The sequence below is a fragment of the Globicephala melas genome, chromosome 8 (assembly GCF_963455315.2).
Source record: "Globicephala melas chromosome 8, mGloMel1.2, whole genome shotgun sequence".
NCBI lineage: Eukaryota > Metazoa > Chordata > Mammalia > Artiodactyla > Delphinidae > Globicephala > Globicephala melas.
In genome coordinates, this window is record NC_083321.1 from 52,449,560 (window position 1) to 52,589,573 (window position 140,014).

A 140,014-nucleotide genomic window follows, 5' to 3' on the forward strand; every position below is an offset into this window, starting at 1 on the left:
GTGGGCTATATTCATTCAACCAGGCAAGTCTCACCTTTGATTTTTAGGAATTTCAGGACAGGACCTGGGTGGTACTCACAGACATGTCGCCCTCTCTTCATAGTTCCAGGTACGCTCCTGTGGCATGAAGGGCCAAACTGAGTAAACCTTGTTTACATTTTGGATATCCAGGAAGGGATTAAGTCATTCTCGCAGTCCCAACTTTTTTTTTTGGCCACACTGCGAAGCTTGGGGGATCTTAGTTCCCCCACCAGGGATTGAACCTGCGCCCCCTGCAGTGGAAGCGAGGAGTCTTAACCACTGGACTGCCAGGGAAGTCCCAAAGTCAGATATCTTCCGCCCTCCGCCACCCCGCCATGCCGAACAGCTGACCAGGGATTGAACCCTGGGCCCTTGACAGAAAGCACAGGGTCCTAACCACTGGACCACCAGGGAATTCTCTCACGGTCCCAACTTTTAATTAGAATTCGGTGTAGGGACTTACTTGGTGGTCCAGTGGCTAAGACTCTGAGTTCCCAATGCAGGGGCCTGGGTTCGATCCCTGGCCAGGGAACTAGGTCCCACATGCCGCAGCTAAGAGTTCGCATGCCGCAACTAAAGACCCTGCATGCTGCAACAAAAATCCCGCACACGGCAACGAAGATGCAGTGTGCCGCAATGAAGACCCAGTGCAGCCAAATAAATAAATATTCTTTTCAAAAAAAGAATTCAGGACTTCCCCAGTGGCACAGTGGTTAAGAATCCGCCTGCCAGAGGGGTGGGGTAGGGAGCGTGGGAGGGAGACGCAAGAGGGAGGATATATGGGGATGTATGTATAGCTGATTCACTTTGTTATAAAGCAGAAACTAGCACACCATTGTAAAGCAATTATACTCCAATAAAGATGTTTAAAAAAAAAAAAAAGAATCCGCCTGCCAATGCAGGGGACACGGGTTCAAGCCCTGGTCTGGGAAGATCCCACATGCTGTGGAGCAACTAAGCCCATGTGCCACAACTACTGAGCCCATGAGCCACAACTACTGAGCCCATGTGCCTAGAGCCTGTGCTCCGCAATAAGAGAAGCCACCACAATGAGAAGCCCACACACCACAATGAAGAGTAGACTCCGCTCACCTCAACTAGAGAAAGCCCTCGCACAACAAAGACCCAACGCAGCCAAAAAAAATAAAAATTAAAAAAAAAGAATTCAGTGTATTGTGACTACTATTATTTTTACAGCGTTATTTTGAGTAATATAATGTCTTCTTAATAATAGTTAGATAAAGTGAAAGGCATTATGATAAAGGTAAAGGTTTCCTTCATGGGCTTTCTCCTGGGACCAGAGGACAATACCCAGGCAGGCATACTCTTGTGTCATTGGGGAAGGGCAGCAGACGAGCTACTGTGGAGACTCCAGAGGTGACGTTTACCTGAAAGAACTTGCCATTGTCTGATCCTTAGCTGTGAGTCTCTGCAGCTTGGTTTTGTGGGCAACCCAGTAAGCCATGGCACTTGTAAGCAAATTCATATGAACCACACAACCAAAAACTGATCTAGAATTCATGCATTGATTTGCTCGATAATCAAACTTTGATTGACACTGGGCCTGAGCCAGGCCATATCCTAGACTCTGGATGTAATGAACAAAACAGGCTTGGTCTCAGCTCTTATGGAGCTTACAGTCTAGTGGGAGAAATATATTGACAGGCCATTCCAACCCAGTGAGATGAGTGTTATAGTTATGGGAGTAACTAGGAGAGGCCCAATCCTAGAGGAAGTGACAGAGGGAGATGACACATGGAGAAAAAAGCTTGTTCCTGATTTCCTTACCTCAGTGAGCGTTGTCACTAAGCATCCACCCCTGGTATCACTCTCAATTTCCCCCTCAACCTCAATCCATCACCAAGGTACATCAGGTCCACAGAATGTCTTTTTGGTTCATCCAATTCTTTTCATCTTCCCTGGTCCCTCTGTACAGCTCCCCCCAGAACTCTGTTAATTCCATGATTATAGGACAGAGCTCAGCATCAGTGTTGTTTCAGCGCTGGGGAAAAGCTCAAACGGCTTCTAGGACCAGACAATAAGTGAGTGAAGCTGCCAGAGACCTTGGCACATTGAAAAACGCTTTTCCATATAACAGGGAAGGAGAATGCTGCTATGAGGAAATGTGGGCCCAGTATTTTGCTAGACTTTTCTATATTTTTAAGAAAACCTAGAATAGTTTTATAGAGAAATCTGATTTTTAAATGGAGGCAAACTATTCAGGTTTAAAATAAAACTGTCCATCACAAGGAAAAGTTTCTTCTTTCTTTTTTTTGTATCTATATGAGATGATGGATGTTAGCTGAACCTTTTGTGGTAATCATTTCTTGATTACCACAAGCCACTTCATGATGTATGTAAATCAAGCCATTATGTTGTATGCCTTAAACTTATACATCGATGTATGTCAAGTATTTCTCAATAAAGCTGGAAAAAAACCTGTTGGTGAAGTGTTAAGGAGTGAAGTGTGCTGATGTCTGCAAGTAGCTTTGAAATGCATCAAAAGATGCATCGTTGTGTGGATAGAGGGATGGATAAATATATGATAAAGCAAATATAGCAAAACTGTTAATTGCAGCACCTAGGTGATGAATATATGGGTGTGCACTGTACAGTCTTTCCAACTTTTCTGTACACTTGAAATTTTTCGTAATAAAATGTGAGGGGAAATTTTTTTAATTGAAAAAGAATTGTGAGCCACTATTGTGACTTCTGTTACAAGTTGTAACAGACTGTGAAAGTGAGGTAGAGGTAAATGGGTTAATAATATAAAGGAAATTAAACAGTCCTTAAGGGGGGAAAAACAGTCCTTAGAATATTTAATACATATTAGATACTATTATTATTTTCATTTGGAACAGAGGAAATGGACACAGATTGGAAGAGATAGGCGCCTCAATGAATTTCATTGAGGGCTTTCAGCCAATTTTCATTACAGCGTAAAGTGTAGGGACCAGGGTTCCATGCATTTGTTGTGTGAGCTTATACCTGTAATTTCCATCTCTGCGCCGGACGTTGCTCGTTTTTAAACTGATGAGAATTGGACTCTAAACTCCCTTGTAGTTTTTAAGTTCCGATTGATCTGATCCTGTTTCTTCCTATAGGTGTCTACATTACTCTTCTCTTTCCTTTTACCTCCTTCCTAAAGTAAAAACTACATTTCCCATGAGCGCCTACAGGCGTCGACGTCGCGCAGTTCTTTGTCGTCGAACCGCGCCCTTTACCCGCACTTCCTCCCACTAACCCCTCCTTTTCCTTTCGGCGGCGCGTGGCGGCAAGATGGCGGTGCAGATATCCAAGAAGAGGAAGGTGAGACACACCGGGGCCCGGTTGCAGGGAACTTTGGAGCCGCGCGGGTCAGGAGTTTCTCTGGGTGCCGTCGCGAGCCCCGCGGCTCCCTGCCATGCCTCGGGCAGTGACTGGGCCGCGTGGCATTCCCGTGGGCCGCGGATGGCGGTTGATAGAGCGCAGGCCCGAGCCGGGCGAGCGCAGTATGGTGGGGATGGGAGAGAGAGATTTCTGCCGGTTCCGGGCGGAGAGCAGAGATGAGCACCGGGGACCCCTCCTCCCCCGGAGAAGGCGCTTGTGAGCATTTCTTGGTCAATCAATAAAATTAGTGAACGTGTGGTGTTTTGAGGGCATGAGCCATTTCCCTCATCTTAACTGTGGCTTTGGGAAAGGGCTGTAGCAGTGTATTCTTCCTGTCTTCTTACTAGTCCTGTCGGGGTGCAGCCTTCTGACCCCAAAGACCTCAGTCGGGAAGGTTACTGACAATTTCTTGTTCCAGCTGGGGCCAAGGAAAAGTTCTGGGGAAATGGAGGGGGGACCTGGGGAAGACGCTTCCTTGAGTTTAATTCTTTGCTTTTCCATGGGAGAGAAGTGTGTAAAGTGCTTTTGGTTTTAGACAATTTGCCATTTTGTGTACGCATAACATCTATGTTAAGGTGAAATCCACACGCTTTTGTGAGTTAGGATTTGCCGACTTTGTGAAACACCTGGGAATAATTAAGGCAATAATTAAGGTGGCTGGGATTCTCATGGGCCCAGTTGTGTCTACAGGTGAGACTGCTTAACTAAAGTCACTATCTGCTCTTTTTGCTGGTTGCAAACATAGTGTTCCTGCTGTGCTGAATTAGTTCTAAATGTGCCATTTAAGAGCAGTTCTTTGTTTAGCATGTGTACATATAAATGACAGTTTTAAAACCCTTCAGTGAAGAGAAGATGACGAGTCTGACTGGAGGTGTTCTCTTTGTCCATGTGGCCCCTACCCTGTGCTGCGTTCTGTGGCACAGTTTTAAGGGCCCTGGGTCAAAGTAACTTCCAAAAGATGACCTAGAGGCATTTGTCTGAGAAGGGTTGCCATGTTTTCTCTGGAGCAAAGGTAAAATAATCGATGATGGGTCATTTGTTGGAGGCGTTGAGTTTTGATGAGGATTGCATTGGCGGAAAGGCTGGGCTAGAAAAAGTGAGCCTGCGCCCACATCCTAATTTTGAATTTACTTTTTGGTTAGTTTGTTGCTGACGGCATATTCAAAGCTGAACTGAATGAGTTTCTCACTCGGGAGCTGGCTGAAGATGGGTACTCTGGAGTTGAGGTCCGAGTTACACCAACCAGGACAGAAATCATTATCTTGGCTACCAGGTAAAAATTCGTTTTTCTGGCCGTCGCCTATAATTGTCGTCTGTACTAAGGTGGTCTTTTCTGTAAACTTAGGGGGACAATCAATGAATTTAGTCTTACTGAATGTAATTTTTTTAAGCTGCATTTAGAAAAAAAATTAACTCTAGTTTTTGTCATCCAAAATTTATACTTGGCTTGTGTCAGATGAATGAGATTTTACTACCACACGTGCACAAGATTTAAAATCACATCTGGAATTTTATGAGAGCTGTGAATTGCCATTCTTTATTTTCCCCAGGACACAGAATGTTCTTGGTGAGAAGGGCCGGCGGATCCGGGAATTGACTGCTGTGGTTCAGAAGAGATTTGGCTTCCCTGAGGGCAGTGTAGAGGTGAGTGGTCCTGGTTTATGCCAGAGGTTACTGTGGACCTGGAAATGGCTCTTTAGGATGGTACTTCTGAAAACCCATATTATCACCCTGAAAAGTTATTTGTGATCAGTGAGTAATACAAATGGATTGGTATTTTGTTGAAGTTCTTCTCATAAGCACTTAGCAGGATTTTACATTCACCTTGGGTATAGTAATGATACATATGAAGGATTGGATGCCCCATCGGTCTCCTTGGTGTGGCCATAGAAAGAGCTAGGGGTGGGAGGGCAATGAGGAATAGTTCAGCCTATGTCACTGAGTGTGTGTTAGGTGTGGGCATTAGAAGTGCTTTAGTACTTGGGTAGTACAATGATACATAAAATGGTGTATGCTTGTATAATGGATGTACTGGTTTTTATTTGAAAACAGTGGCAAAGGTAAGAAATTCAAGGATGTGCCTTGTTTCCTTCTTAAAGCTTTATGCTGAAAAGGTGGCCACGAGAGGTCTGTGTGCCATTGCCCAGGCAGAGTCTCTGCGTTACAAACTCCTAGGAGGCCTTGCTGTGCGGAGGTAAGTGTCCTGAGATTTTTAATGGTTGTGTCCTTTTGTGGGTCAGAATATCAGCATTTTGTTCATTTAGTAAATGAACTCTTTTTATGTGACAGGCTCGGCTAGTCTCTGAGGGTTTTAACAATAAGACGTTGCTAATCCATGTCGTCACTGAACTGGCGGCCTAATAAGAAAGACTTGTAAAGAATCAAGTTTTTAAAGAGTGGTGGGTGCTCTGGTGGAGAACTATTCTGGGTGTGCTTTGGGAGTAAAACAAAAATAGAACGGGGTGGTGCGGGGGAGTGGTTAGGGTTCCTTTTGGAGTCATTCAGATCCATTATGTGGTGTTAATTCTCTGGGGACTGTAAAGAGCTAAGACTCATCCCTGATGAGAGCTTAAAATCTAGTCAGATTTCCGTGTATGTAGATAGTAACATGAGGAGTGAAGGACATGAGGTGGTTAGATTCTCCCTAGCGCTGGGCCTGCTCGTAATATTGCAGCTGGCAGTTCTTTGAGTAGTTCCACTCTTTGTGGAGTAAATGGAAATGCCTTGCCTGGGTGTCTGGAATTTGTTAATACTTAACGCAGAGCCCTGGGAGGTTTTTCAGCGGAGGAGGGACGCTAGAGCTGTGCTGTAGACAGGTTGACATGGTGGCAGTGCTGTAGGCAAGGATGTAGGCAAGGATGTGCAGAAGACTGCCCACCTGGTTTGAACGCCAGCTCTGCCGCTTAGAACAGTGATTCTCAAAAGTTTGGTCCGTGGGCCAGCATCCCTGCCATCACCCGAGGACTGGTTAGAAATAAATTCTCAGTCTCCAATCCGGGCTCACTGAATTGGGAAATGGGGGGTGCAGCCCAGCTGTCTGTCGTCATAATCCCTCCAGGTGAATTTTGCACACACCAGAGTGGTTCATTTTAACCTTGAGGCGTTCCTAGTGTGCAGCCAAGGTTGGAAAGCACTTGGTTAGAAGGAACTTCGTGTGTTTCCCTAAGGAATTCCCTAAGATTAGGTGTGATGGGAATGGAAGAAAGTTTCTAGCTCTTGGGTCAGGCTCTGGTCAGACTTACTCTCCATTAAAGGAACATTGAAAGTAGTCAGTGCAGGCTAATGAGTGTTTTTTCTTTAGCATGGTGGGGTTGAGCAATCCTGTCTGGTGATAACACAACTGGCCATTTGTCTCTTGCGCTCCCGAAGGGCCTGCTATGGTGTGCTGCGGTTCATCATGGAGAGTGGGGCCAAAGGCTGCGAGGTCGTGGTGTCGGGGAAGCTCCGAGGACAGAGGGCTAAATCCATGAAGTTTGTGGATGGCCTGATGATCCACAGTGGGGACCCTGTTAACTACTATGTTGATACTGCCGTGCGCCACGTGCTGCTCAGACAGGGTGAGCAGCCAGGAGTGCTTGGGGCAAGGGGCTTTTTAAATGGGTAGACGTGGTTTTATATACACACCTCAGTGTTTGGGGAATTTGTCTGGGAGTCGTGGAGCAATTTTGTTTAGCTTCGTTGGAGAGAGTTGGTTTGTCCTTGTCTCGGCCACTTGTGTACCCTTCAGTGATGACACGATGACGAGTCAGAAAGGGCACATCCTGCTCTTGGTCCTTGTCAGTGCCACGTTCTGTGGTGCTGTGCATGGGTTCCTTTTGCAAAAGTGTCCTCTTCATTGATTGATTAGAGGCATTTGTCTGAGAAGGGACCAGACCCAGGGCTTCTTGAGTAGCCTCCTGTTTTCCTTCTGCTCCATCCCGTTGTGTAGTGGGGGGCGATGGAACCATAGCTCGGTCTTAACTATGGCATCTTCTAGGTGTGCTGGGCATCAAGGTAAAGATCATGCTGCCTTGGGACCCAACTGGTAAGATTGGCCCTAAGAAGCCCCTGCCTGATCACGTGAGCATTGTGGAACCCAAAGATGAAATACTGCCCACCACTCCCATCTCCGAACAGAAGGGTGGGAAGCCAGAGCCGCCTGCCATGCCTCAGCCGGTACCCACAGCATAATAGGTATGTCTGTAAGGCCCTCTGGGGGCAGAATAGGACCCTATCCCATTGTCCTTGTTAACACTTGTGTCCCACGCTGTGAGAGCACCTAGTGGATAAAAATCGGATTACACTTGCTTTACATGAGAGAACACAGGTTGGAGCCAGGGACTCATTTAACATGGTATGCTATTGGGAGGAGTGTGTGCCTTTGGTCTCTTTAAGACATTCCTACGTTTACCACTGTTGTAAATGAGTTTTTCTTTATTATCCTCCCTTAAAATTTTCAAGGCACTCTTGCTAGTAATTAGCTGTTCTGAAGCAACCCCCTTAAAACAGTAACAACAAGCCTCTCCTGTGCCCAGCGCCTGTTGTGTTGTTTCTAGACATTCTTTGTGTATTAATTTTCATGCGAACCGGATATTCAGGTGTATTTTCTGTTCTTATTGTACTTTATTTGTTTTATTTGGTTTCAGGGTCTCCTTGGCCGCTGGATCTGGAGTCTGGATGTTGCTCTATAAAGACCTTTAATAAAATCTTTTTAAAAGACCTGTGGCCTGACTAGACTCTACATCCAGTATTCAGACTGATGGTCATGTCACTCCATGAGACCATTGCTTGATAGATTCTTAGGGCTGTCTGGTTAACAGTGTTCGTGTGCTTTCCCTCAAAATCCTGTTGGTTTCAGTTGTATTTGTGAGGAGAGGTCCGGAACAGGAGGACCCAAGCAGAAGTAACCAAGGAAATACCTTGTGGGGGAGTAAATCTGGTGACGGTGGTGGCCGATTGTTAACAGGGCAGCACCTTGATTGACTCAACCTGGAGTTCAGGGTTAGAGGTTTAGAAGGACGTATTTAGGATCATTTTCTCTATTACACATAGAAAATGTAATGACCATTACGTTTTGGGTTATGCTGTGCTCTAGGTGGTGTTCATTTCTAGGTATATACATTCTCATTTAATCCTCAACATCTCTAAAAGGGAATTTGATTGTGCTGCTGATGAAGAAAGAGCCTGATGCTCAGAAGTAAGTTTGCCTAAGCATTATAGAGCTGCGGTTAGAATCCACATTTCTATGTCCTGTTCTCTTAACCATTACACTCTAGAAAAGTATAAAGAATATTTAAATTATCTACAGTTTTATCTGTGATATTTTGAAGGTGTTTGCTGTTATGTATCTATTAGAAATTGGGTGGTTTTCACTTATTCAGGTGAAACTAGTGAGGGACAGGCTGGCATAAAAATCCTACAAGATTAATTAGAGGTAGTGAATTATGTTGAGGGCACGCTGACATTATCTGTGTGTGTGTCCCCTTTTAACAGAGCCTTGGATGTTTCTACTGTCTAGAGAGTAACATCTCATTGTTTTTGTCAGTGTTAATGGAGTTGAGACCATGTCTCAGTAGTAGAAATACTTTACAATTCTCCAACCACTGAAATAGCTCATGTGTTAATGACCATTTACTGTGTTCCAGGGAGTGGGTTCATGTAAATGTTTTATCTTGTGGCTAGGAACTAGAGCCTGAATACAAATTTTTTCATTTCCCTGTGCTTTCCCTTACCCTGGAGTGGCACGTTTCCAGGAATGAGCCCTTTCTCAAGCGAAATAAAGTTTTATGGAAAGGGCTGAGAGAGGTGGTTACTGAAAAATGTTAACGTGAGAACTGAGCTAAGCTGATTTATTCCTGTATTTATTTCTGGGCTTATGATGTAGTTCATTTATGAGGAGACTGTTGGTAGTGAAACCATTTCAACTAATTTGAGCCTGTGCCTGTGGAGTAGTGGTGCTGGAAACAGGTTAAGACAGTCCTGGTCATCTAGAATCTTAGTGTCTAGTACTGGCATTGCCAGTCAGTTCTTTGCATATTTGATCAGGTGATCTTTTAAATTTGTTTTCTGCAAACTTAAAACTGGAGGTCAAGTCTGTCATTCAGTAGTGCTGTTAACATACCACCAGGTGGTGCTGTAACAGGAAGGGTGCACCAAAGTAGCTTGGGGAGGGAGAAGTAAACTCATGAAGTGTAACACATGTGCAGAAAAGTATGCAAATTATTAGTGTGCAGGTATGCAGCTTGAATTATCAGTGTGAACACCTCTGTCTACCCATTACTCAGGTGGAGGAGGGGTTAAAGTAAGTGTTAAGTTACTTAAGAAAATCACGTAAGATGTAATGTAGCGCTGACATGAGCATTCCATAATCACAGCTCATCAAGAAGTGCAAACTACCTTAGGGGATGTCATCACTACCACCCTGAGATTCCCAGTGAATGATTTTTTCAGCCGTCCTTTTCTTTGCTTCACTTCCTTTGAGGTTCAGGTTTCCAGGTGTGCATCTGATGTCTAACCTTGTGGCCAGACTCATGCCGTGGCCCCTCCCCTCAGTAGGCAAGGTGTTGATGCTGGTCAGCCAAGACCATGTTGTGAAATGGCCTTGGGACTGCCTGGTGGGAATAATGGCTGTTGGCAACATGGAAGCAAGTGCTGAAGCCTTCCATGGACTCTTCACCAAAAGATTATTGTTAGGCTCTGAAGAGTTATTAGGTTCTGGTCATTAGGACTCCTGGCAGCTGGTGATGGGGGCCTCAAAAGCTGGGTGCTGATTGAACCACTTGCCCATCAGGCAAGGAAAGAACACCTGCTGGCATGGGAGAGTGTGGGAATAGGCCTAAAGGGCAAACAAGGTTGGAGACCAACAGCACTGTAGAACCAGGAAAGGCACAGGAACTGGTGGGGTCCAGATGATGGTTAATTTTAGGGAGATGGGTTCCACCCCCAGACAATCTGGTTTTGCAAACCACTGTTGAAAAGGCTGCTATAACCCACAGCAGAGTGGAGGCTTGGGGCTGGCACACCCTCCCATCTCCCACCCCAGGTCAGCTAATCTCCACTCCTAGTTGGGAAATGAGGCAAAAGCTGTGAGGGTGTCAGCACAGTGAGAGTGGAGGATACCTTTCCCTTGCAGAGCACTTTACAAAGGAGACTCAAGGGGTTGTGGGGAGAAACTGGGCTTTGCAGTCAGAGATCTGGGTTTAAATGCTGGCACCAGCACTCATTCACTGAGAGGATGCCTTTGGACTTTTCTGATCCTCAGTTACCTCACAGGGCTGTTATGGGAGTTAAAGGAGATCTAAATATCAGTATGTTTCCCTACTATGTGTCATTTATATCATCTGGAGACAAGTTATAAGCCCAGGCCTTCAGGTCAGTCTGTCTGGATTCAAAATTAAATCCACAACTTTTAGCAGTACAAGCATGGGCACATCAGTTACATACCTGTGCCTCTGTTCATCTGCATGTTTTTAGCAGTGCCTGGCTCATAGCAAGTGCTCAGTAAATGCTAGCTGTTATTACTACCTACTTAGCATATCTATCCTCTTGGAAATCATTAATAGCTAACTTCATGGTAATGGATTCTTCCCCATCCTAACTGTAAGGGCCCTGACCACAGGGGCCATGCTTTCTGCTTCTACAGGGAAGTGGGCATAGCTGGGCAGGTATCACTAGCCCCATTTTACATGGCCTTTTTCTGTGCCGTGTTTCATTTAGTGATTGTTTCTGAGCTCCAGTGTGGCTACGTATAAATGAAGCTGTTGTATGTCAGTAAGGCCTGTCAACATCAGACCAAGAAAACATTTAGGTATCGTTGATAGTCAACATTTTCTGTCTCTAAAGATAGTTTTTCTTAACTATTTTCTCCCTAAGAGACATGAGGTCTTGACATTATTTTATGAAATGGCTATTAAGCCATTTCTCTATTTGTTACTAATCAAAGCTACATTTATAACTTGATAAGCAGCATGACCATGGTGAGGAGATTATTGTTATAGATTATTATATGCCCTGAGCCTGCTGTGGGTGTATCATTTAATCTTCCCAACATCCCTGTTATGGGCAGATTCCATTACTAACTTCATTTTATAGCAGTGTTGATTAACCCATGCAATACATCTTAGGAAAATACAGTTTGACCCTTAACAATGGGGGCATCAGGGGTGCAGACCCTGACTTAACAGTCAACTCTGTATATGCGGTTCCTCCATATCTGCTGTTCAGCATCTGTGGATTCAACTAACCCCGGGTAGTTTAGTACTATAGTATTTACCATTGAGAAAAATCCGCATATAAGTGGACCGGTATAGTTGAAACCCATATTGTTCATGGGTCAGCTGTACTTAGACTGTCTCAGAGAGATTACCACTTCTCATTTGAGAACAAGTAACATGAGATCCTAGATTGGCAACAACTTATCCCAAACTCTTGTTTCTACAACAACAAAAAAGATGGAGACCTGTAGCTCTGAAATTCAAATGAAACCACACTTCTGCTGCTCAGTCCTGTATTGCACTAATAGTTCAGCCGGCCAGGTGCAGCTGGGCCTTTGTCCTCTGGTGAGGACAGCTATGATGGGTTCATCCTGCCCTCACTGGCAAGCCATTGACTGCCCCCATGACGAGCTTGCACCCGACAGTCCTTTGTGTGGTGAACCAGAGAAGCTGGAGCCATTAAAATCCAAAATTGCCTAGAGAGAGGGTAGGGCTCCCGTAACCTTTAATAATGTATTTGCTTTACAGGGGGAGGGGAAGGGAGAGCATAGGTACTGTAGGGGGGCTGCTTTCCCATCAGGAGGGGGACCAGAGGAAATGGATCTTTTACTCACTGATTTTACCCTTAATATACCAGAAAAAATAGCCATCACTATTTACCACCTGGGCCCATAAACACCCCCCTTTTATATTTTAAGTCACTGTAAGAATAAAGGAATAGTGAAAGTAAATTTTATTATAAATTTTAACAAGTATCCAAAATATTTAAAATTTAGCAAGTATTAACAGCATAACAATATACTAAAAACACTGGATTGTAAACTTCAAATGGGTGAATTTTATGGTATGTGAATTGTATCTCTGTAGAGCTGTCATATATACATATATTTCTATGTGTATACATACATATACATATATGAGTTATAACAGCAAACAACTTCACACTTTCATTGTCTAGAAGGATATATACCCCAAATGAGCAATGTTACTTGAAGGCAGTGAAATGTTTATCAGCTGCCATGAAGTGAAGGTATTTATCTTGTAGCTGCTCATTCCAGATTTCAAATACATCTCTAATAAGCTCTAGCTTCTGGGGCTTTTTTGGTTTTGTTTTGTATTACACTTGGCTTGTCAACATGCAGTGCCTTAAAAAATTTTGGTTGGGGCTTCCCTGGTGGCGCAGTGGTTGAGAGTCCGCCTGCCGATGCGGGGGACGCAGGTTCGTGCCCTGGTCCGGGAAGATCCCACATGCCGCGGAGCGGCTGGGCCTGTGAGCCATGGCCACTGAGCCCGTGCATCCAGAGCCTGTGCTCCGCAATGGGAGAGGCCACAACAGGGAGAGGCCCGCGTACTGCAAAAAAAAAAAAAAAAAAAAAAATTGGTTGCTTATAACTTTGTTGAAGAGAGGATAGCCATTTTCTTTGCTTCATAATTTTAAAACATTTTCACTTTTAGATTTATAAAGGTCAATTCAGATGACCAATGAATTTTAAAAATTTCTACAGCATCTGTTTTTCTCCACTCATCTTTATGTACAGCTGCCTTCAGCTTGTCTCTATGAACTGTAACAAACTACCAAGTAAATTTGGGGGCATAGTCATCATGAAAGATACATACTGTCACATTGTCTTTGAGCAAAATGGGATAGTCCAGGTTTTTGTCACAAAGAATTATGTGATGAAATCTTTCCTCTTGAACAACTTAATACAGTAGTCCCCCCTTATTTGCAGCGGATACGTTCCAAGACCTCAGGGGTTACCTAAAACTGCAGATAGTAGGGAACTCTACATATACTATGTTTTTTCCTGTACTAATGGGTGGGTAGCATATACAGCATGGATATGTTTCAGATTTATAAAAGAATTCAACAAGTCCATATAGTGATTACAAAATAGAAAGTTTTATTCTATTATGTAAGAAGTAAAGTTCTCCTTGTTCTTTGAAAGCCCGCTAAGAAAGAATTACAGTCATAAAATATCAATCTTTACAAATAGATCTACTCAAAAAAGAAACTCAAAAATTAAATTTGGGTTCATCGTTTTCTGATTGCATACCAAGAGTTGTCTCTGTTCTCAGCCGGTGAGAAGATGGCAAACCCGTGTGTGGCTAAGGGGTCATGGACTTGTCTGGCTTCCCTCTGAACTGAATGGTAACAGTTCACATTCAGCAGGCAGCCTGGGGTGCCAGAGAGCAGTGGACTAGGAGCCAGAGGGATCCTCTGTATATGGTCTCGGTCTAACCAGTAGTCCTTGTAATTAGGACACGTGGCTGTCACCTTTTGCTTGTGTTCCTGTGAGCCTCACTCACCAGGGACAAGCACCATGTCTCATCAAGTCGGAAGCCCAGAAGGTCAGGGACAGTATCCTATCAAGCTGGAATTTCCCACGTGGAAATGATGTTATCTCCTGCTTCTAAACAACTGCTTTGCTGTGCCCCACACCATTTTCTCAGATTAGCAGAGGCTTCATGGAGGAAGCAGACTTTGGAGATAGCTGGACCCGAGTTGGAATCCTGGCTCTGCCACCACTCACCAGCCCTGTGACCTTAGTTAGCAGGTCACTTCACAACTCTTGAGTCTGTTTACTCATTTGTAATCGGAGGTGGGAGGTGGGGAGGGGAGCAGTAGTAACTACCTCACAGGTATTATGAGATAGAAATCCAGGAAACCTTGATTTAAGGTATTCAGTGGAAGGGTTTGTTCCAGTCACTGGAGGACCCAGAGATGAAGGTGACACCTTTCCTGCCTCAAGAGGCATCCTATGGGTGTGTCAGGAGAGACCAGAGATGTCACACGAAGGCCTGGCCATATGTCAGGTGATGGAAGAAGGGCTGATAAGGAAGGGGTACAAGGAGGGAGTGGTCAGCTCTTGGGTGTATGGTGTCAGGTCTGCCCAGGCAGACAGAGCAGCAAAGGGCATTGGCACTTGCATGAGCAAGCACTGGGGCACAAATGGCCATCATGGGGGAAACTGGGCAATCTGTCTGGCTACACAGAAGTGCTGAGCCTGGGTAAGATGCCCATGTCTCTGGGGAGAGCTTGCCCTGGATTTGCCCCTACCCTTTCCACTCCGGCTTTCGCCTGGGTAAGCAAGCAGTACAGCACCTTTGCTTTGTCCTGGGTGTTATGCATGGGGTGGGAGCAGGAAGGCTCTGAGGCTGGGCCTCTACTCCACTCCCCTCCCCCTCTGCCATTATCAGCTGTGTCCAGATGGTCACAGGCTCCCTAATCTGGGATAATCGGAGGGTAGGAGCTCAGCTGGGACCCGGGCCTTTATGCTGCTCTGTGATGGGTCAGCCCCAGCTGGAGAGATCCTGCAGACAGGGCCCTGGGGCTTTGGAAGATGGCTAGGGGCTTAGTGCTGGCCCTGTGCTGGAGGAGATGGAGGAGCAGATGACAGCTCTTCAGAAGGCAATCTGAGTGCAAATAAGGGGAGCCCCAGGTGGGGCCTGGCTAGCTCCTCTGGGCCTCAGAAATACAGGCACAGAATCTGAACCGCTGGGCCTTGATTCACAGAGTCTGTGGCATCAGTCCTTTGTTCCCTCTCTTTCTACTGAGTTCACCCCTCCCGACCCAGCAGTTTTATGTTGCTGCCCTTCAGCCCCAGACCAACCCAGGCGCTTATAATGGCATCAGGAGCTTGTACCCCACGTTGATGTTGGGGATCTCACACATCCAGGTGCAAAGCTGGGCTCATTGGTGTCTTAGAGGCCTGTGGCTCTGGTGCCCACTACCGGGGGCCTCCAGTTTACTGCGAGTCTTGACCCCCGAGGCTGCTCAGGGTTCTACAACTGTTCTGTTTTGTTTCAGCTTCTTTCATGAGCGGGGGAGCCCCACCTTGGCCCAGGCTTCTAGCAGTGACCCTGGTTTGTCATCCTGGTTTTAAAGCCTTTATCCCAGAATCTGAATTTAGAAGCTTGAGCTTCTGCCTTACGTTTTACAATTCTGTTTCTGGTCCTCAGACATGTTTGCTTACTTACAAGCCTATGCCTCAGTTGTCTGGCTTTTAATTTTATCTATCATTGCTATAGGTGTTTGAATTGGAGAGGGTGGTTTAGAAAGGGAGAACCATCCTGGCCAGAAGTGTCTCATAGATTCTAAAGCTTCATGGAATCTATGAGTCATAGATTCTGCCTCTTACTAAGTATGTGGCCTTGGGTGAGTCTCCTTATCTTTTAAAATCAGTTGCTTCTCTGTAAAATACAGATATTAGTAACTAGCTCACTAAAAGGTTTTTTTTTTAAGTGCCGATAATCTGAAATTTAAGAATAGTGACAATTCTTGGGAGGAACGTGCGAAGGGATGGGTTTGGAAATAGAGGGGCCTACAAAGGCATTTCTTAAGCTAGTGATCTATGTCTTAAGCTAGGTCGTGGGAACACATATTTATTTTATTATGATTCTTAAACTATACAAAATATATTCTTTTTATGCATGAAATATTTCATAATTTTTTAAAATGTCCACGCTGCTATTATGACGGTAAATGAGGTAATAACATGAAGGTGTTTTGTAAAGAGTCAAAGCAGGGAGCAGATACTGGGCATTACTTCTCCAGGCAAAGGAGGCTTGAGCTGGAACACAGACCCAACCTTTGAAGGAGGTTTTATTTCTACAAGAAAAGGGGCAGTAAGCTAAGAGGCTGTTTACACCGAGCTGCCATGAGGGGAGCAGTGGTGAACCTGAGTTCTCCCTCCCCTCCCCACCTCCTGGTTCAAGTATGAGTCACCTGCCCAGGCTCTGGACGATGGTGACGCAGCCATGGGAGCTGGTGCAGCGCTGCAGGGATGGCTGGGCCTCCACCTGCCCACTGCTGGGGTCAAAGGTGAAGATCCTGTCGGTGCTTTCCCCATGATCATCCCGCCCGCCAAGGATGTGGACTTTCCCATCACACACAGTCACGCCACAGCTCTCCTGGGTGGACAGACAGAAAGACAATTAGCTATAGGATCCAGCCGGGAGCTCCCTCTGTCCCTAGCTGGCCAGGCCAGACAACAAAACCTTGACCCACAGAATATGAGTAGGCAGTCTGGAAGGTAGAGAGGTAAGAATTGGGTGGACCTGACTTCAAGCTCTGGCTTGACCCTTACTAAGTGAATGGCCTTAGACAAGTCACTTCACCTCTCTGGGCCTCAGTTTCCTCATCTGCAAAGTAAGAATAATAATAGTACCTTCTTCATAAGGTTCCCTTAACAGTTAATGAGATTAAGCATGTAAAGCATTTTACATAGTGCCTGAAATACAGTAAGCACTCCAATAATAATTACCACCAGACTCAGAGAAGCCAGAAATCTCAGGCTCTTAGAATCACTGGAGGTCAGAACTGGCAGGGATCACCAATCCATCCATACCCCTATATAGTCTCTTTGGAGAGGGAACAGAACAGTGCCGGGAGGCAAGAAATGCAGGGGTGGAGCGTCCAGGGCCTAGACCTCCCTTCTCTGATATCACTGAGGCAAGGGAAACTTACCAAGTCCCCTCTCCATTCTCCCCCCTCCTCCAACAGTAAGCTACCACCTGGTGGCCTACAGATCAGGAGAGACTGCAGGGTCATTGAGACCAAGCCCCCCATCCAAAGCTATAGCACTTGGGACTGGGGTTCTAGGTTCTGCCTTACATGGCTTTCACTGGTGGCCTCAACCTCTCTAAGGCCAGTCTCCTTATCTTTGAAGCCCAAGGCTGATTATCACTGTGGGACAAAGCTAGAGAACTACCGCCTAGTAAAACCGCCTAGCATGGAGTCAGACACAGGACTCACTACCTCTGAGAACCAGATCCTTAGAAGTGTGTTTTTACTCCTAAATGGAACCAGTGCCAGGGCTGTGCCCAGGCCCCTCCACTTACCACAGGGCTGGGGAGGACAGCTGCCTCCCCCCAGACATCCATGCCAGGGTTGTAGGTGAAGATTTTGCTCATGAGGCCCCCAACCACATAGATGGTGTCCTCCAGGGCAACAGCCTCGAGACACCGCTGCGAGAAGGGCGCTGGTGACCGCAGGCTCCACTGGTCCTCCTTGGGGTCAAAGCACTGCACCTGAGAGGAAGGAGTGGCAGAGGTGAAGCCTTGCCCCTCAACTGCCCTGCTGCCCACACCTCCTATCTCTCTCGGTCAAGGGGACTCATTCAACACATATGCCTATGTCCACCAGGCCTGAGCATGTGTGTCTCCCCTCACGTGTGCTCAGTCTGGTTCCACATTCCAGCTCCTCCCCCTGGACTCCCGTTGTCAAAAGCCTCTTCATCTTTCAAGGTCCAGGAAGAGGTCTGTATCCCAGGAGGTGGAGATACCATCTGCATGGGTTCTCAGAGCAGGTCCCCCATGGAGATGCATTCCTGGCTGCATATACTGTCAACCCTCTTCCTCCCTGGTGTGCTGAGGTCATGACCAGATTCCAGCTGGGATGTCTCGCAGCCCCCATTTCTATAGCTGTCCACAGGCCTCCTAGGCTCACAGGTGTTTATGACGCCTACAATTTCTGAGGGTTCATACCTGTAGTTGCCTGCTCACCTTACTCCCTACTTCCTCAGTTGTGTCCTTGGAAACCCCCAGAATGGCCTATTCATGTCAGTGCTGCACAAGAAGGTGCTAAAGGGCATTCCCCCAGCCAGCCCAGGAAGGTGTGCTGGGAGTGGAGGGGGAATGAGGAGGGTGAGAGATCCTAGTTTGGGAAAGAGTCAGATCTCAGGATCACATGCCTGTGAGGCCATCAGGGTGGGGAGGGAGCTGCCACAACGAAGATCAGTTTTTATTCACAGAAAGCCTAAATGTACAATAGAAAATTTGGTAGACTGTGATTCATCCACTCCATTGACTGTTACACAGACATTGAAATGATGGCTGTGAAGAGTTTCTAAGCATGTAGAAAGTGCTTATACTTGGAACAAGAAAAAACAGAATACAAAATTTTACTAAAACTAAAACAAAAGCAAAAGTCAACTCAGAGGAAGCTTAGAAGGCATTGCACCAAATATTAATGGTAGTAGTTATCCTTAGGTGGTGAGATTATGGATGATTCTTTTTTCTATTTCTGTTTTCTAAATTTTCAATAATGAGTGTTTTTTTTTTTTTTTGGCCACACCACGTGGCATGTGGGATGTTAGTTCCCCGACCAGGGATCGAATCCATGCCCCCTGCAGTGGATGTGCAGAGTCTTAACCACTGGACTGCCAGGGAAGTCCCAAGTGTATTGTATTTTGGAATGGAGGAAAAGCATTTTAACTAGTCCCACCCTTGCCCTCACTTAATTTTTTAGATCTCTGAAACCCATATGGCACCAGCCCAAGCATTCGGGTCCAGACCTACTGTGTGACCTTTGGGTCATCTCTGAATTCATTTCCTTGCCTGAAACATGGGGATGACTCCTCAGTGCGTGGACGAGGACATGAAAGGCCCAGCTCTGTGCCAGGCACACAGCAGGCCTCCACCGCCCTCTCCCAGCTCACCTTGTTGGTGTTGACGCCGTCCCGCCCGGCGCCCCCCATCACGTAGAGCCGGCCGGCGCAGGGTGCCACGGCAGCTGAGCTCACTGCCTCTAGGAGCGGGGCCGCAGCAGCCCAGGTGTTGGAGAAGGGGTCATAGCGCTCTACGCTGCACAGGCGCCGCAGGCCGTCAAAGCCGCCCACCACGAACAGCTGTGGATGAGGGCGTCGCCAAGAGTCAGGGCTGTCTGCGTCTCGGCCCCACAGCCTCTGGCTGTGTGTGGAGAAACTATCCCACCAGGGGCGCATCCCAGCTCCTGGCTCCGCGTCCTGACTCCCCATAATTGAACCTCCCTTAGCAGATTTTCCTGTACTAACCGGATGATACTGGTTTGTAGGATGGGTGTTGAATACAGATTAGATCTGTAAAATAACTGGCACCAAGTTGATGCTTAATAAAAATACCTACTAATTTCTTAAAGGTTTACCACCTTACTTAAGTGATCCTAAGAAGCACTTTTATTTGCATTTCTGAATTAGGGATGTAGCTTGCAAAGATAATTGGCAGATTTTTTTTTTCCTTTTTCTTTTTGGTCTTAAGTGGCAGAGTCAAGATTCAAACCGAGGCTCGTCGGCCCCAGAGCGCACACCCTTGACCACCTGCTACTAGGCTGTACTATTACAGTAATTACTATCATTATTAGCATTAGCATCATTATGCAACTTTGGCAAGTCCTTTTTTCTTTTGGGGGCCTCAGATCCCTTCTTACAGGGAGCGGATTGTAAAGGGACTTCCCCCCGTCAGTCCATAGATCTCTACCTTGAGCCCAAGGCAGCAGCTTCCGGGTGTCCCTACCTGCCCCTGCACGACCGCCATCTTGTGCCTCCACCTGCCCTTGTGCAGTGAGGCCACCTTGATCCAGGTGTGCAGATGGGAGCTAAACATCCACACATCACGGCTGTTGATGTGGCCTCCTAGGGAGAGAGAAGCAGCTGTTGTTCCCAGGCCCTCTTGCTATCCCCAGGAGAGCAGGGACTGTGTTTTATTCTCTGAGCCTCTAGGGCTCGAATCTCAGGGCGGGCACCATCCATTGGTATCAAACCGATCTTTGCCACTGTCAAGACAACAGGGGAAATTCTTAATTTCCCTATAAAATTGGGTTGTAATGGGAATTAAATAACTAATGTAAGCTGCTTAGCATAATGCACAGCACATGCTAGGCTAAAGAGAAGTGATGAGTACTAATCTGAGTTGAAGTCAACATTGCAAGGGTGGAGTCACACCGGTGATTGGCTCTGCCGTACCACCTCAGCCAGTAACTGTAGGTTATCAGGACCGATCTGCTCCTATAGCCTGGTTGGAGGGAAGAACAGAGGGCGGCGCACGGGAAGTGATGAGCCAATCCTGTGGGACTCCGGCTATGGCTCCGCCCTCACCAGAGACGTAGATGTCATTGCGGAGAGTGCAGGTCGCGAACTCTGAGCGCGCGAAGCCGGGCACGCTGGGCAGTGGGGTCCAGCGTCGGCTGTCGGGATGGTAGGCGTCGGCGAACGGCAGCTTAAGGAGCCCCTTGCGATCGCAACCGCCGATGACCACGATCACTTCAGCTAGGTCCATGAATCTGGCGTGGGGACAAGCCCAATGCCGGTTAACCCACACACGTGTTTCAGCCCTATTTCACCCGCTCATGGACTGCACTATATGGTCCTGCTGCCCTTCCGTGCGCTTCTGCTCCCCACCCTCCGCATGCTGGACTCTGCCACTTTCAGCCTCCCCTCTGGCTATTGAGGGGAAGAGGGGCACTACTCCTTACCCCATTCTACTGACCTCTAAGTTACAAGAAAAGAATCTTTACAGAGTCCTTACCCTTACCTAGAAAAATCACCTTGTTTAATCCTGACTTTGGCTTGCAAAAGTCATGTAGCTGTAGGAGACAGAGGTGGAATTCAAGCCCAAGTTGGTGTGCCACTAACTCATTCTCTTCACCCTTTTCTGACCTCCATCGTGGACTAATTTTGCTGTGTCCCTCCTCCTATAACCATCTCCTAAACTTATCCCCTAATCACTAAATCCATTGAACCAGGCTACACGCCCTTTCAGCAAATCATTCTCCCTCCCACTGACCCCACCAGAATTTCCAAACCCTTTAGCCAATTCCTACCTAATTCCTTTGACAAATATTGAACATCTTGCACCAGGCCCTGAGCTTACTGTTGGAGATACAGTGATGAGTAAGACAGAGTCTGTCCCTTATTCCTGTGAGGGTGACAGACCATCTTGACTACTCCACCCAAATTCTTCTGGTCTGGTGTTCCAGGGGTGGGAATAAGCCTTTCTTTTTTTCCCCCAAGCCCTGCCTATTTATGCCCCTTACTAGACTGTGCTCCCTGAGGGTAAAGGGTGTTTCCAAATCACTCCTGAGTCCGCACTGAGGCAGAATGTGCACGAGATGTGAGATCCCTGCATTTCCCCCATTGGACTGTGAACTCTTTAAGGACCCAGCACCAAGCCTATGAAATGTCTGTTGTATGTATGACAGTCTCATTCAAGAGGCATGATCAAGTGATAGGATTAAAGGATGATGGCGGACTGAGAGAGCGGTTGAACAAGGGAATAACATAGGAAATAACGCAGGGCAGGAGGCAAGGGGCAGCTGGGAGGGAGGGGGCAGGGCGTACCTCCGCGGCCGGGCCCGCAGTGTGCCGGTCTCGCGGCCCAGGATGAAGCAGGCACGGGCCTCTAGCAGCAGCGGGCGGCACTCACCGCAGGCCTGCAACAACTCGTCGGCCTCTACCTTCTCCAGGAAATAGGCGGGCGCCAGCAAGGGCAGGCGCACGTGCTCCAGCAAGCGCCGCAGCTGTCCGCGGCGGGCTGGCGGGTCGTGACGCACCCAGCGCATGGCCGCTTCGAACACGGCCTCCTCGTGCGCCACGCCCAGCGCTGGGTCGGCCAGAAGCGCTGCCACCTCGTCGGGCGTCAGCTCCAAGAAGTCGGCGTGGTGCGCCACCTCGGCGAAGGCCTGGCGCAGCACGCGGCCGCAGCGCTCGGCCAGAGAGGCGAGGGAGAAGGCAGCGGCCACGCGACGCAGCGCCAGGCTATTAGCGGCGCGCAGGCGACCCTCGAGGAAGCGCGCGCAGGCCTCGCGCAGGCCTGCCACGCCCAGTCGCTCGGCCAGCGCCAGCACCGCGGCCGCTTCGTCCTCCGCGCGCAGCCGCACGCCCGCTCCGTACAGGTAGTCGAGCACCACGGCCAGCGCCGTCGCCACCGCTGTCCCGGCAGGGCCCGGCGCCTCGGGTACCACGGGCACCATAGCCAGGCCACGCTCTGGCTGCCCAGCCGCGAACAGGCTGCGGAAGTAGGTGCTGCCCGCGCTAAGCGCTGCGCGGTGGCATGGGAAGTCGTGGCCGCCGGCACGTAGCACCACGTCGGTGAGGGTGCCGCTCCGCCGATACGCATTCAGGGTCTGCAGGATGCGCTGTGCGTGGCAGGACCCCGTGCACGGCTCCTCGGAGCCCCAATCCAGCTCCGGCTCCTCCGGCACCGGGCCCTCCAGCGTCCTGCCGAGCAGAGAACACAGACCGCGTCGTCGGCAAATCCACCTGACTGGGGCCCGGTTAGAGGGCAGGAGGCCTCTCACCCACCATTCCTTCCGTTGGTTCACTGGTTTACTCAGGCAGGCGCGCATTATCTTAACTAGTGTGCTTTCATTCATGCAACCACTCTTCCTTCCGTCCACCCGTCGAGATTCCTAATGGCCTCAATGAGCTAGTCCCAGCCTACCTGAAGGTCTAGACCCTGTCTTAGCTGTACCACCTCCTCCTCCACTTACCCAATCAGCCATACTGCTCTTTCTGTTCTTCAGACGTGCTAAGCTTTTTCCTATCAGTATTGGCGGGAGACAGATGGCATGCTCTCAGATGGGGTAACTTAAGGAGATTCTAATAAAGGAAGGATTTACAAAAGCATAGACAGTGTTTTGGGACTCCCACAAGGGATAGAGCAGTGCCACGTGGCTACCAATAGCAGGGAGACTTTACCTCCCCAAGGTCTAAAGGCGGAGGGCTGGGAGATTATTGGAACCTGCACAAAATATCTGTATAAGGAGGGCCCTCTGACAGGAGCTGTAGCCTTTGGTCAAGGAATTCAATCGACCCCACAGAGATCCAGTATGTGCGGGGGGTATAACTCTACCCCCATCTCCTCACCCCGTCCACTCTCCTTGGGATCTCCGACAGGTGCTCCCTGTTGACCACACCCTGATTATTCTATTTAATGTCTGCCCCTCCCCAAGAGTACAGGATCTGGCCCATAATAGGTCGAGTGAATACATTAAGTTAGTATTTATTGAGAGCCTTTTCTGTGCCAGTCAGTGAACAAGACATAGTCCCTGCCTTCCTGGAGCTCGCAGTGTGGCAGGGTCCCATGGGGAAGTACAGAGCATTAGGAGACTGAGAATGATAAGTAGCATTAGCCAGGTGAAGGCAAGGGAGTGGAGGGAGGAAGTCTCCAGCTGAGAGAACAGCCTGTGCAGAGGCCCAGAGGGAAAGAGGACATGAGGTTAGAGCCCAGGCTGAGAGGGAAGTTGACCTTTTTCGTAAGTTTTCTGTTCTCAAGGAAGCCCTGTGGGGAAGAGCTGGCTCTAAGGACTGATCCGGGTGCTAATCCTGCCTGTGCCCCTGACTCGCTGTGTGACCTGCTCAAGTTACTCCCCTTCAGGTTCCTTATCTAAAATGCGGTCATAATGCCTCTCTCACATGGTTGTGGTGACTTGTTGACTGTGAAATGGAATGTATGAAAAGTGCTAGGTATACAGTACAAACTCAACAAGTGTTTCCTTACATGTTTTTACCCAAGAGGAAGGGAGCACACCACATGTGTTAGTTGCTTTTATGTACATAATTTCATTTGACCCTCACAAACCTGAAGAGTTTCTTTAGACTTCTTCCCCTCTTCTTTTTTGAGTTTGTCATGAGGAAACAATCACATAGATGGAACCTGCCCTTCAGAGGTTGCTGTGAGGATCAAAGGAGGGGTGTTTGTGAAAGGGTTCTGTAGCCTGAAGGGCTGTAACGGATTGGTTATGATTTGGCCATTATGAACATATAGCTTCTGCTTGCATACTTCCAGGGACAAGGAGTACACACCTTTATGTAGCAACTTACTCTAGGGGAGCAGACCTCTGCTCTCTGCTCCTTGCTTCTCCCTCCATTCTCCTGATCCCAGCTGCTCTGCCTTCCCTGAGACTGCTTTGCCCTGGAGGTCAGATCTTGCCCAGGAGTCAGTCTGGCTTTCACTGTTTATGCCTGGGCCATCCAGTGTGGTGAATCCCCTGTCTTAGCATCAGAGGAAATGAGCTTCCTGATGGGCAGGGTCCCAGGAAGTTAACTACATTGCCCAAGTAGAGGGGCTGGGCCCTGAACCCACCTGGCTGTAGACTCTGCATGCCTAGCGGCTCAGCCACACTTGCCAAGGTTGGGGTGTATCCCAAGGAGCAGCGCAGGACCACCGGAAGGAGTTGATAGGGGTCATGGGAGCATGCTGCCTTCATTCTATTTTCCACTGGCTGAGGAGGCAGCCCACTCTCAGCTGACATCCAAGAGGGCAGGTCTCATCAGCGTCAGGTGGGACTTCTCTCTGCAGAGATGTCCCGGCACAAGGGGCTGCTAGGGGAGAGGGAGGGAGTCCCCTCCTGGGGAGTGCGCCAGTACTTTTTCATTCATTCTCCTGCTGTCTCCTGCACTGGGCACTGTGGACACACTGGGACATCAGACCCAGTTTCCACCCTAGGGATTTCCAGTCTGGGGGCCGAAGGACAACCCATTGGAACATGAAAGGTAGGGATTTCCAGGCAGGGCTTGATCTAGTTTTCTCTTATCCCAGCTAAGAGTCTAGGCACCTCAGGCCAAGGGTGCTGACACAGACTGAGGTACCCAGCCCCTAGAAGTTGACATGCCACCCTGTTTCTTTTTCACAGTCACACATACACCCACAAACACACACTCAGACTTGTAGACATGACAGAGCCAGGGGGGTCCTGCATCCTAAGTCCCCAGATGCACCTGGCACTTACCTGGCCATGACCTCTCCCAGGCTCTCTGCAGCTGCTGCTCGTGCACTGACCACTCCTGTTTGTCCTGCCGCCCTGCACCCCTGACAGCCTGGGCGCAATGTCCCTGCCGCTCTGCCTGGACTCCCGCTCAGGCTCAACTGCAGGAGGACAAAGGGGATGGACGCTGACGGGGGTGGGGGGATGGGGTGGGGTGAGGGGGGAGGGGGAGAGGAGAGTTAAGGGGGAAGGGGAGGAGGGGACACAGGGCTTTTGTTCTACTCTTGGATCAGCCCTGGGAGGGGGAGAAGGGAGGACCCAGGAGTAGGCGTGGGATTGACTGTGTGTGCAACTCGGATCCGTGTGTCTGGATTGGGGGTGACCTGGTGCTGGTTGTGCCCCTGAGTGATACATGGATGTGAGGGTGTGTGTGTGCGCATGCAGGCGTTCCAGGGTACCTGTACGTGCGTGTGGGAGTGCATGGGGACGTGGTGACTGTGGCATCGGGGTGGGTGTGATTGAGTAGCTGTAGGTGTGCCTAAGAATGTAACTGCACAGCTTAGAGGTCTAGGTATCCCTCCTTCCTCTGTGACTCTGTGCTCTGTGTTCCTGCTTGACAGCAGACGTGTCATTGTGTGACTTTTTGTATCTGGTTATATGCATTGTGTGTTCCTGTCTTTGTGTCAGCATCTCTCTATGATCATTTCTGTGTGTGACAGGGGTCTGTCTGCGTACACCGGGGGGCTGTGTCGTGTGGACTGTGTGTGTGGACAGCGTGTGGTCCTGGGTCTGTGGTATGGTATGGCTGAGGTGTTTTTCCCTCGACAATGTACCCACCGTGGAGGGAGCACAGTGAAGTGGGCATGGTGGTGCTGGGCCAGCCTGGTGGACGTGGGGAGAGAACGAGGCAGCTCTGGGCTGACCTGGAGCCAGAGGGAGGCAGCTCCATAGGCTGGTGTCTGTTCACTTGCTGCCTCTACGAAGGGCCATAGGGCCTGGTGTCTGTGGGGCAGGTGAGGAAGTCTGCTTTCACGGAAGAGGGCAGCAGTTTGGGAGGAGGATGCCTTGATGAGAGCCCGGATGGGCACAGGGCACCTGGGAGGTGGTACTGGTACTGCCGGAATTCTCTGTGCCGCTCCAGGCAGATCACTAAGTCCCCCTTAGCTCCAGCTATTCATCTTGGCAGGAGCAATAGTCTAGTCATAGTTCCTGCTCTGCCTGTCTTACTGAGGTGCTGTGAACTCAAGAGGGGTTTGTAAGTGAAAGCCATCTGCCAGGTGGACTTGGTGAGGCTGGGATCCTGCAGGAACCGCCCCATCCCCGCCCCTGGCAAGGCTTAGAAGTGATGGGAGGGGTCACTGTGATGACGGCCAAGCATGTGTCCTGAGGCCTGGGGGAGGGTCTGCTCTGGGGACTGTGTTCCAGGGAATGGTGTATCCTGCTTCCCCCTAAAAAGGGATTGTATATATTGCTGTATGTTAAAGGATGTGAGAGATTTGGGCACCTAAATACCTGGAACAGAGGGGCTGAGGGTTCAGGGAGGGCCCTGGCGAAGGTGGAGGCTGGGCTCGGCCTGGAGAGGCCTTACCCCCTAAGGTCCAAGGGAGGAAGCAAGGAGTGGGTCTGTGGAGATGGCAGTAAGGGAGAGGCCCTGTCTCTGGTTTCCCTGTTCAGGGCAGTCAGGCTGTCCTCAGTAGACAGGGAGAGGTCACGAGGAGGGCATTGGGAAGGTGGCCTTCTCAGTAACTCCTCAGGTCAAGGGACACGAGCCAGGGTTGACCACAGGCTGTGGGCTCAGCTGAGGGTGAAGGGCTCAGCTATCGGTCTAGCTGGGGGAAGGCCTCCATCCTCCTTCCATTGTTTGGGGTGAGGGGAGACCGCTGGACTGCCTCTGCACTGGGGAGTGGAGGGGTACAGTGTAGGGCCCTGGTGAGAGTGGGATGCCGACAGGCTGTTCCACTCAGAACTCCCAGCCCCTTCTCCCTGCTTCTGAAAGACCCTAGGATGACTCAAGTTGCCCAAGTGTGGCCAGCCAGGAGCCTGGGACATGCTAGCCAGTGGACCCAGGGGCACTGACTGGACAGGGAGGGGCTACCATGAAAGATTGGTTCTGTTTTCCTGGGCAGGCCTGCCAGACACTGGAGAGGAGGTTACTGGGGCATTTGGGTAGGGCAGTGTGCCCCACTGCTGGCCCGGACAGTCCAGGTTTCACGTACATTTCTTCATGCCCAGGGAGAGCCGGGAGCTGACCTCTGCCCCAGGAAGGGAGCACTTGGCAGATGTTTGAAAGGGGGAAAGGAGGGTGAGTCCCCCGATAGTTCCCAGAGGGGCAGTCCTAGAGGTTAATGTGGGGGGCCCAGTCTGGGTTCCAGCATTAGGAGGGGTTTCTTTTCCTTTCCTCCCTGAAGGCTCCAGACCCCAAGAATTCTATTCAGAAGGCCCCTGTTTGGAGAAGAGACACATCCCTTGGCTCCCAGGAAGCACCATGTTTATTTAATGTAGGATGAAACTGGGGTTCAGCCCTCTCCTTTCCCCTAGGACACACCCAAGACCATGCAGACTTTATGACGAAGATGGGATTTACAGACCCCTTCTCATGGAGGGCAGAGGGCAGAGGTCCAAGGACTGAAAGACAGGGGCATCTGTGGTCCCAGGGGCTGTATTTTGGCTTTCAGCCCAGGTGCCCCACTGTGCCAGGAATGGGAATGGGCCTCTTCAAAGCTGAACCTCCCCCATGGGGGAGAGGCAACTCCTGGCTGAGGGCCTGTCCCTCCATAGGCCAGGGATCTCAGAAAGCCTCCATGTGGCCACGAAGGGACCTGCTCGTCCCACTGCCCAGTCCTACATCGGACCAGGGAGCCCTCCCCATCTGCCTTACCATTCCCAGCTGGTTACGGAAGGCACACAGCCTGAGTGGGATTCTGGCTCTGCCAGTTCTAAGCTGTGTGGCTCCGGATGGTCACTTTACCTCTGCAAGACTGTCTCCTCCACCACAACATGGGGACACTTGCCCCCAAGCCCAGTGCTGTTAAGGAAGCCCCAGTGCCATGTGATGCAGGGGAGGGGCTCCACCACCCTGCCACTCTCCCATTCATTTCTGAGAATGGTTCTTCCTCAGTCATGGGACCCGAATTCCAAACCCAGCAAGCTCTGTCCCCACCCTCCCACTGACAATTCAGATATGACAAGTGTCAAGATGGCAGCTTTAATCATCTTGGCCGAGGCCCCTCAGGCTCCTCTGCTGAAGGCCTCCTTGGCCACATACCCACCCCTGACCATGCCATAACACTTTTCGCAGGTGGCCCCTGCCCTTGGCCACTGACGTGGGAACCTGAGGTCATGTCAGTCTGTGGATCTCCTGGGTGTGGATCCGGCAGTCCCGAGCCTGCTCTTGCCACCTCCAGCTGCTCCTAGGGGATATGGCTCGGACCCTCTCCTGGGGCAGGGCCAGCGGCAGCAGGAGGCTGGCAGGGGAGGAGTGTCTCCACCACTGTAGCAGGCGTTGCTCCTGGGCCAAGCTTCCTTGTGCTTTGAGACTGATGGAAGCGCAGACGTGCTGGGGCAGAGGCCTAGCGCAGGCCCTTGAGGCAGGAGAAACACAGAGAAGGTGGTTTCCTCACAGCACAGACAGGAGGACAGACACACGTGGGCACACGCAGGCTCCACGTCCTCCACTGCCGCAGGGGGCACGGCATGGCCCAGTGACCCTTCAAAGCTTCCCGGTCAGGATGCAAGGGAGGGCCTCAGAGAGTGGACCAGGTCCCGAGCCCCAAACTTCCCAGAAAAAGGAGCCCCAGGCCCGCAGGGTCATCTGAGAGGCTGACAAGGGGCTGGAGCCAACAAGGAGACTGTGGAGCCAGCTCCCAGAGCGTGCTTCTTCCAGCTCTGTGGGCTTCCCCTGTCTCCACATGAGGTACAGGCTGGACAGACGGGTCTTCAGCTAACGCCCACTCCGGTCTGTGAGGGTCGTGGCGCGGCTGCCGCTCCCTTGGGGGCCCATAGGGGAGGTGGTGCTGTTGGCGTATGTGTCATAACTGTTGTCTGAACATACAGAGAGCTCATCGGAGACCTCCATGCCATCGCTGATCTCTGTTGGGCCAGAAGGAGGCAGAATGTGAGTGCAGGGAGGAGAGGAGTGGATAGATGGCTGGCAGATGCGGTGGGAAAGGGTGGCCTGGAGCCACTCCTGGTCAGCCACTAGGAGGAATGAAACCTCGGGTTTCAGGTATGCTATTGAGCTTGGCATTCAAGGCCCTTCTCAGTCTCTGCAAACACTCTGGTCGCACTTCAGTCTCCTCTCCCTGGAACTCCACCTTCCAGCCACAGAAAACTATCTGCACCCTCTTAAGCTTGGCACGCATGTGTTTACTCTCCTCAGGGCTTTGCACATGTTGGCCTGTCTCCTGGGCATGACCTCCCGATAACACTTCCTTTTCTTAAAATCTGGCTAAATTCTTCTCATTTCTGTTTTTGCCCCCAGGCTGGGATGGGGCCTCCTCATGACCACCCTGTTCCCCCCTGCCCCACCTGTAATGTCACCATCTGTGGCCCCCATCGGCTGGAGTACTTCAAGGACAGGGATGAGGTCTGGGCATCAGTGTCCCCAGTGGCTGGTACAGTCCTGGACACACAGCAGAGGCTTAGAAAAGGTCTGCTGAGGGGAGCTAAGCACACCCCAAGGGGACTCAGAGCACCTTGGTGGGGCTGAGGGTTCCTGGAGAAGACCTCTCAACCAGGAGTGGGCAGCAGGTGAGGCCTGCGGCGACTCTTCAGGGCCAGTGATGAGAAGGTGCTAGGTGAATGAATGGCCTTTGTCCCTACAGAGAGGCGGGGGTCAGGGAGGTGCAGAACCTGACAGGCCGAAGTGCTGGCTTCCTGCCTGCCATTCATGCTACCCGCCCCTCCTGACTTCCCTGGGCCAGACACAGTACAGGAGCCTGGGGACTCCTCCTTCCAGGAGCTCCCCAGTGTTGCCAGAGAGCTGTGGGAGGCCGGGGGAAGCCCTCCAACCCCGCTTTGGTGCTCAGGGAAGGCTCCCAGGAGAAGGAGGGTTTTTGAGCGAGGGTAGGAGGAATTAAGTACCCCAAAGGCAAGAATCTGTGTATCCTCAGCACCTAACACAGGGCCTGGCATGCGTCTGTTGAAGGAAGGGCTAAATAAAAGAGTGAATAAATGAGTGGATGTTCACACAGTCACTGGAGCCAGCCCCACTAAACCCACAAGCACCCCCCACTGGGCTCTGGTTCACTCGGGCAGCATTTACCAAGCACCCGTCTGGGCCAGGCGTGGCACTAACCCTCACAGGTACTCTGTGAGGGGGAGCTAGCCCATTTTACAGAGGAGGAGTCTGATGGTGAGGGAGGTTAGGTAATATGCTCTTGTTCACACAGCTCGGGGGATAAGCTGGGATTTGAATCTAGGTCCATCTGGCTTCTAAGTATCTCTCAAATCTCTCCTCTCCTGTTTCCATTCCCACAATTCCCATCTGAATGATTGGTTTCCTTGCCTCCAGCTTCCCCTTCTAACCCACCCTCCACACTCGTTAGAGACTGAATTGTGGGGAATTCCCTAGCAGTTCAGTGTTTAGGACTCTGCACTTCCACTGCAGGGGGGCACGGGTTCGATCCCCAGTCAGGGAACTAAGATCCCACAAGCCCTGTGGCACCAACAAAAAAAGAAAAAAAGAGAGAGATTGAATTTTGTTCCCTCCAAATTCGTATAGTGAAGTCCTAAACCCCAGCACTTCAGAATGTGACCCTCTTTGGAAATAAGGTCATTGCAGATGTAATTAGTTAATATGAGGTCATTAGAGTGGGCCCTAATCCAGAATGACTGGTGTCCTTGTAAAGAGGGGAACTTCGGACACAGAGATGCATCTACAAGGCAACGGGAGAGGCCAGGACCAGATCTTTCCCTCACAGCCCTGCTGACACCTCGATGATGGACTCTTAGCTTTCAGAACTGTGAGACAATACATCTGTTTTTAAGCCACCCAGTTTGTGGTACTTTGTTACAGCCCCACTGTAACAAAGACAAATCTGTCTGTTACCCTCCTCGTCTTTCAGAACAAAGCCCAAGCTCCTGACCACACACTTGAGGCCGAAGTGCCTCCCCAGCGCCATCTTGGGGTGAGTCAGCCAGAGGCCCTGCCTTCGAGCCATGGCAAGGAGTGCTCCCTCACTACCTCTGAACACATGCTGTTCCTGCCTCGAATGCCCTTCCTTCCCTCTGCTCGCCCAGCCCTCACCTCAAACCCGTCACCCTCCTACCCTTCCTTCCCATTTCAACTACATCACCTCCTCACAGAGTGGGCCCCAAAGCCTTCCTCACTGCCCCAGGGAACTCTGAACCCCTCTCTCCTCCTTGTACCCCACTCTGGCTCAGCACCCCCATCTATTAGAGCTCAGTGACACCTACCTTTCCGTGTATTTGTTTATACAGCTGCCTCCTCCATCAATCTGGGAATGTCAACAGGCAGCAAGCAGGGGTGGAATCAACGTTTGTGGGGTCTGTGTATGAACCAGCATGGCAGGATGGGCCTCCAGCCCTGCCCCCACCCCTGCATGTCACCCTTGCCCACTACCCCTGGGGCTGACACTGAGCCACAGGACCTGGAGTTGAGGGCTGCATGTGGACGGGTATGCATTTCCGTGTGTGTGTGTGTATGTGTGCCCCTGTACCAGTGTGAGCGTGAAGCTAGGTGGGTATACTTATGTCTGTGCCGTGTCCCTACCTGTGTGTGCTGTGTGTGAGATGTGTGCACACACACCCGTCTGCACATGTGGGGTGCAGAGGACAGAGCCCAGAGCCTGACTCAACCTGTCTGCGGAGCTGCACACCTGAAAAGATGAGCTTCTCCTTCATGATGCTGACGTCCCGGCTGGTCCGGTGCACCGCGGCACTCAGCATGATCTGCTCGGGGTTGTAGCTCCGTATGCCACCCAGGCGCCACCTGCAGAGACGGCCCCGTGGGCATCAGGTCTTTCCCCACCTTTCCTTGGAGAAGGGATCCTTCCCACTTCCACAGACTCTCTGGATTTGGCCTGAGAGACCAGCAGGACTCTTGTCCGACTGTACAGACGGGGAAACTGAGGCCCAGAGTAGGGCAGAGCTGGGGCCTGAATCAGTCTGCTGACTGTCAGCCAGGGCTCTCTTACCTCCAGACCCCTAGATCCGCTCCCCTTGCCCAGGAGGATGGTTAGGGGTTGGTTAGGTATGTGTCAGGTGCCCCCAGTTATACACCTGGACAAATTTGGGGGTGGGGGCTTAGCAGGCATGACTGACGACCCACCCTGGAGTGCAAACCAATCTTGGGGAGTCCCAGCTGATGTCGCCTACAGCTCCATCATCAGGACCAGGCTGAGTGAAGCCAGTGAGGAACCCCATAGAGGAAGTGAAGGAAAGCAGGGAGGGGAGGGGAGACAGCGGGGAGCTTGTCTTCATGGCATCACAAGGCAAGGGTGCTGGAGTGACTTGGGGAGGGGCCTGCTGCTGCTCTGTTCCAACAGCCCTGGAAGAGTGGGGTGCATATTCCCTAGTGGAGAGGGACAGGCTGGAGCATTACCCCTTTAATGGCTGGGGCAAGGTGGGAGCAAAACTGAATGGGCTGAGAGGTGGGGCTGCATAGGGCGTGCAGGGACCAGGCAGAGCCGGGAGGACTTGGGTTCCTTCGTCCGGCTCAGGGCACAGTTCTTGCTGTTACAGTTCCTCTGAACTAGCCCCAAATCCCTGGCCTCTGAACTTAGAGTCTTCCTGCAACCTAAACAGAAGGACTCACCGGACCCCCAACCCCACTCAGGGAAGTGGGGATCAGCTTGGAAACAAAAACCCAACCCCCCAGGGCCCGACGCCCTGCTGGAGTGGGTGGAGGGAGCCCAGACTCCACGGGAGATCAGTTGTTTCCAGATGGGATCAGCACAGCAGAAATGGACAGACAGATGGACAGGCAGACAGGTGGATGAACAGAGCAGACAGACAAGGGGAAAGCAGGAGGCAGGGGGGAAGGCAACCTCTGGCTGGGCTGGCCGCCCTACGCATCCCTGAGAACAGCAATAGGGTCTCTTATGCATCCCTGAGAACAGCAATAGGGTCTCTTATTTATCGCTGCGTGCCTGGCACCAAGCCCAATGCCTGCTGTGTGGTGGGTGCTCTAAGTATCATTGAGTGAATGAATGGAAGAATGAGGACCACAGGGAAATGAACTTCTCCCCCAGGGTCCTCTCCTCCATCAGGCCTTGCCTGACCCCCCAGGAAGACGATGATGCTGCCCTGGCTGTATCTTGAGTGGCCCAGCGTGTCAGTGGAGCACCCTGGGGAAGAAGGCCCAGCACAGCACCAGCCAGCACATGTGGACATCTGCCGACTGAGAGGATGGTGGAGGGACCAGGCAAATGGCCCTTTGCTGGGCTCAGTCCCACAGTCAGTGAGCACAGAGTTCCTCCTCCTAGAAGTTGGTCAGTGAAGATGACTGACCTAGGAGGGCCCAAGGCACCTGACCAAAGGGAACTTGCACCCCCAAGACCAAGGTCTCATCTTGGAAATTAACGTTAAACGCAGGAGGAAAGTGTCAGGCCCGTGTCTCTGCAGTGAGGTACATCTAGGACAGGAAGCTCAACCACTGGGGGTATTTCCCAGGGGAAAGTACGGGAGGCTGTGCTCATGGGGGGAGAGCAGTGGGGTGGGAGTCAGAGACAGAAAGTGAAAGAAAGAAGAGAGGTGGAGAGAAAGATAAACAGAGTGAGCGAGGGGAAAGGCAAACTGGGAGTGGGAGGGCCACAGGTGGCAGGGAGAAACAGAACTTGGTAGGCTGTGCGCCGGGCACTGGGGAAGGCCTTGCCCAAAGTGCCAGGCTGTGGGGGGTGGCCCAAGCAGAGCCCCTCCCCAGAGGGAGACGCTCTGGTGCTGAGAGAGGCCAGGTCAGCAACCTGCAAGGAAATGCTGGTTCCCTGTCTGCGGGAGGGAGAGAGAGCAGAGGGACACACACGGCAAGGTGGGGAGAGAGAAGGGAGGACTGCAGGGGAGAGGACGAGAGCAAGGATGGGAAGGCGGCTTCAGGCAGGGGAGGTGTATGGGAGGGTGACCTGGGCCTAGGGCTCCTCAGGAGGCAGCCTTTCAGAGGGAGGTGGAGAGGGGGCGGCGAGGAGGGAGAGAGAGGAACAGGAGGAGGACCACACCAGAATTACCTGATCAAGTGATAGCTGTGAGATGCCAGAGTGCAGCAGAGAGTGGGGAGGGGGGAGAGAGAGGAGGGACATGCGCCGGATCAGAGCAGTATGGGACAGAGAGAGAACATCAGTCAAGAGTAAAACCCAGCCTGCTACTTCATGGCTGGGTTGGGGCCCCGCCTGGCCCTAAAACCTCCCCAGGACCCACCCACTCCCACTGTGACCACCACCCCCAGCTGTCGTCCTGGAGGGTGGGTGGGGAGGTCTGAGCCCGGCCCGAGTGCTGTGGAAACCTGTGCCCTGGGTGACAGGCAGGGAGACAAGCCTAGAGAGGAGCCCCCCCTGGAGCTGAAACTCACCAAAGAGTCTACACAGCACATCCTGGCCCAGCTTGGCTCTGGGCTCCCAGCTGGGTGCTCATTCCAGAAGCCACTGGGCTCTGGCTGAGGGGGACGGGCTGGGGGCCACAGGGAGGCCTCCTTCTCCCCTGAACAGGGTGGTCTGGCCAGGACATCTCCCGGCCCAGGGCTCAGGAGGGCGTTCACCTGGCTGGGGGCGGGAGCTGGCCCGTCTCAGGCAGGGAGGGCCGCGGAAGGTGGTCAGGGCCTACTCACTTCTGGAGCACGAAGATGCCAACGATCAGGATGAAGGAGATCAGGTCGGCGGTGACCCACATGAGACAGTACTCGTCCGGGGGCTGTGGACAGATGGCCCACAACCAGCTTCCAGTCACGGCTGGTCCAGACCAGGGCTCCAGACCAAGGGCCCATGGGCAGGAGAATCGCACGTCACCATCAGGGAGGGGCAGAGGAGGACCTGGAGGGGGCTTGGGGGCTTGAGATTATATTTTGTAGGAGTGGGCCTGGGGTTTGGGGTGGGGTGTGTGTGTAGGATAAAAGAGATCTGTGCAGTGTTCACTGTAGAGGTGGTGTGTTTTAAACCTAGAGGATTTATGTGCTTAAAGGGGCTTAATGCAAGAACCAAAATATGAAAGACAGATAGATGAATGAGAGGGTGTGACGTGACAAGCAGGTGCGCAGGTGGGTATGTGAAGAGGTATGTGGCATCCATGTGCATGTAAGAGTACATGTCATTGTAGGGTGCGGAGTGTGGGAGCTTCCCCTCCAGGGGGCCATAGAGAGGGGCCCAGCAGGGTGAAGCCTGCAGAGCAGCCAGGCCCCACACCCCCTTGATCTCAGGTAAACTGTGGAGGTGGGCTAGGGCACTTTTTGCTGTTGGTCAGTTCCTGTGGCCTGAATCAGAGTGTGCTCATAGCTACTGCTGCCAGTCAGTTATTTCATCTCAGTCCGAGCTGAGCCCTCAGAGGTTTTAAAAGACAATGGGCGGGGATGGAGCTAACCACCCAAAACCTAGATCTGATTCACTGACACGGCATCATCTTAGCCATAATGAGACCCTCCATCTGCCTTTCATGACCTCAGGGAAGTGGCAGTGGGAGCACAGGAGGGAGGTCAAGGGCTCCCCAAGCCCCCTGGTTGGCAGAGCTGGGACTGGAACACAGGCCTGTCTTCAGGTGCTCCGTCGGTCAACCAACTGAAAGCTGGTTTTATTGGCTGTAATCTCTGAGAAGATTTTAATGTTCCCTATTTTTGCCTCGTTGCCCTCTTTTCCCAATGACTTCCCTTCCTTTAAAACAAAACAATAATCTCCAAACCCCCCCAAAACCCAAGTAGTTGTTTATTTGTCTAGAGCCTTTGGTGTTTTTCCCCATGTGGCTCAGGCCAAGGTTCCTCCTACCCCCCAGACCTTGGTGCAGGCCCAGAGGTCAGGAGAATCTTCTTCATGCCTCAAGCCTGTCCCCTCAGGTGCTCCCCCCACCCCTGAGACCTCACTAGAGGGAGCCCGGGTGTGGAGCCTGCCCCCCAGCCCTGGAAGCCATAGGCAGCTCCCTGGACCCCCAACAATCCCCAACTCACCATGATCCAGAGGGGGGAGGGCACCTGGGATAAGGTGTGGGAGTTGTCAGAGGTGACAGACGGGACCCCTGCGCACCACAGCAGGGAGAAGAGCCACGGGGCATTGACTGTGTAGAGGTTCACGCTCAGGTTCCAGGATGCATAGTCCCTGTGGGGCAGGGACAGAGGCTGGTCGGCCCTTTGGCCAGTGTGGGAAGCCTGTAAAGCATGGCCCTTCACAACCTCATGCCGTCCTCAAAACTGTCCCTGGAGGAAGGAAACTCCGCTCTCAGAGGGCCAAGCTCACATACAAACCCAGGTCTGCCTGATGTTCTCAACCTCTCCTTTTTGAACCCTGAGCCTGTGTGTCCAGTGCTCTGGGTGAGCCTGGGCAGGATGGGGTGGGCACCTGAGCTCCTGGCGGGACACCTGAGTGTAGCGCAGGTTCAGCCGCTGGATGTGGCCTCTCCGCAGGCTGGCAGCTGCCTCCTTGGAGCCCGATGTCTGCTGGAAGCCAGGAGCCACCTTCTGCACGAAGGGCCTCTGCCTGTTAGGCAGCCACAGGACCTGCAAGCAGGAGAGGAGCTGCCTCTGATTTCCCTTCTATACAATGGGGTTAGGGTGTCTGTCCCTCGTGGAGCACCTGGAGGGGTTAAAAGAGGCGGGACCTGGCACGCAGTGAAAGCTTTCAGGTAGTAACCACCTCCGGGGGATGACTTGGTCCCAGCCATGGCTGGGAATTGCTTTGGCAACACCTCAGGAAGATCCCCCTCCAGACCCTAGTCAGGACAAGACCGATAAGGCCCCAAATGTCAGCTACTGTGCATGTGGCCACCAGCGTCTTGTGTGCTCTCATAGTTGGAATCGTATTTTTCTGATCCCCAGGTATCACGTAGGTAACACTTCATGGAAGTACCATGTTCCGAAGAATCTGGCCCTGCTCCTGCCCTTTGTACATTTTTTTTTTCTTTTGTACATTTTAAACGCTTTTCTTATTTCCCTCTTGGCCCCATGATGACCCCGTCAGGGAGGCGTGGGGCATGCTACCCTCATTTCACAAATGTGGAACCCTAAGGTCTGGAGAGGGGACACGGTGAGTTTACTGCGTGAGCGGGACTCCAGGCAGGCCTGGTCTCCCTGCGGGTGGGGCAGAGCTGGGCGGAGCTCAGCTCCTTGGGGACAGAGCTGGGTGGGGCTGGGCTGCAGGGCCTCACCTGGTGCTGGGGGAAGCCGGAGTGCAGCACGGCCTCCAGCGTGACGTTGAGGAAGCTGCCGCGGTAGGGGTGCTCCCGCGGCGGGTCACGCAGGTTGAGCAGCAACGTGGCATTGCCCTTGGCCAGCTCCAAGAGTTCCATTAGGCTGCAGATGGACTGGTTTTGGGCCTCCCTGTGGTCGGACGGTGACAGGGAACTGGCCGTCCAGAAGGGGTCCGTCTGGCAGAGACAGGGACACACATGTTTGTCTCACCAGTCCTATGGGGCCTCCACATGCCTTCCTGGCTATGGAACTTGGAGACGACTGAACTGCCAGTGTCGGCTGGTGTGTGCAAGTCAGGCACATTGAAGGCTGGGGCCCTTTGGGACCTCTAGGAGAACCCAACCATAACCTCTCTATCCCAGTCTGCTTGCCAAAAGAATGATTTGCTTGGAACATATCCCAGACCCCAGTCCGTTTTTCTCTCAGTAGCACTTCAGACCAGAGAACCAACTTCCTCTAGAGTTTTACAGTGTTAACAATTTTAGCTATTAACTATTATAATCAAAATCAACTTTTTCTGGTAGGGGAGGCAGAACCAGAACAAGTAGTGACAACCATGACAGCTGGGCTGCAGTGGCAGGAGCCCAAGGAGGCCGCCAACCAGCCTGGCTGTGAGTCAAGGAAGCTCGGCATGTGAAGGTCACCTGAGCTGAGGACTGCCCCTGGCCCTCACCATGGAGTCCCTGACCATGCTTTCCATGCCTAGGACTGGGACGGGTGCTGCCAGACCTTCAGGAACCACTGGCCAGCGTTGAGCCTCTGCAGCAGGGTCCAGTTGAGCATGGAGGCGGGCCTGTGGGCGAGCTCCGGGAATTCCCCCTCCACGTTGGTGGTGCGGCGCAGGGTGGCGTCGTGCATGAGGAAGGGCACGCCGTCCAGGCTGTGGGAGGGTGGGGCTGCGGAGTCACTGCCCACCCAGGTCCCTCGCCCGCTCCTCCCCACCCACTTACACCAGCCCACCTAGGGACCCAGGCCCGCTCTGCCCCTCTTTGGGCCTCAGGTTCCCCGTCTGCACAGGGAAGTCAGTGGGCAGTAAGTGAATCCCTCGGCTCTCTCTGAGGGTCAGATGGGGGTGGGCACTGCTGAGGAGGGAGGGCTGAGCGTATTCTCTCAGCAGCCCTGGGAGGTAGAGGCTATCTCATTTAATAATAGGGAAACTGAGGCTGGAGACAGAAGTATCAAACTCAAGGCCTACCAGCCAGTAAGTGGTGGAACCTGGCTTAGAACCCAGTCCACGTGATGCCATAATGAGAAGAGTGCAAATGCAGGCCCCTTTGACAAGTTCCACCCTGGTATCATCCTGGTCTACCCCACTCTGCTGGGGCTGCCAGTAGCCCCATAAGGTGCCTTAGCGTGAAACAGTAAAAGGCACCTGTGCTACCCCTCCTCAAGGCATTTTTCTACCACCTGCTAGAAAGCTTTGATAAACACACAATTCTATAATGTCTACAATGGGAATGGTATCCTCACACCGTGGTACCCCTGTTCAGTACCCTGCCCCCCTCCGCTTCTCAGACATGATGTTATCAGATCAGTATGGACACTTCTTGCCCTTTTTACAAACGCATACTTACAATCTACATGTAGAAGTTGTATAGATCACTTTTATGTGGTCTTTAAAAGTATAATTGACATCACCGTGAACGTATCACTCTGCACCTTGCTGATTCCACTCATCAGAGTGTTTGCGCTCCATTTTGCTGAGCCGTACAGAGCTAGTCTTTCCATTAAGTGGATCTGTGGCAGGACTCCAGGTCCCTACCTCCACCCTGCTTGAATCAGGTGTCTGTTTTTTTCTCTATTTTATATCCTGGAGTATGGCACAAAATCTATTTGCATAAACATGGTGCCTGCCCTGCAGTGGATAATCCAAGCCTCCGCTCTCCCACCTCTAAGACTCCAGGACCAGACGTGTCTCCAGCAGAAACCCGGGTGTGGTTGCATCGAGGAGGAAAAGAGGTGCTGTCCTCCCAAGCCCCACGCTTACCTGATGGTGACGTCAGCCTGGAGTCCGTACAGCTTCTGCTCTAGGGCCTTCCTGAAGGACATCAGCGTGTGCTCTGGGGCCAGCTGGGGAGGAAGGTGGTGGTGAGGGAGAGCCAAGCTTTAGCTCAAGCACTGCTCCCCGACCCACAGAAACTCTTCCACGTTGGGAGGCTGGGGTAGACCCGGTTCTAATTCCACTCCTCTAAGCAGTAGCTGTGGAGCCCTGGGCATCCACACAGCTTCTCTGAAGCTCCGTTTCCTCATCTGTTAAATCATGCCTACCTCATAGATTTTTTCGGTGGTGGGGAGAGAGAAGCAGGGATGGTTAGTGTTGATGTATATAAATGTCGGGGGTGGAGGGCTTTTTTACAGTCTTCTGCCTCTATGCAGTCTTGGGCTGGGCTGAATGCCAAGTTTCCTCCTGGTTATACCTTGAGTCCAGGTGGAGATCCCCAAGGGAGAGGACAGGGTAGACAGCATGGCAGCGTTTCAGTGGGGTGACTGGTTTCTTCATCTATACAGACATGACAAGACCATCTCCTAGACTGTTATAAGGATTAAAAGCCCCTAGCACGTTGCCTGATATAGAGTAAGTGCTTAACAAATGACAACTGTTACCCTATAGCATACACATCAGAAAATCCTAGTTCTAGGCCTGACTCTGCCATTAACTAGGTTTGTGACCTTTGGTGCATCCCTTTATCCTATGGGCCTCAGTTTCCCCATCTGGTCTTTGGCGGTGTATGTACACTGTTCTCTGAGTATCCTTCCAGTTGGGGGAGTTGGGGTTCCGAGTCTCCCTAGTTGTTTGGTCTGGTGATCCTGTCATGCCCTTTGCTGCCACTAGGGGTCAGCACCATACCAAGGATTGGGCTAGGACCATGTGCAGTGCGGGATGCAAGACAGGGAAGACTTCTGGCAGTGAGGGATGGGTGGAAAGGGCTCCCATGGCTCATTCCATTCTCACCAAGACATGCTCATTCCCATCTTCTCTTCCTCCGGCCATGCTGTTCCCCAGCATGTAACACACTCCCCTCGTCTGGGAAGCGGCCTGGCATGGCAAGGGCTTTGAAGCTGAGAAGGAGCAATTCCCCTTCCCAGTCACCAACCTGGGCCCATCACACCTCACCCTCTGGACCTCGGTTTCTTTAGCTATAAAATGGACTAATATTACCAAGCTCATAGCTGAGGTAACAGACGTCAGCAGTCTCTGAAATGTGAGTTCCTTTCTTCCCCTTTCTGCAGGGCAGAGCAGCCTTGGGGGATATGCTGCCTTGTCTCCCGGTCAAGTGGGCTGGGTGAGACCCCACAGAGGCGTCCAGGTGTGGACTCGGTGGGGTTCCTGCTCAGTCACCTCTAAATGCCCTGTGGCCAGGCATCCCACAAGTGACCACCAGAGAGGTACCAACGCCCCCCTCCCACGTGGCAGAAGGTAGACTGGGGGTAGACACAAAGAGCGTAGCAGGGGCCATGAAGACCCTTGGGGGAAGGAGGAAGTGTTTGGGAGGGGCAAAATCTCTTTTCTGGAGGCTTTTTAAACTCAGATCTCCCTGTGTTAGGTGCTGGCCTCCTTAAGAAAGAGGGTTGCTACTGCCTCAGGCCTAAAGGCAGATAGGGCTGTATTGTCAGAAGTGTGCATGTGTGGGCGTGGTCGTCACAGACTCATGGTGGTAGACCACTGTGGTTAAGAGGCCCAACTTTGGAGTCAGTCTGACCAAATATTAAAGTATGCACACAGGCTACCCACATAGGAAGGACACCCCCGTCCAGGGCACACAGATACCATCTCCAAGACAGGGATGAGCACCTGGGCTTACCACACACAGATGTGTGGACCCAGAGTCAAAACCTCCCACAGGCAGACATACAGGTGTAGACACTGGTACTCATGCATTCACAGTGACACAGGGAGGACTTGTGTCCGACACCCACACCAGCCCCTCAAGGGCCACCACCAGGATGCAATCAGCCAGATGCACAATGGGAGAAATTCTACAGGACAAATGACTCAGTTTCTTCAACAAATAAACAGCATATGGGGAAAAAAAGGGAGGGAGATTATTATAGACTAAAAGATACTTAGAAGACATCCCAGCCAGCTGTACCACACGGACTCTGTTTGGATTCTGATTTTTCACAACTCAATTATAAAGAGATATTTTTGAGGCAAAGTAAAGCGGAACACTGATTCAGTATTAGATAGTATTAAGGAATGATTATTAATTTGGTTAGGTGTAATAGTGGCAGTGTGGCGTAGTTCTGTTTTTAAGGTCTTTATGCATTAGAGATACATCCTGAAGTAAGCATGGATAAAATGATACAATACCTGGGATTTGCTTTCAAAAAAGACAAAGCAGGGCGATAGATGAAACAAGAATGGCAAAATGTTGATAAATGGTGAAGGTGGTGTTGGATTCATTATACTATTCATTCCCCTTCTGTGAATGTTCGAAATCTTTCTGCTGAAACAACAATCCACATGGGGCCACCCCACTCCTTCCCTTTGCCCCCGCTTCCTGCCTCAGCACACCCCACCCTCTTGTCCTGTGGCCTCCAGAGCAGGTGGGGTGGGTAATACGGGTCATGGAAAGAAAAGCAGCTATAATACGGGGCCCTGCCTCCTGGAAGGCTGTCCTCCTAATTTATCCTTACAAAAGCCAGCAGCAGGGAGGCCTTGAGGGGACCAGCAACCCGCCAGACACACGGGCAGCATGTGGCAAAATTGGACCCCAAATCCAGATCCTCTGACTCCAAAAACCATGGCCTTTCTAGCTGGTTGCCTCCAGGAGGTGCCAGGAGCAGCATGGGGTGTGATGGGAGGGCACCAGGGTCCAGCTCAGGGGCACAGGTCTCTGAGCCTTATCTAGGAAATGGGCACAATAATGGTGATTTGCAGCCCTGTCCGACGTGACGCCTCCTTTAAATGCTTACTTCGTGAGGCCCCCTAGACTACCCTGAAATTCAGCGATACCATGGAACTCCCAACTACTGCCACAACCAAGAAAAAGCTCTCATAGAGCCCTCAAGTGCCCCCTGGTGGTGGTGAGTGGTACTGCATCAGTTGAGAACCAAAGTTCAAGGCTTTCGTAGGTCAGGAAACCCAGTCTAGAGAAGCAGGAGGGCTTGCCCGAGGTAACAGGAAAGCATAACTCTTACTTTCTGTGAGCCAGACTCATATCTGGGCACATCATACATGCTAACTCTTGCTTCCTGTGGCCATACGGTGCAGACGCTCCCATCATCCCAGGGGACAAGATGAGCAAACTAGGCACAGAGGAGATAGAATAGGCCCTGCCTCCCACAGCTGCCACGGGGCCTGGAAGCCTGGCTCTGGTGCATACTCCCTCGAGGGGAGGGCCTACTGCGGGGTCACAGGGGTGGCAGAGAAGGAGCAGGTGCTGACTCTGACTCCTTCCACTCTCCGTCCCACCCGGTGCAAATGTTTTCCTTTAGCAGTGGGTTTGCAGCTGCACCCAGCTCTCTTGCCTGCACAGCCTGGAGGGTTTTTCTGCTGCTCTATCCCAGCCCCTGGGCCCTGCTCCCCTCCCCACACCCAGCATCTCTCTCTCTCCTGGGCCTTCCTAACCTACAACCTGGCAGTATCTGGGCCTGGCCTAAAACCCTCCTGCATCTCTCCAGGGCCCTCAGGATGAAAGTGAAATCTTTCAAACCAGATGCCTTCGGGCTCTTCAGGACTTGATACCATTGAAACTCTCCAGCCTTTTCACCAACCCTTTCCATTAAACCCCTCCCACGCCCACCCCCCAACACCACCACCACCAAAAAGGGCTAAAACTTGTGGCTATTATTAGATTACGTGTATTATATACATTTCCCTGCAAGCTCCTCCCTACAAGGAGATAGGTTTTAGGTTTTTTGCCTGTCTCCCCTCTGCAATGGCAGCTCCACCCACCCCTCACCCCAGTCTTTAGGGCCCACAAGTGGCACTCACCATGGGGGCCCCGCGGTGGCCGATGAGGGCAGGTTTGGGGCCCAGGTCCTTTTTCTCCATGATGCAGGGAGAGGAGATGGTGAGAGGGGCCAGGTAGAGGGCAAACACCACGGTGAAGAAGGTACCGAGAATGGCCATCTGGGAGGCTGCAGACATGGGCCCAACCATGAGCCCCGGGCAGCTTGGCAGGGTGTGCTGGACCCCTCCTCCCTCTACTTGTCAGGACCCAGATGCTTTGAGGGGACCCTGCACCAAGAGGACCCCCCATTCTTGCTAGGAAGGTGAACCTGGCCTCTAAGTCACACACACGTGTAGAGACACAGAGTAGGAAACACGCAAGGCCGAGGCTGCAACCTCTGTGGAACCTGCAGGCCGGGACTGTGAACCGGGACTCCCCACACTGAGAGCAAGGGCCGCGCCACATCCCCAGGCTACCTAGGTAACGTCCAGGCGGGGGCAGGACAAGCTGGCCTTGGTACTTGGAGCACACGGAGGGTAGGTCCTGCCCAGTCATACTTACAGGATCGCTCTGCGCGGGCAAACTGTCCTGCCACGATCCAGGAGAGCGCAGTGATGGCGACCAGGGCCCCCATGTGCAGGAATGGCGCTGTGCCCTTGTGTGCAGGAAGGGACAAGAGAGACTGCTGGCTCCCAGCTGTGCCCAGACCCTCTGGTTATCAACGTCCTTACGGCCTGTCTCTATCCACGGGGCAGGAAAGTGTCTCCATTTTTCAGTGGAGGAAACTGGGAGTCCAGGTACCCCGGATTGTAGCACCCTCCCCGCCTCTGAGTTGCTATGTGGTGTGGACCCCTCCCTACTTCCTCTGGACCTTGATCTAGAGAAACGGGAGTGACCATAAAGGCACTGTCTTGTTTTGAGGGTCCTGGGGAAGCAGCCACCCCGTCCCCACCCCCACTCACCTGCAGGGAGATAAGCAGCACCTCCCACTCGTCCTCCCACAGCTGGGCCACAGCTGACATGGCCACCACCGTAGCCACCAGGATGGCCACCAGCCCCATCTGGAAGGGGAAGAGCCACCAGAGGGTCAGGGCAGTGTCAGAGCCCCATTGGCCCAAGGGTCCCCAGTGTGTCTGAGAGGGAGAGCAAAGGTAGAGAGACGGAGCGAGAGGCTGAGAGGCGGAAAGGGGAGAGTAGAGAGTACAAGAGAGACGGACAAAGCAGGGCAGAGGCAGGCACTGGAAGAAAGCCAGAGGCAGCCGTGCAGAGGACAGTGAGAGGAGCAGAGGCAGGAGAAGGCAGGTGGACCCAGTGAAGAAGGGACCGCAGGAGAAATAGAAGGGAGGGTGGAGAGAAGACAGGTGGGCTGGAGCTGGGCTAAGGTGGGGCATGGCCCCAGGGCTCAGGGTGTGAGGAGGGAATACACTCGGCAAATGGGGGGCCTCCCTGAGCCCAGCAGGTCCCGTCCCAGGCCTTGCCCAGCCACCTTTCATCCAGCGTGACAGGTGAGGAGACCAAGGCTCCCCAGGAGATGGGGCACAGGGGGACCTGCCCAGGTTGCAGGGCAGCAGGCTGAGGAGCCAGGCCCCCCGCAGGAGGCTGACACCCAGCCTGGCCTTCAGGCTACAGCGAGCAGAGGTGAGGCAGGGGTCTGCCCCGCACGCCCCGTTGCCAAGGCCTGCTTTCAGCCTCAGCCTCCTAGCTTCCAGCCTCTAATGTGTTATGGGAGCTGCCCTCCCAGAGGAAGTGAGGAGTACAGCTCTGACGGAACACCAGATGGAACCTTCCTGGGACGGAAAGCTCTGGGGACAGATGGGATCTGAAGTGTGTCATGTAACATAAGACGCTCCCCCAAACTAAGTAATGCCTGGTTTCTGGTTACTCAGCCCCCCAGGGTCCCTGCCTTGGGCCCTGGATCTCACTCTGCCCAAGCTCTCCACACCGCCAGGCCTGCCTCATAAAACTCAGCTCACACCTCTACCCCGAAGCCTTCCGCAGCCCCTCTCCATAGGCGCCTGCCAAGACCGCCACATCCGGCCCTCCTGACTTCCTACTGCCTGCTCCCAGCTGCTCTCTTTGCCAGCAGGGCTCTCGCCTTCTTTTTCTTCTGACAGTGTCTCTCCTGGAGGCAGCAGCATTGTGAGAGCCCTCTAACGACCAAACAAGCTCTAAATTGAGTTTCTAGCTCGTCAGGCCAGAGACAGAGGCTGATCCATCTTCGTTCCCTGCCAGGCAGGGAAGATTCATCCCCGTCTGGGATTAAGTTTGCCTTTGGAGGTTTGTCGTTCCAGCCCATCAGCCTGGAAACAAATGTTCCAATAAGAAGCAGTAATAAGGCTGAGACAGATAGGAGCTCTTACGGACTGTGACGTGCCGGTCCAGAGGACACGGGAATGAGAGACACGAAGGTGCATAGAGGGCCCAAGTGTGCCTGGCTCTGCGGGAGGCACTCCGCTTGCTCATGTTTATCCTCGTAAAATCCCAGCTGAGATGTTACCGTCTTCATTTTACACATAGGAAAATGGGGCTCAGAGAGCCTCAGGGTTTGCTTGGTCACGTAGCTTTGAAGGGGGGCAGATTCAGAAGCAAACCCCATTCTGCCCGTCTCGGAGGTCGTGCTCTTTCTGGGATGTCACACTGCAGTGGAGGGAGCCCACGAGTGTCCTAACCATCCCTGAGCATCCTCCCAACCCCCCCACCCCAACACACAGGCTCCCTGCCCCCTGCTGCCCTCCAGGCCATAGCAAGCATCTCTGAAGGGTCACCTCTGAGCATTTTATCACAGTATTTAACTGCTAGTGGAAATACTTGTAATAAAACTGATTTCCAAGGATCCTAATGCAATGAAAAATTTTATCCTCTCTGAATCCTGCAGTGGCTGTAGTGGCAACCTTATGCTCCACAGCATTACTGCAGTGGTCAAGTTCTGTGGGATTTCCCCACACACGCCGTGTCCTTAAGCCACGATAACAGCGCTGGCTCCCAGCAACTCTACCACCCTTCCTCAAGTCTGACTGGAAAGGATACATCCCACCCAGAAGGCCCAGGGGAAGCCTCTGAGAAAGCGGTCTCGGGTTTTCTGTGCTGGAGGCACTGTGGTTTGTGACGACAGCAGGAGGGGTGGAGGATACGGGAGCTACGTCCGTTCATTCAGTGAGCCTTGCCCGGGTGCTGGGACCCGGAGGAGTTGGAAACCAGCTCTGCCGACAGGTCGGCGGGGGTAGCTGGAATCTGGGTTCTGTGGTCTAAGTGGCAGATTGGCCCAGGGTTCAGGGACCCACTTATGTCACATCCCTCGGTGACTGTGCCTAATGGGGGTGGTTAACTTCTCAAAGCATGTTTCCTGAGCTGTGAAATTGGGAGACTGAGCGCCTACCTGAAAGGGATTTGGAAAGATAAATGAGAAAATGCAAGAGAAATGCTCAGCACCATGGCTGGCACCAAAGTAATGAGTGCTTACTAAATGTTAGTGGGGTAATTTTTTAAAGTGGACGTAATATCAAATAAACAGGATTATGTCAAGCAGTAAATGAAATACAGTGTGGAAAGCCCCTCACATGTAACCCAGTAAATGATGGTTGTGGCACCGTACCTGACACGCAGGATGAATGTGCCTTCCTAAACCGCAACTAGAGGGATAGAGGCTAGACACCAGGAAGAACTGTGGAGCCTGGGCCGGTTGTTTGGAAGGAAGTCTGGATTCACTGGGGGTGCTGATGGGGACGGCCTAGGGAGGTGGGCGCTGTGATCAAAGCCCCTCACAGCGGTGGCACCTGAACTGATGCTGGGGTGGTAGGTGGGGGTAGGAGGGGGGGTATCTCAGGGATACCACCTCCTATTTACTTCAAAGCCCCCAAGTACCCTTCCACCTTCTTCTTCACGTCCTGGACCCCTGGACTTTTCCTGGAGGCTCATCTGGGAGGGGTTTCTGGGAAATAGGAGCTTTGGGAGGACCGGGGAGGAGGGGGAAGGGCCCCAAGTGGACATCTAGATCCACTCACAGTACCCAGCCTGCCGCAAGCAGCTCCCTCCCCGCACTGCCCAGAGGCCCTCTGTCCTCCAGCCCTCCCCTCCTCAGGATTCAGGGGGAACTGGAGACTCTCAGAATAAAGATTGTGATGAAAACATAGCATAAAACTATATAGCATTGGGGCTTCCCTGGTGGCGCAGTGGTTGAGAGTCCGCCTGCCGATGCAGGGGACACGGGTTCGTGCTCCGGCCCGGGAGGATCCCACATGCTGCGGAGCGGCTGGGCCCGTGAGCCATGGCCGCTGAGCCTGTGCGTCCAGACCCTGTGCTCCGCAACGGGAGAGGCCACAACAGTGAGAGGCCCGCGTACCGCAAAAAAAAACCAAAACCAAAAACAAAAAAACTATATAGCATTAAGTATGGTACTGGTATAGGACCAGAGAGATAAATGAAAGTAAATAAAAAGCTTAGAAACAGATCTAAATACATAAAAATATTTAGTATATGATAAAAATGGCATCTCAAATTAGAGTGGAAAGGACAGATTACTCAACAGAGAGCTGGGACTGAGAAGCCATCTGAAAAGCACAAAGTAAGATCACATTGTACCCTAAAATAACTTCCAAAAGGACAACAAAGTTAAATGTTAAAAAAAGTAGGAACATAATTACCAAATGATACCACAGGGAAATTTTTTATAATCTTGGAGTGGGAAAGACTTTTCTGACACGAAACCCAGGAGCCATAAGAGATGACAGAATCCCTAAGCATAAAAAATCCTTAAGGATAAAAAAATTCCTGTGGCAAAAATACAGCAAGCAAAGTCAAAAGATGAATGACAACTAGGAAGGATGATTTGCAGTTCATCAGCCAAAGGCCTCATTTTCCAAATCTATAAAGAGCTCCTGCAAGTTAATAAGCAAAAAGCAAACCTCACAGCAAAAAGGGCAAATGATATGAGGAGACAGTTTATAGAAAAGGAAATGTCAATTTGAGCAGATGAAAGATGCTGAACCTAACTCATCATAAGGGAAATGCAAATTAAAACTACACAGTATGGGCTTCCCTGGTGGCGCAGTGGTTGAGAGTCCGCCTGCCGATGCAGGGGATGTGGGTTCATGCCCCGGTCCAGGAGGATCCCACGTGCCGCGGAGCGGCTGGGCCCGTGAGCCATGGCCGCTGAGCCTGCGCGTCCAGAGCCTGTGCTCCGCAACGGGAGAGGCCACAGCAGTGAGAGGCCCGCATACCACAAAAAAAAAAAACAAAAAACAAACTACACAGTATGGAGGGACTTCCCTGGTGGTCCAGTGGTTAAGACTCTGCGCTCCCAATGCAGGGGGCCCAGATTTGATCCCTGGTCAGGGGACTAGATCCTGCATGCTGCAACTAAGACCCGGCGCAGCCAGATGAATGGATGAATGAATGTTTGGGACTTCCCTGGTGGCGCAATGGTTAGGAATCCGCCTGCCGGTGCAGGGGACACGGGTTCGATCCCTGGTCCGGGAAGATCCCACATGCCGCAGAGCAACTAAGCCCGTGCACCACAACTACTGAGCCTGCACTCTAGAGCCCGTGAGCTACAACTACTGAGCCCGCATGCTGCAACTACTGTAGCCCGTGTGCCTAGAGCCCGTGTTCTGCAACAAGAGAAGCCACCGCAATGAGAAGCCCGCACACCGCAACGAAGAGTAGCCCCTGCTCGCCACAAGTAGAGAAAGCCTGTGTGCAGCAACGGAGACCCAACGCAGCCAAAAAAAAAAAAAAAAAAAATACACAGTATGGACATCTCTTAAAAAACTAAAAATAGTCACCATATGATCCAGCAATCCCACTCCTGGGTGTATATCCAGAGAAAACCATAATTTGAAAAGATACATGCACCCCAACGTTCATTGCAGCACTATTTACAATAGCCAAGACATGGAAGCAACCTAAACGCCCACTGACGGATGAATGGATAAAGAAGATGTGGTACATATATACAATGGACTATTACTCAGCCATTAAAAAGAATGAAATAATGCCATTTGCAGTGACATGGATGGACCTGGAGATTGTCAGTCTGAGTGAAGTAAGTCAGAAAGAGAAAGCCAGACATATGATACCGCTTATGTGTGGAATCTAAAAAAATGGTACACATGAGCTTATTTACAAAACAAAAATAGCATCACAGATGTAGAAAACAAACTTATGGTTACCAAGGGGGGAAGGTAGGGAGGGATAAATTGGGAGATTGGGATTGGCATATACACACTACCATACATGAAATAGATAACTAATAACATACTGTACAGTACAGGGAACTCTACTCAATACTCTGTAATGACCTATATGGGAAAAGAATCTAAGAGTGGATATATGTATATGTATGACTGATTCACTCTGCTGTACGGCAGAAACTAACACAACACTGTAAATCAACTATGCTCCAATAAAAATTAATGAAAAGAAAACACTAGGGCTTCCCTGGTGGTGCAGTGGTTGGGAATCCACCTGCCAATGCAGGGGACACGGGTTCGCACCCTGGTCCGGGAAGATCCCACATGCCACGGAGCAACTAAGCCCGTGGGCCACAACTACTGAGCCTGCGCTCTGGAGCCCACGAGCCACAACTACTGAGCCTGCGCTCTAGAGTCTGCAAGCCACAACTACTAAAGCCCACGCGCCTAGAGCCCGTGCTCCGCAACAAGAGAAGGCACAGCAGTGAGGGGCCTGCGCACCGCAACGAAGAGTGGCCCCCACTCGCCGCAACTCGAGAAAGCCCGTGCGCAGCAACAAAGACCCAACGCAGCCAAAAATAAAAAATACATAAAATAAATTTATAAAAAAAAAAAAAAGAAAACACTACACTGAGGTACCATTTTCACCCATTGGGACTGGCAAAGCCAGGAAATCCCTGAACACTTTATGTGCAAGGGTGATTTTATAGGCACAATCATACATTACTGAGGGAGCATGAATTGGTGGCACCTGGCAAGGAGGCAGTTTGGCAGGAACTATCCGAATTACAAAAGTACACACTCGTTACCCAGCAATTCCCCACACAGGTCACTGCCACACTGTGCTGCCAGGGAACTGAAAGTTAAATGGGATGTTGATCAGGCCCAGCAACAGGGGACTGGCTAGATTAGGGAACTAGGGATTACATGGTGGGACAGGAGCAAGGGATGGACACCGATGGGAAGGCTCCTATTGTACTGAAGGGGAGGGAGCTCCAAGAATTTTCTGTGGGGAGAGAGAACGGGGAGGGGCATGATGGGAGTAGGGGATTAACTGTTATTCATAAAACTGTTATGTATAAAATAAGCTATGATGATACATTGTACAACACAGGGAATGTAGCCAATATTTTATAGTAACTATAAATGGAGCATAACCTTCACAAATTGTGAATCAGGGGCTTCCCTGGTGGCGCGGTGGTGAAGAATCCGCCTGCCAATGCAGGGGACACGCGTTCGAGCCCTGGTCCGGGAAGATCCCACATGCCGCGGGGCAACTAAGCCCATGCATGCGCCACAACTACTGAGCCTGCGCTCTACAGCCCGTGCTCCGCAACAAGAGAAGACACTGCCTGAGAAGCCCGCGCACCGCAACGAAGAGTAGCCCCCGCTCCCGGCAACTAGAGAAAGCCTGCACACAGCAACGAAGACCCAATGCAGCCAAAAATAAATATAAAAATAAAATAAATTTTAAAAAATTGTGAATCACTATATTGTATACCTGTAACTTCTATAGTATTGTACCTCAACTATACTTCAATAAAAAAAAAATACTACCCCAACTTTATTTTCTTAAGGTGCAAAATAGAGGGTATAATAGGCTACTACTTGTGTTTAAAGAAAAAGGAAATGTGTGCATATATACACACACACACACACACACACACACACACACACACACACACACATTTGTATGTACTTAAAATATTTCTGGAAAGATAATAGGGAGATTTACATTTTTTACTTCTTTGTACCTTTGTAATTTTGAACCATGTCAATGTATTAATGGTCAAAAGTCGGTTAAAACAAAACCAAAAAGAATAAGAATTTCTTAAAATCTTAGAATCGGGCTTCCCTGGTGGCGCAGTGGTTGGGAGTCTGCCTGCCGATGCAGGGGACGCAGGTTCGTGCCCTGGTCTGGGAAGATCCCACATGCCGCGGAGCGGCTGGGCCCGTGAGCCATGGCCGCTGAGCCTGCGCGTCTGGAGCCTGTGCTCCGCGGCGGGAGAGGCCACAACAGTGAGAGGCCCGCATACTGCAAAAAAAATAATAAAAATCTTAGAATCAAATGATAGAATCTTGGAAACAGAAGGGTAGAATTTCCAGCCCCTGTTTGAATACTGAGCCCCAGGGAACTCCTTCCCTCCAGGTGCAGTGGGTCCATCTCTGCCAGGAAGGACCTTCCTCGTGCTGACATCTCTTGGGAGGGATCAGAGGGGAGAGGGAGACAGGACTGGCACCCTGGGAGCTGGCACCAGTGCAGATGAAGCAACCTGAGCCCCCTTCCCCCAGGAGAAGACTCCGTGCACTGATCTGCTGCCCTGGCTAGCTCGGGCCTCCGGACGCCTCTCCACTGGGATCAAGCAGGTGCGCCCTGGCCTGCTGAGAGCCAGGCGTGCCCTGGAGGAGGTGGCTGCGGTGTGCGCCGGCCCCACCTGGGGTGCCAGCGGGTGCAGTTCTTTCAAAGTGTCAGCTTTGTAGCTGGGAGAAGAAAGTCCCTCACAGAGGGGACTTCAGAAGCCCAGAGGAGATCTTAGGAAAGAGTGAGAAGCAGGAGAAAGGTGGGAGGGGACCAGAGGCAGCTCACTGCATTTTTTTTTTTGGCTGCGTTGGGTCTTTGTTGCTGTGTGCGGGCTTTCTCTGGCGAGTGGGGGCTACTCTTCATTGCGGTGCATGGGCTCTAGGCACGTGGGCTTCAGTAGTTGTGGCTCGCGGGCTCAGTAGTTGTGGCTCGCGGGCTCTAGAGCGCAAGCTCAGTGGTTGTGGTGCACGGGCTTAGTTGCTCCGTGGCATGTGGGATCTTCCCGGACCAGGGATCGAACCTGTGTCGCATGCATTGGCAGGCGGATTCTTACCCACTGAACCACCAGGGAAGTCCCGTGGCTCACTCTTCTTCATCCCTCCAAGATTTCAGTTCCCCGGATCTAACTCCTCAGTTCCAGATCTCAGAGGCCCCCCTGGAGGCCCACAGGCACCTCCCGCTCCACAAAGCCCAACTGGAGCTCACCACGTCCTTCTTCCGGTTCCTGCTTCGTATCTTTCTAGCTGGAAGTGAGCGCCTCCCCTCAGAGTCACTCTGGACCCATCTCATGGGCTCGTGGTTATTTCTGGACATTTCTGCCCCTTCCTAAATGGCATGCTCACTCTGAGTCAGGCTCTAGGAAAAGAGGTAGCCCGTCCTTTCCTCCAAGGCCCAGGTGTTCCTGGGAGGGAGAGGCTCTCTCTTGGTCAGCTCTGTGCCACCCCTGCGCCCGCTAGGCCCTCAGAAAGAGCAGGCATCAGCCACATGTATTCAGCGCCATGCGTGCCACCGACAGTAAGCAAGAGAGCCAAGGCTCTGGAACGTATGAAGCCTCTTTGCTTTGGGCCCAGTCCTGCGTGGGGCACCAGGGACATGGAGATGGAAAGTCAGTTCTGGCCTGCACGGAGCTCCCAGACCAGGCAGGGCTGGGGTCAGGGAGCCAGATGGAAATGGACAATGAGATGTTAGGACTGTGGCAGGGGAGCCTGAGGGTGCTGGGGGAGCCTGAGAAGTCTTGTGTAGGTGGGGAGGAGAACCAAGGAAGGGTCCAAAAGAGAGAGAAAGGGAGGAGTGAAGGGGTAAAGCAGAGAAGAGGCAGACATGCCGGGAGGGCCTGAGATGTGTCACGTGGCAGAAGCTGAGGGTGACAGTCCCATGAGAGCAGCTGGGAGACCTCAGCTGGGGCCAAGTCACGCAGAGCCTTAATGCCGGGTGGGGGAGTTTGGATCACCCTGGGAGCAATGGAAGTGGTGGGAAGGGCTTTAAATTGGGAGAAATATCACTGGATCAGAGTTTTAAAATGAGCTCACTGAAGAGGAGGAGAGGGTGAGACCGAAGGCAGAGCCAGCCAGAGGGCCGGAGCTGTGGCCTGTGCTGGTTGAGTGCACGGCTGCAGAGCTAAGATCCTGGACCCTCCACCTATTAAGTGGGAGACCTTGGGTGAGTTACTTAACCTCTTCGTACCTCAGTTTTCCCAACTGCAAAATGGGATCATAACAGTACCTAACGTCACAGGGCTGCTGTGAGGGTTAAATGAGTTAATACAGTCTAGACCGCGAGAACAGTGCTGGGCACACAGCGAGTTCTCAGTGTTAGCTACTAGAACAATTATAATCACGATGCAGGAGAGGGAAGATGTGTCCGGGTTCTTCCTCTGCTGCTGCGGCCTCCAGCCTCCCCGCTCCTCCCTAGGCCCCCAAGGAGGCAGCCCTTACCTTGTGCAGCCAGTGCAGGTTCATCTGCTGCCCCACGGCAATGTGACATAGTGCCAGGACCTGAACAGGGGGCCCACAGGGCTAGAGTCAGGCACCAGGTGTGACCTGAAGGTTTCTGCCCGTTCCCCAGACACCCTGCTCCCCACTGCTCTCTGGGCCCGGCTCAGCCAGTCAGCAAACCTCCCTGAAGGCGATGGGAATGCCCAGCCCTGCCCAACCCAGCCCAAGCCTGGCCTCCTCCCAGATTATTCCAGGCCTCCAGGCTCCTTCTCCTCTAGGATTTTTCCCTCAAGAGGTCACTGGGCCCTGCTTCACTTGGACTGCCTAATTAATGTTTTGGGAGTTCCAGACTCCGGGATTCTGAAGCAGACTTCAGCCTTGTCCCCCAGGATGCCCCAGTCCAGCCTGGGGACTAACCTGAGTCTGAGGGAGTTCCTGGAAGAGGAAGTCTGCAGTGGGGCCTACCAGCGGGATGCTCCACGGGGGCGGGGGAGAACATGCCAGGAGGGGGCAAAGCGAGAGGACCTCCCCGCTTGAAGGAACCAAGCCCCAGCAGCCAGGAGAAAAGCCAGCTGCCCTCCTCAGACCAGGGCGGGCCCCTCCGTCAGCCCAGCGCAGGCCAGGTCTCCCTTCCCCTGGGCTCAGGGCCACCTGCCCTCTGAGACAGCCCCACGTACCTGGAGGCCTGCGACGTAAGTGAAGGCGGCTGCTGTGGTCATGAGGATGGGCACGGACCAGTCGCTCCAGTAGCCCGTGCGGTTGTAGAGGTACCTGCCAGGAGGAGAAGGGGCAAGGGTCACACACCTCCACCAGGGAGCCAGGACGCTCCCTCGGGCCGGCCAGCTCTCAGCTCTCATGAGCCTGCCCACTCAGTGAGGAGGTCATTGTCTCCCTGGTCATAGGTCAGCCTCTGGATGGCTCATGGGGGACACCTGGGCATGCCAAGAAGCATAAACAAGAAGACAGTTCCCCTTGATTCTACTGCACAGAAGTAACCATCACTGAAACTTTGCTGACTCCCTCCAGCGGGTTCCCCCCTCTGCTTATATATATATATATACATATATTTTTTTTTTTTAAGAAGGCTGCTATTTTATAAATGTTTATTTATTTATTTATTTATGGCTGCATTGTGTCTTCGTTGCTGCACGCAGGCTTTCTCTAGTTGCGGCGAGCAGGGGCTACTCTTCATTGTGGTGCGCAGCTTCTCATTGCGGTGGCTTCTCTTGTTGCGGAGCACGGGCTCTAGGCACACGGGCTTCAGTAGCTGTGTCACGCAGGCTCGGTAGTTGTGGCTCGCGTGCTCTAGAGCGCAGGCTAAGTGGTTGTGGCGCACGGGCTTAGTTGCTCCGCGGCATGTGGGATCTTCCCGGACCAGGGCTCGAACGCGTGTCCCCTGCATTGGCAGGCGGATGCTTCACCACTGCGCCACCAGGGAAGCCCCGCCCCCCAACCCCGCTTATATATTTGTGTAAACAGCAAAGCCGGGACCCCGCTGCGTACAGCACAGCAGTCAGAGTTCAGGCGTTGGAGGGAGGCACACGCAGATTCAAATCCCCTGGCTTGCAGGACTCTGTGGAGGTGACAGGCTCCCCTGAATCTAAGATGCCATTGATTGTGACATTCATCTCAATTTCAACGTTAACATGTGAAAAGATGAGGTCTTAGGATTGATAAAATGTAATACCTGACTTCCCTGAGCCTTAGTTTCCTCACCTACAGGATGGGGATAACAAAGTGCCCTTCATAGTGTTTCCTGAGGATGAAGTGAGGTGAGGAACATGGTAAGTACTCAATTCTCTGCTTCTAATTAACACAAGCATTTACTGAAGTCACTAAAATCCTGAGGAGATGTGAGTTTTTTAATAGTCACGTGGTCTCCTATGGAATTAATGTACCATATGAAGCCAACTTCCTACTAACGACAATTAATAGTTTCCAATTATTCACTATCATAAATTAAGTTTTTTTTTTTGCACATACCTTTCTGTATTATTAATTATTTCCTCAGGATAGACTCCTACAAATAGGATTACAGGGCCAAAGGGAATGAACTTTTTAAGGTTCCTGATAGATGCTGCTTAGTTGCTCTCCAGAAAGATTGAACCACCCATATCCTCCCTGTACAATTGGGGAAACTGAGGCTCAGAGAAGGCAGCAACTGGCACACGTCATCAGAGAAACTGAGCCGGCGCCAGGCAGCTTCAGGCTTGCTGCCATCTTGGGCCTGGGCAGGGGGCTGGGAGGGGACACCAGGAGGACACTATGGGGCATCTGCCCTCCCCTGGCCCTCACCCTCAGATCCCAGTGGAAAATCTGTTGGGGAAACTGAGGGCCAAAGAAGGGCAGGCCCCGGCCCTGGCGACTACTCCTGCAAAGTGTTCTGGCTCCACTTGTCTCTCCCTTTTGGCAGGGAGCCCCCACTGGACGGCAACAGCCCAGATGGTCCCTTCCTGGCTTTCCCTGTCTAGCCCTGACCACCTCGGTCTCAGTCACCTTCTCTTCTTCATGAGCTATCCCCGGAGACTCTCTAGACCCTGAGGACCAGGCCAGGGGCTCCTGAATCCCAGCACCGACTCTAAGAAACTGAGGTGACAGGGTGAGGGAGCTGCAGGTCCTCAGGCCATCCCTAAGCCCCAGGCAGCCCTTCCCTCTGCAGCCTCTTCGACAGGGCAGGCATCCGTCCTCTGCTTGAGCTGCCCAGTGACAGGGAGCTCACTCTCTGCAGAGTGGGGTATCTCCGTGGACAGCATGATACAGTCAGGAAGGTTCAAGTCCCTGTCCCAGATCTGACTGCATCTTGCTGTGTGACGTTGGAAAGGCCATTTAACCTCTCTGAGCCTCAGTCTCCTCGACTGTCCCCAGTATGTGTATTTGGCACCAAATGGTTGTGTGGCCCTGGGTGAGTCCTACCCCTCTCTGGGCCTTAGCTTCTCCTTCTGTACATGTTGGGGGTAGACCATCACCTGGGCAGCACACCTGCAGTTCAGCAGAAGTGTCCAGGGTCTACAGTTGAGGGCCAGCAGAGAATGTTCCCTTTTGCCCACAGCAGTGCCTGTGCTTTGGATACCTGAAGGATGAGTAATTGATTTACGGCATTTAATAAAGGCCAGGGGTCACCTCTGGGACTCGGCTGGGGCTCCGGCTCATCTTGCTGGGCTGCAGCGGGACGGCAGCCGGTCCTTTATTGAGCTCATTAGTAGCAGAAGCACAGCCTAGTGCCATGCAGAGGGGAGTGGATGCTCAGGCTCCGTGAACCGCATCTTAGGACCATCACAAAATCCTAGAACCACAGCCCTTCAGAAACCCAGAGTCCAGAAATCCTAAATTCTAACACAATGGCCACCAGCTGGAGATTCAGCCTCCCAGGAAGCAGCCCTCAGGTTTAGGTGAGCTTGGAGCCCTCCCATTTCCATCATCTTATTTCATCCTCAAGAAGACCTGATGAGGTCAGTTACTGAGGACTCACACTTATGTGCCCATGGTCACACTGAGCTGAACTTCTTTCTTTTTGATTGATTTATTTTAAATTTATTTATTTATTTATTTTTGGCTGCGTTGGGTCTTCGTTGCTGCACGCGGGCTTTCTCTGGTTGTAGCGAGCGGGGGCTATTGCTTCATTGTGGTGCGTGGGCTTCTCACTGTGGTGGCTTCTCTTGTTGCGGAGCACGGGCTGTAGGCGTGCGGGCTTCAGTAGTTGTGGGACGCAGGCTCAGCAGTCACGGCTCACAGGTTCGAGAGCGCAGGCTCAGTAGTGGTGGCGCACAGGCTTAGTTGCTCCGTGGCATGTGGGATCTTCCCGGACCAGGGCTCGAACCCGTGTCCCCTGCATTGGCAGGCGGACTCTCAACCACTGCGCCACCAGGGAAGCCCCTGAACTTCTAACCAAAAGGAAAAGGCAGCACTGGATGGACAGGGAGCACTGGCTGCCAAGCCCCAACTCTGCCCCCAACTGGTTGTGTGAACTTGGGCCTCAGTTTCCACACCTGTCAATGGGGGAGTTCCCACTAGAACCGAGGGGACGTCCCCTCCTCTGTGCCTTTCACTGTTTAACAAAGGCAGACAATGGGGGAGCGGGGGTGGGGGTGGGGAAGAAACAGGTGCCCTCGTGCACCCGGGTACCAGCCTCAGCTCTGCCCTTGGACCCGAGGCTGCTGTCCACAAAGGACCCTGATCTTTCCTAGAACCACCTACCAGCCCTGCCCAAGGCCCTGCTCAGGGAGTTAGGAGGCCTGGGGTCTGGGGCCACCTTCTCTGCTGAGGCCTTGGTCTCTTTGGGCCTTGGAGTCCTTGTCTACAAAGGGGTCAGAGGTCCCAGCCCCCAGCTGAGCCCTGCCCCCATCTTACATTCCGATTTTCATGACAGCAGCATGAGGGAGGAGGTCTCAGCTCCTCGCTAAGCCTCTGTTCTCTCCAGAGGACTGTGTCCCCCAAGGCTATACAGAGATTTGGTGGCCAGTGGTGGCAGAGCCCTGAGGACCAACCCGGGAGAGAGACTCAAACCCAAGCCCCGTCCCGTCTCAGCCGCCGGATGACCAGGCCCCGGGCCCCCGCCCCCCGATACCCACTCACCAGTTGAATTCATCGTAGTCGTTGTGGACTTCCCACCAGAAGTACAGCCAGGTGAGCGTGAGGCCGAAGGTCAAGGTGAGAAGCAGAAACCACAGGCGCTCCCACTGGAGGGGCCAAATGAGGAAAGGGGTCAAGTGGGGCAGGGATGGCCCCAGGCCACATCCACCCAGCATGCTCCCACCCCTCCCCCTTTGTAGCCCCACTGCCAGGCAGGGATCACTGCCCTCTTCACACGGGTGGGGACCTGAGGCTCAGAGAGGGAAGTGACTTATCCAACATCACTGAGCCCCAAGTCACAAAACAGTGGGGAGCCAGAGCTGGGCCCCTTGTGCTGCAGCCTGAGGCCCTTCCAGTGTGCACCAGTCTCCAGGAGCAAAGGCCATATCTGCCTAGGCCTTCACACTGGGAGGGTGATCCGCAGTCTGAGGGTCACATTCCTCACCTCCTTCCCTCCTCACACACGCCTGCAAAGTAGGTGTTCTTCCTCACCTCTGCCCCCTGCTACACTGAGGCCCAGAGAGGTGAAGTGACTTGCCCAAGTCACACAGCAAGTTAGAAGAGGATTAAAGAGCAGTGCCCCAGCCTCTACAGTTGAAGCAATGCGGTGTTCTACAACCCCCAGCAGGGGTGGCCTCTCTCTCCTGGCGGGGGGCGGGGGGCTGCTGCCGCCAGCCACCTGTGCTGCTTCCCGAGAGGCCTGCAGGCACTTCCGCTGGGCCCTTGGGCTCATCCCTGCTTTCATCCGTCCCCTTATCTCAGAAGCACAACAAGCTTGGAACATCCTGCTCTCTGGGAAACTGCTGAGATCATCAGTACAAACAACAGACCTTGAGGGGAAGTCAGTGCAGGAGACAACCAAGACCACCCTCCACCTTGAGGGGCTGGAGGGCTGCAGGGCTTGGAGCAGCTCAGCATCTCTCACCCAGCCACTTCCCAGGCCCCTTGCCGGGCTCCCCACAGCTTTCCGGCCTTCTTTGATCCTTCCTGCACCGGACAGCCAGCTTGGAGCTGCGGTTCTAATCCCGATGGCTCCATCTAGAAAGCAGCCCCACTCTGGTCCACAGGGCAACCCTCCTGCTCCCTGAGGCCTGCCCCGTCCCAGCAGGGTGGACCCCATCTCCTCAGAGCTTCCATAACTGTTGCACCCGTGTCGGTTAAGGCACAGACCCTGCAGTTCTAGAACTGTCCTTCTATATGTCGGTCCCCCTGCTACACTGTAAGCACCTTGAAGATCTGGGTGGTCTTCATATTCCCAGGGTAGGTGGCAACTTAGGGAAGATTCGATAGTGAGATGGCAGGTGAGCAAAGATCCTCTCTCCTACTCTGGCATGAGTATGCCCACCCAGGAGAGACTTCACCGGGGCTTACCACCCTACCTCCACAGAGGAGCCCTTGGTCTTCTGTGAACCCCGAGCCAGCAGCGGTGAGTGGCCATCTGTCCACAGAGATCACTCTGCCTCAGCAGGTGCAAGGCCTCTGGCCAGAGGACAAGGTTCTGAGAAGGGCCCCGGGTGAGGGGTAAGCCTCTGCCTATGATGGGTCCTGTCCCAGGCCAGCAGCATGGAGTCCCATGGGACCAGGGAAATAGCTGCAGGGACAGTGGCAGGTAGAGAACCCGCCACAGGTGCCGGAGGGTGGGGAATGTCCTATGGTGATGTGTGATACAGGACCCAGGGGCAATTCTGACAGGTGGCCAGAAAGACCGCAGGTGTCAGGAGGGCCCACAGCACACAGGGGTCCTGTGAACTAAGGGCCACAGTCCTCACTTGGCTGGATCCTGAGAGTGGGGCAGGGAGGACAGGGCAAGAATGAGGGGCTGCCGCCCCTCCCTACCCCTGGGAACCGCAACAAAGAACTAGGGACCCCATTATTGGAGCCAGGCATCAGCCGGGGCTGGGGGCCACCCAGGGATGAAAGTCCTGGGAGCTGAAAGCCAGAGGTCCCACGGCCACAGGGAGCCTGTACATGGGGATAAAGAGGCCCCATCCACAGTAGGGATGGAGGGGGCAGGTCACTCTAAGAACAATCAGAGGAAAAAACTGAATGGCAGGGGCTGGAAGAAAGGGGAGGGAAGGCCAGGAACTGGGGGAGGAAGTGGCCTGGGGAGCAGCTCCACTGACAAAGAGGCTCCAAATGGCACTAATGGTCCTTGTCAGGGCGTGTTACAGGAGAGGGGCCTGAGCCAGCTCCGCCCCCCAACAAGCCAGCCTGGCCCTGCTCCAGAGATGCAGGCTGTGAGGCCACGGCCCAGCTGGCAGGGATGGGGGAGCCACTGGCCCTCCATCACCTCCCACAGTCTGTACAATGCCTGGGTATTTATCCCCAACTCAGAGCAAACAAAGACACCAAGACTCAGAGACGGGCCACCACATATGGCTGAGCAAGGAGTGCTGCTCACATCACGGTCACCAGCGATGTCCTTATTCATCATGACAGTTTGCGAGCAGATAACAGTCGAGATCCCTGGGGAAGGGGCGCTCTTTGCTAATTTGCACAGAGGCTCAATATGGATGAGTGGAGGTGAGTCAGAGATTGAGCAACGTATACAAGGTGACCAAGTCGGGGAGAAGTGGAGGGGGGCGTTGAACACAGGTGCCCCGGCAGGAGGCGATCCTCTGCTGCCCCCTTGGGAACCAGCCCCGCACAGCTCTCGCAAAACCAGCCCTTGCCCTCTGGGACCCAGGCATGTTAATCCCAGACGCAGTTCGGCCTCCTGAGAGTCCTTTATCCTCTCTTGCTGGAGTCTACACCCTAGGCCAAGCCTTCTTCTCCTTCAGGAAGCTCTCCCATCCCTCCAGCTCCCAAGACGTCCTTTTCTTTTTTTTTTGGCCATGCCACGTGGCATGTGGGATCTTAGTTCCCCTACCAGGGAACGAACCCATGCCCGCTGCAGTGGAAGTATGGCAGGGAAGTAGAAGTCTTAACCACTGGACCACCAGGGAAGTCCCAGGACCTCCCTCTCTTAACTGCTTCTGCACAGACTCTTGGTACCCATCAACTTGACTGTCAATCACATTCTGAATTGTGGAGGTGGAAAGAGCCCAGGCTCAAGAGGGAGACAGACCTGGCTCTGCCACTTGGGTGAGTTACTTAACCCCTCTGAGCCTCAGTTTCCTCACCTATAAAACGGGAATAACACCCCCTACTGTGGAGGGCTGATGTTCAATGAGGTGATATACATCAAGCGGCACACCGTAGGTGCACACTGAGGGACAGTTCACTGGGCTGTGCACTCCTTCAGGGCAGGGATGGCTGAGGTATCTCTGTGCACCCTGGGCCCACATCCCTCGGATCACAAGGAGGTGCTCAGACATGGTGTGAGGAACAGAAGGTGTGGACGTGGTGGGGATGCAGGGAGGTCTCAGGGCCACCAGTGGACAAGGACATCACCCAACCCCAGATTTATCCTCAGGCGAAGGCTGGGGTCCCCAGGGAACCAAGGGAAGGAGCTCCCATTGTGACACCATAGCCCCTTCCTTCCAGTCTTGCAGCTGCCTGGGAGCAGGATGACGGTCAAGGCGCAAGGAAGAAGGGCTGAGAGCAGCTGGGGAAGGGGACGGGCCCTGGCTGCGGGTGGGGCAGGGGGCTCCATCCCTGTTACAGGGGTGACTGTGGCGGAGAATCCCAGAGGCCCGGCCCCATCCCGTCTCCTCCCACTCTTGCCCCCATCCTCCAGGAAGACGAGACCCTCCACCCCACACAGGCAACCGTATGCCAGTTTCTCCTGCCCATTGTCTCCTGTTGGCTGTCACGTCTTCTCCTCACCCCTCTTGTCTCTGTCCCACCCCCAGCCTTCTGCATTTAGAGGAGAATGTGTGTGTGGAGAGAGAGCCTATTAGCAGCTGGGGCTCACGGGGTCACAGAGCGCTGCAGCCACAAAGCCCAGCCCCGCACAGGACGTGTGCTGCCTGCTGTGGTCCCCTGCCCACCCCAGACCGCGGCCCTGGGCCAGAACGCACACAGACACTGCTTACGCTGCTGGGGTCCCCCCGGGGCCTGGAGCACCTCCCCTGGGTCCCCCGAAGACCCTGGAGACTGAAATCTGCGTCAGGACGGCCCCTGAGCGCGAGCCGCCTCCCTGCCCTTGGTGCCCCCATGACCTCAGGTTCACTGGCGGAGGCAGAGCTGTCTCGCTGGACTCCTGTTCCCTGCCTGTCCTCCGGGGCAGAGACCGCCTCTGCGTCCTCCAGGATAGGAGCTTGCCCTGCTTCTGCTCCCACAGCTCCGGAGATGGGCACTCTCCCTGTGGGTGCTGCTGGGCCCTCCTCTGGGCTGAAAATGCTTCCCTCTGAGACAGCAGCCAGATAGAGGCAGGCTGTGTTTGGGAGTCCGGGAATGCTGGGTGTGACTGGCCACCTACTAAATGGGTGACCTTGGAGAAGACATTGCTTTATCCTCCCTGAGCGCCGGCTTCCTGCTCTGTAAAATGGGGACGGCAGTGTTGGACAGAAGTATCTGGCAATGGCAGGGTGTCAGAAGTTGTCCTTGCCTCCATCCCTGCCTGAGGTGCAGCTGATTTCTGCCTCCTCGGCTGCCACCCTGCAGCTGGTTCTCTGACACCACAGAGAACAAGTCCGGCAAAAGGGCAAGAACACGGGTCAAATGACCAGGGCGTGGGGGGAATACAATCAAGGGCTGGATTTTCATTCCCCGCCCTCTACCACTAGCCGCATGGCTGCGGGCCAATCACTCGGGACCTCAAGCCTCAGCTTCCTCCTCTGTTCCTGCGGATGACATCACCTCTACCTCACAGGAGGACTGCCAGGCTCAAATGGGATTACAGATGTAAGCCGTAGTTGCCAAATCCATGATCGTTCCTATAATTATCATTTCGTGTCTGACAGTCCTTTAATTATGTGAAGACATTTATCAAGTCTTCCCCGCCCCCTGCTCTACGTCACATATCCCCAGCTGATGAAGACAGCCAAGCGGATCGCCCCCTCCCAGCCCAGGTCGGTGCCATGGTCAGGGGGGATGCAGAGGTCAGGCCCAGCTCTGCAGGCTGCAGTCCTAGGAGCCAGCAAGGCTGCAGGAAGAAGATCCCACATCGCTGGCCACGGAGGACAGAGCCCTGTGTGAGCGCTTCGCAGAGTTGGGGGTGGGGCAGTCCTAAGAGCCCTCTACCCGCTGCTTCACAGCTTGCCCTCTCCACAGCTCTGCAAAGCAGACGGAATAGTCGGAGGAAACCAGGGCTCAGAGAGGGGAAGTGAGCTGCCCAAGGTCACAAAGGGCAAACGTAATGATGGAGCCAGAATTCACACCCAGCTCTGGGTGCCTCCAGCTTCAACCATCCCAAAGCAACAAGAAGCAAGACATGTAATTATCCTTGTCTGACCGAGGAGGAAACTGGCTCAGAGAGGCAAGGCCTTGCCCAAGGTCACACAGCAAGTCACAGGCAGAGCCAGGGCGGGAACCTTGGAGTTTCAGAGTTAGAAAAGATTTCAGAGATCATCTTGCCTCATCCTCTAAAGGTCCAATTAAGAACTGGAGAAACTGAGACCCAAAGACAGGGAATGGCCTGGAAGGATGGACACAGGATTAATACCAGGTAAATTAGTACAGAAAGGATGGAGAATTCAACAGATGGTACTGGGACATCTGGACATCCATTTGGTAAAAAAATATATAATTAGACCCCTACTTCATACCCCACACCAAACTCAATTCCAGCATCTCCCCTCCACACCCGCGCCACCACTCTCTTCCAGTCATTCCACACACGTGCTGAGCCCTGGACACTGGGAGACGGATCAGGCTTGGACTCTCCTCTGAGCAACCTGCACAGAAGACTGACCAGCCAGCAGGCAACGCCAGTCGTAGAAACGAGTGTGGCGAATGGGGCAAGCAAGGGCTGTCGAGGAGCACACTGCCAGTTACGGGGGAAGGGATGGTCTGCAGGGCTCTCTGGAGGCAGCAAAGCTGAAAGGAATGGGCTTACCTGACAAGGTAAGGGCAGAGGGAGGGAGTGGAAGATGGTGCAAAGGCACAGAGCCTGGCAGCTTTTGTTTGGGCCCACTGGCTTCTTAGGGGTTTATAAAAGCTTTCTCTAGGTAAGAGTAGTAACTTTCATATAGATTGTCTACTTTTTCTTATTTTATCAGTTGACTTTAATTTTGTTTTTCATGCTTTTTGTTTAAAACATTTACATTTTTACGCGGTCAGATCTACCCCTTTTTCCTTTATGGGTCTTTGCCTTTGGTATCGTGCTTAGGGCAGGTGGCCCACGATTATAGATTTAATTCATATTTACACTGATAATTTCTCTTCGTTTACACTCGAATCTGTAATCCACCTACCTATCTATAGTTCCACATGTGTGTATACGTGTATGGAGAGAGGTTTCGAAGCCTTTCCTCTAAAGCATGAAGATTAGAATTTCTTTTACTTTACATCTTTCCGAGTTATTTGAATTTTCTCAACAAATGTGTGCTTCCTAAACAGAAAAAAAAGGAGCTTAAAAAAAGAAAAAAATACATTTCGTCCATCTGGAATTTCTTTTGATTTGAGGTAAGAGACAGGGATCTAATTTTACTTGCACCAGATGGATACTTCAGCTGTCCCTGTACGGTCTGTGATATTTGCAATGATTTCCGTGATTGTCTACCACACAGCACGCTCTCAGATGTGTGTGGGTTGTTTCTAGGTTTTCTAGTCTGTCCCAAGGCAGCCCTTCCCCGCGTGCCGGCTCCGCCTGGCACGGCTCCTTCCACGTGGCTGAGCTCAGCTCCCTGTGCCACTCCTGGGGTCCCGGCTCTGCTTTGAGGCCCCAGAGTCCAGCTGTGCCCCCAGCACCACACAGCCTTGCAGAGACTGGAGAGCGATTGAGGGGTGCCTCCCCGCCTAGTCTGTCCACCTGCAGGCTGCACCTCGGGCACACCGGCTCCTCTAATCATCCTCCTGTTTCATCCTCGCCAAGTTCCTAACGGGGAGACTGGTGAATGTCAGCTGGGAACGGTGTGTGGAGCTCCCAGAAGAGAGAGCTGGGCAGCCCTGGCAGGATTACTCTGGCTCTGACCCAGGAGATTTGGGGGAGGAGGCAGCCTAGGGAGGTTTGAGATGGATCTCAGCATTAGGGCCGAGTAGGGAAAAGGATTAAAATCCCCAGCCCCCAGCCAGCTCCTGACAGCCTAAGAGGCTGGATTTATTTTTCTGGGCTACAGGGAGCTGGGCAATTAGGCCTCTGTCTGCCCTTGCTTCTGCCAGGGTGCACTCAGAGTGGCTCATTAGGCAGGAGAATGAAGCCAGGCTCAGCCTGGAGCACCCCGTCCTTCCCCGAGCATCCTGTGGCTTGCGTCAGCCCTTGGGGAGACGTGAGCAGAAGAGCTGGGGGCCCTTAGGAGGGATTATCCCAGCGCCCTGCAGGGGGCCCGGCCAAGGCCACAGGGTGGTGAGTGGCCACAGCCTCTTGCTGACGCCCATCACCTCCTGCCCCATACATGCTCCCTAAGCAGACACGCAAGGTGGTCACAGAGGTCATGAACAAGAGCTTATTCGTCTTCCCGGGAGCGTGGCCTGACCACGCCCGGCCCCCTCAGTGCCGTTCAGAGAGGAGGAGGTGGGGTGCGGGGGTTCCCGAAAGCCAGCGACGGCCTGGCTTTATTACAGCAATAAATCCTTAGCTCCCCGTGCTGCAACAACTTCTGCCAGCCTCGCCTCTCTCTCATGGATGCAATAATATCATCTCCCATTTTCTTATCCTCATGGCAAAGCTGCAAGGTTTACAGGATAAAATGGCTCTTATCATCGTCAGTTTAGAAGTGGGAGAATTGAAGCTCAGAGGGCTCCTCTCTGACCTGCTGGGTCCCTCTCCCCGAAAGCACCAGAGAAGGGAACAGCCATCCCTTTGAAAGCGTGTAGGGAGGACACGTTTTCCCCAAGTTGGAACAGTGGTCTGTCCTGTTCAGGACGTGAGACACGTTGGTATCTGTTATCTAACTGGACCCTTGGGGCGTGGGTTTGTACCTCCACCTCACCCACAGCAAGCTGAGGCCCAGAAAGGGTCTGGCCTTGTCTAAGGCCACACATTAAGTCACTGGAGGAGGCAGGGTAGAGTTCAGGCCGCAGCTCCCTTAGCCAGGAATGGCCAGGTGCGTCTGGCTGACTCCAGTCACACCCTGGAGCCCATTCCAAAGGCTGCTTCCTCCAGGGAGCCCACCTTGGTTACTGAGTGAGATCCACTCTTCCCTGCCCCATAGCCCTGCCACAGGCCCACGTGGTATCGATAGGACAAGAACGTGGGGAGCCAGCTGGGAAACTCACCCCCTCCTCCTCCCACTGGCAGAGCCTGGCCCCACCTCCAAGGGTGGCCTGGGAGGTCCCTCGGCTGAGTCAGCACCCCTCCCTGTCAGCCTCCACAGGGGCACTGGAATGCAGCATGCGCCCCTACTCTCCGGACCACCCAATGTTCCTTGGGGTGCTCACCCGGGAGCTCATCGCGGGTCCAGCCTCCCCACCCTCACTGGCTTCCTCACTTGCTCTTCAAGTCACCCGCTCAGTCTTCCTCCCACTCCTTGCCTGAGGTCCTCCTCTGAGCCAGGCCCTGGCTTCAACACACTCACGGTCCAGTGGGAGAAACAGGAAGTCAGGACCCACATGGGCAGCCCAGGCCTGAGATGCTGCGGGAGCCCAGGGGAAGGGGAGAGGCAGGGAAGGAGGCCTGACTCTTTTGTCTGAAGGGGACACTTCTTAGAGGAATAGAGATCTGCGATGAGCCTTGAGAGGCAGAGACAAGAGAGAAGGCATTCCAGGCAGAAGGGACAGCGGAGCGAAGGGCAGTGCTGTGAACGGGTGAGGCAGGTTATCCCGGGATGGCTGCGTGGAGGGTGAAGGGTGACAGAGTGCTGATGGATTTCCCAGCAGCAGGTGTCTTCCTGCCATGGTGGGAGGTGCTCCCATCGAAAGAGGTAGGCAATGGTGGGGTGGGGGGGTGTATTTTGTCTGTGTTCCACCCGCCCCCACTGCGCTATTCCTGGACACTCCTGAGACCGCGCGGCCTCTCACACACCCCCTGGGCACAGCATGGTTTCCCGACTCCAGGAATGGCCTCATCCAGCCAGGTGGAAATCATGGGATGACGGGAGGCATCATCAAAATTCTCTTCTGCAGCCAGTCTGCTGAATGCACCGTCTAGGCGTCTCTAGAATCCCTCCCTTTGCTACTTCTTTGCAGACCCCTCCCCCTAGTTGAGGCCTCAGCCTTTCTTGTCTAGCTCCCTGCCATCCCCGCCTCCACTCAAGGCCCCTCAGCGCATTCTCTGTGATTGAACCAGAGTGGTCCTTGCACAGACCGAGTCCGACTGGGCTCCCACCTCCCAGGATGGAGTGCAGGCTCCCCAGCACAGCCTCTGGCTCAGGTCCCCTTGGCCACACGCTCTCCCTCCTAACACCTGAGCTGCACTGGGCCAAATCGCTTTCAGTTCCCAAACACAAGACCCTCTTGTAACATGCAGCTCCCCTGCCTTCCCCACTCTGGCATGACATGATGTGCTAACTCGCTCTGACACCAGCTCAGGCAAGCTTTCCTGCCTGCGGTGTCCCTGGGCCCCGGCAGTGATCACCCTGGGTGGTCTGGAGGTCTGTTCTGATCTGCTCCCCACCCACTAAGGAGCCCTTCAAGGGAGGGAGGAACCAGGTTTGATATACCTTTGACCCCTGGACTCAGGGCAGGTATCAGGACAGGTTTGTTGATTGAGTAAGTAACCAACACATCCCAGGCAAGACTGTTTGGTGTGGAACGGGGGAGAGGGCACGGGACTGGGGGTGCAAGCAGGTGCAGTGCAAGCCGTGCCTTCAACTCCTCGGCTTGAATAAATCACTTCCTCTTCCTGGAGCCCCGTCCATAAGACAGAGGGGGTCAAAAGAAGCTTAAAGCACCTTCAAAAGGCAAACATACCATAGAAGTGCGAGAGAGTTGACTGTCTCCTTCAACGTCTCGGGCTGGAAGTTCCTCCAGGCATCTGACCTATATCCCTCTTGCTACAAAGGAGCTGGTTTTGACACTGTGCTGCCTCCCACAGATGCAGAGTCTTCAGGGCCCCCTGTGGGGATGGCCTGAGAGCTGCCTTCTGTCCTGCCCCATCCTTAATTGGCAATATTAGAGTAATGAGTCACAGACAACAACCAATTAATTATCCCCAGTTATAAAAAGCTTTTGCTTCCGCTTCCTAGCTGTCGAGTGAGCCAGCCTTCTGCTGCCAGGCTCCTCCACTTCCTCGGTGTTGGGGGGCAGGAGAGGACGTCATTTCATCCCTCTGGTCCTCAGTTTCCTGTTTCCTTATTTGTCAAGTGTGTGTCCTGGGGGGAGGGGACAGTGTGAGCAGAGGGTTGGAGGAGATGGGAATGTGAGGGGCGGGGAGGGGCAGGAAGGAAGGAGGCCAACCTGGATGGAGAGCAGCGGGGCGGGGGCTCCTTCCCAGGCTCCCTGCACCCCTCTTCCCTCCCCAGGATCCCCGTCCAGTACCGCGGGGCCAGCTCTTAACCAGGGAAGCACTGAGGGTGCCTAGCCTGGCATTCAAGCCATTCCCCAACTTGTCCCAAATGCTCCCGGTCCCTGCTCTTCTCTCTGTCAGGCAACTTCCCAAGTCCTCCTCCCAAGTCCTGCCTTTCTTCTTTAAACACACCCAGACTTGGGGCTTCCCTGGTGGCTCAGTGGTTAAGAATCTGCCTGCCAATGATGGGGACACGGGTTCGATACCTGGTCCGGGAAGACCTCACATGCCACAGAGCAACTAAGCCCGTGCGCCACAACTACTGAGCCCACGTGCCACAACTACTGAAGCCCACACACCTAGAGCCCATGTTCCACAACAAGAGAAGCCACCACAACGAGAAGCCCGTGCACCACAACGAAGAGTAGCCCCAGCTCGCTGCAACGAGAGAAAGCCCGCGCGGAGCAACGAAGACCCAATGCCACCCCCAAAATTAATTAATTAATTTAAAATAAATAAATAAATAAACACACCCAGACTTAAAACCTGCCTGTCTTCCTGGCAGCCTCCAACTTCCTGACGCTCTTGCTGCAAATCTATCACGGATGGGGCTTCAAGCCTTGATTTCCCCATCCATAAACAGGGCATAACAATTAAATATGCCCCAACAGGGTGTTAGAACAATCAACAGCGCAATGCCTGTAAGCCATAAGCTCCCTGCGTACAACAGGTGCTCAACAAACATTAACTGTTACTCTCACACTTCGTTCCCAGCCTGAGGATGAGTGCTTCTGTGACTCACCACCTGTGTGTCACCGCACTGCAAAGAAGAGGCCCAGAGAGGTTCAGCTTCACTGAAGAACTTGACCCTAGGCTTCCCTGACTTGGGAGACACAAGAGGCTCCCCCAAGAGGTCCTGAGCGGAGGCAGTGCCTGGTGGGGGCATGGGGGGTGGAGGGGTAAGGGGATGCCCAAAGGAGGAGGGGAAGGTGGGGATGAGGAAAGGCACAGGCCCAAAGCTGGGCCCGCTCCCCCCGGCCGAGGCCTCTCCAGGCCCGAGGGGCTCTCCTTTCACTCCCCAACCTGCGCTCCCAGAGCTCACTCTGGGCCTCTATTTGTTCAGCAAAATTTACAGAGCAGCTTCTCTGCACCAGCCCTGACTTTGAGACACCAGATTGCTGTTGCTTTCACTGTGTCAGGCCAGGAGCCCAGCCCCCATCACGGTTCTGGCCCAGCTGTCTGGGGAGGGACTGGGGAGAGAAAAGAGAAGAGAGGAGAGCCAGGGAGAGAAGGGTGGGCCCGCGGAGGCTGGAACCCAGGAAGTGGGAGAGGAAGCGGGAGTGGAGCTGAGTTAAGGGCCGGGGTGGGCCGCCCGCTCATCCTCAGCTGCGAGGTGCGGGTTGCCTGAGGTGAGCTCAGCCCTTTCTGCAGAGGCCCTGCCACCCAGAGTTGCTGCAAAACCCTCTCCCCTCTCCCAGCCTCTCCCAGGCTGTGGCCTGCAGCCTCCGGCCATTGCCCCATACCTGGCACCTCAGGCCTTGGCATTTGCAGAGCCTACGCCGCTTGGGCCCCCAGTCAACTCAAAACTGGCCTCAACCCACCACTTCCTCCAGCCTGGGCCCTGGGCGGGCCACAGCCAAGACCCATCACTTCCTGATTCCACAGCCTGGAACTGGCTGGCCCTGGGCCCACCAAGAGGTGTGAGGTGCCCTGGGAGAGAGCCGCCTTCCTCCAGTGTCTCTTCCGAAGGCCAAGGGCTTCCTGCTTGGGAGCTCAGCCATCCTTCTCCTCCCTTCCTCAGCCTCAGCAGTCTTCCCATCCCACCCCCACCGAGAGCGCTGGACACCGTGCAGGGCCAGATCCGAGCTCTGCCCCTCTCTAGCTGCGTGACCTTGTCCTGGTCACGGACGTCCTTGGCTTCTGTTTCCGCATGTGAAGCGGTGGCGATGACATCTAGCTCACGGGCTTGGGAGCAACAGGGGTGGCCACGTGTCAGTGCTCAGCTCAGCGCCCGGCACACAGACAGACACCTGGGTGTCAGCGGACTGCGAGCTCCTGCCCTCCCGACACGTGGAGGCCCTGCTGACTTCCTTCCGCTGCCTCAGGGGAGAATGGAGCTCGGAGCACAGCACATAGGACGGACAGGCTGCCCTGGGCAGGTCCCTCCTCTCCCTTGCCTCAGTTGGGCATGTTGCCTCCTGTGTGCTAGAGTGGGTACACGGCAATGACTCAGGCCAGGTACCCACAGGTGGTACCTGCTTCTTACCATTTGGGGGTCATGAGAACAGGCTCCCGACTCAGTCGAGTGCTCTGTCCCTCTGTCCTTACCAGCACAGGCAGAGAGGGAGGGCAGGGAGGTGGACAAGCTCCCCCAACCTCCACATCCAGATGTAGTCTGGTGATGCTTGGCCTCTGACCTCCGCCCCGGCCACTCCAGCCCGTGTTGGGGCTGGCTGAATTTGGAGGCTGGCCTCTTTGTTCAGACAAGCAGGAGGGAGGAGAAAGTTGTTTTCCAGGCAGCAGAGCTTTTAGATAAACACCATTTATCTCTCTCTCTGTTCCCTCCTGAAGGAATTGGGTTCCTTCAGAGAAGAAACTAGATCCAATGGCTGATGGTGCCCCAGGGACGGAAGTGTGGCCTGGGGTTTGGCTTGGGGAGCCGGACACTAAGGGAGGCTTTCTTTATCCAGCTGAGCACCTGCTGCCAGCCCTGGCAGGCTTGTGGCTCAGGTGACTGGGCCCTGGTGCCAGGCCATGGCCCTGCCAGCTCCCAGGCTCCAGGATGGCCTGGCCCAGCTCTTCACCCTCCCCTTGAAGAGCCACCCGTCTGCTTACCTGCCCATCAGGATCTGCCAGGAAGCTGAGAACTTCTACTCACCTTGGGGGACCCCACCCTCTTGGAGCAGCCCACACCCCACACTGTCAGAGGGGAGTCAACAACTGGCTACACCCATGTTCCCTGCCCACCTAGTCAGGTAGATTCGGGAATTTCCATAGGCCCATTTTACAGAAGGAGAAACTGAAACCCAGAAAGGGCACTGGCCTGTCCAGAGCCACACAGCAGGGTGTCAAAGCTGAGACCCCTCCCCCAGGCCCTGGGGCTCCCTGGGTCCTTTGGCCGCATCCCAGCACAGCTCACCGGTGTGGTGTCATCGTGAGAGCGCTGGTAGCGCTTCCAGCGGCAGCCGTAGATGCCGGTGAGGCAGGAGAGGCAGAGCTGCGGCTCATAGTACTGCAGGGGCTGGTGTCTCACCATGCTCGCGCCCGCGGCCCTGGCGCCCTGCCCTCAGGCGCCCATGGAGGCCCCCGGCTGGTCCTGGGGAGGAAACAAAGTACCGTGAGGCAGGGGAGGGGTGGGGACCTGGCCCCAGCACAGCAGGTGTCCCTGTAGTCTAGGTCAGGGAGGGTCAGCCTCTGCTCAGAGCCCTGCCGTGGGTCCTTGTCTCTCTCGGAGTCAGAGGCCCATCCTTGCAAGTCCCCTAGGACAGTCCCCTGCCACCCACCCATGACCTAATCATCCAACAAAAATCCCCATACCTATTAGCAGTCACTCCCCCACTCCCACCCCCCAGCCCCAAGCAACCTAATCTACTTTCTGTCTCCACGGATTTGCCCATTCTGGACATTTCACATAAATGGAATCATATGATATATGGTCTTGTGCGTCTTGCTTTTTTCACTTAATGTTTTCAAGGTTCATCCATGTTATAGCGTGAATCAGTACTGCATTTCTTATTATGACTGAAAATTATCTGATTGTATAGCTATACCATTTGATCCACTCACCAGTTGGTAGACACTTGGGTTGTTACCCCTTTTTGGTTGTTATGAATAACTCTGCTGTGAACAAGTTTTTGTGTGAATGTATATTTTCATTTCTCTTGAGTAATACTTTGGGATGGGATTGCTGGGTCATACGGTAACTCTATGTTTAACTTTTTGAAGAACTGCCAAAAGCTGTCTTCCAAAGCTGTTGTACAATCTTACTTTCTCCAAGTGTTATCATTATCATCCCCATTTTACAGATGAGAATTCTGAAGCACAGAAATGTTTAGCCATTTGTCAAAGGTCACACAGCAGAGCCTGGCAGTCTGGCTCCTTGTTCTAACCCAGGGGTTGGCAAACTACAACTCACAGCCAAATCCAACCAGCCGCATATTTTGTGTGTGTGTGTGTGTGCGCACACACATTTAGTTTTATTGTGACAAAGCAACTTGTATAATTTTCAGGTTTAAAACTGAGCATCATCGTCCCTTTGCAGTGAAACAAAAATTTAAAAATAAACAGGAACAAAATTACAATAGTGAATGTCAATTGCAAATAAGATCCTACAGGTTCTGCTGCTTCTCCCATCGAGTGGCAGGGCTCAAGTCATCATTAGGAGAGAACTTTATTTTAAAAGTGTCCTCTTAAACTGCAAGGATGTCCGTTAAACATCACAATTAAACATGCCAAAGGAGAAGCCATGTTGTCAAAATGCCCACTTAACCCACCCAAACGTCTCAAACCCACCTTTGCTGACCTTCTATAACCTCATTTTTTTGTTTTTTTAAACAAGAGAAAGTAGACAGATACATGTTGGTAAATGCTAACTGTCCACATTCACATAGAGACACGGTGTAATCTCTGAGCCCAATATACAGAGAAAGGAGGAAAAAAGCTAGAATTCTATGCATTACTACACAGGGGCCTAGCACCCTCCAGCTTCCAGCAGACCTAAGGGAGCAGAAGGTTTTTTTTTTTCCCACAGAGCATGGTGGTGTTGATTCCATAAAGGTTTTTTGAGACAGGAAGGGATAAAAATGAATTTGGAACAGAAAGGGGTAGAGATTCTTTTCCCACTGAATTCTGCTCAAGGTATTTCTCCCCAAAATAAGTTGTGAGCCATGGTATAAAGGAGAAATGCGACCTCAAAAACAGGGCGACTGAGCACAAGAGGAGGAGAAAAAAGAAAAATAAAAGACTGCAACTTGCTCCCAGGGACTGGAGAAAATTTAAAAAGGAAGGTTGGAATCCATCAGTGTTCCATTAGTCATCTTCCCCTTCATCTTCCTCTCCTCCCTCCCCATCATCATCACCTTCATCCTCATCCCCTTCCTCATCAATATCTTCTAATCCTTCTTCCTCTTCATCATCACCATCATCTTCTTCTTCCCCTTCCTCATCATCCATGTCCAGAATCAAGTAGTACTATAATGGATTTGGCCAAAATATCATCTTTTTTTTTTTGCGGTACGCGGGCCTCTCACTGTTGTGGCTTCCCCGTTGCGGAGCACAGGCTCCGGACGTGCAGGCTGAGCGGCCATGGCTCACGGGCCCAGCCGCTCCGCGGCACGCGGGATCCTCCTGGACCGGGGCACGAACCCGTGTCCCCTGCATCGGCAGGCGGACTCTCAACCACTGCGCCACCAGGGAAGCCCCAAATATCATCTTTGATGACCTCTCCTAACTCATCTGCACCAGCATCAGAATGATCAGTAAACCAGGTGAAGAAGCTCTCTGGTTCCTCACGCTGTCTCTTCCTGCTGGCTTTATTCTACGTTTGACTTGAACATTTTGTCAAATCCTTTCCGGATTTCCTTTTGATTTCAGTGGACTTTGAAGGTGGATCACCACTCTCATTCAGATGAAATTCTTTGGAGAGAACTTTATTTTCGAAGGGTTTTCATCAAAATAAAAATCTATTCTGTAACCTGATTTAATATCTTCAAATTCTGTCACTTCGACTCTCGTCAAATAATGCAGCACCTCTGCAAATAATGCAGTACTCCCCAAGGAGTACAGACACTGTGGATGGTTAACAAATGCTGTTACCCCAAAATCTTGGATTTGGGCAGTCAGTTCCGACCTCTACTGAAAAAATGGTGGGCGGAGTTTGTTTTATTTCTGTTCTACTTTCACAATCTCCTCCCTGGCTTGTTCGTTAAGTCCGTCTGTTTCATTTTGCGCTTCATCAATATATTCAATTGCTTCTTGCTGTTCTTTTTCTTCCTTCGGCAAGTTCAGAGAAGCAGACATTTCCTCTGGCCTGGAGGCAGGAGTCAGTCTCGGTTTCTTCGGTTTCTTTGCTTGGGGTGGAAGTGAAGACTTGTGTTTGGGGGCCATGCTGGGAGAAAAGCCAAGAATCCACCCAAGGGAAGAAGCTCGTACCAGGAGCTCTGAGAACTCCAGCCACGTGTTTTTATACAGCCCACAAGAGAAGAATGGTTTTTACATTTTTTAAGTAGTTGGGGGGAAAAACCAAAACAAAAATATGTTTTGATCCGTGAAAATTATACGTGAGTCAAATTTCAGAGTCTGTAAATAAAGGTTTATTGGACGCAGGCCCACTCACTCATTTATGTATTGTCTATGGCTGCTTTAAGGATAACTGCAGAGTTATGACAGAGACCATATGGCTCAGAAAGCCTAAAATACTTACTGCCCAGCCCTTTATAGGGAAGGTCTACTGACCCTGCAACCACGGGGCCACCATGGCCCCTGAACCGGTATTGTAAGTGCAGCATATGGTTGAGAAGGGAAAGGGTGCTGTGGGCACTTAACAGGTGCAGGGAGGGTCTGGGCATGCTTCCCAGAGGCAGTGCTGAGCTGAGGCCTGTAGGATGAGCTCCCGTCTCTAATGCCCCAGAGGCCACGCCATAGGGGCACCGGGCTTCAGGCCCACCAGCTACTTCCACGTCTGGGCCTTGCTCAGGGCCTCTGCCTAACACCCCCTATCTCCCCCCGCTCTCCAAGTGCTAACCTCAGCACAGGGATTACAGCCTCCTGTCCGAGTGCGGAGGCGCGTTAGGAGCTTGCTGGGCACACTGACCGACCTGGAGCCTCCTAGTTGCTGGGAATCGTCTGGTGCAGCCTCTGTGCCTGTGGCTCCCTGCGGAGGCATGTGGACATGGTGCAGCTGCTGGGGGCTCTCGGAGCCGTGTGGAGCCCAGGGCTTGGGGGACGGTATAGGACGGCGATGCTGCTGCGGTCAGCTTAGCACCCATGGGGTTGGGGAGGTCAGGAGTGGGGTCAGCACGTAGGGGATCCTCTCAGCTTTACTCCTCTCTAGGAGGAGTGTGTGGGGAATTCCCTGCTGGTCCAGTGGTTAGGACTTGGCGCTTTCACGGCCAAGGGCCTGGGTTTGATCGCTAAGCTGGGAACTAAGATTCCACAAGCTGAACAGTGTGGCCAAAAAAAAAAAAAAAAATGGAAGGAGTGTGTGCTCACATATGTACTCCCACATTCACAGCCTTCCAGAGGAGGTAGAAGGCCAGAGTCCACAGCCAGGGACCACGTCTCACCCTGTGAACCCCCAGATGAGGGTCTCTGCTGTCAGGTGGGCCACAACACCTGCCCCTACTTCCCCCGGAAGGGAGGAAGCAGCTAATATGTAGAAAGGGCCCTCGATTCACCCTGCCTTGGCCAATGACTTGCCCTGTAGCCAGAGCCACTCAGGGCTCTTCCCTGAGCCTTGGTTTCAGCTTTTGTCTTGACTTCCCAAAAAGGTCAGATGACTGGGGGTTGGGGGAGGGGCAGCGGTGCCAGGAGGGCACATGGCTGCAGTGACTGAGGCACGGCAGGTGGGCATTCTGCAGGCAGGGGCCCTGCCCTCCCATTCCTTTCCCAGGACCCCCACCCCCACCCCGACTCTGGGACTGATTCCCATGTGTCCTCTGCTCCCCCACCCCCCATGAATGAGCATTACAACCCACCCAGGAATGGAATTTCCATTTCAAATCTGGAAAAGAGGGAAGTAGAGCTGCCTGCACCAGGCCTCCAGCCGGGGACTCAGCTGACTGTGGCTCTTGGAACTATTTCCCTTCCCCCACATCCCCACCATGAATTTTCACACTATTCAGAACTGCAGGGGCATCTTTGAGAGGCAAACCTCTTTTCTTTCCTCTGCATGTTCTCCTGGGGCCATCAAGATAGCCAGCGGCTCCTTGCTGTCTCCAGGGGGGTCACCCAGACCCATCATGGGCACAGTGACCGCCTCATCACCCCCAGCCTGCCTCTAACATCCCTCAAGACCCTTTTCTCAGCACACCCTTGGCCACTGCCAGGGCAGTGGCCCAGTCTCACCTCTCCCCTGGATGGGGAATCCCTGCGGTGGGCCTTGCCCTGCCAATCCAAGGTCTCACCTGCAGTCAGAGTGAGTTTTTAGCAGACAAGTGACCAGGATCTGGCTCCTCGGGCCTCAGCACTCCAGAACCTGCTGCCCCTTCATCTGGCTAACACCTCCTGACCCTTCGAGTCTCCGCTCAGATGTTACCTCCTCTGGGGAGCCTCCCCTGAGCCCCAGGTTTGGTTAGAGGGCTCCCGGCATCCCTCCTTCTTCCTGGGCAGCCTGTGGGAGCACCACTGACATGCCTGCTCCCCCAGGGGATAGCCTGAGTTATTCCGACTTCCCCAGTGGCCAGCACGGGGTAGCAAGGGGAGGCAGCCCTGGGGGTGTCCTGGACCACACTTCCGAGAAGGCTCGGAAGTTCCTGCTGCCCAGACCCTGAGCGGTCAGGACAAGCCCCCAGAGACCAGATTCTCCCCAGCTGCCCCCCCTCCTGCCAGGGCTAATGGCATCATTGCATCAGTTAACTTCTCCAAGCCACCTCCCAGAGCTGCTGATATCAGCCAGGTTCCAAAGAAATCCTCAGCCTGGAGCCCCTGCTGGCTCTGGGACAAGAGAAAGCCCTCACCTCTTAGCCTGATGTTTGAGGGCCCCCCTCAGCCCAAAGTCTCGTTTTCTGTCTGAATTCCTGGTCCCTCCCCCGAACTTCCACAGCCTCCTGTTTGCACAGGGAAGGGGCTTCAGGAGGGAGTCAGGAGGGAGACGGAGTGCGGGTCTGCTATGGAGTGGGCGAAGGATGCAGGGGGTGGGCATACACCTCCAGGGGCCTGGCCCATCCTTACACCCTGGGAACGCACCTCACCCACTTCCCGGCTCCTCGTCCCTCCCCTGACTCTCAGGGTGCCCGGCCCTCACTGCCCCCAGACCCCGCTGCCTCAGGCCCCAGGCCTGCTCTCTTTCTTGAGAGTGGAAAGAGTCTCAGGCCAGGTGTCAGTGCCTGGATCGCAGCCTGGTCTCCTTCAACTGACTTGCTGTGTGTGACCTTGGAGACTCATTTTACCTCTCTGAGGAATGGGCACGAGATGGAAAGACACAAAAAGGGCCCAAGGCTGCAATCAAAAGGAATAAAATACTGACACATGCTACAACGTGAATGACTCCTGAAAACATCATGCTAAGGGAAGGAAGCTGGTTACAGAAGGTGGTGTGGGAGCTTGTGGGGCAGCATGCCGAGCGCCGCACCTGTGTCAGCTCCCGATGACAGCTGTCCAAAGTAGAGTTTGACAGTCTTCTTTTACAGGTTAGAAATATGGGCCCCAGGTGGATGGAGGAACAAACTGGGGTCCATCCAGACAATGGAATATTACTCAGCCGTAAAAAGAAATGAGCTATCAAGCCGTAAAAATACACGAAGGGACCTCAAAAGCATATTGCTAAGTGACAGAAGCCAATGGGAAAAGGCTGCACACTGTATGATTTCACCATATGACATTCTGGAAAAGGTAAAACCAAGAAGTGGTAAAAAGATCAGGGGTGGCCAGGGGTTGGAGGTGGGGAGCACAGGGGATTTCTCGGGCAGTGAAACTATTCTGTATGATACTGTAATGATGGATACGTGTCATTATACATTTGTCAAGCCCCACAGAATATATAACACAAAGACTGAACCCTAATGTAGACTATGGACTTCAGTTAATAATATTGTAGCAACACTGGCTCATCAATTATAGCAAGCGTACCCCCCTAAGATAAGACGTTAATAATAGGCAAAACCATGGGGTAGGGGAAGGAGAGTATGTAGGAACTCTGTATTTTCCGATCAATTTTTCTAAAACTGTCACCAAAAAAATCATCTATTAATTAAATACATAAGTATTTAATTTAAACATCTATATCAATTGATCAACAGATAGCTGGATCAATAGATCTAGGCCTGAGAGATTACACGATTCACCCGAGGCCAGACAGCTAACCATGGAGAAGAGAGGATTTGAAACCAGGGCTGCCTTAAAGCCTAGTCTTTCCATGGCACCAGCCCTGGATGGAGGGTCTGTCTGCTGCCCACGTTTCTACCACCTTCCGTGTCCATGACAGCTGTAGCATGTGTCACTAAGAACTGCACCGCAAAGGGCCAGGTTCAATATTTTGGTTGGCAGCAGGGGCATGGAGTGTGACCGAGAACTCTGGGCAGGAAAAAGGACCCCCCCACATACAGTGGGTGCAGGGCTGGGGGAGACGGAGACCTGACCTCCTCCGGCAGCCTTCCCGGGGCCCAGGGAACAGGGTAGGGCGCACATGTGGAGGTGGAACCACGCCCTCCCCCTTCCCCCCCGCCCCCCCCCCCCCGGGCCCGTCTCCTTGGCCATGGCCGCCCTCACTGGGCCTCAACCCTAGCCCAGACTCGGCTGGGTGACCTCCACAAGCCTCTGGTCTCAGCTTTCCCGTCTGTATCATGGGATGGTGTGAACAGCATTGGATGATCTCCAAGGGCCTTTTCGGCGCTCAGCTTCTAAAAACCCTTTATCCACCTGCTCTCTCCCCATCCTCAGGAGATAAGCAGAGGTGGGGTTGCTCAAGGAGGATGGAAGGACAAATCCCGCAGTCGTTGCCTGGTCTGGCGGGGAAGAGCCCCCTCCATTCCCAGGACCAATGGCTGGAAGTCAGGAGCCCGCCGCCAACTGGAGCAGTCAAGACGAGGTTGAAAGCTGCAGGAAGGCCTGCGACGAGGTTAGAGGCCTGGTCATCCTGAACCCCAGGCCAGGGCTCTGCCCCTGTCCAGGTATCTCTACCATCTTTGACAGGGACCAAGGTATAGGTCGTCACGGCCTGGATAACTCACAATGACCCCAAACTTGACTTAGAGTGAAACCCAAGGAGTAAAAGGCACAGGGCTGTGGGGACTCCTTCCCACAGTGCTCAGGAAACATGGCCTTAGAGCCAGACCAGGGCCTCCCTGTGGTCCTTCCTCACTGCATGCCCATCCCCTGTTCCCAATGCAGGTGTGCCTGTGAAACCACCTTAGCTCTGGGATCCTCTGACCGCCTTGAGGCCTGGAAAACTCCTGCTCATCTCAGCGCAGCAGCTCCTCCTCCAGGAACTCAGCCCTGCCTGGGTCAGGGTCTCTTCTGGACCCAAAACTCCTGTGCTTCCTCTAGCCGCACTGCAGGGCGGCTTCCTGGAGAGGGTGGATGTCAACAGAACTCAGAAATAAGGGAGGATTTGTAACACAAGGGGGGAAAGAAGGGGGCTCTAGGTAAGGGGACAGCACAGGGAAAGCGTGGCGCAGGGAAGGTGAGCAGGGCCTCTCCCAGGGCTGAGGGCTCCAGCAGCAAGTTAAGCCCCGGGTGGGTTCCATCTGGGTGTGATGGGGGTGTCTACTCCAACAGTAGCCTCCCAGCCCTCTGGGAACCCAGGGGCAGCAGGGCACCCCCGGGGCAGCTTGCCAGCTGGGCTGTTTCTCCAAATAATCGACCAAACCCAAATCCACAAAACAAATCCCTGGCCCCAGAGCTGGGGCTGGAGATGCGGGGACAGAGCTGATTCTGGGACCTCCCACTCCCAGACCATCCGATCCCACGTCCCACCCTACTGCTCTCCAGCACAGCCTCCTATGCTTAACTTTTGAGGAACGCTCAAAGAGCCACTACACTTCCCGCTCATCAGATGGCTTAAACAGAGATGTGGGCTGCTACATCTCACCGTGTGGCCCTGAGCGAGGCACTCCACTTCTCTGGGCCTCAGAGAAAGCCCTAGATTCTAATGAAATCAGCAGAGAAGACAGGCAGATGTAGGGAGGAAGGAAGTCTTGTCACTGAGGCAGCTGCCGGTGGGGAGAGGCTGGGGGAGGAGGTGCCGGGAAAGAAGCCTGGTGGTGGCCCCGTCATGGCCGCTCATTCTTTGGGGGAAAACCTACTCAGTGGCTTAGGCTGGGGCTCTACAGGAGCTGTCAAAGAATCAATCACGCCATAATCAGGGTCATTGTTAATATCTTTCCACCGGGTGCCAGGGCCTCCTGTTTACCCAACACTTCTGTCCCAGAAGACTTCTCATTGCTCTTCCTCTGGGGAAACTCCCAGCAGGCTTGCTTCACCCCAGTCGCGGGTCCCCTTCTGTCCCTCCGGGCTGCCCTCCTGTAGGGGCACTTCCTGCTTCTCCTTCGGGAAGGGCTGGCTTCCTCGGAACCGTGGCCTCTGGTATGATCTGTTCCATACCCGATCTACTCATTCAGTGTATGTTTAAGACGCCTCTGCTGTGTGCCAGGCACTGCTGGGACCTGAGAGAGATTCACCGAGAATCCGACGTGGCCCTTCCTTTCAAGGAGACAGTCTCGTCGCAGCAACAGCAGCTACAATTACAACCACACTCACAGCGCTCTGCAGTGTACAAGGAGCCTCCACACACATCGTCTCACTGAAGCATGGCCCCGACTCCACGGGTAAGTACCGGATCCCCATTTTATGGACGAGGAGGTTGAGGCTGGTGGAGGGCAGGACACGTTTGCTGAGCTGCACCCTTCATTAAGGCCCTTGGGGGACAGACCTGCATGTTTGGGGCCATAGGCTGAACGAGGATCAGGCTCAGGACCCTGCCCAGGGCCCTTGGGTTCTCTTGGCACAGAGAGGACCTCTCTTTGGATCTCTCTTTCCCCAGGTCAGGGCTATGAGCTTGGGCTCAGCATTCACCGGGAACAGCCTTCACACTCTCTAAACCAGAGTCTTAGAATCCCCTCCCCCAGGGCTCTCATAATCATGGAATCCTGGCACAATCCGACAGGGATCTTAGAACTAACCCTGGATTCCAGAATATGAAAGTCATCAAGTGTCAGCACCAGGAAAGACCTGGAGCTATTCCATCCAGCCTCCCCTCCCTGCAGAAATCCTCTGCACAGCCTCTAGTGCTGGGTCCCCGGCACAGTGGCCCCTCCCTCCCTGGAGGGCCGAGCGGTTCCCTCTTTAAATGGCTACAGAAGGAAGGCCCTCCTAAGAGGAGGGGCCTGCCCCCAGCCCCCCCTCCGCCCACCAGCACTGACAGGTCCTCCCTGCAGTGAGCAAAGGGCCAGGCCAGGGGCCTGGTCAGGGGAGAGACTTTCACCATCCTCTCACCCTTGGTGGACGCCCCAGCCCCTCCCAGGCACAGGAACCAGGCTGGCTTTTTCCGCTGCCTCTCCCTGGGTCTCTGGAAGGAGGGGGCCCTGAAGAGGAGGAGGAGAGGAGGAAGCTGAGTCCGGCAGAGACATGCACTGAGCAGACTCCTCTCCGCCCAGTTTTTAGCCCCTGAGGGAACGGAGAGCAATGATTTACGTTATTTATTTATGTAAAACAGCAGTTATTAGACAAACAGGCTTCCCAGGCAGGCCCTGGGGATGGGAGGAGAAGCAGGTCTTGCCATTTTAGGAATCTCTCTCTGCTTCCTTCTCCTCACACCTACCTGTCTAGCCTCACCTGCCCCTGGCCCTCCTCACGTGGCTGTGCTCCGAGCACACAGCACCTCCCAACCTCCCCCCTCCCCCGTACCTTCGCTCATGCTGGGCCCTCTGCCACGACAGCCCTCACCCTACCCCCCCAATCCAAATCCCAACCATCTTAACAAATGCACCCTGGACAAAGCTTGGTCTGATCCCCCCGCAGAAGCCCACTGCTTCTTCCCTTTGTTCTCGAATCACCAGGCAGAGCTCTTGAGACATGATCATAGGCTTCTGTGCACAGTAATTATCTGCTTCCGTGGCTGCCTTGCCCACCAGGCTGAGAGCTTCCCCAGGCGGAGACTTCTAATCCATTTGGCCCAGCTTTTCTGAAGAGCCACAGTATCTGCGACCCTGCAGGTGATAGGGACACGCGATACCCCAGGCCCCGTCCCTGCTAGAGGAATCACTGGACGGGGGACCTGTGTTCCTGCACTGGGCCAGCACCAAGGAGGCACGCGTTTATATGTCAGTCAGAAAAGCTGGTTAAATGTGCAAAGGAAGGAAAGAAAGAACCCATCAGAGCCTCTTAAACCACCCAATTGCAGGGCCACTTCGGAGCCTGTTCCCAATTCTGCCTCTGAATAATTATTAGCCTTTTCTCTATTTACAGGAAAAATTAAATTACTAAAAAAGCTCTCAAGTATTTTCTCCCACGATTTTTTGAAACCTCTGCTATCTGTTCCAGGTCTAGTACAAGATGACCTCAGATGTAGCACAGAATACTGACTTTCTCACTGCCACTTGCATCTCTCTTCATCACAGTGCTCTGTGACGAGCAGCAGCCCTGCCACTCGGGCAAGTCTGAGAACCTGGGGCCTCAGCTTCTCTTCCCCTCTTTCAGATTTCCAGGTTTCCTTTCTAAAAACCAACCTTGCCTGAATGCTGAGGAAGAAAGTCCCAGGGGCTGGCTGGTCCAGTAAACCTTGAAGGTTCATGCTCAGTCCATGATTCAAGGCCTCTAATTCCACCATTTACCATTCATTCCTTTGGCTGAAGCATCACTCACTCTGGGATTCTCTCTTAAAATACAAATCTCCCCTGGAAATGGGAGCCCATTAAACCTCCAAACTGAAGTTCAAGGAAACTTAGTTTAACGCCTGGCTCTAGAGAGGCAGTAAATCATAGGGGTTAGGAATGTGAACCCAGAGCCGGCCTGCCAAGTTTGAAACCTAGTTCTCCCACTTACTAACTGAGCAGGTTCCTTAATGCCTCTAGACCTCAGTCTCCTTATCTATAAAGTGGGGATAATAATAGCACCAACCTCATGGGCTGTTGTGAGGATTGAATGATCTAATATGTGTGAGGTGCTTTAGATAAGTACCTAGTCCACTAGAGAAAGCAAGAGACAACTCTACTCAGAGTTTCTGTTTTTGTTTTTTCTTGCTTGTAAAATGGAAAAATAATCCTTGTTTCCTCTGCCTTTTCCCATGAACTGTAGAGTACGGCTCCCGTGAGAGAGCGAACATCTTTCTAGAACCCAGTGGGCTGCTCTCTGCAGCTTCCCTCTAACTCCTTTCCCCCCACCTCCTTCCTTGCTTTTTCCTTTACCTGGAAGAAGGCACCAGTGGCTGTGAGCTGGGCTCCTGGGGGGTCCTGTCCACAGAGGTGGTGATGTCACTTCAGTGGGAGAGCTGAGGGGACAAACCCAGTCAGATTACACATCAGTCCATCCTGCCTTCTCCCCTCCCACCCGGCCCTTAGTGAGCCCCCGCCCTGTGCCCACCCCACGCTTGGTATGGGGACCAGGGATGGGTCACATCTAGTCCCTGCCCTCGGGAAGCCGCCAGGCCGGTGGGAGAGCCAAGGAGACGTATGTGACCCAGTCGTGTGCTATGAGACCCCACACAAGCACCTCCACATATGCCGCCCCCAAACCAGCCCCAAACCCAAACCCAGTACAACCCGCTGTCTGAACCACTCCTGCCCCACCAGGGCCCACAGAAACATGATCCAAGGCCCAGCCACCCTGGGGTGAAACCTGGGGCTATGCCTGCCTCCTGGGAGGCAGAGGCCCGTTCCTGCTGCCCAGGGACCTGCTTCTTTGGAGGCAGACACCAGACCAGCTGTTCTAAAGCAGCCGCTGAGGGAGGGCTGGGTGGGCTGGAGGAGGGACCTGGGGCACCGCAATTATGTGGCTGACTTCTGACTCATGCCCCGCCTCCCCCATCACCAGCTCCTGCAGCTGGCAGGGCAGCCCTCCTGCCCAGGAACTGGGAGGAGAGATGGTCCTGACAGGCCTTGGGGAGAGGGGGAGAGCGAAGGGGGTGCTGGGTCAGCACTGCAGGCTGTGGAGGATGTCGCCACATTGCCTACTAGGGGACACTGAGGCTGGCAGGGCCTATGTCACCCAGAGAGTCAGAGTCAGAGCCAGGGTGGGACCCAGGGCAGGGGTGGCTCAGGCCTGGTGTCCAGCCCAATCCCATTCCGACATAAGAACCTTCTCCAATCTGATCGGGCCCTGGAGCCTCATACCAGCAAGAAATACAAACAAGACTCAGCCTTGGATGGGAGGGGGATAGAGGTGGACTCACAGAAGCTTGGAAATGACATCCAGCTACTGAGAGATGGACTCCTGGGGCACCCCCAGCCCTGCCTCCCTCCACTTGCAGTCCCCAGGTTTCTCACAGAGCCCTGAATGCACTGCACTTTACAGTTTATGAAACACTTATTTTCTTCATCTCCCACAACGATCCTAAGGCCTAAGTGACAGAGGGAATAGAAATAGAGCAGGGCTAAGTGTCCATCATCGGATGAATGGATAAAGAAGATGTGGCACATATATACAATGGAATGTTACTCAGCCATAAAAGGAAACGAAATTGAGCTATTTGTAATGAGGTGGATAGACCTAGAGTCTGTCATACAGAGTGAGGTAAGTCAGAAAGAGAAAGACAAATACCGTATGCTAACACATATATATGGAATATAAGAAAAAAAAAGTCATGAAGAACCTAAGGGTAAGACAGGAATAAAGACACAGACCTACTAGAGAATGGACTTGAGGATATGGGGAGGGGGAAGGGTAAGCTGTGACAAAGCGAGAGAGAGGCATGGACATATATACACTGCCAAACGTAAGGTAGATAGCTAGTGGGAAGCAGCCGCATAGCACAGGGAGATCAGCTCGGTGCTTTGTGACCGCCTGGAGGGGTGGGATAGGGAGGGTGGGAGGGAGGGAGACGCAAGAGGGAAGAGATATAGGAACATATGTGTATGTATGACTGATTCACTTTGTTGTAAAGCAGAAACTAACACACCACTGTAAAACAATTATACTCCAATAAAGATGTAAAAAAAAAAATAAATAGAGCAGGGCTTCTCAAACAAATCACCTAGAGATCTTGTTAAAAGGCAGTCCAACTCAGTAGGTCTAGGCTGGGGTCTGAGATTCTACATTTTTTTACAAGCTCCTGGGTGATACCTTGCTGCAGGTCCAGGGACCACAGTTTGAGTAGCAAGAACATAGTTGTTAATGGCATGGACACTGGGGTCAAACTGCCTAAGTTAGGATCTTGGCTCTTACTGTGTGACCTTGGGCAAGTTACTTAACCTCTCTGTGCCCCAATCGCCTTATGTATAAAACAATAATCATAATAATAAAACCTACCCCATAGGGTTGATGTGAGAATTAAATTATGTAAAATGCTTAAAGTGGTGATGATTATTTCAAATTTTTTAATGGAGTCTCTGAGAGATGGACACATTCAGCAAGGTGGCAGAGCCAGAATTCAAACACAAATCTCTTAATGGAAATCCTGTAATAATAACTTGCCACATGTCACAGCCAGCAAGCCCTCCGCCATTAGACAGACATGGATACTGAAGCCCGGAGAGCGGCTGGGAACTGACAAGGTCACCAGAAAGTTGGTGTCGGAAATTCAAGTCCATGACCCCCAGCCTACTGCTCTTTCCATCACACCTCACTGCCCTGCAAGGAAGAAAAAACATCACAAGTTCCCCCTGAGGGGGACCCAGCTCTGCTGTCGGCCCCCACCTGGGCAGCAGCTACCCTGGAAACCAGATGTGTGTGGGAGTGGCTGGATGTGGACGCTGCCCTCATGCCCACTGTGGCCCCAATTCCCCTGCACTCTCAGAGCCCTGCCTGCCAGGCTGGGCGAGAACAGTCTAGCATCCTCCTTCCATGGCCCAGCTCTTACATCCAGTCTGTGGCACTGCTCCGTCTCAGGATCACCCAGCCTGGGTACCAGGCAGGGCGGGATGCGGCCAGGGCCCATCTCTATCCCCACCTTGGCTTCCCAGGATGGGGCCAGTGGGAGCTTATGAGTCACTTGAAGGAAGTGCTTGGCCCCAAACAGGAAGTGGCTCTTCAGGCAGAACCCCTGACCCCCACCCCCAGGAGCTCCCCAGGGCAGGTGCCTCGGTGACAGAGTCTGGTGAAGGAAGGGAAGCTGATTGGGACCTAGCGACACATATTCAGATTTTACCTGAAACTCAAAAGCCACACCCATCGTCTGCATTGTGAAACCCAGCCAGAGGGCTTCTCTGCTGTATGATCTTATGTACATCAGTGCCCCTCTCTGAGCCTCAATTCCCTCGTCTGTAGGATCACGGGGCTGCACTACAAGACTGCTACAGCCTGGCATTCCACGATGAAATAAAGGATTGGAGGACGTGAATATAGGTTTTAAATAAATGAACAAAAGCATATGTGAAAGAGATGAATGAGTGTATGCCGATACCTAGATTTAAGCTCCAGCTCTAGCATAAGCACCGTCATTTATCTCTCGTTAGCTGCAGGATAGACATCTATCTCATGGGCAAGAAGACATCCCCTGAAACACCCTTAGGTGCAGGGAAGAAGGGCTACTGCCCTGAGCCCCACACATCACAAACATACACTCACAAATAAATACATTACAGAACATACAGGAGCTTCTGTCACACAACATCCATGGAACCCACAAGCCTAATCCGCTCCCCTAACACTGCTCAGGCCTCTAAGAAACTCTTCATTTCTTGGGTTTGAAGAACAAAAGGTGATTGTGCCCAGATGAAGGTCTGAGGGTTGCACAGTGGCTGACAGGGGCAAGGGTGGGAAAGGGAGGGAAACAGGATGCTACTGGGGGGGGACGGGAGGGATGGAGGAAGGGCACTAAGTGGCAAGAATGTTTTGCGGGGCAGACAAATTAAACTTGTCAAATCCTTTCAGAGAGCAACAACTTCTTACATAACAAAGCATCCGCTTCCCAGTAATGCTGAGCATCTTTTTTTTTTTTTTTTTTTTTGGCTTTTCTCCCTGTTCCAATCTGTGGTTCTAAAAGTACTCATGAATTAGTGTGGTATTCGCAATAAATGCACACGGCAGCTGAGGAACATCTTACAGTATTTAACAATTCATATTACTTGGATTAATGTAACATGAAATGAGATACTAATTCTTTTTTTATTATTATTTTTTTTTTATTTTTTTGCGGTACGCAGGCCTCTCACTGCTGTGGCCTCTCCCGTTGCGGAGCACAGGCTCCGGACGCGCAGGCTCAGCAGCCATGGCTCACGGGCCCAGCCGCTCCGCAGCATGTGGGATCTTCCCAGACCGGGGCACGAACCCGTGTCCCCTGCAATGGCAGGCGGACTCTCAACCACTGCACCACCAGGGAAGTCCCATGAAATGTGGTACTAATTCTTTACACTGGCAACTAGATGGACATTAATCACAACTATGAATAGTTTAATTTTTATAAAATCTTTAAAAATTTGAATTACTATATCGTGTCTATTTAAATAATTGTATTTTAAAACTGGATATTCATTAATTATGATGTCTATAGTTTTAATTTCCTAGATAATTTCAAGGAATAAAAACAACTTTTGAAAATATAAATTTTCCTTTCTTTACATTCAATTTATATTTTTGATGGAAATATATTCAAATTCTATACACTCTAAATACAACTGCATTTTTTTTTTTTTTATAAATTTATTTATTTATTTTTGCTGTGTTGGGCCTTCGTTTCTGTGCGAGGGCTCTCTCCAGTTGCGGCGAGCGGGGGCCACTCTTCATCGCGGTGCGCAGGCCTCTCACTGTCGCGGCCTCTCTTGTTGCAGAGCACAGGCTCCAGACGCGCAGGCTCAGTAGTTGTGGCTCACGGGCCCAGTTGCTCTGCAGCATGTGGGATCTTCCCAGACCAGGGCTCGAACCCGTGTCCCCTGCATTGGCAGGCAGATTCTCAACCACTGCGCCACCAGGGAAGCCCTGCATTTTATTTTTGATCCTTTAGATTATTACCATCCATACACAATTTCCAAATGATGTGCAAAATCTTGATTATAACAATTACAGTCATCTTGCTAAAATGAAGACAATAAAATATATTTTATGAAATATGTCTTATTACTCATCCAAATGCCACCAGCCCACCAACAAAACACCCAGATGTGTAATAATAATTAAACTGTCTTCCTTGATATTTTGTCCCTTTCAGTTACATAAAACCATAACTTTACAAGGTGGGAAAATGAAACTATCTTATTTAGTAGTTTCTTGGTTTGTTTTGTAACCTTCCAATATCTGACAAACATATACTGCATGCCTCTGTTTGTATTTTTGTCCTGGGCCCTGCAAATTTTGGGCCATGCCTGTCTGCCGACTCCCTGCCCACCAGCTCCCTTTGGTAGGGCCCAGGTCACCCGTGCAGGTCGCCTCTCCTCGCTGAGGATCAGCTGGGTGTCGAGCCAGCCCTGTCCTCCTGAGTCTGCCTTTTAGAAAGTGCTCCTCACGTGAAAAGTCCTCATGCTTAGATGAGGGACTTATTTCCAGAGCTGATGCGAATACCCTTTAAGGGCAGTGGCCATGACTTGACTGCCAGATTCTCCCACAGACCTGGTGTTCCTTGAAGTCCCTTACATTCCAGCACCATCCGCAAAGGGACCCGGATGGGAGGTCCCAGCAGCCTCTGGTCCACCGGGCTGGTAGCCCCCACTGGCTCAGACTGAGCGAATGGTCCATGGCCCCCACAACTGGTTTTCTCCTCCTCTGCACCCTCACTCTGTCCACCTCTACCCATGACCCCCTCCTGCCCCCTTACCCTGGGCCTACCGGTCACAGTGACCCCCCCTTTGGGCTAAAGCCACCAGAATGCACCCTCAGCCCCATGACATCTGGGCTGACAAATCTCCACATTCTGGACTTCCCTGGTGGCGCAGTGGTTAAGAATCTGCCTGCCAGTGCAGGGGACACGGGTTCAAGCCCTGGTCCGGGAAGATCCCACGTGCCGCGGAGCAACTAAGCCCATGAGCCACTACTACAGAGCCTGCGCTCTAGAGCCCACGAGCCACAATTGCTGAGCCCACACGCTGTAACTGTTGAGTCCATGCGCTGCAACTACTGAAGCCCACACACAACGAAGAGTAGCCCCCGCTCACCGCAACTAGAGGAAGCCCGCGCACAGCAACAAAGACCCAAAGCAGCCAATAATAAACAAATAAATTTATATATAAAAAAAATAACCTCCACATTCCCTGCTTGCCACCTTCCCAGCCTCTTTCACAAAGAGCTTCCAGAACCTGGGTTCTGGAAGGGGGCAGGGTAGTGGTGTTGGAGACTGAGAGCCGGGAGACCTGGGTTCTGGGTGTGGCCTGGCCACTGAAAGGCAGGTCGGTGTCACCTCTAGGGTCAGGGTCTTTACTTGTCAGACGGGGATACTGCAACCAGCCCAGAATGCCTCATGGGATGAACAGGATAACCCAGTGAGCAGGACCTGATGGGGCTTTGGAAACTGTAAAGTACTGAACCATGGGATGGAGGCTCACCTCATCTCTTGTGTTTCCTACTCGGCCTGGCCCACGTGGAGTCCATCTACTAAGACACTGTCCACCATTTAAGGAGGGCTGGCCACAGCCTTGTACGAGGCTGACATTCCCTGTCTGTCTTCTCACTTACTCCTCTTAGCCTCCCACTACAGTACATTCTACGGATGCCAAAGCGGAGGCTCCAGGGAGTTTGGGTCCCATGCTCAAGGGCACAGCTAAGCAAGTGGCAGAGCCAGGATTCATACTTTGCTGACTCCCAAGCCAGGCTAGACAACATAAATCCAATCACCAACACACATTTCCTGAGCTCTCCGGTGTGCCAGGGGAGGCCTGAGGCTGCGTGGACAGACCTGCTGGAGGAGCCCGCAGTCTACGGTACAGACAGACACGCGGAGCGGGCATGTGAGCAAAGGAGGCATCCTGCCTGGGGAAGGGTGCAGGAGGGCCTTGGTGGTAGATCAAAGCCTAGCCCAGGCGGCAACAGATACCCAGGAGTGAGCAAACTTGCTTCCCCTGCACCCACCACCTGGCCAGCCCCTCACGCCTGCTCCTGGGTGGAGCGGGGCCCTAGACGTTTCAGACCACCTCCTCCTCTGGGGCCCCTACCTCATGTCCACCTTCACCCCTAGGGTCTGCAGATTCCCCAGGCTTCAGGACAGGGTGCAGCCTTGCAACAGACTAGACATTAAGACAAGGGAAAGAAGGATTCTGCCCATCTGAGCACGCAACCCCTTACCCAGTAGGTGATCAGGGGAGCTAATGACTAAACAGCAGTGACTGACCACTCTGGTACCCGGCTCAGTTCATCCTGACTGCAGGGAGGTTAGCTCAGCTTCTGAATCAGACTGAGGCTGGTGGGGACCAGAGCAGAGCTGGTAAAGAGTAAGGCACTCAGATAAGCAGTCACAGTGGGGTGGGGGTAATGGGTCCTGGCCCTCTCACCTCCACCCTTTCACTATGTGAACAGAAGCAAATCACTCTACGTCTCTGGGTATGAGTCAAGCTGGGATTAACACCACATTGAAATCATCTGATTTTAGGTGGGCGCACATAAAACTTCGGTCAGAAACACGGGTCGCGGAGGCTCGGAGAGGCCAGGTGACTTGACCAAGGTTACACAACAGGTGACAGAGTCTGGACTAGAACCCAGGCCTGTCATGCTCTGCGGGGCTAGACTCCCAGAGGTCAGGGTGGAGAGGCCAGATTAGGGTGACATCCCTTGTGATAACACAGGTGCAGGAGAGGGGTTGGGACAAGTTCCATCAGGGCCAACCCAGGCTGACATCACCAGTTAAAGTCATCATAGTCAGAGTCGTGGAAGCACAACTTCTGTTTATTTGTTCCTGGGACATGCTGACCAGCACGAGCTCCGTGAGCACTTTCTATGGAAGAAGCCCCGTAGAGCTGAGCCCGCGCTCCACAACTACTGAAGCCCGCGCGCCTAGAGCCCATGCTCCGCAACAAGAGAAGCCACCGCAATGAGCCTGCGCACCGCAACGAAGAGCAGCCCCGGCTCGCCGCAACTAGAGAAAGCCCGCGTGCAGCAACGAAGACCCAACTCAGCCAAAAATAAATAAATTCAGGTGGGGGATAGGTCCCTGGGCCTCAGTTTCCTCCGTGGCGCTCGGTGCTTCCATGGGCCTGTGCCACCTCCTGACCGTCACTAATCCCCACGAGGCGGTGCAGGCAGGGCTGGAGGTGGGGTGGCACAGAGGCAGACTTCTCTGGAAGGGGCTATATCAGGGCATCAGACCAGCTCTGGCACGGCTGGATCGACTGCCTGACGTCAAGTAGTCAGGAAGAACCCTGGGGGCTGGGGCCAGGTCCGCTGGCTGGGGAGCTCTGAGGGATTCTGCCTCTGGGAGCTGAGAGACAGTGACAGAGCCTGGGGCTGGGGGAACAATGGGGGCTCAGGGCAGCTCTCAGAAGGTCCTGTCTGCTGCTGACTACATACACGATCCTGGGGCACCCATTCTGCACCCCCTTTCTAACAGGTGGGCAGAGCTGACACTTAATGGGTGCTTCCTCTGTGCCAGGTTCCGCCTGGAGAACTCTGCCTCTGTTGTCTCCACCCACGTCCCCTGGGACCCCTTCTCCGTTCTGAGTCATTCCAGGTTGCACCGTCCCTTCCAAAAGCCGAGAACTGCAGGGGCGTGTGGGTGAGCTGCCGTCAGGCTGCCTGAATCCCTTCGCCTGCGGGCATGGCTGTTGCCCAGGGCCCCTTTACCAGGGACCCCCTGGGCAAGGTCTAAGTGCTGCAGCACCCTTGCCCCTGGCAGCCAGCTCTGGGGACTAAGCCAAGTACCCCCTCCGAGGGGCTTGGCTCGAAGTCACACTCTTGCTTCTCCTTCTCTTTCTGGTTCTACTTTCCCTACCCCCTTAGCAGTTTTCTTCCCCCTGGAAAACTTCTTATTAAGTCACTCTCACACGAATCCTTATTTCAGTGTCTGCTTCTAGATCCCCCAACCTCAGACAATTATGAGGTTAAGTGCCATTAGTTTTCCCATTTCAGAGATGAGGAAATTGAGGCTCAGAGACTCAAAGTTGTCAAAGACCCCCACGCGGCAGGCATCGGAACACAGGCTGGAATCGAGGTCAGCCCCATGCAAAGCCTGAGCACTGACCCCTCTTGTCCACCGCCAGTATCATCGGAGCCTGTTTACATCTCAAATACCATCCCCTCCTGGCCATCTGAGCTAATCTTTCTTTTTCTTTCTTTCTTTTTTTTTTTTTTTTTAATTGGAAGGAAAGCAGGAGACTCTGTAGATGATCCAAGGGGGATGACTAAGTCCTTAGATTCCTCTCGTTGGCTCAGATCCTGTTTTGGTCAATCCTTGTGAATCAGGGTGGGTCTGACATTCTGGGAATGCAGGGAGACTTCAAACCAACTTCACGAAAACAAGTTGTAAAAACACTGGCCGCCACTCAAAGCGGCCTGCTGATGAGCTTGGCTCCACGGAGCAGGGTTGAACAAGTTCACCAGAAGGGAACACACAGCAGGAAAGACTTAGGCTAGACCCAGAGGAAGAACTTCCCAGTAACTGGGAGCTGGCCCAGGCATGGTCATGGCCTCTTCGGGAGCAGGTGAATTGACGTCCTGACCTTCCCAGGCCTTACTGGTCTGAAGCATCTATGAAGTCCCCTTGGTGAGCGTTGAAGACAAAACCACGGGAGGCCAACTCCGCCAGCCCCGAGCTTCAACCACTGACCTGGAGGCCAACTCCGCCAGCCCCGAGCTTCAACCACTGACCTGGAACCTGGTTTATGAGGGTACTCTGAGTTTGTGGGGTTTCTGCCTCCTAGGAGGTCAAAAGTGGGGGCCCCCGATCCTCACACCCACACCCAGTGTGGATGGAGGCCCTGGAGCTGGCAGAACTCAGGGCGGCACCTCCCCTGCCCCTGCTCTCTGCAGCCAACCCTCCGGGGTGCAGAGGACCATAGCAGGTGTTTATAGGTGCGCATCTCCCAGTTCATTCCCCTCCACCCCTTTCCAGATAGCACTCCCTTCGCCCCTTCCTTCTCATCCAAATTTCTGAAAGACTTATCGACACCCACGTCCCCACTTCCTCCCTCCCACCTGTTTCTAAATCCACCACCCTCTGCTCCCACCAAGATCAACGATGCCCTCCACGTGAGGAAGCCGCCTGGACGGTTCACTCCTCCCTGACACATTGGCCCTCGCCCTCCTGGAAACGTCCTCCTTCCCTGGCTTCCAGGACACCAGTTGCCCTGGTTTCTCTCCTCCCCCTCCGGCTGCCCCCCTGCGCCTTAGCTGGCTTCCCTCTCTGCCCAGTCCAGCCCCTCCCTCCTGCCCCGCCCTGCACATTCTTCTAGGGCGATACCACCACTCCCGTGGCTTCAGATACCCCGTCCCTGCCCGGACCAAGCGCAAGGCCCAAGTATCCAATGACCCTCTGATCATCCCCCCAACAGGGACCTCACACCCACAGTGGCCAGATGGGAACTCATCACATTCCCCTGAACCTGTTCCTCCGCCTTTCTCTCAACTCAAGGCGCCTCCATCCTCGCAGTCTTCCACGCCTGGAAGACCAGACTTACCCTCCCGACCTCCCCCCTCCTCACACTCCCAAATCCCACCCGACACAAGCCCTGCTCTGCTCTCCCCGCCCCCCGTCCCCTCATCTCCCACCAAACGTCCCTCACGTCCCTCTGCTCAGGCTCCTCTTGCAGGAAGCCCTCCTTCACTCTCCTGGCACTCAAGCCGGCCTTCTTCTGTTTCCGTGTGCCCTGTACAGCCCTAGTTCAGCAGCCACGCTGGTGTCTGGCTGCACATGTGATGGCCAAAGCCTGGCTCCAGAAGTGCATGGCCAGGGCCTGGTCTGACTCTGGGTCCCGGCACCCAGGCCGAGCTCAGCGCAGAGCGGCCCCAGGAGAGGTTTCCCAAATCTGGGAATTGTCTTTCTGCTGAACTTGCCCCATCAGTGAGGTCTGGATCTCCCCACAGTCCACAGGCCCCTGGGGCAAGGGCTATCTCTTTGTTCTGCTAAAACACATGACCACTTAGTCCCCTTTTAGAGGCATTCTAACCTGTCTGCCTTTACAAGATGTCGCACAGGGCCTGCAATGTGTATTCGTAGACATACAAAAATACACCAAGCGCACACTCCCAGACAGACCCAGGCAAATACTCATGCTTACTCGGTGCCAGCACACGGGCTCATGGAATACGTGCAGATGTGCAGACAGGCCCGCACAGACACAGCTTCCCGGAAGTAGCATGCCTCCTTCGGGGCACCAGCCTCCCTGGGCATCATGGGCTCCAGGAGTCAAGGTTGGCTTGGCCGGGGCTGGATCTCAAGGATGCAGTGCAAGGGTCTGGGGAATGCCGGACCCCGGAAGACCTCTATCTGCCTCAGCCCTCCCTTCCCTCTGTTTCCACAAACTCTTCCTCTAGGAAGCCCTCCTTCATCACGCCCTTCCTCTCAGCGCTAGGGGAGGAGGCTGCCCGCACGGGGGATGCTCCCTGGATCCCACCCCAATCTTTCCCTTGGACCCCTTCTCATATATTATACAAGGGAAGGGCTGCACCAGCCCAGTCACAGCTCAGAGCTTTTAGGATCAAGATCCCCTCATTTCTCAGCCCTAGTCCTGCCCTGCCTCCAAATCACGGCTCAAATGTCCGTTCCGAGTAACCCTTGGCAATTCCCTTTGCAGGTGCGGCACCGGCATCAGAGAGCTAACGACTCAGCACTCGTGGGTTCATCTGATCCTCAGGACAGCCCTGCTGGGGTCGGTGTTCTCACGCTCCTTTTACAGACGAGAAAACTGTGGCTCGGAGAGGCGAGGTGACTTGCCTCGAGGTGACGAGGTGGCTACACAACTGCTAAAACTTTCTTTTCTTTCCTTGAAACCATATTCCCAGCCATGACCTCTCTCAGGAGGGAGCAGTGGCCTTAGAGGGGGGCTGGGAGCGGTGGGCGGAGGGCCTGGTGGGGAGGAGTCCCGTGCGCCACCACACGTGGCTGCAGCCACACGAAGGGCCCGAGGAGGGCTCCTTAATTAACTTGCTGCGGGATGTGGAGCGAGTCACTGGGCCTCAGTTTCCCCACCTGTGATGTGACGGGGGCTGGATACCACAACCCCTGGCGTCAGTTCCATCTGGACCTTGCAAGGTTGCAGAGGAGGAGGGCTGTTGGAAGGGGAGACCACGAGGGGTGCAGGGGCTGTTCTCCACAATGGGGTGGGGACAGAGGAGGCGGCCCCTGGGTGTTCTCTGGCCCTGCCGGCTGCCCCAGGGTTGGCTGCCAAGGCAGTCACCCCCCCCCCCCAGAGGGTGGTAACCTTCTACCTCCCTCTGCAGGAGAGCTAATCAAAGCAGAGAAAAAATAGCAAAGTATCCCATATACTGGAAGGGGTGGGAAAGCAAGCCAGGGGGATGCGCACAGCACATGCAAAGCTGAGGCAAACGCCCCAGACGAACACCTGGTATGAGCCCCATCATTCCTGTCCTCTCTCCCTACACCCCTCACCCCTGCCCCAGTCCTGCTGATTCCACCTCAGAAGTGGCTCCTCCAGTGGAGCACTCCAGCCCCTCACACTTCAGCCGAGGGCTCCCTGGGACCTATAGGAGCAAACACACCCCATATACAAAGCTTTTCCCAACTAGGCCTCCATTCACCTTCCTGGCCTCCCTCACAGGGGAGCCCCAGCCAACCGGAGCTAAGTCCCTACCCCAGGGACTCCACTCTCCAGCTCCAAACCTTTACACAGCTGGTTCCCTCTGTGTGGAATGTTGACCTCCTATAGATCCCTCACTACCCAAATGGGAAATGCTGCTGGTTAATGAACTGACATCTATAGTGGGAATCAGGTCCTAAAGTCAGCACACCACAAGTAAATTGCATACGGTCGAAATCACCCTTGACTATATATAGCTATCATTTATTTACAATGCCTAGGCATTGTTCTAGATGTCTCCTGTGTTTTGATTCATCTAACTCTTACAACTCCAGCAGATTGTATTTCCAAAGACATCTGCAGCAATATCTCGCATCCCACATGCTCTCCTTATAACTCTGTCCCTCTTGCCATGGAGAGGTGGGGTCTATGTTATCACCCCCCCACCCCCGCACTTGAATCTGGGAGGGCTTGGGACTAATGGCTAAAGTGACACTATGAGACTTCCAAGGCCAGGTCATCAAATGTGATGTATACTGTGGGGAAGCGCAGATGAGCTCGCAGAGAGAAACAAAGCCCTGAGACCACTTGAGTAACCATGAGTCAGAACTGCTCAGCTGAGCCCATCTTAAATCCCGACCTATAGAAACCGTGGGGTTAAAGTGACTGTTCTTGCATAAAGTCACTAAGTTTCCAGGTGATTTGTTATGTAACAGCAGTAACCGGAACATCACTATCCCATCTTTAAAGAAGAAGAATCTGAGGCACAGAGAGGTTAAGCAACTTGCCCAAGGTCACAGAGCTGGTAACCAGCAGAACCAGGATTTGAGCCAAGGCAGTTTAGCCCCAGAGTCCACACTATTCACTGCCATGCCATACTAAATGCCTCCAAGGTCTGATTGGTCTCCAGGACCACAGCAGGCCTCAGGGAGCGGTTGCTGAATAAATGACCAGGGAAGGGATAAACAAAGGAACAGCTGAATGAGTGTGAAAAAAAAGCAGAGTGAGCTCCCAGGTGCAAGGCAAGGACCTTAGATGAGCCCGAACCATGTAAATGAGTCTGACACGAGCCCCTTGTCACCTGGAGAAGGCAGTGATCAGAGGAGCCTGGCAGATGCCACCCACCTCTGCCTTTCACAGATAAGCCTGAGATGCTCGTCTCCCTGTTCCCTGCCTCCCTCAGCCCTGCATGCTGCAGAATTATCCCCTGGAGAGCCAGTCCCTCCTAAGAACAAGGCCTGCGGATCCTGGAGCCTGCAGCGGGAAGGTTCCCAGGCTGGGAGGCTGGAGACCTTGGTCTCATCCCAGCATGGCCAAGGACTGGCTGTGTGAACTTGGGTGAGTCCCTGACCCTCTCTGGTCCCAGGTGATCTCCAGTGACACTGTTCTAAGACTCATCAGATGCTGAGCTGCCCTGGTGGATGAGGGTCAAGGTGAGCTTCAGTACGTGGGTCCTATAAACCCCAAAAGGGATCTGACCCTAGGAGGAAAGTGGTAACAAGAATGAATCCTCCTACCACTCACCGGGAGCTCGCCGTGTGCGGGCACCTTTCCGTGCATCCTAGCAGCAACCTCATTAGGCACAATAGCAAGTGACGAAGGACCCAGACCTGCCACTCAAGTGATGCTGGAAGCCAGGATCTGACCCAGGCCCATTAAACTTCAAAACTTCCGCTCTTTCCACAATAGCAAGAGACAGAAGCAACCCAAGTATCTATTGATGAACAAATGGATAAACAAAATGTGGTATATACGTAGGATGGAATGTTATTCGGCCTTGAAAACGAAGGAAATCTTATCAGGTGCCACAACACGATGAACCATAAGGACATGATGCCAAGTGAAATAAGCCAATCACAAAGAGACAGACACCGCATGATTCCACTTATATGAAGTATTTAGAGGAGTCAAATTCATAGAAACGGAAAGTAGAGTGGCGGTTGCCAAGGTCTGGTGGGAGGATGGGGAGTTGTTGTTTAGCGGGCACAGAGCTTCAGGTGTTTGAGATGAAAATGTTCTTGAGACCTGTGGTGCAACAATGTGAATATAATCAAGACTACCAACTATACTCTTAAAAATGATTAAGGTGATAAATTTTATGTTATGTGGCTTTAAAAAAAAAATACCACAGTTATAGAAAGATTCCCACTCTTGGAGTAGAGAGGGAGATTAGGAGACGTTTTATGGGGGACAGTCCGGGCTGGCTTCACAGAAGAGGGGACATTTAAGTTGGGCAGGGTCGGCGCAAGCATAGATGAGTCTGGGGCACTACAGACAGAGGCTCGGGCCTTTGGCCCTTGCCTCCCTGCCTGCCAGGATCCAGCTGACTCCATCCCCCGGCCAACCCCAGGCCCCCCAGATCTCCACACAGAGGCAGCACCCCACAAGGGAGCAAGCATCGGCCTGGATTGAAGAAGGGATTTCTTGAACACCTACTATGTGCTCTCAGGCCCACTTACTTCATGACCCTGTCCTTCTGGGGCCTCAGTCCTCCCGCTTGTACAATCAGAAGGTGACCTGGAATTCCTTCCAATTCGCACACTGGGAATAATCTCTGAGGGGGAGGGGAGGTGGGAGGCACCAGTGACCTGCCGACAGGGGGACCAGGACACTCCTGGTCAAAAGCCCAGGAATCAGAAGCTGCAGCCTCATGATCCCACCCCAGGCAGCCTCTGCTCACTTCAGAGTAGGAATCTGAGACCCAAGGGATTTGGGTTCATTCCAACTCTACAAACAGGGGCCTGCACCTACTATGTTTGTGACAGGATCACAATCTAACCTCCCAATCCAGTACTGGAGCAACACAACTGCACTGAGGGACAGCGTCCTCCGTGCCCAGGGCTCTCTCCAAGAATCCCACTCTCACCTCTCCCCTGACTCAGGAACCCTTTGTCCCCAGAAAGAGCAAGGTAGGACAGTCCTTGGTTTCGATCCCAGCTGTGCCAAGCACAAGCTGGGCCTCAGTGTCTTCGTCTGCATTGTGGGGATAAGGACACCTCCCCTGTGAGGGTTAGAGGAGGCAAGGGCACAAAATTCTGAGCCCAAGGTCTGGCATGCAGTAGGTGCTTAATAAATGGCCCCCATCATTGGCTCTCTCTTTGAAGACGAAGCCATTTTCATTGATCTGTTTGTTCCTCTCAGAGGCTGGTTTGTTTGTTTGAATTCTTCCCAGAAGAGATTTTCCCTGGCACTCCTGGGGAACGCTGAGTGATGTTCCCAGCCAGCCCCAGGAAGGAGAAGGGAGGAGCAATGAGCTTTACTTGATGGAAAAAGTCAAATCATCATCATGTGGAAATGGGAGACAAGTCCTAGGGAAGCCCGGCGGCTGTCCCAGCACCCTTCACCCACCCTCTCCCTCCACCACCCAGGAGGACCCACGGTGACCCCAGATCCTGCTTCATAAGCTCCCTGAGGCCTGGCTGGGAGGCCTGATATGATCAGGTTGCTACTTAAATGGCACAAAGCCTTCTATTCTTAGCTGAGCAGAGCCCTAGCTCCCTCCCAGCTGCCTGTCAGAGCTACCAGCCGCAGGGGTGTGGGCCTGGGGCTCAATCATGACCACAAAGAGGCGGAGGGCGGCCTTGTGACCTGACTGAAGCCCGAGGCCAGCACGAGGGGGCTGCAGAGTAAGCCCCCGACCCTGGGGTGTCCAAGGGGTCTGCAGAGGGACTACATAAGGCTGGTTGGAGATCTGGATCAGAGGACTCCTAAGGTCACTTCTGACTCTCAAAGTCTTGGTTTCAAAGGGCCAAGATTCTGAGGTTCCATAATCCAATGCTTCCAAGATTTGGGAAAGACTCTGTGGTTCTAAAGGATCAAGTTTCCAAGACACCGAAGAAGACCGGAGGCTGGCTCTGTTGTGTGCACGTCCCCGTCCGTTTAAGAGGCAGAGGATCCTCAGCTCCATCCTTACCCTGGGGCGCCTGGCACGAGCGACACATACAGCCCTGGTGGACTCAGCACTGAGGTCAGCAATGCTCCCTGGCCACCCAGATCTGCTGCGGGCAAGAGTTCTTGGGGAATTTCTGGGTGCTGCTGGAGACACTGGGAAAGGAGGAGGGGACAGGCTGAAGCTGCCCTGAGGCCCACCTCACCAGACAGTGCTGGGCAGGGCGTCCACTATCAGTGTCTGCCCTGTGCTAGCAGGGCCAGCATACCCCCGTCACACAGGCTTGGAGAGGCTGGGGGACCTGTCCAAGGTCAAGGCTGGGACATGGAGGGTGAGAACTCCAGGCCTGGCTGGCTTCAGAGATCATTCCTCGCCTCACACTGCTTCGTGTTAGCCCACAGCTTCCTGGGATCACCTCTCCCAACATCCTCTTTTAGATGCAAAACTGAGGTCCAGAGAGAGAAAGGTCAGGTGCTCAAGGTCACAGGGAATTGGTAGCAAGCCAGGCAGAACTGTTCCCACTGACTGTCTCCCATCCCCTGACCAGGTGCCTGTCACTGATCCTTCTCTGGATCCTCCCTTTCTGCCCACCCAGATCCGGGCTCCTGGGGCAGAGCTGTCTCCTGCTCCTTCGGTCCCCAGCACAGCAACTGCTCCACAGGGTCATCTGAGGGATGAGCTGAGAATCAGGGGATGGGATGGTGGGCCACAGCCTCATGCCCAAGGCTGGCCAGCTGAGCACAAGGGTGACAAGGTCTGGAGAGGGCTGACCCTGACACATGTCGGGAAGTTCACAGGGGCACTTGTCAGGAAAACTCAGAGGTTAATTAACCAGCTGTCCCATTAAGCAAAGCAAATGAGGCGCCACTGAGCTGGCTGTCGCAGAGCCTGCTGGTCACCAGAACGGGGAACAAACAGTCTCGGCTTCCTGAGCCACTGGCCCGCACCCCAGGCCACCCTCCCCCAAGCACCCACTATGCATCAGTAGTGCTTTTTGTTTTCCCATAGAGTTTACAGGTAATTTCTCATCCGAATCTCACAACCCTGAGGGTTAGGTGTCCTTTTATAGGAACAAGGAGACCAGGGACTCGCCCTAGGCCACTGGCGAGCACGCAGAATCCGGACTCACACCCAGGGTTGCTGGGCTGCCTGGTCCCAGAGACGAGTTCCTGAATGCCCCGGCGAACTAGAGCCTCCTGTGCTGGGCTCATGAGCGTGAGAATGTATCTAAGCTGCGCTGACCATTTCATGGAGCCTTGAGTGAAATTTCCTCTTTCCTGCTTACAGAAATCACAGGCCAGGTATCTAAAAACCCAACTGCTTTGCTCTGGGCTGGAATTAAATCCTTTCTGCCAATAGGTGGCCTACTACATGCCCAGCACCCTAGTAGGTGTCCTACCCACTGGGTGGTTTGATTTGACCTTGCACCAACCTTGTGAATTTCAGCCTAGGCTGAATCTCAGACTGGTCATGTTACAAATCCAAGGTTGCACGGGCACGGGGTGGAGCTGGGACCGGAATCCAGGTGTGTCAGGGCTTTTTTTTTTTGCGGTACATGGGCCTCTCACTGTTGTGGCCTCTCCCGCTGCGGAGCACAGGCTCCGGACACACAGGCTCAGTGGCCATGGCTCACGGGTCCAGCCGCTCCATGGCATGTGGGATCTTCCCGGACCAGGGCACGAACCCGTGTCCCCTGCATCGACAGGCGGACTCTCAACCACTGCGCCACCAGGGAAGCCCCGTGTCAGGGCTTTTTAAGGTCGGAGAGGGGGACAGATGTTTATGTTCACTGGGCTCTTCAATAAACCGTTTAAGTTTATGCTGCTACTCTACTAGTATCCTGCTCCTTGCCTGCCCCCCCTGCCCCCAACTCCATGCCAGCGGAGGCCAAGGGAGCATCCGTGATACCTCCGGGGCCAGCCGATCCCAGTCTGCCTCCAACCCCCAGCCCTGGTGGGGCCAGACACCATCTGGGAGACCCTTAGGGACAAGGGCATTGAGAGGGACCCTCAGAACTCTTGGGGAAAGGAGGCTGGGTACAGCCCAGCCCTGCACCCGATCCTGGGCAGGGTGGCTTTGACTAAACACTCTGTGTGACAGGCTGTGGGCCTCCCAGAGGGGGTACCCTAGGCCCTGCTGAAATAAAGCAGCATCCACACCAGAGACCTGAGTTGCTCCCACTGATGCCTCCTGGGAAGTGGAGGGACGGAGGGTGACAGTCTTGTTCTGCCCCCAGGGACATAGGTCAGAGTCCCCTGTATAAGACAAGCCCTGTTGGACCCAGCCTGTGAGCAGAACAGACAAGTTGGGGAGGGAGAGTTCCTGACATATGCCCCTCACCCTCCCCCAGAAGCCAGACCCAACACTCTGCAGGCCTCCGGGGTACAGCTGGGGAGGGGTGGTGTCTGGTCCCAGGGCTCAGGAGACCGGAGGGGCAGCGCCATTTCTCCTCCAGTTGGAAGGCACACAGACACAGGAGTGCAAACACGCACATGGCCTGCAATGTGCAACATGTACATAATTCATGGGCTCCTATCGCTTTGGCCTGGATAAAGTGCACCCAACAGAAGCCCGCGTGGAGATGAGTGAGTGGCCACCCGGGAGCACTTCCGGGAAAGGAGTGAGTGGGCCAGAGGGCTAGAGGATTGTGGGGGGGGGGGTTGGTTTACTATATGCCTTCACAAATTTTATCTCATTGAATTGGCACAAAAGCCCAGTGTGGGAGTTAATATTGTTCCCATTTTACAGATGAGGAAACTGAGGCTCAGAGTTCAAGTAACTTACCCATTTTCACACAGAAGGAAGCGGCAGAACTTCCTGCCCTACAGCAAGCTGCTTCATGCACACAACACTCAACCCCAGCCTGGCTCAACGCCCCTCCCCTACCCAGTCTGGGGCCTTCGAAGAGCCATCAGTGAGGACATCCTGAGCTCAGCAGGCTAACTGCTGAAAGAAAGAGAGAATGAGGAGCAGATTCCTCCAGCAGAGCTAGCCTGACCTCCGCCCCAGCAAACGTCTGACCCCCCAACCAGGGAGCCTCTGGCCCTGCCCAGCTAGGGCAGCCCAGGAGACCTCGAGGCTGGGGAAGAAACAGTCTGGTCCTCCCATGCGTACATGCCAAGAATTCCTGAGAGCCCTTCAGAGCTGGAGGGGACACGCTAGGTGACCTTGCCTGACTATGAGCATGAGGAACTCAAGGTCCAGAGCAGCGAAGGACTTGTCCAAGGTCCCAGAGCGGAAGAGTCCAGTCAGTCCATAAACCTACCAGGCAGCAGCCAGGTGCTGGGGACACTGGGATGAATGGCCTGGCCCTCAAGGTGCTCCCAGTCACGCAGGCACCCACTCAGCTGGTGTTCGGACCCTCGTGAGCTGCCCCAGCCAGCTTCTCCAGCCCCATCTCCAATGTCCCCCCTTTCCTCCCTCTTGCCCCCATCACCCCGGATTCCTCACAGTGCCCTGAAGGTGTAACCCACCTGTTGACACCTTTGTACCTTTGTACCTTTTCCAAGAGTGTCCTCCCCAGCTGGCCAGAGCCTGCCCACCCCCTCCAACCCCCAGGTAAACCTCTGTTCTTCTGTGTAGAGCCTCACCCCAGCTCCCTCACCCCCCAGCTCAGGCTGATGGAGCCGCAAGTGCTCCGTCCCCCCACTTCCCTCCCTCCCTCTTCTGAGCTTCCCCACACTCCTGACAATAGCTGCACTCCCTGCCCGGGGTAACTGCTCCTGGTACGATCTCCCTTACACCCCTCAGGACCCGGGACTAAAGAGCCACTGAAGCAAGTAACTGCGTCACCCACTCACCTGCCACGAAGACCCAGAACAATGAAAAAAAATCACTTCTTCCTTTTAAGACTAGTATTTGTCTTTCTTTAAAAACCCTTAGTGTGCCCGGGGAAATGAAATGGAAGGTTCTTAGTCAGACGCGTCTTGGCATTTCCAAACGCTGGCTCTGTGCCTGGCACACAGTAGATGTCTGAGATATGCGCGTTTGGTGGCTGAAAGAATCAAAATATCTCCGCTTTCCACTTCCCCTTGCTGCCTGAAACTCCACCATTATTACCAATTCTTTCCTGGGGCAGAATGGTGCTCCCTGGGATCCTCTCTCAAAAGGCGAGCTGCCCTGGGCAAGAAACAAGCTCTAGCTGGAGGCTTCTGTGCAAAATGGGAAAGTGAGCGTTCGCTGATCAGCTCTGCCCAGCGTCTTCTCTAGGCTACCTGCCCTAGACCCTGCTCTGTGACAAAGGAGCTGCATGTTCAGACAAGCTTGGGAAAGGCTGGTGGCACCCGTGCCACCTGCCGGGGATCCCTCATTCACATCAACACATTAAAGGGAGAAGTCCCATTCTGACTTATGTGACCTCGCATTTCCCAAATCTGTATGCGTCCTGGGACCCCTAACCATCCCAGGGAACTAGGGCTCCCCAGAGCCCTAGTCCGGGCAGTGTGGACTAGATGGTGTGCCCACGACCACTGCAGGACAAGTATGTGCACTAAAGGGTGTTTGAGGCAAGCCCATATTCCCCCGCGATGACCATTCCAGAGGCAGAAGATCCCACCCAAGCCACTAACAACACTCCTTTGTGACAGAAGCAGTAAATGAACGGGACATCACGTGGCTTGCAAACGGAGCCCAGAGGAGGGAAGAGGTAACAGGCCAGCCTGGAGACCTGAGTTCCCATTGCAATTCTGTGTTCACTGCTGGCCACTAGGCAAGGGACCTTCTCCTGCTGAGCTCTGCTTTCATTGTCTGCAAAACAGGGATAATGCCGTTCTCAGGGCTGTTGTGAAAATGCAGTGTGGTACTGCAGGCAGAGGCAGATTATAAACTGTGAAGTCCTGTACTGGCATTTGCTATGTACATCATGATTTCCCTGCATGTGCTGCCAGGAGGGTGTGGTCATATCTTGATTGATCACAAGCCACTGCAGAGGTCCTCAATCAGGATGGATGGATGGATGGATGGATGGATGGATGGATGGAATCCCTAGCAAGACCCAGGGTCAACAATGGCTGGATGAATAGTTATGAATGAATGAATCAATGAACCAATTCTAATAAGCTCAATTGTCCCATTTCTCAGTCCCCAGCTGGTAGAAGCAGCAAATTAGGAAACACACACAAGAGCAAGAGGGGAGGAAAAAGAGATGCCGGGCTGCTGGAGGCAGGTCTGTGGGCAGCAGAATGAAGGTGCAGGGGGAGAAGAGTCAGGAACCTACAAAGGCAGAAGCTGCTGCTGAACAGGCGAGCAGCCCAGGGCCACGGGGTGCAGGGACCAGCTGGTCTCGGCTCTCCCAGCAGCTCAGTCAGTGTTCACAGGGCCCATCCCGGGACTTTAACCACGTGGGCCTCGTGCAGGGAAAGGAAGCAATCACTCCTTTTCACAAAGGTTTCCAACCCAAACTATTAAAGGGTTGTTTTTAAAGGGAACAGGGAGCAAGAGGAAGCCTCAGGGACACAAGCCGTAGCTGCCTGAAAAAATACTTCTTACATTTTTATACCATCTCATCAACATATTCAGGCACAGGATAAACATTTTTAAAGTGCCTACTGTGTGCCAGGCAAGTGCTGTTAGGCACTGGGCGGAGGGGACACAAGGCCTCTTCAGTGTCACACATTAAAGACCTGGATAGATCCATGAGGTGTTGGGTCACTTGAGGACAGAGAAGGAGGTGTTGGAGAAAAAAGGCCACAGGCAGGAAGTCTGGAGGATGAAGCTAAATCACCACGTGACCTCAGGCAAGTCACCTTCCTCCTCTGAGCTTCTACCTTCCCATCCAGAAAGTGGGGTGGATGATAAAAAAATCACAAAAACTACATTGCACCAGGCACTGGACCAGTGCTTACAGACCTTATCTAATGTGCACAACCAGCGAGACAGCTGTCGCTATCACAGATAAACACACTGAGGCTCGGCTGGGTACTCACCTGCCTGAAGGCAGAGAGGCAGTGGGAGCTGGAATTTAAACCCAGGTTGGTCTGACTCCAAAGCTCACCCTCTCCGGCCCTCCCAAACAAGTCCCACACCGCCTCTCACAGATTGCCGGGAGGATTCGGTGACATCATGAATATCAAAGAGCTTTATAAAAGGTAAACTATCATGGGTCCAGAGCCAACAAGAAATCAGTCTTGATCCTCCACAAAAGCAAACACTAAAGTTCACAGGGGCATTCAGAACTGGCCACAGCCCAGAACGCCTGGGCTCCTGAGCCCTGCACCTCCTTGGCCAACTTCTTCCCAGGGAAAGGGCAGTCCCAGGAGCCCCAGCTAACCCCCCACAGCCCATGGGGCCTCACTCCTGACCACCTTGTGTTCCACCCTGCTGAGGACCCGGAGGGCATGGCTGGGCCCGGGGGCACTGGGGGCTGTGCAGAATCAAGAGCCCCAGGCTCCTTCGCCCTACTGACATGCTGGTCGCCTAATCTCTCCGAGCCTTGGGTTTCCCACCCACAGAGTGGGGGATTAAAGGAGACTTCACCTGGGAAAGACTACTCCAAGGAGGGACTCAACAAACATCACTGACCTTTGGTTGGATGAGTTTAACTGGGTGAGCCGCAGGAAATCCAGGCTCTCAAAATCCCTGGCTGAGGCGGCAGGCGCTACCTCACCCACCAGGAATCCCCCATCTATCTAACGTTAAACTCGCCACCTGCCCTTGGGAGCCCTGGCCCGAGGGGTGGACTCAGCTCCTACCACCTCCGGCACCAGCAGGACCCTAATCTGCTGGCTTCCCAGGGTGGCTGGGGCCCAGGTACGTGAGAGGGAGGAAAAGGGGCTTCAGATGAACTGCACTCATCTTTACTGGAGACACCTGGGCCCCAGGGGACAGACATCCTCACAGGCCTACTGTGGCCCAGAGAGGTTGCTAACTGGCTTCAGGCCACACAGCAAGTCAGGAGTCAAGTGGGTGCTGGGACCCAGGCCTTCTAGGCCTAGCCCAGGGCTCTCTCCACTGCCCCAGGGTCCCAGTTTTGGAGCATGGGTAAGACTCAGAGGGGAAGAACAGTGAAAACAGTCAAGATGAGGCACCCACCCCCAAGGCATGCTGGTCAGGAGGCCTTGGCCATTGACAGCGGGGGCCCCCAAGACACAAGGTGAAAACCAACACCCAGTTGCTCTGTTGTTGCCTGCCTCGCTCACTGCAGGTACTAATGGGGCACATTTGTATAGAGAAAGGGCTCAGTCTGCTTCTGCAGAGTCCTCAGCAAGAGGAAGGAGGTTCCAATTGCAGCATAGTGGATTTAAATTAGACACAAGAAAGAACTTCCTTAGGCAGCATTAGAAATGAACGGTGCACAGAGAAAGGGAGCAGGATGAAGGTGGTTATGGAGTCGCTTGTAGAATACAAGATGCTATCTCATCCATTATGTCCTTTTAGCTTCAAAACAGACCTGGAAGGTAAATGTGGCTGTCCTTATTTTCTAGGTGGGCAACTGAGGCTCAGAAAGTTTAAGTGACTCGTGCAGTGTCTTCAAAGCTCTGCTCTAAAGAGGTAGAGCTGGGCTTTAAAGCCAGGACTGACTCAGAAGCCCACACTCCTCCCTTCTCAGGAAGGCCTCTGAGATCAAGGCACTACCACACCCACCACGGGCATCTCAGCGCTCCTCCTCAGACACCCAGGGCTGAGCTGTCAGAGATGCCACGAGCATTCCCGCCAGGGAGAAGAGGGAGTGCTCAGTGGTGGCCAGCTATAAGGAAAGGGCTCTGCGTCCCAGGCCTGCCCTGCTGCCCCCAAGACGCCACGCCCCAGGGGCCTCGCCGATGCTTTCCATGCGATGTGGCCTGACATCTTCTGTCTGATTGTGCACCTGAGCTCACCTGACACCAACCTCCTCGTACATAGCCTTTGCCCCACTCCGGAGGTAAGGCTGTCTCCAGCAAGGCCACCCTGGAAGCTACCTGCACCTGATTTGGGGGAGGAGGCATGGGCCAACGAGGGCCCCTGGGGTCCCTGCCTGCTCTGCAGCAACAGGGTGGAGGGGAGGCCTGGCTCCTCCAGCCACGCTCAGCACTTTGTGAGTCACTGTCCCAGCCCTGGAGGGCTTGGTCCTGTTCTACTGCTGGGGAAACGGAGGGTCAGAGCAGCCAAGCCACTTGCCCACAGTCAAAGAATAAGAAATAATTCAATTAGAAACCGAGCCATGATTCAAACCCACAACTGCCTGATTCCAGAATCCAAGTGTTTCGCCAGCACATCACTCTGCCTTTGAGTGCAGCTGCTGCTCGCTTGCCACGGCCCCTAGGGCCACACCTCCATGCTTTATACTCACCCTTCCCCCATCCTAGGATGCCTTTCCCATCCAATCTGAGCCAGCAGAGTTCCTAGCCTACCTTCAAGACTCATTTCAAATGCCCCCTTCTCCATGAAGCCCCCCCTGATTTCTCTCATTCTCATCTGACCTCCTCTCTTTTCATTTGTCTCCTGCTCGGAGCTGCCTGGCCTGCCCGGTGAGGAAGAGACCTGGCCTGTGCCCCAACCACTCCCTGCCCCTCTGGCCTCAGGGCTCCTCCGGAGCAGCGACACCAGTGTCCTCTTCCTCCCAGCTCCCGGCACAGACTGGGCAGCAGAACTTGGGGACATCTTGTCCAGCTGCTTTCTTTCACAGACGGGGACACTGAGGCTTGACAGAATGAGAAGCCACTTCTCACAGGACATGGTTTGCGGGAGAGGACTGGGGGGAGGGGTGGATAGCTGACAGGTGAGTGTCCATAATGGTGCCAGGCTGTGGGGAACTGTCACAGCCTCATCACTGGGGCAGAGTCTAGACTGAAGGCGGTGACGGTCCCCATCCTTGCATTAAAGGTCTGGCCACACCGTGGGTTCTGGGCTCCCACTGTATGATTTGTGATCATGGTAAAAGCTGTCATTTACCAGGCACTTCCTGCTCGCCAGGCACCATCCTAAGCACTTTCCGCTCATTCATTCATCAGTCCTCACAACAACCCTGTGAGGTACTCTCTGTTATTCCCATTCCAAAGATGAGGAAACCCAGGCACAGAGAGATTAAGGGCCACATCGTTGAGTTCCCCAGCCATATTACGGCAGAATCAGGATTTCAGGAAAAAGGTCTGGTTTCAGAGCCTGCGTTCTAACTGCTACTCCATGCTTCCAGACAAAGAGGGACAGAGACACAGGCTGGAAAAAACTCACAGCCAGGTCCTCTGAGGACCAGTGGCGGCAGAGCTGGGCCAAGTGGTGGGCGTGGTGGCCAGGGGCCAGGGCACCAATCTCAAAGGGGTGCTAAGGCACCTCTGGAAAGATGGGTGCCCCCAGAACTCCTCTCCCCGAGAGGATGTGACAGTTGGGATGCTTTGGTTCATCTCTGGGGTGGGGGCTGAGACCCCCTTTGCAAGGGATAAGCTCAAGTACCAACAGATGAGCTTTAAACTGCATCCCAAGGAGGGTGAGTCCAGTGGACCTCATGGCTTTTGACTGACAGAGTGAGGAATGCCTTCCGTTTGCCTCTCTGGGCCCAGTCCCCTCTACGTGGGGCCCCAGAGGCTGATCTCAACGGACTGCCTTGGGTTAATGTGTCGTTGGCTTCCAGAAGGTTCACCCAGAGGGAAGCCCCAGTGGGAGACTGCAGGAAGGAGGAAAGAGAGTGGAGGTTTTATTCCCCTGCCAGGTCTCCTGGGTTAACAGGGTCCCTTGGCCACAGCCTCTGTCCATACAGCTGACACCTTCCTCCAGGGCAACTGCAGCTCTGGGAGGTAACTGCCCCCAGGTGCTGCACTCCCTTTGTTGGTTTGCTCCACCCCACTGTCGGAGCAGCTCACCCGGGGCTGATATACCCTCTCTGGCGGGGCCAGAGCAGAGGAGACCAGGTACTATCGCCAGTGGCCCCTTTCTGCAGTCTTCTTCTCGCCCTCAGAGCCTCCTCTGAATGTGCATGGAACAAATGATTACACAATCGCGGTTTGCAGGGGTGCCCCACACTAAGCCTGCAGGCCTCCACTGTCTCAGCCCGGCCTGGCCCAGCAGGCCATGAAGGGAGGGGCAGGAGGCAGAGTTCGGTGAGGACAGCCACGGCCAGCGTGAGCGCTCACGGTACGGTAGGCACTGTGCACTACACACCAAGTACTTCATTCTCTTCTTAAAACCCCCCCAAGGAGGCCAAGGAGGTATGCCCTATTTGTGCATTTTACAGAAGAGGAAACGGGCGCTCAGAAAGCTGAAATGACTCTCCCAGGGTCATATTTCCAGCAAGTGACAAAGCCAGGACTCAAATTCAACTTTCTCTGCCTCCAAAACCCATCCTGGTAGTAACCTTGAAATAATTTTATTGGATTGGCTTTCAACAGAGACAGCTGACTTAAATGGGGTCAATTATTGCTGAGGGCCACACAGAGGCCTCCAGTGTCTCCCCAGTACCCTCCCTCGAGATGAAACAAACTCTCTGGCGTTCTTCAGTTCTCCCAGGTGGGACGGGGGCCCCAAGTGGGTGGCGCAATTGGGTGTCCGAGTTGGACAAACAAGCAGATCCAGACAAGGCTTCATTGTTAAGGGGAGCCTGACTCTTTGGCCATTTAAACAAAACCAAGCAAGACAAAATGCTTACTGCCTTATCTCTTAGAGAGAAGGGGGATGGGAAGGGCCCCAAGACTGGGTGTTGATCCTTCCCCCGCCAGCCTCAGGTGGTTGGGGCACTAGAGAGAGCACTGCAGGGGGGTCCAGGGTCTGAGTCCAGCAGACTCTGCCACTCTCTGTGACCTCCTACTGCACACTGCCGATGTGTCCGGTACTGCACACCGGTGCCTTCTGCGCACGGCCTCATTTGGTCTCTATGAGAGATTATGGTTATTCCTGTTTTCAGACAAGGACACTGAGGCTCAGAGAAGACACCCAAGCAGGGAGCAGAGGGGTGTTGGAACCCAGGTTTATCAGATTGCAAAGTCTTTCCACTTCCCTGTTTCTCCAGGGAGAGCAATACCGCAGAGGAGGGAGCAGCCTGGAAGCAGTGAGCTCCCTGTCCTGGGGATGTACAAGTACAGTCTGGGGATGCTGCAGGAGGTGGCCAGGTGGCTCTGAATCTTGGCTGTGCTTTGACATCACCTGCAAAGCTTTAAAAACTATTGATGCCTGGGTCTTGCCCCAATTTTTTCTTTTAATAAATTTATTTATTTACTTTTGGCTGCATTGGGTCTTCCTTGCTGCACGCGGGTTTCTCATTGTGGTGGCTTCTCTTGTTGTGGAGCACAGGCTCTGGGCACGCGGGCTTGCCCGAATTTTTAAAAGTTCCCTAGATGATTCTAACGTGTGCAGCAAATTTGAGAGCCATGAGCCCAGAGGCCCACTACAACCTCTCCCACCCCACACCTCTTGAAGGAAAGAAGGGCTTTGTTACTCTGACCCATTTACGAGAGGGGCAAAAAACAGGCAAAACGTAAGGGCCGAGGTCGTGTCCTCGGGGCCCCACCACCAACCACCGAGTGTAGGCAACATGAGGGGACCCTGACTTCAGAGGTGAACTCCTTTAAGATACTTGGGGGGTCCTGGCTCCCTTGTCAGTGGAAGAAAACTTTCCCTTTGAGCCTCCTGGGTGGGAGGGTGAGGCGAATTCTTCATGGCCTTTTTTTCCCTCTTTAGTAGAGTTCACTCATTCAAAAGCTAAACAGCTGTAGGATTAATGCTGGAAGACCACCTCCGCCGGTGGGCGTGTTTGGGAGCAAGAAGATAAAAGAACTCCGAGTGAGGCCTGTTTATTCTTTTCTGTAGGAGATTTGGTTCCAGGCCTGGGAAGAGCTGGGACTCTCAGACCTCGGCCCACACTTCCTCCCACCTGCCTTCCTTGTGCCCTCCAGCAGAATATCACAGATGGCAAGACAGCGTGGGGTGGTGGGAAGAGGGAGGCCTGTGGAGTCCAGCAGACGTGGGGTCTGCCCAGACGCTCCTCCTAGCCAGCCACCCTGGACAGGAACCACTCCTCTCTGACCTCATGCCTCGTGCTGACCTCACAGTGGTGCCCGGGTGCGCACGCGCACATGCATGTTAAATGATACTTTCCAACTTAGCGCCAGGAGCACCACCTCCAGGAAGCCTTTCCTGACTCCCTCCCCGCCCAGCACTGGACAAACCCAGCCCCTGGCCTTCTCTGCCACATTCTGTCACATTCAGTGTCGTCACTGCTTCTGCATTCTCCCCTCCTGATGAGGTCGTTCATTCATTCATTACACAGAGCAGCTGCCCTGTGCCTGGGATTCATTCCATATGCACTTCCTGAGCACCTGTTCTTTCAGACTCTGCTAGGAGATACAGGCAACAACAGCTAATATGCATTGAGTGCTTATTATGCGCTGGGTATTTTTCTGAGTGTTTTACATGTATAATGCATTTAATCCTCACCACAACTAAAACTGTCCCCATTTTACAGATGGGGAAACTGAGGCCCAGAGAGGTTAAATCACTTGCCCAAGTCACACGGCTAGTAAGTGTGCACTCGGGCTGTGATCTGAGCATTGCCCTCTACCACCATCTACAGATGTCGATGGGACCAGCCCCCGCCTTGGGAGCTCACTCTTCACAATTTGGAAGTTTTGTATCTGTGTTTACTTGTTGAATGTCTATTTCCCCCACAGACCAAAACCTCCCATCATGTTACGTTTTGTAATACGTAATCATGTGTGTATGCAGCGGGAGAGGGAGACCAAATGAACACTGCTTCCCTTGAAGGAATCTTCAAGCACATCGCAGCATCTGCTACCTGGACCCCAGATGGCTCCTCCCAACTGCGTCATTCCTGCCGCTAAGGCCTGAGAAGAACCAGGTCCCTGGACATCCCAGTCCTGCTCCCTGCCTTGAACTTAGCTTGGGGCCTGCTCACTGGGAAGGCGGTGGGAATGGCAGCTCTCCCAATCCCGTCTGACAGAGTCCTCCCCAGGCGGCCAAGTGTCCTCCTCTGGGAAGCCCTCCTTGCTGCCTGGCACATCCTCCCTCCCGGCCTCACTGGATGGGCTCTTCCATCAGCTTCTTACTGAGTCACTTGATCACGAAGCTACTGAAGGGATGGGCAAGGGGACTCACGCTGACAGAGTACCCACCTGTGTGTCAGGCCTGGCACCTGCCGCCCGTTGTCTCATTTAACCCTCACAACACTGTGGTTGTCAGTGCCACTTTACAGAGAAGACGGCAGAGATACAAAGGTTGAGCGACTTGCCCAAGGGGCAGCTCGCATTGCCTCTCCTGGGTAGGGGTGGGGGCAGCCACTTTGCGCCAGGCACCCTGCTAGGCACTCTGGGGGGCAGAGGGGAGAACTGGGGTGGCAGAGAATCTATTTCCGACTGGCTGGCAAAGGAAGCAGATCTACACAAGTCCAACCCACAGACCACGGTAGGCGAGTGACGGCTGTGGATCTGTAGCGGAGGAGTCCTGGAAGCTTCTGGAAGGAGGCATCTTCAGGCCTGGCTAGATTCCTCACTGCTGCACTCCCATGACCGCCACAAGAAGAAGGGCAAGCCTTGGCCTACAAAGCTCTGGTGCCCCGCGGGTACTGCCCTGGAGGCTGCAAAGGGAGGAGGAGCAGCTGTCCAGCCAGCTGCCCTGCCAATGACCCCACCGTGGCCAGGGCCGGCCTGCCTCCAGCCCTGCCAACCTGGCCTGGCCCAGGCGGCTCCCAATCACAGGGTCTTCTCTGCCCAGCTAATGACCATGTTGCCAGCAGCCCTGGCCGCCACCCTCCTTCGGGGGAGGCAGCAGCTAACTACAGAGCCTGCTGGCCCAGACAGTGGCCGGGCCAAAAATCACAGCCACCCATCACACCACATCCTCTGGCCCTGAGGCTGTGGTCTCCTCCCCTACCTTCCAGGGTCACGAAGGACACTGCAGAAGGCTGGAGCTCTGGAAGCTCAGACACCATCCCCCTCACCACAGACCCGGGGAAACAGGACCACAGCATGGGTCTGATTCACCCCAAGTCACACAGTCAGCCAGTGCAGAGCCCAAGGCCCTCTGCTCAACCCAGCACTGTCTTTCCCTAGCCCTGAGAAGAAGGCTCATTTCCAGGCTTTTTACCTGCGTAGTTCACTCTTTTTACCTGCGTAGTATGCTCTAGACACTCCCCACTGTCTAGCTGTGTGACCTTGGGCAAGACAATGTACCTTTCTGAGCCCTGTCTTCCAGGGTGTAACAGTAGCTACCACCCAGAGTTGTGAATGAGAGGATCTGTAAAACACTTAACACAGTGTCTGGCTCAGAATAAGTTCTCAAGAGCATTAACAATTGCTCATATCATCATCACAATATTATTAAATGAGTATGTAGATGTATTTTACAAACTGTAACATGTGATGCAATGGTAGGTATTGTTTATTACTAGTACTGTGAAGTTAAAGGTTCAGAGAGGGTGTGACCAGAGGGTTGGGTAATCCAGGAATGTTTCTGGGGGGATTTATGACCTGAATTAGGCCCTGACTGATGTGGAAGTGAGCAGAGCGGAGGAGCACCATAAACAAAGGGACCACACATGATGTGTTTAGGAGACAGTGGTGAGCAATGACCAGGGGTCCACGCAGTGGCTGCAGTGGGCAAGGCCTTGAATGCACAACAAAGAGCCCTGGTCTCCATCTTACTGGTAAGAAGGAGTCACAGAGGGTTCTCAGTGGGGGCCCCATGGTGCTTTCTGCAATATGAATTCTGTCTGGCATTCAAGGCCCTCCACCGTCTGGTCACTCACCCACCCCTCTTCTCCACACCCCTCTCTGACCCCACAGATCCACCATCATCGTCCCAGAGTTCTCCCCACCTCCCTGCTTATTACACCATCCCACTTTCTCCACCATTAGCCCACCTCACGGTTCTCGTTCACAGTGAAACACCCTTTCATTAAGTACCTTTCGTGCCATCTGCTTTACATATATGACCTCACAGTCACCCGTAACTACCCTCATTTTACAGAGGAGCGAGCAGAGGCCTGGCTGGGTCAGGTGTCTTGCTCACAGTCTCACAGTGAGTGAGTGGCACAGCCAGAATTCAACCTTGAACTGATGTCGGGACCCCTACTCTCTAAGGCAAGTTGCCTCTAGCCTTAGCCCAGACCCCTTTCTCCTTGATAAAGCCTTCTGGGTTACTCCAGTCCCCAAGAGCCTCTCCGGGCCACCCCTCCTGACCCATTTGGAATCGGAGGCCCACAGCTTGAGCCTGGTTCATCTATAGCTTGGTTTCCACTGTTTCCTGCGGGTCCACCTTGCCCCCCAGTAAGAGAGCTGGGGTTGATATTAGGTCACTTTCTTCCTGTCGCCCCTTTCCCCCGGATCTGAGACTTTGTCTAGCACTGACGGGAACCACCTGCCTCCTCTGGTGGGGCTCAGAAGCTCAGCTGAGCACACAGCAAACAATTTCCCTAAGCCCGCCTCGCAGCGAGGCGAGCCATAAATTATTCACCGCACCTTTGTGCCTAGGGAGGCCAGAGGGAATGAACACCCGCTCCCCACAATCCCAAAGAAAGCCAGCAGCCCTGGGATGAGGGATCGGAACCTAGAGCCCCTTGCCAGGGTCCCCAAGCAGATTTCTGAGGGCTGTGGGCCCAGGGAGGTAGCGTAGGGTAGCCTGACCCATACAGCTGAGCAAACCCATGTCTGTGAATCTGCAACAGTAGCCTCCATTCCAATCCAAGGCAAGTCTGAGAATTTCTCTGGATTTCCTGGTCAAAATCCAAGCTTCCTTTTCTTACAGGGAAGGAAATAAATTATCTGGCCACGTGCTGTATATTTATATCTCATTTAAAGCTCACAACAACCTTGTAAAGGAGGAATTCTAATTTACAGAGAAGCAGCTGGGGCTCAAAGGAGTGAAGTGACTTGCCCAACACCACATGGCCAGTGGGAGGAATCAGAGCAGATTCACGCCGCCTGGTCTGTCTGACTCACTGCCGTCTGCCCGTGCCGCTTAGCCCTCCCCGTTGGGAGCTAGTCACCACAACGCCTTTTCCATCTGGGTAGCTTCCAGGGCACCTGGGACGCAGTCAGCACTCAGTTCCTGAAGCAAACTCCAAGGCCCTGCGCAGGAGGTCTCACCTCTCTGCCCCCCAGCTTCCCGCACAAGGCAGCCATTAGGAACAAGCCCAGTCTTGGCAAACAGCAAAAATTCTTCAGCAATTGACAGTGTGCCGGATGTGATGGCTCCATTATCTGAGCAGGTAACAAACAGCCTGCCTTGACCCCATTTTACAGGTGAGGCTTGGAGCCCTGGATGCATGCAAAAGGTCCCAGGTGGCTCCCCAGCCCCGTTCTGCCTCACTCCAAGTTCCAGCTCCTTTCCACCCCACCGTGAAATGAGATCACAGGTGTGAAATTATCTCATCAAAGAGCAGCTTTGTTTAGATGCAGGGATTATTATGAGAATCTGAATCCCCACGGATGGTGGGGGTGAGGCTGGAGAATCCCAAGCCCCTCAGTCACTTTCCCTTCCAGTTCCCCCAAACACTCCACCCCCAGGGACCGAGCTTCCAGCCTCCAGCAGATCTCTCCACCCTCCCCCACCTCCCAGGGGCTTTCCAAGGTGGATTCCCCCTGACTCCAGGAAGCTGGGCACAGCAGGGGTTAACCAGTCACGGCCAAGGCCACCGGGGTTCCTACCTAGGCCACATCCCCTCCCCCTCCCCACCCAGAACAAGAGCCCACAGGGTCCATACCAAGCACTCTTTCACGACGTGCCTCTCCCCGCACAGCCCCAGGGGGGCAGCAGAAGAAGCCCCTGCCTGGGAATCCAGACCCTCAGACTGTGCCCCCAGCCCTAGCAGCCCCAGCTCTGAGACCCTGTGCAACCCGCTCCCCGCCTGGACCAGAGGTGTCTTGCAGGTTCCCTTGTCCAGGAGAGGCTGAGGTCAGACCTGAGGTTGGGGCCAAAGGCTATGGGGCTGCTGGTCTGTCTCAGGCCCCAGCACCCTGCACACAGATTCTCACAACAGCCTGATACAGGGTCACCCAGACCTCACATCAGGGGTGGGAAAACCCCAGCCAGCCACCCAGAAGATGCTAACTTGGGAGGGGGAGGGGACACCTTGAAGGATGTTTGGGAAGGTTTTCTCAAGTGTACTTCTGGCTCAACTACTCACTTGCTTTAGGACCTCAGCAATTGGCACCCCCTGTCCTCAGGCCTCAGTGTCCCCCTTACTAATGTGAAGGATGTGAGCTGGGTGAGTGCTGAGGGGCCGTATCTCCTGCAGTTCTGATGGGCTGTGACTTAGGGACCTCTACAGTGTGTTCTCCCATCAGATAAGCAGCGTGTCAGGACCTCCGGAGCGTCTTAGAGACACTGGAGTCTGGCACACAGGGTACAGGGGCAGCTGCTCTGTCAGAGAGGGAAGCTGTGGAACTGGGAAGCTTCCCACTTCTGCCCTCAACTCTGGGTCACCTTTCCTGGGAGGTGACATGACAATGGAGTGGGAGGGAAAGAGGCCAGGAGAAGCCACGTCCCAGCCTCAGGATCAGCTCTCCGATGCCCCAGTGGCCCCCACCTCGACCCCCACCCCCACCCCACCTCCTACCATGCGGCTCTGCACTTCCTTTCTTTTTCTCTCCATTCTCTGCTCCTTTCCCTCTCCAGCATAACACTCCTCCCCAGTCTCAGCACCAGAGTAAAAAGAGCAGGGTCAATCAACCCCGTTGAACCTCAGTTTCCCCATCTGTAAGCGCTCTTAACAGCACACAACACCTTCTATCACACGGAGTAGTGAGCCATTTGCGCAAGGGTGGGGCGCGGAACGGCACACAATGGGCGCTCAATAAGTGCCCGTTTTCTCCCTTTTCCTCCTCCCTTTCCCGCGCCCCCTCCTAGCCAGTTCCAGCCGCAGCTAGTACCCAGTGCACACCCGCAGGTGGCCCCAGCGCTGCCGGGATGGGGTCGGAGGCCGCCTGGCATCCGGGGCTCTCTCACCTGCACTTCTCGGCTCTCTCTTGTGCTCTCTTGGGGGCAAGCGCTCAGCTCCTCGCCTGGGGCGGCAGGAAGGTGGCAGCTTCGACTCGAAGCACCAGCCCAGTCTGGTTCAGTCCGACTATCCAGCCCGCCTTGGACCCCTCACGGGGCGCTGAACCCGGGCCGGGGTTTCCTGGATGTTCGCACGGTCCCAGGTCCGAAGCACCGGATTGGAGGCAGCTGAAGGTTCGGGTTTAGGGCAACCAGAGTCTGGAGGCGTCCGGGCTGCTTTGCACTCAGTCACGGGGCTGGGGGCACCCCGCCTTAACCGCGGTCGGAGGGCTGGGGGCTCCAACACACACTATAGAAAGGCTGGGAACGAGCCCTTAACCCTAGAGCCGTATGGTGGGCCAGGAGCGTCCCTCGCCGGTGCACTGGATCAGGGTCTGGGGCTCGGGGCGCCCCGGCCACACGCCCCGGACCGCAGGGCAGGGAGCGTCCCGGCGGAACCCGGGTCTGGGACAGGCGGGGCAGGGCAGGGCGCCGGCGAGGAGGCGCGGAGCCCGGCGGGGAAGTCTTCTTAGGTTCGGATTCGGCTCGCTCTGCAAAATGGGGCGGTCCTCGGCGCGGCAGCTGACTCCAGAGCTCCGGGCCGCGGCTATACTTCCTCCTCTTTCCCCGGCTCGCTAGCCGCTCGCTCAGTCCCGCGCCGCAGCCGCTGCCACCCCCGCCGCTGTCATCCCCGCCGCCCACCCCCACAGGAGCTGCAGTCGAGCCGGAGCCGAGCAGAGCCTAGGTACCGCCGCTCAGCGCCGGAGCGCCTGCCAGCGCGGCCCCGCCCGAGTGGGGGCGGGGTCATCCTGAGGCCCCGCCCCACCCCGGCCACCGGCAAGGGGCGGGGCGAGCTCCAGATCCCCTCCCCGCGGTCCCGCGCCGTCGGGCAGCGGGAGCCAATCGGAGAGTGGGAAAAGAGCGGAGGTCTGCGGAACGTGGGCTCTACCTCGGAGAGGGCGGGGCAGAAGTGGAGAGGTGCCGCCCGAGAGAGGACAATGGAGGGGGAGGATGGTTTAAAGAAATGAGCGAGAGGAGAGGGTAACCTGGGGACCCGGATGGAGGGAGAGCTGGGGAGGGCTGGTTTGTCTGGGACCAGGGGTGGGGGAGTCATGGGGTAGGAACAGGGGTCGGAGTGGGAAAAGAATTAGGATGTAGGCTAGGTGAGTTATCCGGGGTAGTGGAGTCCCCAGGGATAGTGGAGCCCTCGGGACTGGTAGGACACACCCTCACAGTACCCTTCTCCTTCCCAGCTAATAGGGCTCAGCGCGAGGAGGCGAGCTTGGATGCAGTGAAATATTCAGGTTTCAGGAAGCAGTGAAAACCAAGTTTCTGAAGATAAAGAGCGGATCTTCCTTCAACATTTCGCCTTTTCCAGCGCCCATCCGCTGGGAGGTGCGTCGTTGTCAGTTTTAAAAAATAAGTTAAGAGCAGAGATGTGTGAGGACGACACACACACACACACACACACACCCTCAAGAGTACTGAGTTCTGCCCCGAACTTCTGTCCCTCGCCCCCCCGCCAGCCTTGGGGCTGGAGCTGTGTCTGATTTATCTCTGAGTCCCAAGCACCTAGCACAGGGCGGGGCACAGAGCTGGTCTTGGAGGGTTTTAATGTATGAATGAATGAGTGTTGAATGTCCTGCAGGGGCCAAGTGAAAGCCACTAATTGGTCTGGGGAGCGAAAGAATGGAGGCCGCAGAGGACAGGTTATCTGTAAGCCTCACCACCAACCTTATGCAGTAGGTACTCCATTTCACTGATGAGGCCACCAAAGCAGAGAGAGGCCAAATGATGTTCCCAAGACCATATAGCTGGCAGAGAATGCCGTCTACTCATCACTATCACTATCTATAGGTCAGGGGACTTCCCTGGCAGTCCAATGTTTAAGACTCCATGCTTCCAGGGGCTTCCCTGGTGGCGCCGTGGTTAAGAATCTGCCTGCCAATGCAGGGGACACAGGTTCGAGCCCTAGCCGGGAAGGCCTCACATGCCACAGAGCAACTAGGCCCGTGCGCCACAACTGAGCCTGCACTCTAGAGCCCGTGAGCCACAACTACTGAGCCCGTGTGCCACAACTACTGAAGCCCATGCACCTAGAGCCCGTGCTCCACAACAAGAGAAGCCACCGCCATGAGAAACCAGCACACCGCAACGAGGAGTAGCCCCCGCTCCCCGCAACTAGAGAAAGCCCGCACGCAGCAACGAAGACACAACACAGCCAAAAACAAAATAATTAATTAATTTAAAAAGACTCCGTGCTTCCACTGCAGGGGGTGCAGATTCTACCCCTGGTCGGGGAACTAAGATCCTACATGCCGCGCAGCGTGGCCAACAAAACAACCACTAACATTCTAGGGCAAAGCTATGTGGCTTTGAACAGGTTCCTCAACCCCTCTGAGCCTCTGGTTCCTCGTCTGTAAAAGGGAAATAAAGATGTTGCTACTTGGCAAGAACTGGGCAGGCACCAGGCTTCAGAGGATGGAGGGAAGGGTCTTCCTGGCAGAGGAAATAGCATGTGCGAAAGCATGGAGTCTGAAAGAACACCTCTGGGGACCCCTGGCCTATTCTGGGGGGATTAGGAGAGTCTTCCCTCAGGGCAGACTCGGGCCAGAAGTAGGGGTTGGTTAGCTTAGGAGGAAACCTCAGGGAATGGACAGTACTCTGTCTGGGCATCTCTCGGCTTGAGGTCTCTGTAATCAGGTATTTCGTGTTTAGTTGGACCCACTGGGCCAGGAGCACTTCCGTGGCTATGCGCCCCCCACCCATCACCAGCAGAGAGCCTGGCGCCCTTGTGAGACCTCAGCACTGGGAGATGAATGAGGCTCTCACAGAGCCCCCAAAGCGGGTCAGATGAGCAGAATGCCTGCATGAAAAGGAGGCTTTCAGAACAGACCCTCCATGACCCTTGAGGCCCTGGAGAGAGGTGCCCAAGGTCACCAGGAGGTGACCAGCACACAGTTCTCAGACGCCCACATTTGCCCTCTGACTACCCTTCCGGGGGAGAAAGTCTCCTGACGCGGGAGAATCAGGCCTTTTTGTGGCCAGAGAGGCTCACGAAGTGTGACAGAGGCACGGTCACGGTGGCTTGTCTGAGGGTGATTGAGGGCTCAGAGGCCGGCTCTGAACCTGGGCCTCGGGGCTGACAGGAAGTGCTAGCCTTGTCAGCCTGGTGCTGGGCTCCAAGAACCTTCACCCTCCTGACATTCTTCTGACCTTACTTTCTTCTGCAGCTTCAGCTCTGTTGCAGATTCCTTCCCAATCTCAGTACAAATGAACATTCACTTTCATGCCTACATTTACATTAAAAATTTCACATTTCTTTTTCTTGAATAGGGCCACCGAATTGCGTAAGGCTTCACACCCTGTGAGATCTGCTTCCAACAAATCATTACAGTGCACCCACCACGTGCAGGCTCTGTGCTTGGTGCAGGCAAATGCGGCCCTCCTGCAGCTCACTGACTGGTGTGGGGCTGATAGGCTCAACTCAACTTGTTGGCCCTCACAATACATCCTGCTTTCCTGCCTCTGCCTCTGCCTCTGCCGGCCCGGATTCCTTTCCCCAGCTCTCATGCCTGCATGCGCCCCACTCGGCCACTGGACTTCTCTTCATCCTCAAGGCCCAGTACACAAATTGACCTCTCTGAGAAGCCTGCCTGACTCCCCCAGTGGGGAGCACGGCATCGTCCCACGGAGCTGCTGACGCGGCTCTTAGCGCCTCTCTTAGGGTTCTGATCTGCTTAGATGTTGGGCTCTTTCTGGGTTGGTTCTCCCACTGGAGTGTGAGCTTCTAGAGAGCAAGGAATGCAGTCTTGTTTCTCTCTGTCCCCATCCCACGACCCTGCCCCACTCATCCCACATTTACCAAGAATTCTTAGGCTGGATGAAGTCCCAGACCAAATATTGGGCACCCAGGGATGGGACAATCAGGGAGGAGCTGCCCTTGACATCAAGGAGCCCCGGTCCCAGGGCTCTCTGCAGTGGCGGTGTACACAGAAGGCGCCACGAACACAGAGGAGGCTGCCTGATTCGTCAGGGGGAGGGTGGGGCAGGGTCCAGCCGGCTTCACTGGGAAGGTGGCACCTGAGGCAGAGGGAACGGTGAGCACAAAGGCATGAAAGTGGGAACTGGCAGGTGATGGGTGAGAAGTTCGGTGTGTTTGGGGGAATGGGAATGACACAGGAAGGAAGAAATGGAGGTCGCACTGGGAGCAGTTAGAGTGCAGACTCTGGACCCACATGGCCTGGGCTTGAATCCCGGCTCTGCCATCACTAACTCTGTCCTTGCTCTGGGCCTCGGTCTCCCCATCTGTAAAGTGAGAATAATACTAGTACCTACTTTGTAGTCTATTTATAAGGATAAAATGAGTTAATTTCTATGAAAGCTTAGGGCAGTGCTGGTATATGATAAGCCTCACTGCGAGTGTCTGATAAACAGGATGGAGCTGGAGGGGACTGCACAGGCCACGTTAGGTGGGGCTTTGAGTTTGGCCTTTATATCCAGAGGGTACCAGAGCGTTAACAAAGGGGGAGGGGTGAAGGGGTGGAGGCGGCTTGGCTTAGATCCAGCCTTGCGCCTCCCAGCCCGTGGACACCCAGAGGGCCTCCTGCCTCCCCAGCCCTGCCCACCTCTCCCCTTCCCTGGCCTTCCGGTGCCCCCGGTAGCCCTGTGGCATCAATTGATGTATAGTGGGACTGTAGGGGCTGGGGCCACCCCTACCCCGGAACACCCAGGGAAACTTTATGGCCCGATTAATTGCCAAAGGAGGTCAAAGAGGGGCCCCGAGGAGGACCAAGGTACATGGGCGGGGCCTAGCATCCAGGCCCTGGCTGGGCTGAAAGGATGGTGGGATTGGATCCAAGTGTGTGTTCAGTGGGGAATGGATGGGGGGTGGGGGGAGAAAGTCAACTGCCAGGACTGAAGGTGAAGTTGGATATCGGACACTTGGGGCCTGATGCAGAGGGCTCGGGAGCCAGACGGGCATCCTGGCCCAGGCACCTCCCCTCTCTCTGCCTCGGCTTCTCCGTGAGTAAAATGGAGATGAGAAGCGTGGCCCCTTGAAGGTGGTGGGGACGGAAGGAGAGGCAGTGCTCCGTCACCAGGCCTGAGGTAGCATGGTGCGTGTGCCGACACCAAACTCAATTCCATGGCACCGAGGCAGAAAGGCCAGGAGCATCCGTGGCTGGAGAGGCGGCAGGGGGGCGTGTCACGTGTCTTTGTCATTGAGTTTGGCTTCTTTGCTGAGGGCAGAGGGGACCCCTGGGAGGGTCGAAGCGGCGGTAACAAGGTCAGATTTGCCCTTCAGAGCTCAGCCTGATCACTGCCTGGAGAAGAGACTGAGGCACGGAGGCCGGCTGCCACCTGTTTTAAGAGTCCAGGTGACAAGGAGAGATGAGGGTCTGAGCTGGGCCCTGGCCGTGGGGCAGGGGTGGGAGGTCAGGAACATTTCGGAGTGGGGGGAGAGGCAGGCCGCTGATGGTGTCTGTGGGGTAAGAGGGAGAGTGAGTTGGATCTGGAGCTCAGGAGAGGGACCAGGCCCGAGGCCACGGCCTGAGACAGGCTTTGGGATGAGAGGGTCAGCGGCCCCAGGGAGGGAGTGGGAAATCCACAGGGAGAGGGGTGGGCAGGGGAAGGGGCCCAGAAAGAGCCAGAGAGGGACTGGTCAGAGAAGGCGGAGAGAGGCGGGAATCAGACACTGAGTGAAGAGTGAGCGGCAAGGAGAGGTGAGCAGGGCCAGGACGGAAGCGTCCTGGGGTCAGTGGCTGGGACTGAGGGTGGCCCGGGGAAGGTGGAGGCAGGAGGAGGGGTGCACTTGGAGATGGTGTGGGTGCCCTCCCCAGAGTAGCTGCAAAGGGTGCATGCTTGGGTGGCAGCTGGAGGAGGAGGCAGAGGTAGAGGCTTTTAGAGAGGACTAAAAACCGTGAGCCAGGATGAGATAATGGGTAAGGCTAGAGAGGCAGCGCCTCCACTTCAGGGGCTGGGGGGGACCCTAGTGGGGGTGGGGCAGGTGAGGAAGATCAGACCTGGGGTCTCAGCGAAGCAGGAGGCCAGGGGAGGGCCAGGTGGAGCCGCCGAGGCAGAGGCCTGAAGCTGGGAGGCTTGCTGTGGAAAGTGAGAGGGGAGGGGAAAAGTCCGACTGAGATGGGAATCTGTGGCAGCTCCTTTCCCCTGGTGGAGGGGTTGGGGGCGGCTGGCTTCGGGGAATGCCTGTCAATGATACCGGGCGCCCCTTCCCATTCTCCTGGATCCCTGCTCAGGCTCCAGTCTTGAAAGGGCGGGGAGCTTCAGGGCTTCTCGGACCCCAAAGTCTGTGGGCTTCCTCCCTCCCACCAGGCCTTGCCACCAGCAGATGGGAATTTTCGTGATCCCCGTAACGCCAAGTTTACCTTTACCAGTACCTCCTGATGCTCACGAGAGGGTACTGTGTCTCCAGTACAGGGTATGAGGGATACCCAACAGGCAGGCGCCCAGTACCTTTCCCTAAAGAAAGGCAAGGGGGATGCCTCTGCTGCCTCTGACCGCCTCTGCTGCCCCCTGCTGTATGATCCTGATTGGTGCAGAATAATAATCCTAATCGCTAACACTGGAGCACTGGTTCTCAAACTTTTTGGTCTCAGGATTGTTTTTCACACCCTATTAAGGACCCCAGAGAACTTCTATTTATATGGCTTGTATCGGTATTTACAGTATTATAAATTTAAATTGAGACATTTAAAATATTTAAGTAATTAATTTAAAATAGTTATAACAATCTTAGTAAATGTTAACATATCTTAATGAAAAACACCTACATTTTTCAAAACAAAAAATTAGAGGTGGGCTTCCCTGGTGGCGCAGTGGTTAAGAATCCGCCTGCCAATGCAGGGGACATGCGTTTGAGCCCTGGTCCGGGAAGATCCCACATGGTGCGGAGCAACTAAGCCCATGCGCTACAACTACTGAGCCCACGTGCCTAGAGCCCGTGCGCCACAACTACTGAGCCTGTGCTCTGGAACCCGTGAGCCACAACTACTGAGCCTGTGTGCCATAACTACTGAAGCCTCTGAGCCTAGAGCCCATGCTCTGCAACAAGAGAAGCCACTGCAATGAGAAGCCCACAAAACACAACGAATAGTAGCCCCCGCCCACTGCAAGTAGAGAAAGCCCGCGTGCAGCAACGAAGACCCAAGCAGCCAAAATTAATTAATTAAGAAAAAAAAAAGCATTTAAAAAAAAAATTAGAGGCATTTTTTAATATGTTTACAAAAAATGTTAATGGCTGGCCTAATAAAAGTCAGTTGGATTCTCATACCTGCTTCTGAATTCAGTCAGATGCAATATATTGTTTTGGTTAAAGTTTACAAAGAAAATACAGGCTTATACTGATATGAGTTAGAAAAGGGAGGAGTATTTTATTGGCCTTTTCAAATAATTGTGGCTATTATTTGATACTAACTTAATCTTGAAATCTTTCTTGAAGTTTAGTTACTATTAAAATCTGAAACCATGGGACTTCCCCGGTGGTGCAGTGGATAAGACTCTGTGCTCCCAATGCAGGGGGCACAGGTTCCATCCCTGGTCAGGAAACTAGATCCCACGTCAGGAAACTAGATCCCACAGGCATGCCGCAACTAAGAGTTAGCATGCCACAACTAAGAAGCCCCGGAGCTACAACTAAGGACCCCGCCTGCCACAACTAAGGAGCCCACGTGCTGCAACTAAGGAGTCCACCTGCCGCAAATAAGACCCAATAAAAAAAATAAATAAATAAACCAAATAAAACCAAATAAAAAAATAATTTGCAACCAAATAAAAAAAATAATCAAACCATATCAATGAGATTTTCTTACTCAGTTACATTAAAATCCATTGGTCTCTTTTGCACTTCGTATCTTTTACCATGGATGATTTTGTAGAAACATACATTGGCCATTTGGGAGAAAAAGTGGTTCACCGAGTCATGCAGATCTTTCAAATATTGATAAATTTCAGTATATAATATTAAAAATCAAATTTTTTTGATTGGCAAGGTGTGGCTTCAGACAGGGCTCAGGTGTCACCACCTCATGGAAGCGCCTCTGGGCTCCCACAGGCCCCTGGGCTTCCCTCCGTCCTCTCATTTACCAGCCGCTTCTGTGAATGTCAGCTTAGGTGTCTGCTTCCACCAGGCCACACCTGGCAGCTGGCACAGGGCCGGGTACATCGCGACACAATGGTGGTCATCATCGTCCCTGTTTTACTGCCCTCTCCGGGCAGCCCAACCCTCCTGGGCAGGAAGAGCAATTCCTTCACTTATTCATTGCTCCATCCCTTTCCTCACTCTTTAAATACATTTATATTGAGTGTTTACTTTGTGCTCAGCATGGTTGTAACATTCTAACACAGCAGCAAAAATCTCTGCCTTTGTGAAACTTACTTTCCGGTAGAGGAAGGCAGACAATAAGAAAAAAAAGAGAGAGAGAATGGTATATATTAGATAGGACACGCACTTTGGACAAAGAAAGAACAGCATAGACAGAGGAAAGTAGGGAATATCGGTGAGGGGGTTACCATTTTAAACAGAGTAGTCAGGGAAGGTGACATTTAAGTAAAAACCTGAAGCAGACGGCAGGTGCAAAGGCCCTGAGGTGGGATGTGCCTGGTCTGTTCATGCCAGGAGGCCAACATGGCTGGAGTGGAGGGAGTGACTGGGTGGAAGGACGTAAAGGATGGTGTACAAGGTCACTGAGATCAGATCACGAAGGGCCTAGAGCCCATGGTGAGGAATATGACTTTTACTCCAATTGAAATAGAAAGGCACTGCAGACTTCTAAGTCATTTGCCTTATGAGTCAGACCAAGGGGGAGAGGGTAGAAGCAGGGAGAGCAGAATGAGGCATCAGGTGAGAGGTGACGGTGGCTCAGATCAGGGCAACAGCAGGCATGGTGAAGTAATCAGATGCTGGGGTGTCCTTGGAAGGTAGAACCACAGGATTTTCTGATGAACTGAACGTATGTTGTGAGAGAAATAAAGGAGTCAAGTATGGCCCCGAGTTTTTGGCCTGAATACTTAGAAGGATGGTGCTGCCATGATCTGCCATTGAGGAAGGTGGCAGCAGGAGCAGATTTGGGAAACAGAGCAGAATTTGAGTTTGGACATGCTAATTCTCAGGTGTCTCTTAGACATCCAAGTGGAGACGTTAGGCATACAGTTGGGTTTAGAAGTCTGGAGGCTGGGAGAAGTCCAGAAACTCAGGAGCTGTTGCTTGTTCCTTCTCTTCTGCTGTTGTGGGAGCCCTGGAGCTCAGTCTTAGGGCTTCTCTTCTCCAGCAGAACCATTTGCTTGTCAGCCTCATCAATTGCAAGGCTTTAAGTACCTTCTCTGTACCTACAGCTCCCATAGATATAACGGTTGGCGCTCTAGCCGCCATCTTGGTCTTTGAAGACATAGGTCACGCCCTAGGGTTGGAGAAGCCATGAGCTGGAAGGAGCCTGAACACCCGAGGACTTAAAAAGCAGAGCCTCCACACCACCCTTGAACCATCTATTTCCAGACTTTTATGTGGGAGAGAAACAAACTCTCTTGTTGAAGCCAGAATGATTCTGTTATTTGCAGTTGAGCTTAATCCTGCAATGATACCTCCTGTTCACTGCATTATCTCATGCTCATCCTGACAATGGCCCTGTTGAGTGGATGTTACCCGCCTCATTTTAGAGAAGAGGAAAGGGGGCTCAGGGATTTTCGGCAAGAGGCCAGTGCAAGGCTGAAGTGGGCTCAAGCCCTGGGCACTCCAACTCCTGGCCCTGCTCTCTCCGCCAGCCCCTGGGCCCACACCCAGGCTGACCTCCCTGTGTGCACTAATGCCTTCTGGGTTTCCCAGGGTTCTTTATCCAGGGCCCAGAATCATCTAATGAGAAGGAGGAACTGTCTTGGGGTCAGAGATGTTGCAGGGTGACACCTGCCCCGGTTTGCCCTGGACTGTCCCTCCTTTAGCACGAGGAGTCCTACATCCCTCGGTCATGGGCAAACCCGGACAGGTGGTCACCCTAGAGCTCTGGTCCAGCCAGGACCCATTGCTGGCCCTGTGGACACCCAGACCCTGAGCCATTACAACCTACTCATTTCCAGGCATTTATTCCCTCCCCATCCCTGAGCCCTGGGAGCTTGCTGAGCTGGGGCCTTAGGTGGGAGGCCCTGAGGTCTGGTGAGGGGCTGGGGCCGGGGTTAAGGCAGCAGTCCCCAACATTTTTGGTACCAGGGACCGGTTTCACGGAAGACAATTTTTTCCAAGGAAGAGGGGAAGGTTTCAGGATGATCAGGCATTAGATTCTCATAAGGAGCGCGCAACCTAGGTCCCTCGCATGCGCAGCTCACAGTCGGGTTCCTGCTCCTATGAGAATCTAATGCCGCTGCTGATCTGACAGGAGGCGGGGCTCAGGCGGTAATGCGAGCGATGGGGAGCGGCTGTAAATACAGATGAAGCTTCGCTCCCTTGCCTGCCGCTCACCTTCTGCTCATGGACCGGTACCTACCGGTCCATGGCCCGGGGGTTGCGGACCCCTTGGTTAAGGGATTAAGGAGATGGGGCTCATCCGTACTGGCAGGAAGTAACAGTCCAAATTCCATCTTGATTTCACCTTGCACTGGTCTCAGAAGTCAGCAGCCCCCATACCTGTCTTGACCTTTTTATTAATCTCTGCATATCTCTCTGCATATCCTGTAAACCACCGCATATCCTGTAAACCACCGCCCCTCCCGCCCACCTCCCACCAAGAAAGCACAGAGTCCCAGCCTGCTGTGGTCTGAGGCAATCAGGCTGACCCGAGGGTGCCCACCCACTCCTGTCTCCCCCCAGGCACCCATCAAGCATGGCTGGGCCCTGACTCAGAATAGCACAAGGGGCTCTGCACTCAGAAGGACTCCTGTCAAATTCTGGCTCTCCTACCTTCTCCCCAAGTGAACTTGGCCAGTGATTTCACCTGTTGAGCCTCGGTTTTCTCATCTGTAAAATAGGGATAATAGTACTTACCACATTAGGCTGGGGCAGGGGTTCATGAGATAATGCCCCACGAAGCTTGACACAGGGCTTGGCACACGGGCAACACCCACACAGCTCGTCATCATCACTGTTGTTGCGTTACCACTCCTCTGTGCCAGGGAGCCTTTGTGCTGGTTGCCAGGGCCCCAGTGATAAGCCCGAAGACATCCAGGGACTCCCCAGGGAAATCACAATCTGATAAGGACACAGGACACAAGACAGTTATCGAAAATAAAATAACTGTTCTAATGGAGGCGTGAACAAGGTGTGGTGGGAGCATCAGGGAGGAGGAGAGTCTCAACGGGGCCCATGGGGCACTGAGGAAACCCCTCCTGGAGGGGGCGGAGCGTGAGTGGAGCCTTGCAGAGAAGCAGATTCTTGCCAGGCAGATCCAGGCGATGAAGGAGCCTCTTGCGACTCACTGTGTCTAGGGTTCTCTTGTCCTGTACTAAGGGCGGGGTGGGAACCAGGCTCGTGCTGCTGGCTGGCATCTCTGCAGAGGCTCCAGAAGCTTCAGACAAGAGGGCCCCAGCACCCCTCCCCCACCCCATCCTAAATGGAGGGTCAGACCCTCCTGTAGGACCAGGCCATCCTGTAGGACCAGCAGGAGGTGTGTTCCCAGACCTGTCCTGCCGCCTCCGCCCATCACCCATCCTTGTTAAATCAGTTTTTTTAAGAGAGAATTGTCACTCTGCTCTGCTTCCCCTCCCTCCTGTAAGTGAAGAGGACTTCCAGAGAACTGTTGGGAGAGCATGATATGTGCACCTAGAATCTGGGGGACACGGGGACCGGAACTCCTCTCACACACTGCAGAGTCTAACAGCACGGTTTGTGTGGGGAGGCGGAATGGGGTGGGGGAGGCCAGGGCTACCCCCGGGAAGGGCTCGCTGCCGGCTAGACCACACAAAGGATGCCGGACTTGCCTGTTGGCCAGATGAGGGCCTGCCTGCCTGCCTAAGGCCGTGTCCAGCTGCCTGAGGACCCCTTTGGGGGAGGTGAGGAGATCTCCTGAGTTAAAGATCAACTTTGGACATCAACCATGTCCAGAGGGTCCCCAGCCAGATTACAACTGTGTCAGGCAAGGAGGGCTCTTTCTGCCCTTTCTCCCACTCTGCACTCCACCCTGAAGCGGCCGCAAGTAGTAGCCAGAGATGGTCACAGAGGGAGAGAAGGAACTTGTCGGCACACTCCCCGGGTTTCTGGTTTCTGAGGTAAGCCCAGCCTGAAAGAAGGGTCTCATTCTGGACTGGAGAGATTTTGGAAATTTGATATTACTTTGAACTCTATTTTTAAAAGAGAAATGTGTGGATGATTTCAAACATATATGAAATTAGAGAGATTAGTACAATGAATCTCCTAGGTACCCATCCTTCAGCTTCAACAATAGTCAGGTCAGGTCAAACTTGTTCAACCTGTGTCCTCAGCCCACTCCCTCTGATGGAATTTTGAATCAAATCTGTGAGAAAGAATAAAACAACTTCCTGCTTGCCTTTGAAAAATTAAAAATAAAAAAAGTCAGCATCCTCCCCTGTTTGATTAGGGCACTAGTCTAGGGCATAAACCTGAGATCAATGTGGGCAGGACCCACTAAGTCATTCCACTGAAGGCAGGGTTTATACCTGCTTCTTGCATCATGTGTTCCCACCACTCAGAACAGTGCCGGGCACATAGTAGGTGCTTAATAAATCATTCTGGAGTCTCTCCTCCTCCTTCTCCTCTGTTGCATCCCAGACAGCAGCTCTTCTTTGGGCATCAGCTGGAGCTGATACTTAGCCCTCCATCCAAGGCTGCGGGCAGGTCCTGCTCATAGCACCCCACCCTGGGGCATATGCCAGAGGCAGGATTACTGCGCAGAACACAGGAGCTGAGGAAATCAAGAGCCTAACTCAGTGCTCCAGATGGCAGATGGCTGTTATCACAAAAGCAGTGGTAAGGAGACACCCAGAAGAAAGTTTTGAGTGGAGGGTGACAAGGGAAGACATTTTGGGGACTTCATTTCACTCTGCGGAAGGTGGGACAGAAGGGGTGAGAATGAAGCAGTGAGACAGTGAGGAGACAGGTAATGGAATCTGGGGAGAAGGGATGAAGGTTTGACTCCTTCTGGGAAGGAAGCAATGGGGGATGTGAAAGATGGGGGAGCTGGAAAACTTAGAGGCACAGTTCAGCTGCTGTGCCCTGACCCCTCCCACCTTTAAGCTCTGAGTCCTTCCTAGGACTAACTACCTGTGCAAAGTGAAAACTACTGTGCTCCATGTCCAAAAATTATTAAGAATTTCAAGGTAAAAATTGCAAATATTGCACCAGATTTATTTATACTAAAAAATTATTCGTTGTTCATCCGAAATTCAGCTTTAACTGGGAATCCTGTACGTTAGCTGGCAACTCTACTAGGGGCATCCTGGTGTCTCCTCCATTACCTGGGGCTTCTAGGAGGAGAACCCTCGAACTTCAGCCTGCATCAGAATCACCTGGAGGGCTTGTTAAAACAGATTGCTGGGCTCCATCCCCAGAGTTTCTGACTCATAGGTCTGGGTGGAGTCCAAGAATTTCATTTCTAACAAGTTCCAAAGTGATGCTGATGCTTTTGGTCCTGGGGCCACATTCTGAGAACCAAGGTTCAAGGGTCCATTACCACAGTGAAGCCCATGAATAGGATCCAGAAATGTGCAGTGACCCAAAATAACCACCAGAGGGCAGAGGCGCCCACGAGTCAGGCCTCACGGGGAGCCCACTGTCTTGGGGCTGGGCTTACACCTAGGCTGAGCAATTGCTCTGTGCCTGACCAAGTCCAGGGCCCTGGCTGTGATGAAAACATGGGTCAGACTCAGTGCCTGCTCTTGAGAAGCTCAGGGTCTGGTTAGGGAGACACAGGTGTTAACTGGCAATCATAATTGGTGCTGAGGTGCTGGGAAGCACAGAGTAGAGTTGGGTGGGGATTCTGTGGGAACCCAGAGAAGGCTGGGGGTAGTCAGGCAGGCTTCCTGCAGGAGCTTGTGGCCTGAACCATGAGTAGGAGTCACCCAGGTGGGGAGAAGAGGTGGAAGGGCATTCTGCACAAGTACAAGGGCACGCAGGCTGGGAAATGTCAGGTGTTACCAAGGGCTAGCACAGAGGCAGGGCGGAGAATTGGTGGGTGACTACCTGGCGAGGCTGGTGGGGGCTTGATTGGATCCTAAAGGTCTCAGGGAGCCCCAGGAGGGTTTTAACTGATGGTATGTTAGAATGATCCCCAGGCAATGGTGTGGAGGAGGAAAGACCAGAGGCAGGGAAGCTAGAGAGTTGGCCGGTACAGTGGTCCAGGGAAGGGGTGACCAGACAAAGCAAGAATGGCAACAGTCTCATTCATTCATTCATTCATTCGTCCACTCATTACACACATTTATGGAGCAACTTCTCTGATCTAAGCCCTGGGCTGGATGCTGGGATTTGGTGGCCTTCTCAGAGAGCTTACAATCTAACAGGAAAGGCCACCAACCAACAGCTCATGGCACAGTTAGCCAGCCAGTGATATCTGTGGTCCCTGAGGGATCAATACAAGGGATGCCAAGGAAGCCAAATGGCAGGGTCTGGGCAGAGGTGGGGGGTGGGAGGCATCTCCCAGGAGAGCCCCTGACCTGGGCATCCTGACCTAGCAAGCACAGATGCCTCATTCAGCCAGACCTTGGCACCCTCCCCACTGCAGCCCAGAGCTAACAATATGGCCATTGAAGTTTGCTGCCACTGCTCGAGGTCCAGCCTTTCCTGCTCCCATTCTCCCTCAGCCACACAGTCCTGGCCTTCAGCAGGGAAGAAAGAGCAGGATTATATGCAGGTACGAGGGGCTGGGCCCACTCCTCGACCACAGTCAGTCTGGCCCCCAGCTCCAGGTGGGCACCCGGGCTGGCACCTTCCTCAAACATGCAGGGCTCTCATTCTAAGCATGTGAAGGGTTGGCCAGCTAGAAGCAGGGGGAGAGAGGAGATGACCTTACGTGCCAAGGGAATGCTCTCTAAGGGCTGTCCTGGCTGCTCAGGGTTCCTGGAACACACCACATTCATCTGCAGGGGTGAGATTGGCCCCATGGATGAAGTGAATTACAATCAAATTAACTGGAGCACTGCTCTCTAGAAGGGTGGCCTTTTGCTATTCTGAGAACATGCCTAGTTTTTTCTAGCCTTGGGGCCCTTGCATATATAGTTCCCTCTGTTTGGGCTGCTCTCCTCCACTCTAAAGTTTTCAGGGGGTTGGCTTCGTTGGCAGGCAGAAGAGTGGCTCCCAAAGGCATCCAGGTGCTAATCCCTGCATATGTTAACTTACATGGTAAAGGGGACTTTGCAGATGCGACTTAATATTTATTTATTTGGCTGTGCCGGGTCTTAGTCACAGCACACGGGATCTTCATTGCCGTGTGCAGGATCTTTACCTGTGGTGTGTGGGATCTTTTTTCTTTTTCAGTTGTGGCATGAGGGATCTTTAGTTGTGGCATGTGAACTCTTAGTCATGGCATGTGGGATCTAGTGCCCTGACGAGGGCTCGAACCTGGGCCCCCTGCATTGGGAGTGCGGAGTCTTAGCCACTGGACCACCAGGGAAGTCTCCTACAGATGTGATTAAATTATGGATCTTGAGATAGAGATATTACCTGGTGGCCCTATGTAACCACAAGGTTCCTTATATGAGGGAGGAGGGGAGGGGGGTCAGAGAAAGATAGGTGATGACAGAAGCAGAGGTCAGAGAGAGGGGCAGCTATGAAGATGCTACACTGCTGGCACTGAGGATGGAGGAAGGGGTCATGAGTCAAGGAGTGCAGGCAGCCCCCTAGAACCTGGAAAGGGTGAGGAAACAGACTTGCCCCAGAGCTTCCAGAAGGAACGCAGCCCTGCTGACCCATTCTAGTCTTCTGACATCCATAACTATAAGAGGAATAAATTTTATTGTTTTAAGCCACTAAGTTTATGGTAAGTTGTTGTAGCAGCAATAGGAAAACAATACAGCCTCTCATCATTCAGTTCTCAGGTTATACCCCCTGTAAAGTACTCATCCCCGCACCTCCAACCACTGGCTTTTGTTTCTTCGTAGCGCTCACCATTACCTGGAATTATCAGATCTGTTTCTTAGCGTATAGCCTGTCTCCTCCAGACGCACGTGAGGCTCCTTGAGAGCGAAGGACCTGTTTGTTCCCTCCTGTGCTCTTTGCACCCAGAATAGCGCCTGGTGCGTAGTGAGTCCTTGATGAATGTTGGTTACATGAAAAAAGGAATAAATAAAATAAATAAAGGGCTTAGGGCTTCCCTGGTGGCGCAGTGGTTGAGAGTCCGCCTGCCGACGCAGGGGACACAGGTTCGTGCCCCGGTCCGGGAAGATCCCACATGCCGCGGAGCGGCTGAGCCTGTGAGCCATGGCCACTGATCCTGCGCGTCCGGAGCCTGTGCTCCACAACGGGAGAGGCCACAACAGTGGGAGGCTTGTGTACCGCAAAAAAAAAACAACAAAAAAAAGGGCGTAGTATGATCTCTCTCCCCTGTGTGCACTGAAGGCAAGGGAAGGGGGAAGCTGTGGCTGGCTGGGGGAGTCTCCCAGGCTATGAGAAGGCAGAAGGGGTCTTCGGAGCTTGGAGGTGGGAAGGAGAGAGGCATGGAGGGTGGAGGAGCCGATCTCTGCGTGCCTGTGGGAGTTACAGTGGCACCTAACACAGAACTGGTGCACAGACTTCCTAGCGTACAGCCCTCTCTGGTTTCAAACTCAGCACCTTTTATTTTTCTTTTGTCTCTCAACCTGGAAGACAGGCTGTTGAAAGGAACCATTGTTCTCACTTTGCAGATGGGGCACTGAGGCACTCAGTGACTTGAGAGTGGGAAGATATCCAGGTGCATCTCTGGCAAGGGCTCATGGGATCTGGGAAGGGCCTGAGGCTGCCCTGTCCCCCGAGCCTTCCTCAGGCCCTGCAGGCTTCCAGCTGCTGGACAGCCCTTCTGTCCATCTGCCTGGGATGCCCTTCCACACCTCGCCTTCTCTCCGGGCTGGGACTAGGGTGAGGAGAGTGAGACATTCACCCTGGGTGCAAAGTACAAGGGGCACCCCGAACCTCAGGAATCAAAAGAAATAAGCTTTCCATGCAATATTTTTTAAAAATCAAAGTTAATGCCAAAAAAACCCACGATGAACAAAATATCAAAATTTTAAATAAACCCTTTTTTTTCCCATTTGGCTCAGCTCCAACATGGCTCGACACAGCACTATTTTATTGTCCTTGTCCAGGACTGGCTATGTGATGTGTGAGGCCCCTCCTTCAAAAATTATTCCAAATTTCAAGATGGCAACAGCAGAATATGCAACCAAGTGTGGCACCGTGTCAGACTACACAGGTCGCATGCCCGGGAAGTTGGCCCTGATCCTGTCTTTATTTAAAACGTTGATATTTTGTTCATCATCTATTTTTTTTAGCATGGATTTTCATTTTTTTAAATATTGCATGAAAATATTACTTATCTTCATTACTGTGGGTTTTGGTGTTCCCATTGATTGTGCACCCAAGGAGGCCACCTCCCTTTTCTCACGCTCCCCGAGCCTTCTCTGCTTGAGGTGAGCTCCTTCTCCACCCCAGGCAGCCTCCTCCAGGAAGTCTTCCCTGCTCCCATCCCTGCATGGGCTCTGGCAGCCCTCTGCCTTCTCCCCTCTGTCACAGCCTTGAGCAGCCTGTGTGAGCTCCATTGCTTAAGGACAGGGGGCGGATCTGGTTTGTTTCTGTGTTCCCAGGACAGGGCCTGGCTCAAAACAGTTGCTCAGGAAAAGTTGGTTTCGAGTGAAAATGAGTGGCCTGCCAGCGTCTGGAATTCTGTGTCAACATGATGCCTTTGTCAAGTCCTTCTGTCTCGAGAAGGACCTTGGTAAAACCCCCTGGAAATGCCCAGTGGTGGCAGAGCCAGCTCTGTGGGCGCTGGGCCTGCTTGTCCCCCACATCCCTCCCCCAGGACACTGTGGGAGACCCAGTCCCACTCCAGGGGGCAGGACAGACCTCCAGCAGGACGCGGGGACGGGCCAGTACTGTGGGTGTGGATGAAGGCGGAGAGGGCCCCCTGTCAGGACTTTGGTATCAAGGCAGCCTCATCTCTGTGCTGTGCTATCCCCGCCTGTGGCCTGGCACTGGCCCATCGCTCACTGTACAAGCCACACTGAGCTGCTGCGAGGCTCCTAGCCTCAGGGACTCACAGTCTTGCTCCCATGACTGGGCTTCCTGTCTTGGTCCTGGGACCAGGCTTCTCTAGATCTGCAGCTGAGACCCTTTCTGACACTCAGCCCCACTCCTGCCAGTCTTCCAGGGCTGGGTCCCTTGAGATCGCCCCCTTTAGATCCTGGGACTCTGTCAGACCTGGCCACCACTTGTCCAGATCCCCCTTCTTTGTGGCCCTGACACTGGGGCCTGGGCAGGGTTAATGAAGAAGAGACTCGTAGGCGGTGCCCAAGATTTGGGCAACTCTGAGCCCTGGGCATCAGCGATGCTAGTGTGAGACTCCCCAGTTAGCTGCAGCGGACAGAACCCCGGACCCCAAGCAGGGAAACCTGGCTTCAAATCTAGGCTCTATCATTCCTGGGCTTTCTGAGGGCTCAGTTTCTTGATCTGCAAATTGGGAATGAAAATGCCTGCCTCACAGCAGGGATATGGGAGTTAACAGAGAATGAAAGCGCTCCCTGTACAAAGCGGGCATCAATAAATGCTCGTTCCCTTCCTGCTGTGTCTACTTTGGGCGCCCAGACTGGTCAGCTGTGCCCCTGGTAACCCCCTTCCCCCTCCAGCTCCCACGCCTTGAGTTCTTTTTCACAACTCTCTGTCCTAGCGAAAGAGATGGGGAAACTGAGGCTCAGAGAGATCAGGGACTTGCCCGAAGTCACACACAGAGTCAGAGGCTGAGCAGAGGCTGGCACCCAGGACCTGACTCTCACCCTGGGCTCTGCAGGTACCAGGTTCCTCCGCTCCCGTCTCCCCATCTGGCCTTGAGAATGCCGAGCCTGAGCTGTGCAGCAGCAGCCGCTGGGGCCCCTCCCCCGCCTCACGCACATGCACACAGCCGAGGGCTCTGGGTGCTTCCATGAAAGGCGTGTTTCCCTCCTGAGTCAGAGCACACCCAGAGCAGACAGCTCCAGCCTGCCCTAAGAGCTGGTCCCCCCTCCCCACTGGAACCTCTGGGCAGCGGCCAGCACAGCTGCATCCCCTCAGCAGGGCCTGCAACGATAGGCCCATGTTGCATCAGCTTGGCCTGTCCCTGCGCCGGCTCCTGCCCGCCAGCCAATGGGGCCCGGCCGAGTGTACAGATCCTGGCTCTGACCCACCCCACCAGCCACGGAATCACCACGCGGCAGCCTGGTCCTCCCTCGGCATTCTCAGAGAGGGAGGAGGGGACAGAGGGCATCGTGGCTCCGTCTCCTCCAGCATGGCCTTCCTCCCTCTGCCCGCCCCCCCACCCCACTAGTGGCCCGGCCAGCTCCTCCTTGATTCTCCCTCCTGGAGGTGGCAGAGGATATTCCCCCCTCTGCCTGGCATGGGCCTGTTCCTCCCCAGCCTCTGTTCTTCTCAGCCTCTGCGCCTGCTCTCACCCACACCGACCATCCCATGGCATCCATTAGTCTCCTGTGCCACAATCCCAAATCCCAGCCTGGCCTCTCCTGAGTGCCAGACTCACGGATGCCACAGCTTCTTGGATGCCTCCTATCTACAGACAACAGAGCTCACTACCTTCCCCCTAGAGTCTCCATCTCAGAGAGGGGACAGTTCGCCACCTGTTTACCCAGGCCACACCCCCGAGAGTCCTCTTCCCTCCTTCTCCCTGGCCCTCCAAGCCCCAGTCCCCTGCTGGACCCTCTTAGCCCCATGGCCCCTGCCCGGGTCCAGGCACCAGAATCCTGCTCTGGGTTATTGTGACATTCTCCTCTCTGGCCTCCCTCTGTCACTCTCCACTCAGCAGACGCAGAACTCCTTTAAAAACTCCAACGAGACCTTGTCATTTCCCTGCTAAACTGCCTTTGGGAGGGGCGCCCAAGTTCTTGCTAGACCAGGACTGGCCTGGCCACCTTCTGCAGCTCTGCCCACACATACTCCTGTCCCTTCACATGGTGACCTTTGGCATGACTCTTCTGTCCCCGCTGGCTGCTGCCCATGAAATCCTGCCACAATCAAGCTCATTTTAGCCTGGCCTGAGGCCATGGGGGTGGAAAATGCCGGCCCTGGCCAGACGGGCTCCAGCTCCTGCCTCCCAGGCTCCCCAGAGCTGCAGTGAGGGGCCCCGAGCCCCAGGCCCCATCACGGCCCGTGCTTCCCCAGCACCTACTCAGACATGGCCTTCAAGCCTGGCTTGATCTCCCACTGGATGTTGCTTTTCTATTTACTTTATTGATTGTCAAAAAGTGATTATAAAAGTAATATGTGCTATTGAAAAAATTCAGAGAAGCAGAGAGTTGAAAATAGACATAATGTGTATGTCCATCTCCAAAGATAGGATTAAACCATTTAAGAGTATTTCCTTCTGGCCTTTTTCTACGAATATTATGCAGATCTCTCTATATTTTTGAATACACATTCATTGAGGAAAAAAAGCTCGAAATAGTAGAAATGGTTTAAAAATTAGGTGGTGGGACTTCCCTGGAGGTGCAGTGGTTGAGAATCCGCCTGCCAGTGCAGGGGACACGGGTTTGATCCCTGGTCGAGGAGTGGGGTAAGGAGGGTGGGAGGGAGACGCAAGAGGGAGGAGATATGGGGATATACGTATGCATATAGCTGATTCACTTTGTTATACAGCAGAAACTAACACAACATTCTAAAGCAATTATACTCCAATAAGGATGTTAAAAAAATTAGAAAATAAAAATATGAACATAGATACACGTACAAGGATGTTCATTATAGCCTCATTTGTAAGAGCCAAAAATTAGAGACAATGTCAGTAAGGCAAGGACTATTGGCAGCCACCATAAATGTGGAAAAGCCACTTTAATCCTCGGAGAGCTTAATGGACTGGTGGATAAAAAATGTAGCAGCTTATAAAACAGCATGTTTACGAAAATTCCATGTGCAGAGGCACAGATGTGTGGAAGGATGTTTACATTTCACCAAAAAGTCAATTCTTGTTACTAGGTGATTTCCACCTAATTTTTTTTTAATACATTTATTTATTTATGGCTGCGTTGGGTCTTCATTGCTGCACGCGGGCTTTCTCCAGTTACGGTGAGTGGGATTTACTCTTCATTGCAGTGCGCGGACTTCTCATTGCGGTGGCTTCTCTTGTTGTAGAGCACGGGCTCTGGGCACGCAAGCTTCAGTAGTTGTGGCGCACGGGCTTAGCTGCTCCGCGGCATGTGGGATCTTCCCAGACCGGGGCTTGAACCCGTGTCCCCTGCATTGGCAGGTGGATTCTTAACCACTGCGCCACCAAGGAAGCCCAATGCTCATACTTTTAAATAATGATTTCCTTACGTTAAATTTCTAAAAACTGATTTTTTTCCCCAAAAAGAACAAATTAAAGAAAAAGATACAAATGAACTTATTAACAAGACAGAAATAGACCCACACACATGGAAAACAAATTTATGGTTACCAAAGGGGAAAGGGCATGGGATAAATTAGGAGGTTGGGATTAACACATACACACTGCTATATATAAAAAAGATAACCACCAAGGACCTACTGTATAGCATAGGGAACTGTACCCAATATTTTGTAATAACCTGTAAGGAAAAAGAACCCGAAAAAGAATTTATAAATATATATATGTATCTATCCATCTATATATCACTGAACCACTGTGCTGTACACCTGAAACTAACATGACACGGTAAATCAACTATACTTCAATAAAATTTTAAAAAAATATTTGGGGGGCTTCCCTGGTGGCGCAGTGGTTAAGAATCCACCCGCCAATGCAGGAGACACAGGTTCGAGCCCTGGTCTGGGAAGATCCCACATGCCGTAGAGCAGCTAAGCCCATGCACCACAGCTACAGAAGCCCGCACGCCTAGAGCCCGTGCTCCGCAACAAGAGAAGCCATTGCAATGAGAAGCCTGTGCACCGCAATGGAGAGTAGTCTCCGCTCACTGCAACTAGAGAAAACCCGTGTGCACAGCAACGAAGACCCAACACAGCCAAAAA

At 53.3% G+C, this 140,014-nt stretch overlaps 3 protein-coding genes, 2 non-coding genes and 1 pseudogene across 14 annotated transcripts; 3 read left to right on the plus strand and 3 right to left on the minus strand.

Moving 5' to 3' along the window:
• Positions 1-3,223: 3,223 nt before the first annotated feature.
• RPS3 (ribosomal protein S3) lies at positions 3,224-8,088 on the plus strand. Its single transcript, XM_030836059.2, has 7 exons — positions 3,224-3,330; positions 4,533-4,663; positions 4,941-5,034; positions 5,490-5,584; positions 6,760-6,947; positions 7,367-7,563; positions 8,016-8,088. The coding sequence occupies exons 1-6, from the start codon at positions 3,301-3,303 to the stop codon at positions 7,558-7,560; spliced, it is 732 nt and encodes a 243-aa protein (XP_030691919.1). The 5' UTR covers positions 3,224-3,300; the 3' UTR covers positions 7,561-7,563; positions 8,016-8,088.
• On the plus strand, positions 4,227-4,376 carry LOC115841856 (small nucleolar RNA SNORD15). The gene has a single exon (XR_004035004.1). It is a non-coding gene; the product is annotated as a small nucleolar RNA SNORD15 (small nucleolar RNA).
• LOC115841860 (small nucleolar RNA SNORD15) lies at positions 7,112-7,256 on the plus strand. Its single transcript, XR_004035008.1, has one exon. It is a non-coding gene; the product is annotated as a small nucleolar RNA SNORD15 (small nucleolar RNA).
• Positions 8,089-12,268: 4,180 nt separating the features above from the next.
• On the minus strand, positions 12,269-28,377 carry KLHL35 (kelch like family member 35). Of its 6 annotated transcripts, none has more exons than XM_060303719.1 (10): positions 25,882-28,377; positions 25,069-25,205; positions 24,423-24,561; positions 21,677-22,555; positions 20,435-20,619; positions 19,854-19,972; positions 19,022-19,210; positions 17,424-17,612; positions 16,309-16,493; positions 12,270-12,933 (listed from the first exon to the last, which is right to left on the minus strand). In XM_060303719.1, the coding sequence occupies exons 4-10, from the start codon at positions 22,306-22,308 to the stop codon at positions 12,729-12,731; spliced, it is 1,704 nt and encodes a 567-aa protein (XP_060159702.1). In that variant the 5' UTR covers positions 22,309-22,555; positions 24,423-24,561; positions 25,069-25,205; positions 25,882-28,377; the 3' UTR covers positions 12,270-12,728. The 6 variants fall into 6 exon arrangements, with proteins under 6 accessions (XP_060159697.1, XP_060159702.1, XP_060159701.1 ...); XM_060303718.1 differs by having other exon boundaries at positions 24,423-24,632; XM_060303717.1 differs by having other exon boundaries at positions 24,423-24,658.
• Positions 28,378-28,629: 252 nt separating this feature from the next.
• GDPD5 (glycerophosphodiester phosphodiesterase domain containing 5) lies at positions 28,630-118,686 on the minus strand. 5 transcript variants are annotated; one of them, XM_060303720.1, is made up of 18 exons: positions 117,874-118,685; positions 83,760-83,842; positions 71,840-72,016; positions 58,275-58,378; positions 54,380-54,473; positions 53,703-53,762; positions 44,241-44,339; positions 43,840-43,933; positions 43,320-43,465; positions 39,369-39,451; positions 38,111-38,261; positions 37,339-37,557; positions 36,534-36,691; positions 36,146-36,293; positions 34,823-34,905; positions 34,227-34,241; positions 31,884-31,996; positions 28,630-29,133 (listed from the first exon to the last, which is right to left on the minus strand). In XM_060303720.1, the coding sequence occupies exons 3-18, from the start codon at positions 71,954-71,956 to the stop codon at positions 28,985-28,987; spliced, it is 1,833 nt and encodes a 610-aa protein (XP_060159703.1). In that variant the 5' UTR covers positions 71,957-72,016; positions 83,760-83,842; positions 117,874-118,685; the 3' UTR covers positions 28,630-28,984. The 5 variants fall into 5 exon arrangements, with proteins under 5 accessions (XP_060159703.1, XP_060159706.1, XP_060159705.1 ...); XM_060303723.1 differs by lacking the exon at positions 53,703-53,762 and having other exon boundaries at positions 117,874-118,686; XM_060303722.1 differs by lacking the exon at positions 83,760-83,842.
• LOC115841776 (protein SET-like) lies at positions 72,955-74,821 on the minus strand (annotated as a pseudogene).
• Positions 118,687-140,014: the final 21,328 nt, after the last annotated feature.

Excerpts from the sequence above, each read along its gene's own strand:
- RPS3 (XM_030836059.2), top strand. The coding sequence starts at position 3,301 with ATGGCGGTGCAGATATCCAAGAAGAGGAAG. Across the intron at positions 4,664-4,940 it reads ATCATTATCTTGGCTACCAG|GACACAGAATGTTCTTGGTG; the intron begins GTAAAAATTCGT and ends TATTTTCCCCAG. Across the intron at positions 5,035-5,489 it reads TCCCTGAGGGCAGTGTAGAG|CTTTATGCTGAAAAGGTGGC; the intron begins GTGAGTGGTCCT and ends TCCTTCTTAAAG.
- KLHL35 (XM_060303714.1), bottom strand. Across the intron at positions 19,211-19,853 it reads TGGCGGTCGTGCAGGGGCAG|CTGTTCGTGGTGGGCGGCTT; the intron begins GTAGGGACACCC and ends CCTCATCCACAG. Across the intron at positions 12,934-16,308 it reads ATCGTCCAGAGCCTGGGCAG|TACGCGGGCCTCTCCCTGTT; the intron begins GTGACTCATACT and ends TTTTTTTTGCAG.
- GDPD5 (XM_060303722.1), bottom strand. The coding sequence starts at position 71,956 with ATGGTGAGACACCAGCCCCTGCAGTACTATGAGCCGCAGCTCTGCCTC. Across the intron at positions 43,466-43,839 it reads TGCCCGCGCAGAGCGATCCT|CCTCCCAGATGGCCATTCTC; the intron begins GTAAGTATGACT and ends CCATGTCTGCAG. Across the intron at positions 34,906-36,145 it reads CCTCCCCCCTCTGGATCATG|CCCCCGGACGAGTACTGTCT; the intron begins GTGAGTTGGGGA and ends ATCTGTCCACAG.